This window comes from Mercenaria mercenaria, chromosome 7 (genome assembly GCF_021730395.1).
Source record: "Mercenaria mercenaria strain notata chromosome 7, MADL_Memer_1, whole genome shotgun sequence".
In the NCBI taxonomy this organism is placed as follows: Eukaryota; Metazoa; Mollusca; class Bivalvia; order Venerida; family Veneridae; genus Mercenaria; species Mercenaria mercenaria.
In genome coordinates this window covers 8776951-8897078 of record NC_069367.1, presented here as the reverse complement: position 1 = coordinate 8897078, position 120128 = coordinate 8776951, and the positions used below count along the sequence as shown (strand labels likewise).

The window sequence follows — 120128 nt, the reverse complement described above, 5'->3', positions numbered from 1 at the left end:
ATCATTCGTCCTCCTCCCCTGATTCATGTGGGGAAGTTGGCAGTTACTTGCGGAGAACAGGTTTGTACTGGTACAGAATCCAGCAACACTGGTTCGGTAAACTGCCCGCCGTTACATAACTGAAATACTGTTGAAAAACGGCATTAAACCCAAAACAAACAAACAAACAAAATCAATAGATAGAGCTATTGAAGCGTTGCTTGATGCCTTCGAGGTAACATTTATGATAAATTAGTTTGAAATCCCTTGATGTACGACAGAGCTTTAGACCGGAAACGAAGTATACGGACGGAAAGACAAAGAGCGCAGCCCATTTGTTTGGCCCACACTTTTCTTTGAAAACCGGGAACAATAAGCGCGCAGACAAATTTTACAAACACATTGAAATAAGATGCACTAGGGATTCAACTTGGTGGCAGATAACCTAGGCTTTCTGGAGTTTAATTGTACCAGATTACTAAAGTTTTTGCATTGAAACTTGCAGTCAAATAGGCCATAGATTATCAATAATTTCTGACGTTTCCCTGCCTCTGAAATTCTTATATGAATTTTCCTGAAATATTGCTCACTCGTAGACCTCCGGCAACTTATTCAAAATAACCGATAAAATTTGGGTGATCGGGTTAGTTATAATTTATTGCATGTTGATGATAATTTCACAAATACATCTTGTTTGCCCACGATCTGGTATGAGAAGCATTGAATTTGTACATAGATAAACAATAATTATTAAAAATATAGGGATATGTAATAAAAATGCATTGACAGTAACGTAACTAGCCATAAATATAATACACCCACCCGTATTTTTCAACTTAAAGGCAAAGAAAATCTCCTATATTAGTGACCCCCCCCCCCCACCCCCAAAAAAGAAAATACCAGACTTTTTAATCCCCAATATACAAGATCCTGTCTGGTTCACTCTTATACGGGTCCATAAAACCCCCGTAGATTTGACATGTAACCTAATTATTGTCAGAGAATCATAAATTTTATTGCCTACAGATAAATTGGTTATTTCCTGTGTTTTGCATTTTATTGATTGAAGTCTGTTTTTTTTTTTTTTTTTTTTTTTTCAGAATGTACACAAAATCATTTTAATTGATAATATATTAATTTTGATTGCTCAGTCATGTTGAATAATTTCCTGGCCAATTAAATCAATTAAATTATAACTCTTATAGCAAAGCAATTCTCACTCCTCAACAATAAAATAATTATTTAAAACTTAATATTTATTTAAAGAGAAATTACAAATTTGTTTATTCAATGATTATGATCTTTTTATCAAAAGTAACAAAATAAAACCAGAAAAAGATAATTGCTGGATTTTATTAGAAATTATTTAAAGAAGTGTTCAGTTGCATTTTTAATAGATAAAAAAGGAATATGAACAGAAGGATTTTATATATTAAAATGCATAACTCCCCTTTTGTTGTCTAAATAATGTTTCTTTTATGTATAATAAATCCAGCAATAAAGATATATCATTGTTCAAAATACACATAATTTATTATTTCTAAAAGCTATGTGCCTGAATGCATTTTTTGTATTTTTGATAAAAAACAGCAATGATGAGATGTAATGGTTAGAAAACTTGATTTATTAAAAATATGATAAAAACACTGTTGTATCTTATCACTTTGTTTATTTAGCACTAATTCAATCAAGCTTTCTAAACTCGTTATAAAGGTGAGAACTGATTTGCTATAAAGGTGAGAAATATCACCTGCAATTTATTTACTGCACAGTAGCTATACAGTAGCTTATTATGATAAACAGAAGCAAGTCTATCAATAGTCCAGTCTTGTATATTGGCTCTTACCGCCAATATGCAGACCATAGGCCACATACCAGACATACCAGAATCAGTGTCTTTAAACACAAAATTTGAAAAATATACAAACATATTTATAACGATATAAATGATAGAGAATCTTAGAGACAGATTTGGGTATTCTTTTTTATAAAAAAATATATTCATACGAGGGAAAAAGTATCTGCATACTAAAATCAAGTTTGTATGTTACAACGAAATCCGTCCGCGTGAACCTATATATATGTAAATGCTCCTTTTATATTTTGCATTGATTTTTAATAAGCCAAGTGGGTGTCTTAATAAAAAGTCGTGCCTGGCTACAAAGGTGATATCCTGTGCTCGTTTATGGTATATGGACAGCTTTGATTTATGACCTGCCTTTTGTATGTTAAAAACGAAACGGTTTCATTGCGCCAAAGCAAGGTTTTCCCACCAGCTGCACCTATGTGTGTCTTTTATAAGCTGTTGAAGCGAAGATAAAAGCTTGCGAATGGTCGTTTTAAAAACAGGTCAATGGGTCGGTAGTGTGTCTCTATTTATATTATGGGTGGATATGCCTCGCAAAATGAAAATTCCTTACATCTATGATATATCGAATATAGTTAATCATTATATTTTTAAGCTGATATTTTATGTACATGCAAGTACAGGTACATTCGTTTTCTTCAATATCCCATTTTGACTGAGTGACACTTTACACGCTTTTGATAGTTTTTTAAAGATATAATTTACATACTACAACTGTGTTTTAATAATTTAATATTGCATAGATTTTACTGAATCAAAAATTTCCTTCAGACAGACGAACGGACAGACAGACAAGCATATAGATAAATAGATACATGTTGATCATGTATAAAATTATCAAAACATCATCACATTTAACAAAAAGAAATCCTGAAATTATAATAATTACTAATACAGATAGATAGGTAGATAGATAGATCATATAATTATACAGATTACTACATATATAACAAACACAAAGATTAGAACATAAACAGTATATTCATTTCTGGTAAAGCAGTCTACCCTTGACAAAATTGCTGGAAAGTATATTTGATTAAATCAAATTTGAATAAAACACAGGCCCAAAGTATCAAGAAAAATCGTCAAGGCCAATAACTCTCGTGTTCATGAATATATTCTGGAAAACGTCTGCCAGTCAATATTTATAATGTAAACAATTTCTTATACCGGCTTTGATCACTTTCAAGTTTCACATGTTCATAGAAAACAGTTTTGCAATTTAAACAAATATGCCCTCCTCACGCCCCCAAAGATCATAAAAGTTGCAGTATCAATACTTTCTAGCATAAACATATAAGTTTATTTGTTTAAGATAAGCAGTTTTTGTACGCCTTCTTTATTAGATATTTCCTTGGCAAATGTTACCTCTTTTAATGCTACGAGATTTTTCTTGATATGGGTAAAACTACGTAATAAAATCATATACTTGATCTGATTTTATAGAGATTTACGAAATACCTGTCTACCAAACTATTATTGTCATTGGCCTAATTTGAATAAGTTTAAAACTCTGTTAAGTAATTGCCAGAGTGGTATTGTTAATAAGTTAGCGAAATATATTTATCAAGCATTTGCTTTAAGAGGTTAAATTGCAATTGTGTACTTGTATTACAATTTATACCTATCACCTGTATGTCTGTATGTCTATACATGTATATTCATGCTTTTCTCATATTCTTTATAATTGTTTAACACCGCCATACAGTACTGGCGATGAACATTGTATATGTTTTGCCAAATAAACTATTGAATTGAATTGAATTGAATTGAATTGAATTGAATTGATCTCTATATAGGAATTTGCTCATTATTAGCACACCTTGCATTGAAAACAAATTTTCTCACTCTTGTTTTATCTAACAGATCAAGTGAAGTTCAACTATACTTTCTGTTGAAAAAAAAACAACAAAACAACTTAAGTTTATCTTAATTTCCAAAATGACTGAAATCTCTAAAAGTTTTAAACACCATGGCCGACGTTGTGTGTTACCGTAACATTATCAAGTATGACTGAGTTAGATGACTAAAAGTAATCATATTGGAGACAACAGAGTTTGTTATGCCTGATTACCAATTTATTTTGTGCTTTTGAGATTAGATTTAGAGTATTTTATTTTGGATTTTCTAAAGACTTAATTATTTAGAGTATTTAGAGAAAATATATACATCCAAAATAGAAAATCAAGTGAAGGAAGAACATGTTCAGTTTTAAATATTGTTCATGTCAACATTATTTTTACAATTATTGAAGTAGTTTTACTGTAATAATAACTTGACGATTTGCCTGTCAAGTGATTTGCCCTAAATGATAAAAATAATTTGATGATTCTAAAAGGGGTTTCGTGATCAGTTGTTTGGATATTTGAATTTAAGTTAGATTTTAGAAATATTATTTCGGTAACATTCACTGACATCAGACCAGAAAGAAAATGCCTCTGGTGCCAGTGGTAACATGGTCGAAAACGTTTATGCATAGCGGGAAATGCAAATAATTTCAATAACTAAAATTAATATCTATTTTATTGCTTAAATGCGTATTTGTAAACATTAACTACTTTAATCAAGTATAAAACATATTTAACCGTCGGTTTTCACTATATTATTGTTTAATATTCAAGTCAAATATTACATACAAATTCATACATTGATTTTATATTGTCCAGAGTGAAACATATTTCGCTAGCATGTATCTTTGGCGTTGTAACTTATAAAATTGATATATTACACGAAACATTTCGGCCTATACCCATCAATACAGACAGTTAAGGAGGTAGGTTACCTTCATATTTGTATGTGCGCATGTCCAACCGGAAGCTAACGTGACGATTTACGACGACGTTTACGACAAATCAAATGTGTTTGTTAATTCATTCTTCTGAAAACAAATCATGAACCTGTCTTCGATCTGATGCTTTATGGTTTAATAATGCAGAAATAATGAATAAATTGCCGCAGAAACGCTTCAAAACAATGTTGCCTTAAAATGACGTCATTGACGTCATGACGTTACGTGTCAGTTACCGCGCAAAATTAATAGCTTTTGTCTTGAAAGTACGTTATTCTGTGCATTTTCTTTATTTTAACTATTTTCAAATAACCATTATTTGCTGAAATATTTTTTATGAATCTTTTGCCCTGAATAATAATCAATATTTTGCTTCGATTATGTAGTAATATTGAAATGTTATGCGGAATGTAAGAAAATGGATGGTGATAAGCAATGTTATTTGGAATATAGCTGGGTGAAAGGTTACTTGTTACGGCCATTTTCAAATAAAAAATCTAGCAGTGTGATTTGTAATACCTATTTTTCAGGTTCCGTTGATAATTTGTTACTTATGTACTAAAACTAAGATCTAAAATTGTTCAAATTTCGGTAGAAAATTGTGGTTTCTTGAATTGAATTGATGTTACCATGGAAACGAAGCCCGTGACCTATGTATCTAAATGTAAAATTTAAAAGCGTTGACACTGGTCTATTTAAGAAACACAACTTCGGCTTTTTATTTTCGTTTCAACAATATCCATGAGAATAATAGCAGCATGCTGAACGATTTTTCTATGAAAAATTCCAGACGAGGGGTACTGCTGTAAGTATTCTAAGCTGTGAAATTTGTTTAAATAAATGCAAATAACACGAAAATATAACTTACGTTAGAAATAATATGTTTTAAAGCTACATCAACTAGAAAGATAATCTTATTCAATACTTTTTATAAGAAATTACGACAAAAAGCAAGATATAACCTATTTTAAACATCTCTGTTGCCATGGTTACTTTAAACTTTAAGAAAAATAGGGTACCATGTAAAGTGCTTGGTATTTTGCTAATAATATTACCCAAATATTCCATATTGGTCATTAACAGAATGGCGCTGAAGCCGTCGAAAACACCTATTTTTATACATAGTTGTTTAAAAATGAGAGAAAATGCGTTACCATGGAAACACGAGCCCCGCGACATATACATTTTAAGCTTATATTAGAAAGCTTACGCGCATATTAGTAAAATTATCAATTATGCAGACTTCTACGGATATCAATGAAACTAAAATACACTGAAAAGTGTTAAATATCCGTATTTTCCTTCTTCTTTCAATATGAAATACCTTTGGAGGGTCATGTTCTTCAAACCTGGATAAAAATTGAACTTGAAGGGACAGAGACAAACGAAATTGAGATTGTAGTAGTTATAACTTCATATTACACGAAATACAAAAAAAAATGCTGCGGCTCAACTAATTTGAATTTACCCTTGTAACAAGGTAACCTACCTCCTTAAGGTATTATCGATATCGGAGATTTAAATATATTATCTATAAATATCCAGAATTCAAAACAAATCGCTTTAAAAATAAATAAACGTGTTTTTTTTATTATTACATTTTCGTCATAATTAAAACTGTATAGATATTACCAAAAATGAAATAAAGACAAGGAAATAATCTTTATGTCAATTTTTTCATGCATTAAGCATTTTCAAAACATGTTAAATGATATGGAAAGAAAGTTGATGAATACGCAGGTATCGATGCGTTATATTTGCTACAGAATTTGAATAATATTTACTCTAAATTCTCATTACTGATTGTCAACCCTATGTGATACAGTGTCACACGATTTTCTTGACAATTAATGGCTTCGGGCGAGACAGTTCTATGTCTAAGTTGTTTTGGAATTACCAGTAAAACAAAGAAAACTGACACATTTTAAATAACTTCTGAAAAATTAACTAAATTACACAAAGTTTAAAGATTCTTATTACTCAGGGCAAAGTAGCAGAAAAAAGAACAGAAGACCACCTGACAGATTAATAGTTGTATGCAAGATGGATACGTCAAAGCACGCGAAGCCCATGAATAACTCAAAAGATAGATATTTACAGGAGACGGACACTGATTTACACAGGAGACATTGTATTTCGGGAATGACGCAGGATTTGAAGAGAAAGAAGCTCTGATGAAAAAGAAGACTGAAGGATATGGAAACGAATCGAACGTAACTGAATGTAGAGAGATGTTTGGTTTTGATGAAGATTCAGAAAAGAATGACAATTCTGTGGCTATTGAAGAAGACAATCGCGGTCTATGGGGTAACAAATGTGAGTTCTTTCTTGCAATAATGGGCTATACTGTTGGCTTAGGGACCGTATGGAGATTTCCTTACTTGTGTAGGTAAGTTTGACTGGATACTATTCAGATTATTTTCATTATAGAGAAACTAACAGACCAAAATTTTAGTTTTCACTGTCTAAAGTGTGGGGTTTTTTTTGATACTACAAAGCCATTACTATTTGTTTGAACTTAATTATCATTAATATCGAAGTTACGTCAACTAAACTTAATTCCAAAATCAAAATGTCATTTTTATAGATGTTACCTCAACAATTTTATTCCCCGAAAAATTTAATTAACGAAATCAACAAAAAAAATTAACATGTTTCTAATTTATTGATAAAATCATTCACATCATACATTTCGCATAGAAAGAAAACAGAGAGATCATTCACACAAAAAAACATAAACATTATGGCTCCTTTGAAAACTTCCGTCAGAATTTAAAGCTAAAATTTCAAATAGAGCATTAAAGTCACATCTGACAGTTTCCTAGATATATATAGGGGAAAAAAATCCTACAGACAGAATTTCTTTAAACTTTGTGTACTGACTGAGAATCAAGTTTAAGAAATATGTATAAAAATGATAGATACCTTGCTTGAACTTGAATTATCTGCCCTTGAAAATCAGAAAATACTAAAATAATATCCAGTTTTCAAGGGCAGATAATTCAAGATTAAGACAAGGAAGCTGTGTATTTTAATTTATATTTCTGTTTAAGTCATCATTTGCATTCAGTACACAAAGTTTAAAGAAATTCGGTCCATGGAAAAGACCACACCTTGAGGTATCATTTTGTCATGTTCATAGTCAAGGACATTTGCCACAGTGCCTATAAAATTCTTCTTTGAACTGTGTTTACTGACAGAGAATCAAATCAAAAACAGAAATATGAAATAAAGCAAACCATAGGTACCCAGCATTGGCCATGAATTGGCCATGAATTGTTTGTCCTTGAAAGTCGGAAAGTACTGAAAAAATCTATTTTCAAGGGAAGATAATTCAAGATCAAGCATCGGTACCTATGATTTTTAATACATATTTCCGTTTTAAACTTGATTCTCAGTCAGTACACAAAGTTTAAAGAACTTCTGTCTGTAGGAAAATGTTTGCCTATATACATATAGAAACTGCCAGATGTGTCTTTAAGTTATAGCTTCAACTTATTCTTCTGACTGGAAATCCCAAAATTGAATCGACACGACCATATAGTTTTTCACTGGATTTAACGATACAAAATCAGGAACTGTATTTTTATCGGAAAGCGAATTACAATTGAACGTGGGCGTGTCTTTTTGACTGTTGAAAAGATCGATATTCTGACATTTCTTTTGATTTCTAATTCTTATAAAAAGCAAACCATTTATCTTTGGTTTGCAAGTCACTGTAAAAAAGTAAATATATGATTTGACTGCTATTTTTTGACTGTATTCTATTGTTTCTCTGATTGGCTGAAAATGGTTCGAAAAGTAATGAGTACATATCATATCAACTTATCTTGTGTTATAAATAGTACGATATAAAAATAGATCGAAGTAGGTGCTTGGAAAGCCAGTATCAACCTAATTTGGTCTAAAAATAGGCGGCAATATTTCAAATTTCAATCGTCAGATATAATGAGAATACAATTGTAATAACAAGACTGACACTACAACTATTCGGCTCGGTAAATATAACTTTTTTTGGGGTTGATAAATCCTGATATCAACCTATGGAACCCAGATGGGATTTGCAAACGGGATTGTCATGGGTCCCACATGGGCTTCAGAATGAATACATTGGTGTATCAAATCGATGAAACATTGTATATGGGTCCAGTGTGGGCAAATAATTATAATATCTGTCCCATATGGGACTCGTATGATACATTTGCCCAGATATAGCCCATATGGGTCCCTTATAGGCTTGCGTGCTGGGATAAACATCTGACCAAGTGTAAATTTTAGTCTTGCCCGTTTAAATACGTTTAATGATAGTTGCGAGCCAAGTCATGGCCAATAACTAAAAGTCTATATTCAGTCGATAATGCAGATCTAGATGTTTGTGCTTACAAAAAGTTAATTGATGATGAGGATAGCGAAGGTCATTGTTTATTCAGTATATGCGTTCGGGATGAATCACCATGGCAACCGTATTTTGACGGAGTAGGTTACTGTTGATAAACATGCAGAAGCAATTCATATGATAACGATCAGCGTTGCACCCATTGTTGTGCATTCTTAAAACATTCAGGCACTGCTTTGATATCAGAGGTTTCTCTACAAAGCCTAATTGAAAGGACAATCCTACTAAAATCCAAATTCGAACCTGTGTCCAGACGAGGAGCAGAGCGGTGTGCAATTTTGCATGTAACATTATCTGAATATAAATCTAGAACTATGTACATCCAGATTTCAAACTATGATTTTGTAGAAATATAAAATCGAAAAAGATTCAGTTTTGTCCAGACTTTTGTACCGGTACTACGTGACCATTGTAACCATGACCAAAAGGTCCTAAACCGTTCCCGGTTGATGCCTAATGAAAAAAGGTTATATGACTTCCTTTAAAAATGACATACTTATACCTAGAGATAATATAGATCGACCATTTCTGACAAGTATATGTGAACAGAAAAGTTTAAAGCTAGAAAAGAAATTATCTAAAACAAACAAGCCGAAAACATCAAAAACGAAAAGTAACCTGAGAATATATGTTTAGTGCATCTAAATACTGCAACTGTAATTCAAGAAAGAATCCATGTTTTTAAATGAACAATCTTTGTAGCCGGGCCATTTCATATAGCCTTATTAATTGAATGTATGTAGCCTACAAACCTTTATTCACCACAATATATGAATGTATTAAACAGTATTTTTAAAAAAGAATTGATCGTCCGTATTTTCCCTATCACAATCAGGATGTCCGAATTTTTCCGATTCTGTGTCCGTATTTTTACTACCGCGTCCGAGTTATACCGTTTTTGACTGTGGTTGAAAACATGCTGTTTACTAAATTCTGAGTGCATGAAACACTATAACCAAACGGTAATACCAAACATAAAGATATCCGAATATATATTTAACTCCCTGGGGTCGAAATGCGACTATAGGCGTTATATTTTCTACCCCTGTAGCGTCGATATGCGATTATACGCGCGTTATCAGGACTCCCCAGGACGGCGATTGACGAGTATAGTCGCGGCACCGAGATCATGATGATTGCGATAATTACTTGTTAATTTTTGATAATCTTGACGAAAGCAAAATTACTTTGCATACTGGCTATTATTTCTTTGATGTCATAATTACTAGTTGTGCTAATAATTAGTTCCCTTGTTAAAATAAATGTCTGTAACTATTCGGTAATGTAAATGAAATAAAAAGACGATCTCTGCTGTGTTTCCTTCATACTGTATTTCAAAAGAGTAAACTAATTTCGTCGGCCAGAGATCTTTCTTAAATGAAGAAAATATTTATTTATAATCATGCTGATTCTGAAATATCAGTTCTTTCGGATGATGATTCCGACGATGCGATTCCATTATCAGACAAATGAATGGTCGGAAAATGTTAACTTTTAGAAGGCTGAAATATTGGTACACTTACATCACATACGATACAAATGGATAAAAAATAACACAACAAAGCATGTTTCATAAAATACAAAAAAAGTATATGTAAATAAACGCATGTTTGTAAATTTAATAATTATTCAAAGATGGATGTAAATATTACAACTTAACTGTCTCAGCGCGTGACACAACACAATAAACCACTGATATTCACACAAAAACGGGTGTTAATTTATGTAATGCTGATGTAAATATTCAGTGATGCATTTCTATTTATTGGAATTTAATGTTCAAATATCTATTAAACGCAGTAGGTGTGTTAAAACTGTGAATATTTCGAAATGAAAATTTTGTTCTATTTGGATATAAGCTACGGACGAAATTGGATATAAAAGATATTTGTTCAAACTTCGAGTATTTTATAAGTATATTTTAATTTACACCCAAGTTAATAATGTTCCCCTGCATGATTTCAACTGACTGTATGCGAGTGTGTTTATGATAAGGTTAGATAATGTTCTTCGACGTCAGGTGGTAATACTTATCCCGCCGCAGCAGGTATGTTACGATATCGGCCTCAGGGAGTTAATGTTCTTGTACCCGAGTTAATGCGCGGTGGGAAGATATGAAACGTCCAACGCTGGGTTGCAAAAATCGTCCGTATTTTCCCGGCTGTACCCTATGGTATTACGCAACAAAATTAGTTTTAAATCAGACAGTGAATAACACACAATTTCAGTCTTCTTTGTTAAGTAGGAACATATCTGGTCGTATTAGAATACTAAATAAACTGTGACTGTTTGCATTCCTAAACTTGAAAATTTCAACATGTTCGTCTTTTGTTTCACGATCAATATGTAAAAGTACATGGTTATAAACTTAAGTCTGCATTAAATATATCCAGCTTTCCAACATGATGTTAGTTTTATTCGTATTTCATTCTTTTTAAAAAAGTACTGATTGAAAATAACAACTCTTGAAACTCTCTTAATATACATAAACGCACATGCGCATACGTATTATATTATTAAACCAATACCTACTTTCAGCCGCAATGGTGGCGGGGCATTTCTGATACCGTTCTTCTTGTTTATGATCACATCTGGTGGTCCACTGTATTACCTAGAAGTGTGTCTGGGACAGTTCAGTGGAAAGAGTGCTGGACTTGCTTTTGAGTTTTGTCCATTGCTGAAAGGTAAGAACATTTTCCCTCAGTGATTGTAAAATAATAATTCAGGATAACCTGCTGGCAAGTAGCTGTGTATACGCGTTGACGCATGTTCGAGCATTTAATTCTGAAATGATAACATAATCAAAAATTGATAGATGAGACGCAAGTTTTTACCGTATTCTCTTTGACATTACTGTTATTTCTTTGAGTTGTTTTCCAAAATGTATTACTTGTATCAATCTTGTCTATGTCACTTTTCCAGGTATAGGTCTGTTGCAACTGATTATATCCCTAACTGTCATGTGGTACTGGATGCTTATCATGGCTTGGATTCTGTATTTTCTGTACAACTCATTCTTTCCGGTGTTACCTTGGAGCACATGTGATAACAAATGGAATACAAATAGTTGCATAGGTATGTTCTTAAGTTTTTCCTTTAAATTTCAGTAATGTCCAATGGCTTCCGTAAGAGAATACGTATATCAACAGAAATTATATCTTTAAAACAATTTCTATGTTTTGACTGAGGTGATCTATCAAATTGTCAGCCATATTTTCAGCTTGTTCGATCAAATTTTGTCAAGAAATGACTTTACATTAACTTTACCTTCCTGTTCTGTTACTTGTTGTCACCTATCAGTTCTAACAGACAAATACCAGTCATTTGGGAACTTTTTTTTCACTATGTCAAAAGTGGATAGAAGTCAAATATAAGACGTAGATTTAACAATTTTTACGCAACTTAACAAGAAGGTTGTGTCCCTTGCATTCCAATTTTTGGCACCGCTATATATATTCAAAATTAGTGTATGTATACGAGGGTTTAGTGTCATACTGATTTTCTTTAGGTATTTCGGAGCTGTGGACTGATACATCTGTAAATACAAACTATTTGCTCTCCAATACGTCAGTGGATAACAATGTTTCAATTGCCACGAGTTACAATGCGTCATTTGAATTCTACAGCAATTCAGAACAACTTTTCAACACAACAGCAACAGTACTGAAGCAGCAGTCGTCAGCATACGAGTTCTGGGAGTGAGCTTTTAGTTTATATGTTAATGGAATAGTTAACGTTTTACCGTGAATTACTTTCTACCAACACGGTTTGATCAACGTATTGCTCCTGTAAGGAAGCTATCTACATGGCTTACAGAAGGTCGATGGCTTTACTAAGGTGTCCGCCCGTGGCTTAAATAGTACGAAGTGGTGTGTCTGATATCTTCCTCCGCTAATTAAGAGGAACAGACGCCAAGTTTTCTCAATTAAACCGTGCAATACATGTGTATGCCCATATTATTTCGCTTAATGCAGTGGACATGTAATAACACTCGGCAATTTCTGCGTGAGTACGTACTCTCTTTAAGCAATCGGCTTTCTTTGGACTTAAATATGGCTCAAAATACATGGTATTTATAGGTTTATGTTCATTTAACTTTGTGTATACGCATTGAATGGCATATATTATAGATAAAGTACTGATGACGAATAGAGTTTGAAATATTTGGACTAAAACGGCTTAAATGATGGTCTTTTATCACCAAATAAAATGACGATTATATATCAACATACTAGTAGAGTCAAATCTAGATGTAAAGACCACGCTTCAAGTATAAAGTAATGGTCTTTATAGACAGGTGATATCTAGACACAGGTAATTTTACACTATTTGCTAGTAAACGGGAAGAGGAAATAGTGGCATTTATAATATGTTTTATAATTTTATTGGTCTTTATTCAGGGGTTGTCTAGGGGGCGTGGGCAGTGTTGCATTTTCCATTTCTACTCATGAACAGACTCAATCAAACCGAGCAATTTTCACTGCATTGTTCTCGGTGCTTCCGAGGGACTTCTTTCCAGATTTTATTTACGCACAAGTTGGAATGTATTTTAATAATTTTGCAGGTACCGAGTGATAAGGCGATCAGATGGTTTGGACGATATGGGAAATGTTCAGCTGCACCTTCTCATTTGTCTGTTTCTATCGTGGGGCCTCACTGTTGCTGCGGTAATCAAGGGTGTAAAATCACTAGGAAAGGTATGATGAGCGGTAAAAATAATCAAAGTAATTAGATAATAATACGAAATTCAATTTTCTCCGGTTAAACGAAAACCATTCGAAGAAAATTATCCCCCCCCTCTCGTAATTTTACTAGCGTATCACAACATGGTGCACGTGATTTTCTTGATAGTGTCTTGAAATCATTCAGCGCTTGTTCGCTCGAGAAATGTTTAACTATATAGAATTGAAAACGATTTTCAGGTTCTGAGACTATTCATAAAGTAATATTTAATATGAACGGACACAGAATTGTTTAACTATGAACATGTACAATCTACCTAAATAAAACACAATGCTTTTCTCAACGATTTTAGTATGTAACGAGTTGTCATTGCTAGTACCTATGTTTCACTCATATACTATTTTGTATTCGAGTTTTCATTGCTAGTACCTTTGTTTCACTCGTATATCGTTAAATCCGTAATATTGCATGGTTATCCTTTACGCGACCATGTATTCTTGTATTTGTGATCTTTTTCTTTATACGATGCTTCCAAAAGTAGTTTTCAAAATGTTGTTTCACGTCCGACTTTCAGTACATAGTTCTAAATCTGTTACTGCCTTTAACAACATAGGTAGTTTACGTGACGGCAACAGCTCCGTATATCTTCATTACCATAATGTTTATCAAGGGACTGACGCTAGATGGGGCTTTGGATGGAATTATCACATTTTTAAAACCTGATTTTTCTAAATTGCTCACAGCACAGGTATCGTAAATATTTTTGTTTTGCTTTCATATATCAGAACTTGTATAGTTTCCTTCTTTGTAATGAAAATGAAATTCAAAATATACATTTCTATAAATAGTAATTAAAAATCATATAATATAGATATATTTTCACAATATTTCGCTAATCTAGACGTTCTAATTACATACGGTTAGTTTACAGTCAAAACAAATGCGTACAAAATAAGTATGTATAACATTACATGCAAGATTGTGCATCGAAAGCAAAGGTTGCCAATTTCTGTGCCTTTCTGATTTAAGGTCTGGCTAGACGCAGCAATACAAGTGTACTTTTCTCTTGGTCCGTGCTGGGGAGGAGTCATCACAATGTCAAGTTACAATCCGTTCCATCAGAAATCTTTCTGGTAACGTATATTTGTGATGAATTATTCAAAATGATTCGGTCCCTCTGAAACGTTTTAAATTCGTTCTCTTCCGGACGGTGTAGACTCTATTACCCAAAACATTCCAAAGTAAGAAGTTCGGTGCTACTGTTTTCAACTTAGCTTCTGTATTTATCATGGAATGTTTTGAATAGCTGGTCCATCTTTGAGTTTATACAAAGAAAAGTGTGGTAAAATTAATCTTACAGAGTTGAAGTACTGCGGCACTGTTGATATTGATTATATATCATTGTTTATGTTCTTTTTAATCTATTTTTACAAACTCCCTTAAATTCTATTGGAAAAAAACATCCCAAAGGATTTTTTCCAATAAGATCCAATTGGTATAATTGAAAACAAATATCCCATGGGATAAAACAGTCCAATGGGATATTCCAGTAACAAGAGGAAAAAATCAATTACACCTATTTCTGTGTTTTTAAATGTCAGGTTTATACCATCATTATGTTGCTCTACACATGAACTGTAATAGTTTGATACCTTTCAGGACATCCACAATGTGCGTGGTGAGTGCAGCATTCACATCATTTTATAACGGTTTAGTGGTTTTTACTCTCCTAGGATACATGGCGGCCTCTACGGGTAGGTCTGTTCAGGAAGTGGCTTCCCAATCAGGTATGTAGAATTATCATTGGGTCACAAAGTATGGTCAATTCGGTTTTTTCAGTTTTCACATTATATGAAATATTGTAAAGATGTTTTCTATATGCTTCAGGTCCAGGTTTGGTGTTTGTGGTATTCCCAACGGCTTTGAGTCAAATGCCATTTCCTCAACTTTGGTCTGTTTTGTTCTTCATCATGCTGGTAACCGTGGCGTTTGACAGTTTGGTAAGTAAACATATTTCTTTCAATATTGCTTATAAATTATCTATCGATTTGTGCAGTAGAAAAGATTAAGTGGAAACTCCACAGGTCGTGCAATACGACAAAAATGAAATGCCTCCTAGCAGAGCTCAACATCTGCTCATGTTGCACGTGACATCTGCAGATGTGTTCATACGACAGTGTACATGGACCCTTCGATTATACACTTAGAATACTATTCCATGAAAAGCGCCTTATGGCTACAAGTGTTCACTTAGGCTCATCACACTCTGGTCCTAATGGGTATAATTTCAAAGAAACAAAAATTGTCGCTTCGCAAAGATATTCTGTTAAAGGAAATGCATCGATGACTTTCCTTTAGAACAACACAGAAGTATGATATTTTAATAGAATAGATATGGAAAGATCATTTGGATGCATAGAACGCAACTAACCAAAATAATGACATACTCGCTTTAACTGAGTCTTTGATGTAAGGTAATGTTCATGTGCAAACACCCCTTAGGCCTTCATATAAATGATATCAAAATATCTAAATTAGTGTTTTTAGCTTACTACAAAGACATATAAAAACTTTGTGAGTGTACCATTAAATTTAGAAATGAACTTTTGTCTATTTGCAAAAATCTCCGAAACACATGACATTTGTCCTCGGTCTAATACATTCTTTATCTTTTTTCAGTTTGGAACGTTCGAGACAGTAACAAGCGCAGTTGTTGACTTTTTTCCACGCCAGCTTATATCTAAACGCACATTGGTCAATGTGTCTGTAGGTCTCGCTTACTTTGTCTTTGGCATTCCACTAACGATGAATGTAAGTGCATCTACTGGTCATTTAGGAGAACCTGGCAAAATAATGAAAACGCATTTATCTGTTATGGGTGAACCAAACAGCCGGCATGATACTAGTCCAACTCGTGACGTAATTATCACTTTCATTTCCTTTCAGTCTGATATTAATGGACGGACCGTTAAGGGAGGTAACTAATGTCATGGATTGGGACTAGCATGATACCTACATTTATTTTAAACAAGTTATTTATAAAATATAGATATTGTTATGGCGGCTAAATGGTACACCAATATCAAAAAAATGTGTTTATATTGATTTGTTAAAGTAACGTTATCGTAAGTGATAAATACATTGAAACATATACTTTTCAAATATTTTTATGATTCCTTAATGGAATAATAAATTCAACCATCAGTATTCCTAGATAATTCAAGTACAAAGTATCAAACCAGTTTTCAGGGCATTGCATTTGTGCAGGTACTGATTAAAACCTATATATAAAAGCAGAAAACAAAGTCCTAAGAACGCAGGTCCTTGAACTGAAACCCTAAATCATACTTAGCTCATGCCGTATCGCATTGTCATACATCTTGTCGCATTGTGATGCGTCTTGTCGCATTGTGGTGCGTCATGTCGTGTGTCGTTCCATATTGTCGCGCGCCATGTTGTGCGTTGTGTCGGACGTCATGCATCCACCGAAAATACAACGGACGACACACAACATGAGCAAAAAAAATATGTATGTTGACAATATCAAAATATACGCAAAATGCATTGACAAAAGGAAAGCAGACAGCCAAAGAGTAGAAATTAAACACACGAAGAACACAGTGGGGCACCGCCATGGAAACGGTTTGTGGCAAAAACACCACTGAGTAGTTTAACAGGTTAATTTCAAGTATCAGCAAAAAGTTAACAATGACCAATAAAGGGTTTTGAAAAATAAGGAGACAGATCTTTGAGTTGGTAAAACTTTAATTATGGAGCAAAAATTATAATTCTTTCATACATAAAAATAGAAATATATTTGAAAAATATTTATCATTTGTAGGGTAGTATGTATCTTTTCCAACTAGCGGACTGGTATTTCTCCACATTTGGGCTTCTTGTTGGTTCCATCTTCGAATGCATTGCTCTCTGTTGGATATACGGTATGTTTTAAGGACAGATTCTTATAAAAAGGCTCATTTTAGATACTCTTCAGTTCATTCCGTAGCCTGGTGACTAAAGAATTTTCATTTTTCAGGAGGGCGCAAGTTCGAACCCCACCTAGAACATTATCATTGTTTTCTCACACTTTTGTCACCTTTAAAAATGTTCTGTTTATTGCTTAAATTTGCAAGTCATGTATATGTTTTACAAATGGACACGGATATTGAACATGGATGAAAAATCCGGGAATAGTCGATTTGATACCTGATTATACATTCTATATTAAACTGGTTGCAAATTGCCTATATACAAACTGACATGGAAATTGAACATGGAATGACCAATTCAGGGATGGTCGATTTGAGATCTGATTATACATCCTATTAAACTGGTTGCATATTGCCTATAGATGTTTTCTAGTATATTTTGTGTTAGATCTTTCATTAAACTGTGTTTTATTGACATCTTTGTCAGACATTTTAAAGAAATTAAATTAAATAAGCCTAATATAAGCAATAAAAAGTTTGTGCGTTTTAGTTCATCAGAATTTTGTTTGTTTTATTAGATCATATTGTAAGGTATCTATAAATATTTGGTCTATTTTTGATCAATATTAAACAGTTATTTTGTATTTCCACAATTTGCTGAGTTTCCACCTCTGTGGGTTCGAAACCGCATTGGGTTGCAGGTTATGTTTACAAGGAAACAGTCCAACTGGTTAGCGGATGGTCGTCGATTCTACCAAGGTGTACCTCGGTGCCTGAATTAGGTGCATTTTAGTTTGGGTCTCTATTCATCTATATTTCATTTTAAGTCGCAATATGACCTAAATCGTGGCATGGTAACTTAAAATCCAATAACAGGTGACCACCGAGACCGAGTGGTTAAGGTTGCTGGATGTCAGCGTTGTCGGTTCTAGCCTTGCTCAGAGCATTGAATTATTCATGTGAGGAAACCATCCAGCTGGCTTATTGGATTTCGATGGAGCTCGCTCGTAATGAAATGATGCACGGAGCGGAACCTAGTGTCCTTTTCCACTTTCTAAAGCTGGAAAGTCACCATATTACCTAGAATTTTGTCAGTTTGACGTTACCCTCCCCCACTCCACAAAAAAAAACCAACAGAGCATTGCAATAATATTTGTTCCTTCATCACAGGTACTGATAGATTTGCTAAAGATATAGAGATAATGACTGGTAGGAAAGTATGTGTTATGCTACGCATCATGTGGGGAGTTTTCATACCAATAACTCTTATTGTAAGTACATGTACACACTAATTTGATGGCTTTGACAAGGCCATGTCGCAATTTTTATACACGTATTTTCTGTCTCCATTTACTTACGTACTGTATTTCTATATTCACATTCAATATATTTAAAGTCTTTGTAAGTCCTTTGTTCATCATTTATATGATATTTATGACAAAATTATTAGCTTTACATCGCGAAAATTGCAGTCGATCTTATGCGGCATAATATTGCGCTCCTGAAGTCACAAAATAGTTCCGCTACAGAATTGTTATGCCTACCCACAAAACAGTAGGTCGGTCTAAGGGTAGCTACAATAATTTGATTGTTGAAGTAGGCTAAATACATCAAGGTTGTCCTTGAAACTGAGTCTTAACGCCACCCTATCCCAAAGGGATTATCTGTAATTTATTTGGTTTCGAAAGGAAACATTCTACAATATAATAGCTTGAGTTAAAGCAGAACTTTAAAAATCATAATATCAGATACTATTTTCAACATGCATGAAGAAGAAACACGAGATAATCCAGAAAGTAATTACATGAATGTACTAAAAATATGCTGCCGAATTAAAAATCGTGAATCTCTTAGTCTGAAATTAAAGTCCAGTATAGCCTTGTTGTACTGGCTTTATAGAGGCGCAGTGTACACAGTTGTGTTGTTCAGGATGAATATGGATATTATTGATTGGATAATAAGTATATAAACAAGTTCTTGTCGAATTAGATAGAGAAACTGGTAAAATTTTAACCAATGACGAAAGGCGTAGCATCTTAAGGTTTGGTAAAGCTTCAAAAATAGCGACATACGTAACAGAACATCACTGAAAATTAATTACATTTTCAGATTGTTTTCATTGTTATCCTGGCACAGTATACAACGCCAAAATATGGCTACGATTACAGTGCTGGTGCGATAGCAACAGGGGCCTTCATTGGAATGTTGCCAATTCTAGCAGTTTTCTTGGCGGCTGTAGTAACTTTATTAAGGAGTAAAGGTCACTTTATGCAGGTAACAAAGCTTGTCTCTGATCAAATTTATATCATAACCATGCAATATTTCTTTATTTCATTTCTCTGAAATCCTTTTATAAAGTAATTATGTTCTTTAGTATTTGAAATTCGGGATGTGTTTTAATTATATTAACGCTGGTGGCAAGTGACTGCGCCTTTGCCACCAGTGCAGACCAAGATCAGCATGACTGATCATCGTCTGCAGAATTCGCTATTCAGTTAGTAAATTTTCACTGAACACCCCTTTGAATAATAAGTGGTACTTCCAAAATTGAATAATGGACAAGTCCATCCTTTAAATATAGCAGGGTAAAGATTAATATTGCTGAGAAATATTATACTTAAAGGGAATCCCCAGTATACAAAATAAAAAAATTACATGCTTGATAGAAATTACCCTTCAGTTCAGATGACTTCTATAAAATAACATTGCGTGGCACTTATTACATGCGCCTAATGCATGTACTTGTATTTGTTTGATATTTTCCCAGCGCTTGAAGACCAGTTTGAAACCCAGTAAGGAGTGGATTCCGCATGACAGAAAAGCTGCAGAGGAGTACATGGAGAAACCTTACACGTATCCTGAGACCTGGTGGGGATATATTGCGTTAAATTTGAGAGGGACAAAAGACAACCCTGTCTTCTGAACTTGTAGATGCCGCAGTTTTCAGAATTTACATGCATACGATGACCTTCATTGCGGTCGTAGCACAACAAATTAATAGCATAACTTATCGGTCAATATATAGTTAAAGCTTTTGCCCGAGGTCCGAACGACCGGTGGTAAATAATTTTGATTCAGTTATTATTATCTGTCTTTGTTATGTTATAAATGATATGTAATAAACTGACAAATACGTGCTGAGATATATTTCTTATTTATTTTAGTGTTATTTTAACTCTACTTCCTTTTTCTTCATACTGCTTCTCCAGGAGGTCAAAGTGAGTGTTGATTTTATTTTTTCACATGACTAAATGCAAAACCACTAGAAAGACTACTTCGCGTTGATTATTTTGAATAAGTTTTATAAATGTGTATACCTGTGGAGTGTCCACTTTTCCTATTTTATAAAAGATCAGACCTTGGAAACACCAAGAACAGTGAAACTACAATTAAAACATATCATTTACTAGTAACACATTTATTTTTATAAATTAATAGGTAAAACATATTATATTGTATATATATGTCATGTAGTTTTCACATTAAAAGGCAACAAAATATGCTATCTCGCAAACGTAAAACAAGTGGTGTTATTTCCCTAATTCTGTGCAGCTTTACGAAGGAAAAAGCGCATCTCCAAGAGTGTATGGCGTTAAACACATTCGTCATGGGCCAAACGAAATGACGTCATTAAACAATTGAGTCGTCAGAAAGCTTTCCCCTATTGAATAAAACTCGCAACAGCTCGATCCTTAATATTGTGCTCTTCTATCTCACTGCGTAACCAAGAACAAAGAATGTATTTGGTTATATATAGACCAAGCACCAGGCACAACAAACAGAATAAAAGAAAAAAAAATGTCAGTACCTTATCTCTAAACAGGATCTTGTTACCATAGCCTTGTTTGTTTATCGTCATAAGTTAAGTGAAGTTTGCAAGAAATAAAGAATTTCGAATTACAATTACAATATATTTTTTGACAATGGTTTAATGTGATGGGTAAAAACAAAATATACATGGTCCTTTAAGCAACACAAATACATATGGTGTGGTAATTTTTTTAAACGTGTTTGCGGATTTCATCCGTAATCTATGTCTTAGAAACCGATTAAATAGTGCTCTTCTTAAAATTATTTAATTTTCTAATGAAATCTTATGATTTTGCATTGCCTATGGTCTGATGAAAAAGTTTTGAAGGCAATGCGGAACTAATGGGCATTATACGAAACTAATGAAGTCATAGATTTAATACGAAACTAAAACAATTACTGAAAGAGAAGATTGTAATAAAACAACTTAGGTATAAAAATAACGCGTAGGTACATATATTTTGTTATATGAACTTTATTCGAAGCAGAATTTTATAAGAATTAAGGCTTTGGAGTGAAAAATGGGCATGTATATATATTCTGTGAATGTAACCTGCAATAATACTATGTTGCCAGTTATGTACCACTAATTATCTGAGGTATTTATATATCTATATCAAAAGGACGAATAGAATATGTGAAGGTACACAATTTTGAAACATTTTTTTCTGGACAAGGCTGACAAAATATTTCGAGCAGAACAATAAGCTAGTACTCGTGAAGTCTAAAGTGAACAAATGTAAAATGGTAACCCACTTTTTATCACAACGTACCTATGGACATAGTACGGATCCATGGGCCATATCAGGGGGTAGGACGTAAATGGTGTATTTCGCTTTTTAAGTGAGAAAATAGTGTCTATCGGGTAAATATGGCGGTTTTATTGACAAATCATCACTCTATAGAGTGGATATTTTGCCAAGTATGTGAGTTTTTCCTTTACTTTGGAAACAATGCATGCGTGCATTCTGCGACCATGCTATTTATCCTCTCCCGAAAGTTTACCCTGAGTGTACATGACGCCTTAAAAAGATTATTCAACACTTTACACGGAGATAAATAGTTCAAGTCCTGATAAAGTTCACTTTTTTAACGACTTTTGTAAAAAAAAAAACGGTACAAGTTCGATCAAATTATGATAGCCAAAGCTTTAGAACTATTAATTCTTACTTACGACTGCTTATCACAAGTGCATGCAAGAACTTTGACAAGGATATTGCCGATTTTTTCTTCTTTAAGCCGATTTCAGTACTCGTATCTTACGGGGAACTTTAAAACAATAACAAAATAATGTTTTCCAGGGAAAAATACCAAAAAGTCATTTTAGATTTTTTCCCCTCTGACAAAGGCTATTAGCAAGGTCGAAAACAGCATTTTAACATGTACATTGTTTCCAGGCCCGCGTTTTTTTAAAAACAAATACGATACGTATCAATGATTGGCCTTTTGTACAAGTGAATAATCTTTCAGACATAAAGTCTTACAACAGAGCAGAGCACAGCTGCAAACGCACAACAAGCTAGCAACGTTATTCAAAGCGGTAGTCTTCTCCCTGTCAGAAGAAATCCAAAATTTTTGGCATCACAGTCATTCCCTTTAAACACACCCAAGCACACCGTGCTGGTTATACGCCCGAAGGGACGTATTATGTTATGACGCTGGTGTCCGTCTGTCTGTCCGTCCGTCTGTCCGTCTGTTCGTTAGCAATTTCGTGTCCGCTCTGTAACTCTTGAACCCCTTGAAGGATTTCAAGGAAACTTTACACAAATGTTCACCACACCGAGACGATGTGCAGAGCGCATGTTTTGGATGTCTCGCTTCAAGGTCAAGGTCACACTTAGGAGTCAAATGTCATATCACTTTGTTTCGTGTCCGCTCTGTAACTCTTGAACCCCTTGAAGGATTTCAAAGGAACTTGACACAAATGTTCACCACACCAAGACGACGTGCGGAGCGCATGTTCCGGATGACTTGCTTGAAGGTCAAGATCACACTTAGGGGTCAAAAGTCATGTCAGTTTGTTTCGTGTGCGCTCTGTAACTCTTGAACTGCTGGAAGGATTTCAAAGAAACTTGGCAGAAATGTTCACCACATTGTAACTATGTGCAGAGCGCATGTTCCGGATGACTCGCTTCAAGGTCAAGGTCACACTTAAGGGTCAAAGGTCATATATGACTTTGCTTTGTGTATATTGCTCTGCATTGCAGTGCTCTTGTTTTTATTTGGCAGATCTCTCTTTTGTATTTACAATAATTTATTTTTTGAATTACTTCCCTTTTATGTTATTATAAATAGCTTATTTTGAAACTTTTTTATTATTGGTCGTAGGGAAAAACCGAGACCACTTTTCTGTGGTACAACATGGATGGTACCTCCAATTTTAAGGTGTATTTTTACATACCTGTACCTGATAAGGATTTTTTGTAGACTTTGAATATTTTTTTGTGGACTTAGATTTGTTTTTTGAAGTTTTCCTTTTGTTGTTCCAGTCCTTTGGGGCTACAACAGTCAAGTTCTTAAAATTTTGCTCCCATCCTATGATGTAAGCCTTCAGGCGTATATTGCCCCGCTTGGCGGCGCTCTTGTTAAATATTACGTAACAAGCGGCAAGAACAGGCTAAATGCAAACTAACAAGACTATAAACTATGTTCAATCCTACCTAACTACTTACAGCTTTACTGTTCAACTAATGTCACATTGTCACAGGAACTAGCAATACAATGGTCACGGCGAGTGCCTGTATTTGTTTGTTTTGTCCTTGTGTGTTTGTTCTGTGTGTGTGTGTGTGTGTGTGTGTGTGTGCGTGTGTGTGTGTGTGTGTGGTGTGCGAGTGTTATTCGTGTGTGCCTTTTGGGGAGGCTGCGGTTTTGGAGCGTGGCTTTCCCTGTTGGATATTTTTCCTTGTTTTTTACACGCGAGTTAGCGCAGAAATAGAATTAATTTTGTCCCAGTCTTAAAATATAGAAATGTTTCCTTTTAATGTTGAAAGCCTGGTCAATATGACTGTCTGGTAACGTAGCAATCTTTGCAAATGATCGTTTACCGTATTGTTTACTGATAATAGCAGAAGACACTGAAGATTTTAGTACACAGAGCTTTCACTCCAATCCTGAGACAATAATTTACATATTTGTATATATACAGTAATGTATCAAATATGTCTTCGATTATTGGACAAATAAATAGTTTAGAAAAAGTCTGTGCTATAATCGAATACATTTTGTGTTTATCATCGAACAAACGTAATATGAAAATAATTATTTATATGCGATAATAAAACACAAAAATATAAACAACTAAACGCATATGTGTTCGATTATTGAACATAATGTAAATATCGAACATAAACTATTTTATTTGATTAAACGCCTATTTTTGCGCAAAACATATTCAATGGGGTTTTACAAATACATAAAAATACGACACAAATTAAGATGTTTAATGACATATAACATAAATGAGCATAAATACCATTGTGAATAAATTATTTAGTAAGCATTAAAAAAAAGATCAGACATCAGATAAGATTAATAAAATATTAGAATATTAAGAAACAGTAAGATAACATAGAGCCAAATCTACTGCTATACATTTCTGACGTTTTCTTGCCTGTGAAATTCTTTTAGGATTTGCTCACACTAGACCTCCGGCAAATTATTCAAAATAACCGATAATATGTGAATGATTGGGTTAGTTATAATTTATTGCATATCGATGATATTCACAAATACACATTATTTGCTCACGATCTGGTATGTGAAGCATTGAAATGTACATCCTTTCTTATTAAAAAGGGGGTATGTAATAAAAATGCATTGACAGTAGCGTAACTGGCCATACCTATATATACACCCATCCGTTTTTTTCCTACTTAAAACATACAATTTGAAAAATAAACGAAGATATATGAATTATAAAGGTTGAAATAACAGAGAACCATTTTTCTAACTAATAAGAATTTGAGAGAGATTAAGGTATATTTTATTGAAAAGAATATTTATAAAACGGGGAACGTACCTGCATACTAAAATCAAGTTTATCTGTAGGTTACAACGCAGGCCGTCCGCTTCATCCTATATATATGTAAATTCTCCTTTTATATTTAACATTGATTTTTAATACGTCAAGTGGGTTTCTGAATAAAAGTCGCCATGCCTAGTGTCAAAGGTGACATCCTGTGTTCGTTTATGGTATATGGACAACTTTCATTTATGACCTGTCTTTTACATGTTAGTATATAATTTCTCAAATATCCATAAAAATGAAATCTTTGAAAGTGACTATTGGTACAACATTATAGACATAACATTTGTGCATGATATTATTATAAATAACTAAAAATATCGTGCAGAAGGTAGTTAACCTTGGCAACGCTTTTAAAATAATGCAGAAAAGTTACATTCTTTTTGCATTTTTTACCAGTATATAACTTTTATTTTCACCCGTTTTATCATTTTCAGTGTTATATATACATTCTTTGCCAAACTTAGTGGAAATAAACATGTTGAAAAAAAATCACCCAAATTGTTTGCGAGTAGCTTTAAATACGGAATGGTTTTGTTGCATAAAAGCAAGGTTTTCCCACCAATTGCAAACAGCATGCGCTTAAGTGTGTCTTTTATTATAATTAATTGCTGAAGCGAACATAATAGACTGCTAATAGTCGTTTTAAAAACAAGGTCAATGGGTCGGTAGTGTGTCTCTATTTATATTATGGGTGGATATGCCTCACAAGATGAAAATACCTTACATTATGATATATCGAATATAGTTAATCATTATATTTTTAAGCTGATATTTTAAGCTTATATGTTATGTAAAGTCAAGAACAGGTACATTCCTTCTATTCAATATCCCATTTTGACTGAGTGACACTTTACACGCTTTTGAGTCTTTTTAAAGATATAACTTACATACTACAACTATGTTTTAATAATTTAATATTGCATAGATTTTACTGAATCAAAACATCCTTCAGACAGAAAGACGAACGGACAGACAGACAGATAGACGAACGGATAGATAAATAACACGTATATAATCATCAGAATATCATCACATTTAGCAAAGAATCTCCTGATATTATAATACTTACTAATACAGATAGATAGATAGATAGATAGATAGATAGATAGATAGTTATACATATTACTACATAATTTTATATAACAAACACGAAGATTTGAACATATATATTCATTTCTGGTAAAGCAGTCCACTCTTGACAAATTTGCTGGAAAGTATATTTGATTAAATCAGATTTGAATAAAACACAGACCCAAAGTATCAAGAAAAATCGTCAAGGCCAATAACTCTCGTGTTCATGAATATATTCTGGAAACGTCTGCCAGTCAATATTTATAATGTAAACAATTTCTTATACCGGCTTTAATCACTTTCAAGTTTCACATGTTCATAGAAAACAGATTTGCAATTTAAACGAATATGCCCTCCTCCTCACGCCCCCAAAGATCATAAAAGTTGCAGTATCCGTACTTTCTAGCATAAAAATATAAGCTTATTTGTTTAAGATTAGCAGCTTTTGTACGCCTTCTTTATTAGATATTTCCTTGGCAAATGTTACCTCTTTCAATGCTACGAGATTTTCCTTGATTTGGGTATGTAATAAAATCATATACTGATCTTTATATAAGAATTTGCTCATTATTAGCACACCTTGCATTGAAAACAAATTTTCTCACTCTTGTTTTATCTAACAGATCAAGTGAAGTTCAACTATACTTTCTGTTGAAAATAAAAACACAACAAAACAACTTAAGTTTATCTTAATTTCCAAAATGACTGAAATCTTTAAATGTTTTAAACACCATGGCCGACGTTGTGTGTTACCGTAACATTATCAAGTATGACTGAGTTAGATTCAAAGTAATCATATTCGAGACAACAGAGTTTGTTATGCCTGAATACCAATTTATTTTGTGCTTTTGAGATTAGATTTAGAGTATTTTATTTTGGATTTTCTAAAGACTTAATTATTTAGAGTATTTAGAGAAAATATATACATCCAAAATAGAAAATCAAGTGAAGGAAGTACAGGTTAAGTTTTTAAATAGTGTTCATGTCAACATTCTTTTGCAATTATTGAAGTAGTTTTACCGTAATTATAATTTGACGATTTGCCTGTCAAGTGATTTGCCCTAAATTATAAAAAATAATTTGATAATTCGAAAACGGGTTTCGTGATCAGTTGTTTGGATATTTGAATTTAAGTTAGATTTTAGAAATATTATTTCGGTAACATTCACTGGCATCAGACCAGAAAGAAAATGCCTCTGGTGCCAGTGGTAACATGGTCGAAAACGTTTATGCATAGAGGGAAATGCAAATTATTTCAATAACTAAAATTAATATCTATATTATTGCTTAAACGCGTGTTTGTAAACATTTTATTCATCTAAAACATCTAAATTGTTCGCATTACCAATCCAACTGGCACAAAATATATAAGGCGTAAAAATAATTGTTTGTTTCCGTTATACATCCTACGGTGCCCCTAAAGTGACATGTTACGCACTTTTTTTCCACTTAGGTAATGTGAGACTTTTTTTTATTTCGTTCTTCTTCTTCTTCTTCTTGGCGTTCACCCGTTTAAACGAAATAACTAATTCGTTAAAACGAAATAACTAAATCGTTACACGAAATAGTTATTTCGTTTAATCGAAATCATTTCGTTTAAACGAATTAGTTATTTCGTTTAAACGAAATGATTTCATTTAAACGAAATAAAAAAAGTCTCACATTACCTAAGTGGAAAAAAAGTGCGTAACATGTCACTTAATGGGCAACGTAACATCCCGACCTACCCTAAATTTTTGGCGCGACCCTAAATGTTTTTATGGCCTTTGAGAATATATTTTCAACTTTTTAACAAAATGTTACAAAACTGCACTTTTTATGCTTTAAACATGGCCATTGATGTTAGAAATCAACTTACTGATGCTCTTAAGGCCCCCTTATTTGTATTCATTTTTTGACACAAAAAAAATAATTTCTGAAAAGTCTCCCTTAATTAAAAAAAAAAATCCAAAAAAAAAAAAAATTCTGACCTACCTACCCTAATTTTTTTAACATGTTACCGGAAACAAAGATATTTTTTAAGGCATTAAACACAATGATATTAAATTATGTTGTGACAGATCATTAATTTTAATCTTAATTATGGTATTGATGTTTTCCGCACATCTGGTGCTGGGAATATTTGAAGAACAGTTTTCTACACATGTAGTGATGGTTATTGGTTATATAGCAAATTGTTTCATGTATATTGTTCATTCGAGGGTTGAAACGCTTGAAATGCTTGTTAATCTTTTTTCAGAAGTTCATTTTACAACAAATTAAATGGTACAGTACTGAGCAGTATATTAATTCAGAGTTCCTTGTTTATTTTCGTTTTGGAAGAAAATGGAAATTGGGTAAAATTGGTAGATTCAAGATTTAGTTGAATATTTATAAAACATCTGATATTCATTTTCTACAACAGTAAATATGTAAATAACCAACAAAAACTTTAAAATAATTTTTAAAAAAACGTATGGTCACTTTTGCACACACAAAAAATGAAAATGTGTAATAATACTGCATATGTCAAAATCTAGGACATGACTTTAGCACCATAAAAAAATTTATCAGTAAACTCTATGTTCAACAAGAGCTGTCTCCATAGGATGACACATGCCCCCGATGGCACTTTGAATGAATAGTTATGGCCGATGTTAGAGTTTAGGACCTTTGACCTACGGACCTGGGTCTTGCGCGCGACACGTGGTCTTACTGTGATACACATTCATGCCCAATAATTTTAAAATCCATGCATGAATGACAAAGATATGGACCGGACACGCCCATCAATGCTCTATCATGAAATATGACATTTAACGTCTAAGTGTGACCTTGACCTTTGAGCTACGGTCCTGGGTTTTGCGCGCGACACGTCGTCTTACTGTGGTACACATTCATGTCAAGTTATTTGAAAATCCATCCATGGATGCCAAAGATATGGACCGGAGACGAATGCACTATCATGAAAAATGACCTTAAACGTCTAAGTGTGACCTTGACCTTTGAGCTACGGACCTGGATCTTGCGCGCGACACGTCGTCTTCCTGTGGTACACATTCATGCCAAGTTATTTGAAAATCCATCCATGGATGACAAAGACATGGACCGGACACGAATGAACTATCATGAAAAATGACCTTTAACGTCTTAGTGTGACCTTGACCTTTGAGCTACGGACCTGGGTCTTGTTCGCGACACGTCGGCTTACTGTGGTACACATTCATGCCAAGTAATTTGAAAATCCATCCATGGATGACAAAGATATGGACCAGACACGAAAATTGCAGACAGACCGACAGACAGACTGACAGACCGACAGACTGACAGACGGTTCAAAAACTATATGCCTCCCTTCGGGGGCATAAAAACAGGACTGATTTGTAAAATAAATATAAGAGTCCACGAATATATTTTTCAGCTTGAAATCATAGTCAAATTAATTTGACGCAATCCTACGAAGTATCGAGATAATTGTTTCATATGGGCAATACCTCCACTTGTGTCAAACATTATCAGACCCAACTAGTGGAGAAAGTTCCGATGAAATTTTCATCACAGCCGACATGCTACAAGCTATATGTTTAAATCCAAATATGTCACAAGTTGGCCAAAGATTCAAACAAAACTTACTTAAGTATCAAAAGGAGATTAAATTCCTTCTAATTCACGCTGTTTTATATACAATTTATCAAAAAATTTCCAAAATTACAAATTTTTTGGTGATTTAAACCGATGTAGGTATGTACTGTACATGATTTATGTTTAACACATCAGTCATCTACACAGCATAATGCGCAAGCGGTAAAACCAATAACATTACACGACTGTGTACTGTGATTTATCCTCCATTATTTTGGTCCTTCGGAGTACTATCAGTTACATAGCTAAAATAATTCAGCTTCAGTGATTTTATATGCTGTTATGGATCTGTAATGGACGTGACCATCAGAATATACATTGTAAAAATCAAAGGGGTCTGGCACATGAGTGATTTTTTTTTTATGTTAATAACTCTAGGACCCAAAAATAAGTCATTAAACCCAATTCACCCACATTTAAACACAATTCACCCATGTGCCAGACCCCTTTGATAAAAATGGCGTCAGTTAAGTTATGGTAGCCAGAACTAACGTTCTGACTGCCCCGTCTCAAATTTATAAACCAATCTTATCCGTTATCGTCAAATTATTTTGACTACATGTCATCAAAGCTTGAAATATTGCGGTCGTTGAGGTATTTCAGGTATTTCCTATGAACAAAACATAAGAGTCTGAATACTAACTAAAGCAGATACATGAAAACTGTCACATCATAAACACTGATAAAACATGTAAATTGTAATGCCGGTAATCAAAAATTTTACGAGTTACCTGTGCCTTTGGCAAATATAACTTCGATTGCTGAATTAATTGTCAACAAATTTACTCCAGAGATCTGTCGCTCATATTTTTTCGTAGTCCCTGAATGTGTATCCAGAATAGAACACGTTTTGGTACGGAGTCTGTTGTAACTTTCAGTTTCAATTCACGTAAATGATTACCACAGTAATAACCAGCTTCGAGTACGAATTAAGATCAATGCAACCTGAATCTGATAAATTATACACAAGGTTCGTCTTCTGCAATGATTCCTAACGATATACCATTTACATAACACAGCAATGACACTGAAAACTCTAAGGAGGCAGTAAACTGTTTTCTGAGCTTCTCGGCTTAGAGTCGCCTACCCAACTTTCAAAACCTCACACATAAGTCTGTAACAACACACCTGAAATAAAGATATTGCAACATTAACATCTCTAATATCTAGTTTTCTGTTTACAAGACCTGAATTTTTTGCTCTCCCGGTCGCGGAAACTGATGACGAAAAAAGCTAAATTTGCCAATTTTCAAATCGCTGTAGAAAATTCCCTGCAAATGATAGCCCCAACTGCTACACTGTTCAATACTCCAGTAACACTGTAAAATCTGAAAATAAGCTCAAATATATGTTCCATCCGTACCGTTTTTTCGCTATTCCAGTTTTCCTGAGGCCCCTGCTAAAATGACAACCCCACTTTAAGCTAGCTCAGAGGAAGCATGTATACGCTCCTGCAAGTCATTTCGTCATACTATCAAGATCAAGGCTACTCAATTGATTTTCTTGAACTAAGTGAAACTCAATTCTAGCCGCTGAAACTTCAATTCTAGCAATTATTATTATTTTAAACTTCAAATGTCCACTTCAATCCGTAAATTGCCTCTTATTTGTAAATTTGACCCTGGCCAATTCGACACTAACAACTCAAAACTGTTTACAACCTCCTAAAATCTCGTGGCAAAGACAGCTTTCCGCTATAATATTGTTATTGTTGCCTATATCTCCTCTGTGAAGATCATCAAAGGGAGATAAATCATGTAGGAGAAAAGGGAAATAAGCTTTATATCAAAATTGCGTTTTTGGGGAAACTAGATAGATTCCCAAATATGTGATTGATGTTTATGTAAGTTCAATTGTCTGCCAATTTAGACCAATATATCAATTTATGCAAAACAGATGCATATTCAAATAAGATTTACCAAAAGTAAGCACCTTTTTAACACTTTTTTGTTACATTTAATGGCCTTAATGATGTATTATAAATCGTTTCGGCTGGTATCGTGAATGTTGAGTGAATGCTGAACATAAGTTTAACTATTTTGATGCATATCAGTATAAAAAATATAGATGTTGAATGATATTAGAGATAAAAATCAAATTACTGTACCGTGCGTCCGAGTGTTGCATAACTTTGCAACATTCTCAAAAATACAGTTCGTTTCTATGGCAACCAGTTATCAAATTGAGGTTATAAATGTTTTTTATTTATAACATCTATCCTATCATTGTATGTCAGGAGTTTGAAGAAAATGCTTGACAATGCGTGGCACAATTTTCTCAATGGTTACAGAGAATGACTGTTAACTACTTTAATCAAGCATAAAACATATTTAACCGTCGGCTTTCACTATATTATTGTTTAACATTCAAGTCAAATATTACATACAAATTCATGACTGATTAAAGATGAGATAATTAAAGAAAAGGAAATAATCTTTATGTCACTTTTTCTTGCATTAAGCAGTTTCAAAACATGTTAAATGATATGGAAAGAAAGTTGATGAATACGCAGGTATCGATGCGTTATATTTGCTACAGAATTTGAATAATACTTACCCTAAATTCTCATTACTGATTGTCAACCCTATTTGATACAGTGTCACACGATTTTCTTGACAATTAGTGGCTTTGACTAAGTTGTTTTGGAATTATCAGTAAACGAAGAAAAACTGACACATTTTAAATAATTTCTGAAAAATAAACTAAAAAAGTTTTTCGTATTACTCAGGGCAAAGTAGCAGAAAAAAGAACAGAAAACCACCTGACAGATTAATAATTGTATGCAAGATGGATACATCAAAGCACGCGAAGCCCATTTATAACTCAAAAGATAGATATTTACAGGAGAAGGACACTGATTTACACAAAGATGTATACCACAAGACATTGTATTTCGGGAATGATGCAGGATTTGAAGAGAAAGAAGCTCTGATGAAAAAGAAGACTGAAGGATATGGAAACGAATCGAACGTATCTGATTGTACAGAGATGTTTGGTTTTGATGAAGATTCAGAAAAGAATGACAATTCTTTTGCTTTTGAAGAAGACAATCGCGGTCTATGGGGTAACAAATGTGAGTTCTTTCTTGCAATAATGGGCTATACTGTTGGCTTAGGGACCGTATGGAGATTTCCTTACTTGTGTAGGTAAGTTTGACTGGATACTATTCAGATTATTTTCATTATAGAGAAACTAACAGACCAAAATTTTAGTTTTCACTGTCTAAAGTGTGTTTGTTTTTATACTACAAAGCCATTACTATTTGTTTGAACTTAATTATCATTAATATCGAAGTTACGTAAACTAAACTAAATTCCAAAGATCAAAATGTAATTTTTATAGATGTGACCTCAACATTTTTTCCCCCGAAAAATGACTGAAACAACTAAATCGACAATGAAATCTAACATGATTCTATTTTATTGATAAAATCATACTCATCTTACATTTCGCATAGAAAGAAAACAGCCTTTATTTTCGTATAAACAACATTGGTGTAATAATATCAAGGAATCTGAGATCACTCACAAAAACATGAACATAATGGCCTCTTTGGAAAAAATCTTATTTTTTCTGATGGGAAAGACCAAAATTGTATCGACAAGACCATATAGTTTTTCACTGGATTTAACGATATTTCGAATAAAAATCAGGAACTGTATTTTTACCGGAAGGCGAATTACAATTGAACTTGGGCGGGTCGTTTTGACTGTTCTGTTTAGCTGTTGAAAAAAAATCGATATTCTGACATTTATTTTGATTTTCTAATTCTCATAGAAAGCAAACATTTATCTTTGGTTTCCAAAAGTTCATGTAAAAATGTAAATATATGAATTGACAGCCAGTTTTTGTGAGCCTGTGCAGGTATAAATCACATTGGAATTTCTATAATCGCTAGCGGATTCACGGATATGCAAGCAGAACTTTAACAATCATAATATCAGATACTATTTTCAACATGCATGAAGAAGAAACACGGGATAATCCAGAAAGTATTTATATGAATGTACTGATAAATATGCTGCCGAATTAAAAATCATGAATCACTAAGTCTCAAATTAAGGTCCAGTATAGCCTTGTTGTACTGGCTTTATAGAGGCGCAGTGTACACAGTTGTGTTGTTCAGGATGAATATGGATATTATTGATTGGATAATAAGTATATAAACAAGTTCTTGTCGAATTAGATAGAGAAACTGGTAAAATTTTAACCAATGACGAAAGGCGTAGCATCTTAAGGTTTGGTAAAGCTTCAAAAATAGCGACAAACGTAACAGAACATCACTGAAAATTAATTACATTTTCAGATTGTTTTCATTGTTATCCTGGCACAGTATACAACGCCAAAGTATGGCTACGATTACAGTGCTGGTGCGATAGCAACAGGGGCCTTCATTGGAATGTTGCCAATTCTAGCAGTTTTCTTGGCGGCTGTAGTAACTTTATTAAGGAGTAAAGGTCACTTTATGCAGGTAACAAAGCTTGTCTCTGATCAAATTTATATCACAACCATGCAATATTGCTTTATTTCATTTCTCTGAAATCCTTTTATAAAGTAATTACGTACTTTAGTATTTGAAATTCAGGATTTGTTTTAATTATATTAACGCTGGCGGCAAGTGATTGTGCCTTTGCCATCAGTGCATACCAAGATCAGCATGGCTGATCATGGTCTGCAGAATTCACTATTCAGTTAGTAAATTTTCATTGAACACCCCTTTGAATAATAAGTGGGATTTCCAAAATTGAATAATGGACAAGTCCATCTTATAAATATAGCCGGGTAAAGGTTAATATTGCTGAGAAATATTATACTTTGGGAGAATCCCCAGTATACAAAATGAAAAAAACTTGCTCGAAAGAAATTACCCTTCAGTTCAGACGACTTCTTCTATAAAATAGCATTGCGTGGCACTCATTACATGCGCCTAATGCACATACCTGTATTTGTTTGATATTTTCCCAGCGCTTGAAGACCAGTCTGAAACCCAGTAAGGAGTGGATTCCACATAACAGAAAAGCTGCAGAGGAGTACATGGAGAAACCTTACACGTATCCTGAGACCTGGTGGGGATATATTGCGTTAAATTTGAGAGGGACAAAAGACAACACTATCTTTTGAACTTGCAGATGCCGCAGTTTTCAGAATTTACATCCATACATTGACATTCATTGCGGTCGTAGCAAAACAACAAATTAATAGCATAACTTATCGGTCAATATATAGTTAAAGCTTTTGCCCGAGGTCCGAACGACCGGTGGTAAATAATTTTGCTTCAGTTATTTTTATCTATCTTTGTTATGTTATAAATGATATGTAATAAACTGACAAATACGTGCTGAGATATATTTCTTATTTATTTTAGTGTTATTATAACTCTACTTCCTTTTTCTTCATACTGCTTCTCCAGGAGGTCAAAGGGTGTGTTGATTTTATTATTTCACATGAATAAATACAAAACCACTGGAAAGACTACTTAGCGTTGATTATTTTGAATAAGTTTTATAAATGTGTATACCTGTGGAATTTCCACTTTTCCTATTTTATAAAAGATCAGACCTTGGAAACACCAAGAACAATGAAACTACAATTAAAACATATCATTTATTAGTAGGTAAAACATATTACATTGTATATATGTCATGTAGTTTTCACATTAAAAGGCAACAAAACATGCTATCTCGCAAACGTAAAATTAGTGGTGTTATTTTCCTAATTCTGTGCAGCCTACGAAGGAAAAAGCGCATCTCCAAGAGTGTATGGCGTTATAAATATATTCGTCATGGGCCAAACGAAATGACGTCATTAAACAATTGAGTCGTCAAAAAGCTTTCCCCTATTGAAAAACACTCGCAACATCTCGATCCTTAATATTGTGCTCTTCTATCTCACTGCGTAACCAAGAACGAAGAATGTATTTTGTTATATATAGACCAAGCACCAGGCACAACAAAGAGAGAATAAAAGAAAAAAATGTCAGTACCTCATTCCTGAACAGGATCTTGTTACCCAAGCCTTGTTTCTTTATCGCCATAAGTTAAGTTTGCAAGAAATAATGAATTGTAAATTACAATAACAAATATATGGTTTTGACAATGGTTTAATGTTTTGGCTAATGGTAGCCGGAAGAGTATTCCATAACTTCGGAGCAGCTGATGAAAAACTACCGTACATCACAGTTTTGCTTTTGGAACAACTAGTTGTTTTGAGTTGTTCTTGGATCTCAAATTTGTTGCTGGCTGATAGAGTTCTAGCAAGTCTTTTAACATAGATCGGTGATTGGTCATACAATGCTTTGTATGTGTGAACTAGAATCTTAAAGTCCACTCTGTGAGTAACTGGTATCCAATGCAGTTCTTTTAAGACAGATGTAATGTGATCATAACGCGATATTCTCGTTATGATTTGAGCTGCAGTTTTCTGAAGACTTTGAAGTCTATTCAGCAAGGACTTCGGAACACCATACAAGAGCGCATTGCAATAATCAAGGCGTGAAGTGACGAGTGAATTTACTAGCGATTTTGTTGCATCTGTATTTAGATATTTCCTGGTGTGGCCTGTTTGACGTAGCTGTCCGTATCCTGACCTACAAACTGAGTTAATATGTTTTTCCATGCTCATTTGGAGTCAAGAAAAGCACCAAGATTCCTTTCACATTTAGATGGTTTAATGTTCTCTTCTCCAATTTTCACAGAAACCGATTGGGTATGTTTTTCGTTTCTTTGAGGGGTAAATACACTGACTTCAGGTTTATCGGCAATGATTTTCAACATGTTGCTGTTCATCCTAGATACAATTTCTACGAGACAGTTTTCAATACAGCGTTAAGAATCATTCTGAGAGACCGGATTTGTTGGTTTGAAAGATAAATAAAGCTGCCCATCGTCGGCATAAAAATGGTGATTTAGTCCATATTTCTTGCATAATACGAAACTAAAACAGTTATTGAAATAGAAGATTGTAATAAAACGACTTAGGTATAAAAATAACGCGTAGTTACATATCTTTTTGTTATATGAACTTATTCAAAGCATAATTATATAAGAAGTAAGGCTTTGGAGTGAAAAATGGACATGTACATATTTGTCTACCATGTAAATATGGCGGTTTTATTGACAAATCATCACTCTATGGTGGATACTTAGTCAAGTATGTGAGTTTTTCTTTTACTTTGGAAACATTGCATGCGTGCATTCTGTGGCCATGCAATTTATCCCCTCCCGACAATTTACCCTGAGTGTACATGACGCCGTAAAAATATCATTGAACGCTTTAAACGGAGATAAATAGTTCAAGTCCTGCTCAAGTTCACTGTTTTAACGACTTTTGTAAAAAATCAGTACAAGTTCGACCAATAGCCAAAGCTTTAGAACTATTAATTCTTACTAACGACTGCTTAGCACAAGTGCATGCAAGAACTTTGACAAGAATATTGCCATTTTTTTCTTCTTTAAGGCTATTTCAGTACTCGTATCTTACGGGGAACTTTAAAACAATTACAAAATAATGTTTTCCAGGGGAAAATACCAAAAAGTCATTTTAGATTTTTTCCCCTCAGACAAAGGTTATTAGCAAGGTCGAAAACAGCATTTTAACATTTACGTTGTTTCCAGGCCCTCATTTTTTAAAAAAAAAACAAGTACGTATCAATGATTGGCCTTTTGTACAAGTGAATAATCTTTCAGACAAAAAGTCTTACAACAAAGCACAGCAAAGCTGCAAACGCACAACAAGCGAGCAACGATATTCAAAGCGGTAGAAAAACAGAAACGTTTCCTTTTAATGTTGAAAGCCGGGTCAATATGACTGTCTAGTAACGTGGCAATCTTTGCAAATGATCGTTTACCATATTGCTTAGACAGCAGACACTGAAGATTTGACTACACACTTAGAGCTTACACCCCAATCCTGAGAGAATAATACATATTTGTATATATACAGTAACGTATCAAATATGTATTCGATTATTGGGCAAATAAATAGTTTCAAAAAAGTCTGTGCTATAATCAAATACATTGAGGATATTTTTTTGTTTTGAGTGAAGTGAGAAAATTTCAAATATTTTCACGGGCGCGTACATTTTCTCACTTCGAGGTGAGAAATATTCAATTTTCACGAAAAACAAACAAATTTTCTTTTTATTTTATTCTCAATTACGTTGAGATGTGCATTTTGCAACAGTTTTTAATCTCAGCGCGGGAAACAGACGCGCGTAAGACATGACGTAAGACGTCTTGTGACGTTAGAAAGACGCACACAACATAAAGTTCCATTTTATTTTATATTTTGCTGCATAACGTTATGAAATTCTCATTAAGTAAAATAATTTGAATCGAGAAATATACTATAAAGAACAAATGCGACTAGAATTTTCATCCTGTTTTAAGCAAATGATTTAAAATTCATGCACAACGTATGAGGGGGCGGAGCTATAACTCTCACAGTGTGAAAATATAGATTTCATATTTTCAGTGTGAGTGATGAGATATAAAAATATTTAACTGATAGAATACAGTATTTCAGTAGTTAGCATAAAATGAATTTTGTTTATCATCGAACAAACGTAACATGAAAATAATTATTTGTATGCGATAATGCAACAGAAATACAAACAACTAAACGCATGTGTCCGATTATTAAACATAATGTAAATATTGAACATAGAGCCATATATATTTCTGGCGATTTCTTGCGTGTGAAATTCATTTATGATTTGCTCACAGTAGACCTCCGGCAACTTATTAAAAATAAACGATAAAATTTGAATGATTGGGCTAGTTATAATTTATTGCATATTGATGATAATTTCACAAATTCATCTTGTTTGCCCACGACGTTGAATTTGTACATCATTTCTTATTAAAAAGGGTGGGTATGTAATAAAATTGCATTGATAGTAGCGTAACTGGCCATATATCTATATGTATATATATATATATATATATATATATATATATATATATATATATATATATATATATATATATACACACATCCATTTTTTTCTATTTGAAAAATAAACAAAGATATATAAATTATAAAGACTAAACTGACAGAGGTGATATCCTGTGCTCGTTTATGGTATATGGACATATTTTATTTATGACCTGCCTTTTGTATGTTAAAGGGATTAACCCACATATTTTTTGTGAAATATATTTTTCTCAAAAGTCCATTAAACTGTAATCTCTGAAAGTAACTAGTGGTAAAACATGACATAACATTTGTGCAAGATATTCTTATGAATAACTAAAATATTGTGCAGAACGTAGTTGACTTTTGCAACGCTTTTAAAATAATGCAGAAAACTTGCATTCATTTTGCATTTTTTAAAATATATGACTTTTATTTTCACCCATTTTATCATGTTTCAGTGTTATATATACATTCTTTGCCAACCTTAGTGGAAATGAACATGTTGGAAAATTTCACCTAAATCGGGGCGAGTTGCTTTAAACACAGAATGTTTTCGTTGCACGTTTTCCCACCAGTTGCAAACAGCATGCGCGTAAGTGTGCCTTTTATCAATTGCTGAAGCAAACATAACAGACTACAAATGGTAGTTTAAAAATGAGGGCAATGGGTTGGTAGGTGTCTCTTCTTTATTACATGGGTGCACATGCCTCACAAAATGAAAATTCCTAAAATTTATAATATATTGAACATAGTTAATCATTTCTTTTATTTGATGACTACTACAGCGATATTCTATGTAATATCTCATTTTGACTGAGCGAAGCTTACAGGTAATTTATCGGATTTTGGTCAACGAACGGATTTGTTGAAAACATTACCAACTGATCATTAACACTTATATCTGTTCATTGAGTTTTAACCCTACTAGATTTCTAAAATGGACTGGTCCATCTTTCAATTTGGACAGTACCATTAACTGTTAAAAGGGGTGCTTACCAAACATTTACTGACTGAATAACGAATAGTGCAGACCATCATCAGACTGCACTGGTCGCAAAGGCAGAATCACTTGCCGCCAGCTGGCTAAGGGTTAAATACACATCAGATTTTCACTGATTTGATTTTCTTATCCTGGTTACCCTACCAAGAAAGTGTTATTCTAACATAAGTATAAATTAAATAACCACATTTTGCCTAAGGAATTTTATTGATATAAGCACCACTTTATTAAATGTGTCAAAGAGTTGCATTGATAAGTACATATTTTGCTAAAATCAATTAAAAATACATTAAATTATTATTACCTTTCTTTGTCTATCTCTATTGCGCAACGAAGATAAATTGAAAATAAATAAATTCTGAAGCTACACGCTGTTTAAAATATTGCCTTTTGTTTCAGGTTGTTGAAAAACCCCAATATTATTCAAATGCAGATGTAAAAGTAAAAATCATATTGAAATCAAAAGAAATATTCCACTTCTTAAATACTTTTATTTTAAAGGTAGGTATTTATTACAAAGTTTCATTTAAAAAAAAAAAGAAGAATAAAATACACATTTCCAATAGGGATCTTACTCTGTGTAATGGGTCTTTTATTTTTTTCAACAAATCGATAACAGAATGCATAAAATCTGAAAAATGTCATAAAGTGTTGCTCAAATGTGACTGACCACCTTTAAAGCGCTTTTGAGTTGTTTTAAAGCAAAGTTTACAACAACGGTCTTTTAATATTTGTTTAATATTTGTTTAATATTTGTTTACATTATTAGTATTATTATCAATATTATATTGCATAGGTTTCACTGAATCAAATAGTTTCCTTCAGAGGGACAGAAGGACGGACAGACAGACAGACAGGGAGACGGATAGATAGGTTTTGTTCATGTATAAGATCATCAAAATATCATCACATCGCCTAAAATTATAATAATTACTAGCACATGCAAATTATATATGAGCCGCGCCATGGGAAAACCAACATAGTGGGTATGCGACCAGCATGGATCCAGACCAGCCTGTGCATCCGCGCAGTCTGGTCAGGCTCCATGCTGTTCGCTTTTAAAGCCTATTGGAATTGGAGAAACTATTAGCGAACAGCATGGATCCTGACCAGACTGCGCGGATGCGCAGGCTGGTCTGGATCCATGCTGGTCGCATACCCACTATGTTGGTTTTCCAATGGCACGGCTCATATATACATATTATTACATATTATTACATATCATTACATATACAACAAACAAATACATGAAGAGAAGACCATATATTTATTTATATTAAATATTCCATGTATTTGAAATTTATGAATCATTATGAATAATACTGTACACATTAAAACATAACAAAACTGGGGAGAATCGAAATTATATTAAGTTTTATGCATTATACAGCATATCGGCGTTAACCAATTTAAACAAACCATTTAATTTTAGACTGGACTTTTACGAATGTCTCTGCTGGTCTCATACCAAGCATTTATTTCCAATGGAGTCCTTGAATTATCAGTAAAATGTGGTCATGCAAGGTTAAAACATCATAAGATTTGAATTCGTGTCAGTAGCTGATCATATATTTCTTAGACATGGTTTATTGACGATATTTACATTTGCAGTTGAAATGCATATTCTGTGGTGAGAAAAATATTAACGGATCGCGATAATTTTATTTTAACGGTACTTAGTAAAATCCAAAAACAGGTAAAGCAGGGGTATTATCGGTGTTAATTTGTATATTATAGTATTCCTAACTCTAAATACGATGCATTACACCATAACAGATTTGTAGTCTAGTGGATAGTGTGTCGGACCTTTATTCTTTTTGCGTATGGTGTAGGTTCGAGCCCTTTGTACGAGTCGTTATGTTTTAAACATAACATTTTATTTACCTTCATAATGTTTTTAACGATCGCAACTTTGGTTTCATTTTCCTTGCAAGAGTTTTCTTTATTCATTTTGCAATGTTAATAGATTCAATGTCTATTCTATAGTAGGAGATCCTCTGAAAAATGTCAATATGCACTCAGTATAAGTGCATGAGAAAATCATGATATAGTTTTACCTGGACTTCCTCTCCAGGTAAAAACATGCTGGAAAAAAATAAAAAAAGCAGATTGTCCCGTGTTTCGAACCAGCATCGTAAGCTTACAAATCATACGTGTTAACCACTAGACCACGCCACTACTTACATCTGTTTTGCGATGATATAAGATATTTGTCGTATGAGGTTTCCACCTGATTACCTATTTCATTGTTATGGGCTGATCCGATATTAGTAAATAAAGGCCACAGTTATCGCGTTTTGTTAATGAAACAATTATTATATTGCAAGTTGATATAACAAACCTAAATGACCAGTACAAAAGTTACACTTACTTCGTGGAATTCATTTTTAGTTTATACTAATTTAACTGAGCTCGATTTTGAGAAAGTATCAAGTTTATTTGAACCAACCGCGAGTTCGCTTCCTTGAAAATCAGTACTGTTTTCAAATGAGAAGGCGTGGTCGTGACCAAATTTGGGATTGAACCACAGGGTTTGACTTCTGAAAACAATCGGCACTTTCCGTTCGATTTTGTATTCTCCGTATGCGATTTCGGCATTCTCCGGTTGTCACCTAAAGATGCCGAAATAGTCCTCGAGATTACGTAATCGCAAGGAAATTCCCGATTGTCTTTACAAGTCTACTATCACAGCTTTCCCGATAAGCACAGGTTTTAAATCAGTCTACTCTTGAGCCAGTTGCTGGAAATTTTATATGATTAAATCTATTATATCAAGAAAATCGTCAAGGTCAATAACTCGTGTTGTATATATTCTGGATGCATTTGCTGGAAAACATCTGCCATTCAATATTTATAACGTAAACATCTTTTTGATGCCGGCTTTAATCAAGTTCAAGTTTCACATGTTCATAGAATATACCATCCTATCACGCCCCAAAGGTCATAAATGTTGCAGTATCAGTACTTTCAAGCATAAGACTAGCCCGCTTAGCTCAGTAGGTAGAGCGTCGGTCTACGGATCGCGGGGTTGCGAGTTCGATCCTCGGGCGGGGAGTAAGTTCTCTGTGACTATTTGATAAACGACATTGTGTCTGAAATCATTAGTCCCCCACCTCTGATTTATGTGGGGAAGTTGGCAGTTACTTGCAGAGAACAGGTTTGTACTGGTACAGAATCCAGGAACACTGGTTAGGTAAACTGCCCGCCGTTACATGACTGAAATACTGTTGAAAAACGGCGTTAACCCCAAAACAAACAAACAAACAAACAAACTTTCAAGCATAAACATTTAAGTTTATTTGTTTAAGATTAACAACTTTTGTACGCCTTCTTTATTAAATATTTCCTTGGCAAATGTTATCTCTGTTAATGGTACAAGTTTTTCCTTGATATTGGTATGTGATAAAATCATATACAAGTATTCATCGATTATATAATATTATAATAACAATTATGTTCATTATCAGCGCACCTTGCATTGCAAACAAATTTTCTCACACTGTTTTGTTTTGAATGTCATAAGGTATGGTAGATAAAGTAGTTAAAATCCACCAGCATTGATACACTTTTGTATAAAAGAAACAACACATCATTACAGCGCAATATGAAAAGCATATAAAGCCAAATACAACACCGCCATAAGTCTCTTTTAATGAATTTATGTCCCCCTTAATAATTAACATTTCCGTATATCTATTTCCCAACAGAGTAATACCAAATATTTGATTACAAAACAAAAATGTTAATTATTCTGTACAGATCAAGTGTAGTTAAACTATTCTTCCCAAAATAGATTTAATTTGATTAACATAACAATTTATTACACGTCTCCTTACAAAGCGCCGGTCCATAGTATATATTTCTTGCTGGTCAATAGTCAAAACTGTTTGTCTGAGGTCCGAAGACAAAAAATCTGTTTTATCACATGTTTTACTGCATTATGAGCCTTTAAATGTTTTAAACACCATGATCGAGGTTGCGTGTTACCGTAACATTATCAAGTATGACAGAGTTAGATGACTATTTCAAATAATCATATTCGAGACAACAGTGTTTGTTAAAAAGCCTGATAACCAATTTATTTAGGGAAAATATATATATCCAAAATAGAAAATCAGGAATAGAAATATAGGTTAAGTTTTTAGATATTGTCAGCACTTTGCAATTATTGAAAAAGTTTTATAATAGAAATAGTTTGTTGACTTGCTTGTCAAATGATTTGCCCTAAATGTAAAAATACTGATATGAAAATAATTTGCTGATTTTAAACCGTCGACTTTTCCGTTGTTATTGTTCAATATTCAGGTTAAATTTTACATACAAAATTTTTAATGTGAAACAAATTCGCTATCATGTATCTTTAAGAAAATTTAAAAACAAAACATTTCGGCCTAAAGCCTTCTATAAGTAAAATATTTGAATATTAAAGCAGATAGTTAAAACATTGTCAATATTGAAGATTTGAATATATGATTCAAAACATATCACTTAAAAATGTGCTATTTTTTATTATTACATTTTCTTCATAATTGAAAAGTATAGATATTATCAAAGATGAGTTAACGGAAAGGAAATAAGCTTTTTATTATTTTGTTGTTCATGCATAAAGCATGTTCACAGTATGTTAAGTGGAATGGAAAGAAAGTTGATGAATACGCAAGTATCGATGCGTTATATTTGCTATAGAATTTGAATTATGTTTAAATTCTCATTGCTGATCGAAAACCCTATTTTATACAGTGTCACACGATTTACTTGACAATAAGTGGCTTTGGGCGAAACAGTTCTATGTCTAAGTTGTTTTGGAATTATCAGTAAAACAAAGAAAAATAATTTCTGAACAAGTAACTAGAAACTTTTTCTTATTACTCAGGGCACTGTAGCAGAAAAAGGAACAGAAAACCAGCTGACAGAAAATTAATAATTGTATGCAAGATGGATACGTCAAAGCACGTGAAGCCTGTGCATAACACAAAAAATAGATATTTACAGGAGACAGACACTAATTTACACAATGATGTATACCACAAGACGTTGTATTTCGGGAATGACACAGGGTTTGAAGAGAAAGAAGCTCTGATGAAAAAGAAGACTGAAGGATGTGGAAACAAATCTAACGTAACTGAATGTAGGGAGGTGTTTGATGCAGATTTAGAAAAGAATGACAACTCTGTGGCTATTGAAGAAGACAATCGCGGTCTATGGGGTAATAAATGTGAGTTCTTTCTTGCGATAATGGGCTATACAGTTGGCTTAGGGAGCGTTTGGAGATTTCCTTACTTGTGTAGGTACGTAAGACTAGATACTATTCAGATTTTTTTTCATTATAATAGAGAAACTAACAGATAAAAAATTTATTTGACACTGTCTAAAGTTGTTTTGATACTACAAAGTCATTACTATTTATTTCATTTTCGTACCATAAATATCGAAGTGACGTCAACTAAACTTAATTCCAAAGATCAATTCTAATTTTTAAAGATGTGACCTCAACACCATACATTTCGCATGGAATATAAACAGCCTTTATTTTCGTATAAACAGCATTGGTGTAATAATATCAAGGGCGGCCCTTTCCACGAGATTGCACGCGCAGTCTGACGTCATTCACAAAAAAAACATGAACGTAATGGTGTTTTTCTGAAAAATTCTGTCACAGTTTGGGTCTAAAATTTCAAAGCTTTAACTTATTTTTCTGACGGGAAAGACTAAAATTGAGTCGACACGATTGTGTAATTTAACAATGTATATAACGATATTTCGAAGAAAAATCAAGAACTGCATTGTTGTCGGAAGGCGAATGACAATTGAACGTGGGCGGGTCGTTTCGGCTGTTGTATTTAGCTGTTGAAAAGATCGATATTCTGACATTTATTTTGATTTTCTCATTCTTATAGGAAACAAACCATTTATCTTTGGTTGCAAGCTACGGTAAAAATGTAAATATAAGAATTGACTGCTATTTTTGCGAGTTTTTACAGGTATAAATCACATTGTGACTTCTTGCAAATCGTCCAATAATCGCTAGCGCGATTCATGGATCTGCAAGACGTCCCAAGGTCGGTAAAACCAGTATAAACGCACAAAAGTAGCATTTAATTCTTAAAGAATACATTGTAATAATTACGCTACAACCTATGTCATCATTTAAAAGGCCTCTCTACATTACTTCACCTCGGGTATACTAGTACAAAATTGAAATACTTCGTGATGAGCAAATGTTCTAACAATGAAATAAAAGAGAAACATCACGTTTGAAACTCATAATGAAAACAGATTACCCGCAACTTTTCAGATGTACCTACCCCGATCTCATCTCACCTCTCATGGCATGCCGCCCGAACACATCCGCCATAAAAAGTACCACCAGTTGGACTATATCCTACAATAATATAATATATCCCAATGGGTGCAGTACAAGTGATGTAATAATATGCATCTGAATGAAACTGATTTGACATAATCACTGCTGAGATTATTAATTTGATTCTAACACGATATCAAGGATTATTATTAACATCATCCTTGACGACAATTATCGACATCCTTGGGGACGACTACCAAATGTTTGTTTTTTTGTGTTGTTTTCTTTTCTAACACGCCGCTATGACATTTGACCCTATGACGTAATACTTGTGTAGTAAATAGTGAATCAGTTGCAAAATAACGCACACTACTAGTCTTTTTTTGTAAGAAATAATATACTAGTATCCAAAACAGTGATTTGTCGTGAAAGACAGCCCATGTTCCCATTTCAAAGGTCAATGTCACAGCCGGAGGTCAAAGGTCAAATTGAAGTTTGTCCTTAGCACTTTTTCTTATTGCATGTTGGGATTTTGATGGATATTGAATATGTTTAAACTTAATAATTTAAGAAAATTGTGTTAAACATAAGCAAAAGTTGTGTACGTGCATACTACTTTTTGTCGAGCTCGCTAGAGGTGAGCTCGACTTAGTTGCCACTTTTGGCGGTTCGGTGTTTGTCCGTTCGTGCGTCCGTCTGATTTTGTCCGGACCATAACTTTAACATGCATGGACCAATCTTGTTTATATTTTGGCATGAATGTTAACCTCAATGAGAAGGAGTGTAATGCGCCAACCCCATGTTCCTATCTCAAATGTCATGGTCACAGTCGGAGGTCAAATGTCAAATTGAAGTTTGTCCGGAGCATTTTTTCTTAATGCATGGTGGGATTTTGGTGTAACTTGGCATGAATGTTTAACATTATAAGACGGAGTGTCATGTGCAAGAACCAGGTTCCTAGGTCTAAGGACACGGTCACTCATAGAGGTCAGAGGTCAGATACAAGAATGATTTTGTCCGAAACATTACTTTTTCATGCATAGACGGGTTTTGATTTAACTCATCAGCATGAGACGGAGTGTCATGCACAAGAACATAGAATTACTTCTCTTTGTTGTTACTATAAATAGCTTATATAGTAAAAAAGTTTCCTGGTCATAGGGAAAAATCAAGACCACCTTTTTTGTAGTACAACATGCATGTTACATCTAATTTTGAGGTGTATTATGACCTATCTCTACTGGTAAGGATTTTTATGCGGACTTAATGTGTCTTGTGCAACTCATAGTCCTTATGACAGCTTGAGGACTCGACATGTTGCCCACGGGCATCTTGTTCTAAATATAGATAGGATGTGTTGTACCGTAAAATCTTGAGTGATAACTGCAGCATAAAAACTTTTTGTCCATCTTAGCACTTATGATGGACCTTTAGGAACGTTCAATGTCTGTTGAGATGGCAGAACCCTTAACAACTCCTAGTTATTCTTCTATCATTATCAATGTTCAAAGATCCCTATAATTTGAAACACATATTATTCTTCCCCTCAGTGCAAGGGGCTTATCCAAAGTCCCCTTGTTGACTAACATAAAAGCATTTAAAAATTCTGTTCAATCAGATTCTGACATTCATTGCTAGATTGTTCTTGTTACAATACTTATAATTCATCCTTATTAGTGTCTTGCAAAATGTTGCAAAACTGATAGATACAGCCTTTACACCTTTTTCCATATTAATTTCAAAATGTATCTAAATCTTATTATATTGTTAGAGATCGCTTCCTCTTTCCACCATTTCGATCATGTTCTTTAAAATTGTATGGAAACTACAATATGCTCATTAAACGTAAGCCGTCTTGTTAACACACAGGAAAGGAAACAAGTATTCAAATGGCTGAAAGAAAAAACAACTCAATATGTCTGCTACGAGAGACACACCTAATTGATAATAACATTCACAGATGGACATCTAAATTGGGCGGAAAAGCCTGTTTTAGTGGTAATAAGTCGAATAAAGAGGGTGTTGCCATACTTTTAATGCCAGTAAAATATATATAGTGATATATCAAACTGAAATAGTAAAAGGCCGTTTAATAGCAATAGATATAAACATCGATGATAGAGAGTTTACACTTTTAAATATAAACGGTCCAAATACTGATGATGTTGCTGTTTCATACAACTCAAATTTTTATAAGAAATAATGATAAGAATTTTATTATAGCTGGTGATTTTAATGCAGTTATGAACATAGAAAAAGACAAACAGAATGGTAGATTAGATATTCATACTAAATGTAGGCATAAACTCAGCAATATAAAACAGCAATTGAATCTAATAGATATAAGGAGGCGTACACATGAAAAGAAATCAGAATATACATGGCATTCCAGTACAATCCCACCTTTCTAATATCGGATTTTTTTTGATTTTTTTTAATGTTAAAACTTGTGAAATAACACCTGGTTATAAAACAGACCATGCATTAGTCTATTTAAACATTAATTTTTCAAACTTGAAATTTGGCCCAGGATACTTTAAAGTAAATAATAACATTTTACTAAAGGATAACTACCAAAGTGTTATAAAAAAACAGTATTTCAGACAATAAAAGATATAATATTGTAGCTAATCCTAACACTCTATGGGAATTGATAAAGGGAAACATAAGAAATGTAACAACTAAATACATCATCTTTAAGAAAAAAGAGGAAGAAAAAACTGAAGCAAAACTTGTTAAACTCAATTAAGATTTTTTTCAGAACTCGAAGAAGAATCATTATTGCGAAGGATAAAGAACTGTAAAACAAATCAGTTGTTATATAATATATAGATAAAGAATACAAAGATAGGAAATAGTAAATATGAAAATAAATGGAACAAAATTTTTATAAATGACAGTTAAAATTTGAAACAGCTATACAGCATTCCATATTCAACAACAATTGATACACTATTGAGAAATTTCCAATACAGATTTTTAAAGGGTTTAATACCAACCAATAAATATATCTTTACATGTAAACTAGTACCATCAACTTTCTCTGACTTTTGTATCATGTATATAGACAGTGTTTAACACTTTTTTGGGAATGCCCACATGAACAAAATGTATGGTCCCAGCTTATCAGTTTTTTAAAGTCTAAAGGCTTAAACTATTGTTTAAGTTACAAAGATATTTGTTTTGGCATATTTGACAACAGAAGAAATAATGATGTTGTGAACATAATTATAATTCTTTGCAAATTTTTATATTCAGAATGAAATATAGGAAAACAATTTTAACATTTGAACACTTCATTTTTTTTCTCAATAATAGTAGAAAAAGAAAATGCACTAGTAAAAATAAGTTAGCAAAAATACAATCTGAAATGGTCTCGTCTGTTTTCAGTTCCTAGCATATCATAGTTTACCATAAGAAAGCGATCAAACAGTTTTCCTTTCTCTCCCTATTTTTTATCTTAAAAGAATGACATTTTTCAACCTGACCAAAATTTAGTGATGTTATTTCCTCAGTATATTACCGTTGTCTCTCTTTTATTTGTGGTTCAGACGAAAAGTACGAGGTGTGTTCAATAAATATCCGGAAAAGTGCTCTCATTTTTTTATTTCTGGTCTCATTTTGCTAAAACTTGAAAATATGACGGATATGAACATACTGAATGCAAATACCTAAATTACAGATTTCAGAACATGCAAAATATTTATTTGTCGTATCCTAGGCAACGCCATCACCTCAAAAGCGGCCCAACGTCATTATGATGCTGTCATAGCACACTCAATTAATCAATACAACTCGTGATTACCATTGATTCAATGTTTATCACCAATAAATGCATTTATACACCTTCCTAAGAATAAATAAATACTGTTCATATGATTTTCCTGTCGTATCGAAGAAACTGGACACTGAACTGATGCCCTATCAAGGAGCTCTTTAATTTATTAAATGTGACTGAACGTTATTTTTCATGTCTGTAACACAAGTCGTCAGCAATATTCTCCTGACCACTTTTAAACTTCACGTCCCACTAATAAAATTTTGTTTTCTTCAGGGCATTGTCCCTTAAACCTTTTTCAGGATAGCATTTGTCTCTTTCCTTGATTTTCGATTCAAAACACAAAATGTTATCTCACATCTCCGTTCAACACTGATTTTCAAGCGACGACCAACTCAATATGCCTGCTAAATATTTTAATGATGTCACTTTTATAATTTGACATTATTGGCGTAACGCTTACTTTTCATATCAGTATTCACCCAATTTAAGAAAAGGTAGCTTGAAAAATAGGTATGTGGCAAGTAAAGTTTTAGCGCATGTAAAATAGAAAAAGAGACAAAACTGGGCCGGATGACGTCACATGACGTTGCCATGGGGACTCGCATTTACTTATGATTTATCCAAAGACAATCTAATTTTGAATATCAACTCAGTATTCCCTAGTCTACATTTTGTAGCATTTTCATTTATTTTTGATGATATATAAAGAATTGAGAGCACTTTTCCGGGTATTTATTGAAGGCCCCTCGTAAGCAATTTTACTAAAATGTGCACAGTACATTTAGCTTTATCTACTTTGCATAATCATATTTATGTGAAATACTAGAATACAATATATTTTAAAATGAAAATGTTTACAATGTAAATGTCAATATTATGACACTATACTTTCAAAATGTAAATGTGTACCTGTGTGTATGTAAATGGATATAGAAAAGAAACGGGGTTACCCGAAAGGGACCTCAAAAAAAAAGAAATAATATACTAGTATTCAAAGCAGTGATTTGCTGACACTGGGAAAATGAAAAAGCTTAAAGTGTGAAAAAATGCAATAAAATGTAAAGCCTAAAGGGAGTTAGCCGGCTATTTCAAGTTCTTAGTTTAACAATATCATCTGCATTAGATTTATCAAATTCGTTTTTGAAATAGATTTATTTGTCCCTGCAATTATCTTGTAAATGGTAAGGGTAGATTCCTTGCAAGCATAAGTCACGGCAAATACAGCCAGAGCAACATATCGCTAAATAGGCTCGCCTTAAATAGAAACACAGACGCACACATGCATACACGCATAGAACAGACTGCGATGACAAATGGAACATTGTTGGCACCGCCAAGGAATGGGCAATGGTAACACCTTCGATGTTTTTCTTCATTTTAAATCAAATATTGTTTACAAAGAAACAATTTATTGATAAAAGCTGGTCCTATTGACAATATTTCATTTAGTTTTTTCCCAAGGTGCTCCTCCTTGCATTATTTTATCACGGGCTGACACCTGAGTAGAACCAACGACCTTTCGTAAGCCAGCTGGATAGTTTCTTCGTATGAAAAAATTCAACGCCCCGAGTGAGGCTCGAACCCACATCATTGAGGTGCAAGTGATTCAAAGTTAGCGACATTAACCACCCGGCCATAGAGGCCCCAATTAAAACATTGGTATTCAAGCATGCAAATGGAGAACAAAATACTTGGCCACCCGTGGTCTCAAGTAAAATGAAAAAGCTTGCATTTAATATAACATTAATGTCAATGTCGATGTGCAATTTAATCTATCAATCTACATCAAGATCCGAAATACCGAAATACCAAAACAGTTTTTCAATTGCAAAAAAAACTGATGTTGTTAACGTTTTCTAATGTTTTGCTTTCGTGTGAAATATATATATCAATGATTATTTGATAAAACCTGACACATTCGCAATGTATGGGTAGACACATTTATCAAAAACCTATCAAAATGCAGATGTATAAGTCATGCATGAAATTTAAACATTACGATGATTTCAAAAACGATAACAACAAAATTTGGATACCCTTACACGATCCACTCGAAACTCTCTCTCTCTCTCTCTCTCTCTCTCTCTCTCTCCACCACTCCCCTCTCTCTCTCTCTCTCTCTCTCTCTCTCTCTCTCTCTCACACACACACACACACACACACACCTATCCCATACTCGCAAAAAAAAACTTTTTCAAAAAAAATAAATCCTTAGTTTTTGAGAACTAGACTAAAGTCTCGGTTCAGCGAGAAAGCATGAGAGATGTTTCACATGTCATTACCTCTCATGAACAGACTCAATAAAACCGAGTACTGGTTGCATGCTATGCTTCCAAAGGAGTTTTTACAGATTTTATTGCTGTTGCAGAGGATGAGGGTCATCACCTGAAAGCCTAGGATTTTTCATTGACAGTAATCTTAAGGGTTTTAGTTCATGGGTATTTTTTAATGTTTAAATATGGAGAATCATATGTAAACTACTAAAACTAAACTAAAATATATTATTGACAAGAGCTGAAATGCCAGTTATGGGGTTCAGAATAACGAGAAAAGGGCATAATAATATGCATCTGTGATTTATTATTTATAGATTATTTATAGATTATTTAACCAATACATACTTTCAGCCGCAATGGTGGTGGGGCATTTCTGATACCGTTTTTCCTATTTATGATCACGTCTGGAGGTCCACTCTATTACCTAGAAGTTTGTCTGGGACAGTTCAGTGGAAAGAGTGCTGGACTTGCTTTTGAGTTTTGTCCACTGCTGAAAGGTAAGAACATTGTAAAGGTACAAATATATCCTATAACTGCTAACAAAGTTCCATCTCAGTGCGAAAAATGGTGAACTGCTTCTTTATGCCAAATGCAGTTAATCGCTTTCTGCACTGAGAGGACGAAATATTACGGATAAAATACCAAGTTTCAGCTTGGTAAAATCAGTTTTCAAGGTTTTATGACATTTTTGGTTAGGTGTGTCACTTCAGTTTTCATCCAAAAATGTTATGATTTTACCTTCTAATTTCCAAAATAGACTGGTCTATCATGCAATATGGGCAGCAGCATTTTCTGTTCGAAGGAGGGTTCACTGAAAATTTACTGACAGAACAACGCAGATCAAGATAGGCCTGAATGGATGTACAGGCTTGGTCTGCACTTGCTGCAAAGGCAGAAACACTTACCCGTCAGCAGGCTTAAAGTTATTAATAACAAGTTCTTCTAGCTAGAGCTTAGTTTTCCCCTGTTTTATCAATTTGTACTCTTATTTGCAAGCAAATAACACAATAACGCTGTTAGATATAATACCCGCTTCTCAGCTCTGACAGCTATTAATGGACAAAATCAGGCTGTGGAAATGCATTTTAAACGTACATCCAAAACAGTAAAAAATGTGATTTCTTTAGCTTTTCTCATATTTACGGGTTCATTTTGATTAAAGCTCCACTCCTCCCACCCCATCAATTCAATAAACATATCCCGTCTTAGCTGCAGCTTACCGGCAATTATGTACCAGTAGCTAAATAATGGGTATTTAGCAAAACCGGGGTCCCAGCTAGACCTTGAATATGTATGCAGTTGAGCTAATTTTTCCTCAGTGATTGTATGAGAATAATTCAGAATAACCTGGCAGGCGAGTGGCTGTGCACACGCACTGACACACGTGCGAACGTTTATTTCAGAAGTGATAAAATAAACAAAAGTTGATAGATTAGACGCATTTATTTGATATGGGTGACATGACAAAATCAATTGTACTTATACTATATTGTCAGCTTTTTGGTTCACCCATATCAAATAGTTACATTTATATTGATCAAAGTAACTGACAGATTATCTTAAAAATGGTAAGTACTTCTGCTTTTGTTAAATTGACAGTGCAGATGTAACGTTTACCTCAATTAATTCTTAATATGAAAAGATATATATACAAATGTTTTCTATTTAAAAAGAGAAGATTTTACCATATACTCTTTGCCATTGCTATAATTTCTTTGAGTTGTTTACCAAAATGTGTTATCAATTGATCCGTAATATTGTCTATGTCACTTTTCCAGGAATAGGTCTGTTGCAACTGATTTTATCCGTCACTGTCACGTGGTACTATATGCTCACCATGGCCTGGATTCTGTATTTTCTGTACAACTCATTCTTTCCGGTGTTACCTTGGAGCACATGTGATAACAAATGGAATACAAATAGTTGCATAGGTATGTTCTTAAGTTTTTCCTTTAAATTTCAGTAATGTCCGATGGAGTCCGTCAGAAAATACGTATTAGCAATATCAACAGAAAATTTATCTTTAACACAATTTCTATGTTTTTATTGAGGTGATATATTAAATCTCCAGACATATTTTCAGCATTTTGTTAAGAAATAACTTTGCGTTTTTACATTACCTCCCCTGTTCTGTCACTAATTGCTGTCAGCTTTCAGTTCTAACAGATATTCGAAGTCGACAAATACTATAATGATTTAGATTAAATGAACGTTTTAATCGCTATGTCAAAAGCGGATAAAAGTCAAATGTAAGAGGTGGATTTAACAATTTGTCATTAAACTGAACAGGAGTATTCTGTCCCTTGTCGCCCCCCACCCACCCACACACACACGCCCCTTTGGTATCTCTTCATCTATTCAAAATTCATAAATAATAGATGTAAGATATTTTCTTAGACACATTTGGTATTATATGTATACGAGGGTTAGAGCCATGCTGAATTTTTTTAGGTATTTCGGAGCTGTGGACTGGCACATCTGTAAATACAAACTATTCGATCTCCAGTACGGATATGGATAACAATGTTTCAATTGCCCCCAGTTACAATATGTCATCTGAATTCTACAACAATTCAGGACATTTTTTCAACACAACAGCAACAGTACTGAAACAACAGTCGTCAGCATACGAGTTCTGGGAGTGAGCTATTAATTTATATATTAACAGAATGGTTACTTTCTTTCACCCCAAATCACTTGCTACCAACACAATTGGATCGAAACGCCGCCTGAGATGTATTGCTCGTGTTAGGAAGCTATCTACATGGCTTACAGAATGTCGATGGTTTTACTAAGGTGTCCGCCGCCCGTGGCTGAAATAGTCAACTGGTTAAGAGAAAAAGACGCCAATTTTTCTCAGTTTTGCCATTGATTCTTAAAACGAACAATACATGTGTATGCCCATACAATTTTGTTTAATGCAGTAGACATGTAACAACACTCGGTAATTTCAGTAGGTAGAGCGTCGGTCTTGGGATCGCGGGGTCGTGAGTTCGATCCTCGGGCGGGACGTATGTTCTCCGTGACTGTTTGATAGACGACATTGTGTCTGAAATCATTAGTCCTCCACCTCTGATTCATTTGGGGAAGTTGGCAGTTACTTGCGGAGAACAGGTTTGTACTGGTACAGAATCCAGGAACACTGGTTAGGTTAACTGCCCGCCGTTACATGACTGAAATACTGTTGAAAAACGGCGTTAAACCCAAAACAAAACAAACAAACAAAATTCCGCGTGATTACGTACTCTATTTAAGCAATCGGCTTTCTTTGGACGTGAATATGGCTCAAAGTAAACGTGGCTTACCGTAAAAACAAAGGAATTCCGAAATAGGATACATAGAATATGCAATTTGCATGCCGATTGTAATTTCTGGAACACTGTCTTGAATTAAGTACTTTTCTATATTTAAATATTAAGGTAGTGGACCCGTAATAACACTCGGCAATTTCCGTGTGTTGACGTAATTTCGATATGCAGTTCTGCATTTTTCGAACGCAGATATAATACAACATCACATTTTACGTGTAGCGTCGGTTGTAAACTACCATATATAATAAAAATATAAAAGTTGTGCTATGTATATTTTATATCATTCATCGTATCATATTTTTCCATTTATATATTCATGTTCATTTCGTTTTAAGTATGTGCAAGAAAAATAGATAGAATTAACTGCTTGATGAGAAAAACTGTTGGATAGAAACAAATTGGGCTAAAAAGACTAAAATAATGGCCTTTTATCACCTAATTAAATGCCGATTATGCATCAACATACTAGTAGAATCAAACAAGACTGTAAAAACCATCCTTCAAGTAAGCCAATTGGTCTTTATAGACGGGTGATCTCTAGACACAGGTAGATTTGCACTATGTGTTTTAATAGGGAAGATAAAATATTGGCTTTATATCATGTTTTATAATACTGGTCTTTTTTCAGGGCTTGTCTTTAGCGCAGGTTTAACTCTATTTTAATAATTTTGAAGGTACCGAGTGATAAGGCGATCAGATGGTTTGGACAATATGGGAAATGTTCAACTCCATCTTCTCATTTGTCTGTTTCTATCGTGGGGCCTCACTGTTGCTGCGGTAATCAAGGGTGTAAAATCACTAGGAAAGGTATCCAACGTTTTGTCACTCGACTGTAAACATGATACAAGAACATTTTAAGTTCGTTGTATTTTTAATTATATGTAATTGAAACCTTTTTGGAGGCTCTGAGACAGTATATAAAGTTACATTTTATATGACGGAATACATACTTGTTAACATATTAACATGAACAGTCTACCCAAATGAAACGTGCGTGCTTTTCCCAGAGCCTTTTGTATTCGAGTTTTCATTGCTAGTACATATGTTTCACTCGTATATTGTTAAATCCGTAATATTGCATGGTTATCCTTTACGTGACAATTTATTCTTGTATTTATGATCTTTTTTTATACAATGCTTCCAAAAGTAGTTTTCAAAATGTTGTTTCACATCCTTCTTTCAGTACATAGTTCTAAATCTTTTACTGCCTTTAACACCACAGGTAGTTTACGTGACGGCAACAGCTCCGTATATCTTCATAACCATAATGCTTATCAAGGGACTGACGCTAGATGGCGCTTTGGATGGAATTATCACATTTCTAAAACCTGATTTTTCTAAATTGCTCACAGCACAGGTATCGTAAATATTTTTTCGTTTTACTTTCATATAACAGACCTTTAATATTTGATTGGTTTCCTTCTTTTAATGGAAATGAAATTCAAATTCAAAATATGCATATCTATAAATAGTAATTAGGCGTAAAAATGTTTCTTTTCGGTAACATGCTCAAAATAATTAGGGTAGGTAGTTCGGAAATTATTTTTGCGTCAAAAATGAATACAAATAAGGGGGGTTTGCCTTGATTATAGCATCAGTAACTTGATTTCTAACATCACGGGCCATGTTTAAAAATGCAGTTTTGCAACTTTTTGTTAAAAAGTTGAAAAAAAACATTTCTCCAAGGCCATAAAAACATATAGGGTCGGGCCAAAAATTTAGGATAGGTCGGGTTACTGGAAACAAACATTTTTTACGCCTTAGAAATCATATAATATACTAAATATATTTTCACAATATTTCGCTAATCTAGACTCTAATTTGATAAGGTTAGTTTACAGTCAAAACAAATTCGTACAAAGTAAGGTCAATAAATGGATCATAATATTACATGCTAGATTGTGCATCGAAAGCAAAGGTTGCCAATTTCTGTGTCTTTCTGATTTAAGGTCTGGCTAGACGCAGCAATACAAGTGTACTTTTCTCTTGGTCCATCCTGGGGAGGACTCATCACAATGTCAAGTTACAACCCATTCCATCAGAAATCTTTCTGGTAACGTATATTTGTGATCAGTTACTCAAAATCGGTCCCTCTAAAACGTTTTAAATGCCTTTTATTCCGGACGGTTTAGACTGAAATACATAAAATATTCCCAGGTAAGATGTTTAGTGCTTAGCTTCTGTATTCATCATGGAATTTCTTAATAATCGGTCGATATTTGAGTACGTAAAAGAAAAGTATAGTACAATTAATCTGACAGAGTTGAAGCACTGCGACACTGTTGATATTGATAATATATCATTTTTAATCTTCTTTTAAATCTATTGTCATCAACTCCCTTTGGATTTTGCTGAATACTTCCGACAGGATTTTTTTCAATAAGATCCTGTGTGAGTAATTGAAAAAGATAATATCACATGGGATAAAAAAAAGTACAATGGGATATTTCATTATAAAGTGGAAAAATCCCTTACACCTATTTCTCTGCTTTCAAATGTCAGGTTTATATCAGGATTATGTTGCTCTACCCACGAACTGTAGTAGTTTGATACCTTTCAGGCCATCCATAATGTGCGTCATGAGTGCAGCATTCACGTCATTTTATAACGGTTTAGTCGTTTACACTCTCCTAGGATACATGGCAGCCTCAACGGGTAGCTCTGTCCAGGAAGTGGCCTCCCAGTCAGGTACGTGAATGTAGAATTATCATTGGATAGTATGGTCAATTCGGTAAATCAGTTTTCACATTATAATGGCCGCCAATTTTAATTTGCCACGCCAATATGTGGCAAAAACAGCAAGTACTTCTGAACATGCTATCTTAAAAATTCTTTCGCAAAAGTAAAGTACTTCAAATTCTCATGCACGCCATACTTTTTAATTTGATTTTATACCACCAACAAAGCAGCAGTCAACATTAAAAACTTAACTTTCCCATGGGAAATGCTATTTTCCCATAGGAATGCGGTGTTTTCCCATGGGAAATACACTTTCCCATGGGAAAATAACTTTCCCATGGGAAGAACATATGATAAATTTCCCATGGGAAAGTGGATTTCCCATGGGAATTTCCCATGGGAAATATATTTGTTTCTTAAAATGATAAATCATTATCTTTTAAACTTATTTTACACTAGGTACACCATAACATGACTTTGGAAAAAGTTATTTGTCATTTTATCATTTTACAGATTTTCCCATGGGAAACCGTTCCCATATTTTGGCCATGGGAGGACATTCCTATGGGAATCATTTCCTATGGGAAATATTTCCGATGGGAAGACTTTTAAAATATTCCCATGGGAAATATTTTCGACGGGAATGAATTCCGGTGGGAATATTTGATATAAAATGAATCATGTGTATAATTTTCCAAAATACTTGATAAGAAACTGAAAATTCTAAACTGAATAATACCTTTATAGAAATGAAAGTCGTCGATACTATCGTTTAAATTGGCATCAAATTGGAATTCTAACACGATCCGATTAATTTTCCTATTAAACAAAGAAGGCAGAAAACAGTAAATTATTATACAACTGTTCTGACGTCACAATTATTACGTCATGGCGCCAAACGGCATAGCGGCGCGCTGGAAAAGAAACCGATTGACGTGCAAATATTTAATGAATGTCGTCAAGGATGTATTTAAAAATCCTTGGTAATGTGTTAAAATCGAAATAATATATCTCATTCAGTGATTTTTCACGGGGCCTCAGTGACCGAGAATCATTTCCCCTCTCATCGATGTGGGTTCGAGCCTCACTCGGGGCGTTGAATTCTTCATGTGAGGAAGCCATCCAGCTGGCTTACGGAAGGTTGGTGGTTCTACCCAGGTGCCCGCTCGTGATGAAATAATGCACGGAGGGGCACCTGGGGTCTTCCTCCACCATTAAAGCTGGAAAGTCGCCATATGACCTATTATGTGTCGGTGCGACGTTAAATCCAACCAAAAAAATTCTTTTCACACTTAATTTAAATACTGCAAAATTACATCTAAACCACACTGCTGTGATCTGGAGTTACTACTCATACTAACCCTATTAATGCTGGACACGATTGAGTCTATCTTTGCGGCCAGTGTAAATCATGATCAACTTGCACATCCGTGCAGTCTGATCATGATCTGCACTGTTCGCCATTCAGTCGGTATCCTTTTGTAAGCACCCCGTTTAACAGTTCATTGTACTGTCCAAACTGAAAGATGGACAGGTTCATTATAGAAATTCAGCAGGGTAAGGGCTAAAATAGAGTTTAATATTCTCTCTCTTCTACGTTCTAATGTCAAAAAATCTGAAAAAAGTGAATAAAACAAACGCTAGCTTTAATCTAAATCCTAAAGTGAAAAAAGTGGTCATTAATCGTTCTGTCTCATGACGCTACTTGATCAAATAGCTCCTGTAATAGCTCCTGCGCTGGTACTAGATTGGTTTTCTAATCATATTCATTATGCATATTTCCTATAACCTCTTTTTGTGTTTAGCATATATTTAAAACACTGTGAAACTACAAAAAAAAAACTGACAAAGGCTGTATTGAGTATCATCCTTCACCAAACTCCTGTTCAAATTATTTTGATCGTAGTAGTGGCCGAGTCTGCACTGTGACAAGGTCGTGCAACAGCACAGTCGCGATTAAAACAAATCCCCATTAATGCTGGTTTGCTGTCATTATCACGTATGAAAATATAATATTTATATTTTTACGCAGATGGTGTACTGCATTAAATCTAAAAAGATATTGCTAATATAAAATCTTCTATTTATAAATATGTGTTGTTATTTTAATCTGAAACATACTTATTTCGTTCACAAAAGAACTACGTTTGTAGTGTGCGGTCAGTTTGTTTTGTTTTGTTTTTTTTATCTCTAAATAACACGGAATACCTTTTTTTGAAGATTACATATTATTTACGCCCAATAAAGAACCAATGTATTCCAAATATCGAGTCTTCACAATCTGTCTTGAGTTCTTAAATACTTATAAGAAATGAAGCTCAACAAATTGGCCGAGTTTTGTTAGCGACAAAATGCGATGCAGGGGTACATATGATTAGTTAAGGATCATGGGTTGAAACGTATCTTTTTTAATTTTTAAGTCAGGGGCTGTGCTCATTTTTACATAATGCACAAAGAAGAGAGATAAAAGGAGGACATGTCTTCTATAAAAATGGTGGGGGAGGGGGTTTGGAACTCCACTGCCGAGATATAGTTTTCGTATAAAAACAACCAAAATGTAGATTCCTGGGCGTTTGGAAAGGGCCTCATACGACGCTTCCTATGCGATATATTGAATGAAAGTCCAGTGTGTTAAAGACTAGACCACTTTAGACAATGTTTATCAGTCCGATGTAACCGTAATTTCTTTAGTCATCTTGTATGTAGCAAACGTTGGGTTGGCAGTGGTGCTGGGTAATCGCGTGCCTAGTCCCACGTTCCTGTGGGCCTTTAATTTATTTGCATATACTTGTGACAGCGAAGTTTCATGTAGAGTTCCACAGGAAACATGCCTGAAAAGAGCTCTGTACATACAGACGGGCGGACATAGTGATGCTTCCTGATTCCTTTCAATGAGACCATTCATACCGTATTACCTAGGCATAATTTCACATAGCGCATCATCATCCATAAGTAAGCTCTATACGTGACGATCATGCCTTTTCGACGCATAGAGCTTATCTCGCAAGTAAGCTCTATACGTCACGACTTGACGCATAGAGCTCACATGTAAGCTCTATGCGCTGTAAGCTCACTGCGGGTCCCTTACTGACTTACACATAAGAAACGAAGATAAAGACTTCCACAGTCCATGAACTACGTCTATACTCAACTTATCTATTTTTATGAACTTTAAAATCATTATAACTAAATATATCAAAAATTACAGAAAAAAAACAAACAAACAAAAAACATTTATGAGAACAATTTTTTACGACCGATTACTAATATCATGTTTTTAAATTTTTGCCATTCTGTCATTTTTTAATGTTTTTCTATTCTGTCTGTTTTGCATTTTCCAGCAAAAAGTCTTATTTCTATGATCGTAACGGTATAAATTGATTTACTCATAAAAGAAGACAGCTATTTACGATCACGCTGTATGAAATTTTACAAGTAAATTAATAGAAAACCGACCGTTTTTGTTTTTGCTTTCTTAAAACGTTAATATCTTACTAAAAATGCCTTAGGACTTGAGCTATCTGCATTTTACTGACACATATACTGGTGATACGATGGTGAAAACGTGATGGTAAGATGATGAAAATGCGATGGTACGATGATGAAAACGCGATATTACATACACATTCACCATTGTACTACCGCACCACCGCGATTTCATCATCATGCCATCGCCATCGCCTTTTCACCGTTTCATCATCGTGTCATCGCACCATCGAGTTTTCGTCATCGTACTATCGTGCATCGCGGTTTAGTATTAGATAAAAAGTCACGATTGTCCAAACGGAACACCAGTCTTTATAAAATCAATTTATTTACGTCCGATACTTTTCCATACACAGGTTCATTTTTAGATTACAAGCCACGCCTAATGTTATATCGATAAATATGTTACTTTGCACTTTACTGTTCGTATTATAGTTAACAATTTCGCTTTACTGCATGTTTTAAATTGATGGCATTTTTTCATTATCAAAGATTTTTCTAATCTGTTTTTTTGCCTTTACCAGCCAAAAGTCCAAATTAAATGATCGCAGTGGTTTTAAGTTATTTACTTTTAAAACATAATAGCTATTGACGATCGCTCTGTATGAAATTTTTCCGGTAATTTTACTGCAAATCGTCCGTTTTTATGTAATTTGATTTAACTTGATACAAATATCTTAATGAAAATGCCCTGACATTCTGCCTATATTTGTCCCTTATCGATGCTAGAAGTTTGAAGCAAATCTATTGAATAATAAAAGCTGTACACGCGTTTCCTGTGTACGGGACACCTAAATTTCGCGATATAATCTTTAGCTAAATTTTACCTGTTTACCTGTTGCATGCTTTCAGTTATAGATATACGTTGTGCATTCGGGCGTAAATGTACTTTTAATATTGAACTAATCCAAGTACAGGGGTGCTATAGTTTACTAAATAAATATTTTGCACATAAAAGACACCAACCAATCGGATATGCTAAACTTGTCTCGTTGGCGCAGTAGGTAAGAGTGAACGTCGCATGCAGCTTATTAGGTGTAGGTGTGGGTTCGAATCCCGGAAAAGAAGGACTTTTTCTTGATAACTGTGTCCAACTTTTTTTTCACGAAAGACGTTTTTAACGTTGATGATTCAATGAACGATTCAGAAACAGACACTTCCAGCGAATCTGCGGATTAAACTTGTTTATTTGTGATTTATTTTTCTGATGTGAAATAAATTTTTAGAGAAAAAAAGTAACAGAAAACGAATGGGAAAACGGCTTTGTTTGTTTTGGGTTTAACGCCGTTTTTAACAGTATTTCAGTCATGTAACTGCTGACAGTTAACCTAGCCAGTGTTCCTGGATTCTGTACCAGTAAAACCCTGTTCTCCGCAAGTAACTGCCAACTTCCCCACATGAATTATCAGAGGTGGAGGACGAATGATTTCAGACACAATGTCTTTTATTAAATCGTCACGGAGAACATACGCCCCGCCCGAGGGTGGAGCTCGCGACCCCGCGATCACTAGACCAACGCTCTCCCTACTGAGCTAAGCGGGTGGGCACGAATGGGAAAAATGAAGAAAACTAATTCAAAACAGTAAATATTGAAGTCCAGGCAATAAAATATGATACGTACTTTTTGAATTACAATGTATGATTCATAATACAATAAAAAGAAATTTTGCCGGGGTTCGAACCCACAGGTAGCGTGCATGCCATGTATCAGGGGCAATCGCACTTACAAATACGATGTGCAGTCTCTGATCGCAACTCGGTTAATTTCTTACATTACATACCTTTTAAGGCTACTTCTTACGTAAATCATCAGCCGAGATTATCCGAAAACCAGATCCACCTTAGTTAATGAAGTCGTCCAAAGGTCATTTTTGAAGGTCAAAGTATATCTTTTTTTTTTCTTTTTAATACCTGTCGTCGTCTGCTTGTTTACTACACGTCATGCCTACAGGATTTACTACTAGTTTATCCTTGTTTTGTTTTGTTTTATTCATTTTTATTTGTTTACGCTGCGCTGCCTAGTTATGACTGTTTCCAGTCAAACTAATCAATCGTAGGCCCCGCGAAATTTGAATTTTGAGACCCGTTGCCAGATACAGGTCGGTGCCTGGATTGATTCCAAAGAATTGGATTCATATTATACAATTAAAAGGGGGCCTTAATTCAAAGCCTGGGTGTTAATTTTGGAACATGTCTGGATTTTGGCTGGAGTATTTTTGTTATTGTAATGTTTGAAATGTGATATTGTCCGCAAGTATTGACCTGGCACTCGTTAATCTTCGCCAATATTTTCGGGCGTTTTCGTTAATTTACGCAATATTAGTATCATGAAAGTATCTACATTACTAAAGTAACATGTAAAGTTAATCGATGACACGGTGGCTTAGAGATAAGGTGTCTGACTTCCACGCACGTTACTATGGGTTCGAAATCACTTACTGAATTGAGCTTTTTTCTTCAATTTAATCTATTGTATTGTTATCGTTTATTTTATTTTATGTATCATATTTCATGAATTTTAATTCTTTTCTCTTGTTGTATTTTTTTCCGGAACGCTGGTAACAGGTAATTTGTCTTTTTATCTAAGATATTTTTAAAACACTTTTATTCCACTTTTTACAACGGGTAAATATGATTACTCTTAATAAATGAACCATAAATATCACAAAACGTTCGATCAAATGAATAGTAAGTCTGTATATTAAATTTGGGGGGAAAAGATAAGGTCAGACGTAGGACTCGAACCCACAATCCTGATATTGACAGGTAAACGCTTTGTCCGCACAGCTGCCTGCATATGTGTCAATCAGTTAGGAATTATATATGTAATATTTAGTTATATCGCTATTTATGTTCGGACACCGAAAATTAATTTACGGAAATATACGGAATATTCAAGAGTGCCAGGTCAATACTTACGGACAATACTCCCCTAAAGTATGCCTAAATTGTCAAAATAATAAATAAATTATGAGATATATAAATTTATTAAATTTTGTCATCCAGGGTAATCGCCGCGATAACCTTACTTACACTCCTGATACGCCTAAGGAAAACTGCCACAGTCAATGAACTATATCTACACTCTACTTCTTTATTTTATTAACAGAAAACTTTAAAAACTTTAAAACTTTAAAAACCCATATAAAACATAACATTTATATATACGTCCGATTGTTGACAGTACACAGGTTATTTATAGATTACACGCCACGCCTACTGCATAAATGTGTCATATCGATAAATATGCTTAATCCATATTCATGTAATTTACCGATACCGTTTTACTCTTATGTTTTTAAAATGCTGTCATTTTGTCATTTTGTAATGTTTTTCAGATCTGTTTTTTTTTTTTGCACTTTACTGCCCAAAGTCTATATTTAATGTTTATATCGGTATTAATTACTTTACATATTGTATAAAAAAGATATTTACGATTGCGCTGTATGAAATTTTGCGGTTGATTTTATCAAAATTCGACCGTTTCTCTGTGATTTTGCTTATTTTAATGTTCTTATTTTACTGAAAATGATCTATCGATCTAGCTATATGTGTTCTTTAACGATACTGAAAATTTCAAGATAATCTATGAGTTAATAAATGTTTTACACGCGAATCCTGTGTACCCGTCGCCTAAATTACGCGTAAAAATTCTTACTTAAAATTTACCTGTTTACCTGTTGTTTGTTTACCATTGTGTGTAGACGTCTGTATGTTTCCGGATCATCATCACTACTGGATTTTCCTATGGTGGCGTCTTTCTAGTGCATGCTTTCTCGGTCGGGAGTTGTTTATGCCACCATAGGTCCCTACTACATATAATATTAACTTCTGGCCTAACTTTAAATAAAATAGAATGTAATTTGATATTTACTTTATCATGATTTTATTTTCTCTGTTCTTTTACTGTTAAAAATATCTTTAAATTGTTTAAAATTTTGTTAAGATTGGTAAAATTTGATAAATGTTTGATAAACTAGTTTATCCTATGTTGGCCTTTTACTTGTACCTGTTATTGTCCAATTTATTTGACCTGTCAAAAAAAATGGACCCGGCTTTTATTATATTCTGTTCGAGCGTATATAAGATTAACATGAAAGCCGGGAACATGTTTTGACAGGTCAATTAAATAGCACAATACTTCGGTCTGCATGTTGTTTATGTCACCATATGTCCCTAACGTTATTATATATATACAAATGCTGCCTAACTTTATTTAAAATAATATTTACTATCTGTGTTTTTTTTTTTTTATTACTATTATTACATGTTAAAATTGTGTAAAATTTGGTTAAAATCGTTAAAACTAGCTAAAATTTGATCAAATCAGAGTCGTCCTTTGCCGAAAAAACGAAAACACAAAGACTCCGAGTTTATTTCTGATTTTTATTGTGCCTAAAGTTTTAAATTTTGATATAAAATTATATTTAAAACTAATGTAGTAAAAACAGGTGATCATCATTGCCGAAATGTAAAGTGGGTGCATGGAAATGTCTCTTAGTTTTAAAATTGTAGTCTAAAATTAGTCTTAAATGGCTTAAAGTTACGTTTCCTTTCTTTCTTTCTTTCTTTCTTTTTAAATTATTTTAGTTTAAAGATTTTAAGTGATAGTTACAGTAAAGGTCTTTAAGCTATTTATTATAAAATAATATAAGAAATACGTGTATATGAGCCGCGCCATGAGAAAATCAACATAGTGGCTTTGCGACCAGCATGGATCAAGACCAGCCTGCGCATCAGCGCAGTCTGGTCAGGATCCATGCTGTTCGCTAAGAGTTTCTCCAATTCCAATAGGCTTTAAAAGCGATCAGCATGGATCATGGCCAGACTGCGCGGATGCGCTGGCTGATCTGGATCCATGCTGGTCGCAAACCCACTATGTTGGTTTTCTCATGGCACGGCTCAATTATATACATTTATTACAAACTAAATAATATAAAATATATAATAATAAAAACCTCTTTCGGACTTTTCAGGTTACGCTCTATTGATAATCAGCTCCTGTTACTATGTTTAATATGTGAATAGATAAGTAAAGAAAAATGTAAGAGATAAGATTAATTGCAGATTTACACATCATCATTATAGCGATGTGAAGTTAATGCTATATTTCTTAAAGCAACATCGAAACTTAAAAACTGGTACACTATTGTTATGGAATACACGAGGATTGGTTGTTATTTCTAATATTTTCATTAAAAATTGAAAAGGTTTTGTTGCATAAACAGTTTATTTATGATATTAAACGGTCGTTCCGAGTTTATTGGAAGATTTTGTTGCCGCTGAGGGCCGGGTTCGATTCCCAGTCTCATCCTTCCTGGACACCATTTTTATGAAATAAATTTGATTTAAGTATATTGTTTTTATGCTTTATAAAAATGAAAAAGATATTTTGTCTGCCTTTGTCAGATTATGGAGAGGAGATGATAGTCCTGAAGTATTTAATCATATCGTTTATCTATTAACATTTTTTATCTTTATTTTATTTTAAGTTATTATTTAAAGAATTACACTAAAAATTTAACTGGAATCTCATTTAAAATTTAAAAGCCATATAGCATGTATAAGTATTTACACCGAAGCCGGTATGGAAGATAAGATCAAGCCTGCGCTAATTAGAGACCCTTAATTTTCAATATACAACATGATCACAAGCACCGCATGCGGTATAGCACTTTGAACTTGTTTTGGACCGGATATTGGCCGCGTGTCATCCACAGGGCGCCTATTCGAAATTAAACAGTTTTGCAAAATGCGAAACAAGGGTTCGTTGTTTTTTTTTCTTACTTTTTACTTCATATACCTCTTCATTCGTTCATTCGTTCTTTATATTTTTTCTACGTGTGCTTATCTCTTCCCTTTATTCTCAACGGAATGAAATACAAATTGAGTTGTTTTAAATTTCTAGACGATACGCACTCAGACGGTAGTAAAGACTCTGAATATTTGATGTGACTATAAGGCGGACAAAATCCTGCTGCTCCACCCCGTATTTTTAGTTATTAGAAAAACACTAGATTTAGAAACTATTAACAGAGTTGTAAAATAATAATTTTTCATGGAGAGGTGATTATCATTTTTGCAACAGACTGAAATCAAAGTTATTAGAAACAATGATAGATCAGTTATAAATGGCGGGAGGTTATGGGAGGTGGTATGTGTCATAAAACAGGGGGTAAGGGTGGGAAGATGTGTTTGTGTGTGCGTGTTACGGTGGCATTTTCCGTTTTCTCCTATATACGTCTTTGCTACTGGAAAATGTTTGAGAAGAGAATATCCTTCACGGTGTTGTTATACTGGATGCACATTTTTTTTAGGAATAATGTGTGAACATTTTACCAATATATCTATTTTGAATTTCTTGCTTTTTTCTGATTTCACAGTGTTTTATTTATTTATTTTTTGTTTTTTCGTGTTTTTTTTTTCGCTGTTCAAACACATGTTACAGATTCTGTTTGTCTGGGGAAGTTATAAAGATTTTTTTTGGGAAATGCAAATACTAAAAAAATGGTTACATAGCTGTTTTCTACACACATAAACAAGTCATTAAAACGGCTCAATTTCCTTCTATTTTGAACCAGTTTGAACGATGCACATACAGTGGCAAGTTACATCGACATAATATATAAAATTGGTTGTATTATTTCATTCATTCATTGTATCAATTCATTCAAACACTATTTCGAATATATAAATTTTGGATGGTATTTCGGCCGTATTAAATATATTTCCTCCCTTGTATACCTCAAATTCTCCCAATTGTCGCCCGAAATTCCTAAATACAACGTGATGTCTGGCATAATAGATCAGCTACAATTGCACTATATGAATTGTAAATTTAGATAATTTAATTTGATGTGTTTGATAATTATGATTTTTCTTCATTCAAATGCTTCAATACAGAAAACATGTAAATATATAAATCTAGTATTTATTGAAAGTAAGAAATAAGGAATTTATACTGCCGACGGCGAACTTCGGCGGAGTAAACGAAAACTAGTAATGTTTTAAATACAGCCGATATCATGTCTGTCTTTTCTTAGTGTAATATTTATGTTTGATTTTATGCTACATATTTTGATATTTTAATATGAAATGGTATAAATGGATATTTTAATAGTGGTAAGCCGAGAAACGGATCACACATTTTGAAAATTAATCTTAATCTACTGACCACATGCGAGATTTTGTTATTTTATACCCGTATCAGTCCTGTGAACAAAACTTATTCAAGGACGGGCAGAAAGGTCACTGGTCATCTAATATGTTCAAGGTTTCCATATTTGTACATACATGTACTATATTTAATCTTAGGAAACTTAATTATGTTCACACAAACACCTGGTTGTTAAAAATATGTATTTTAAAATAGTAGAATTAGCTGGTCTTGTCTAGCTCCTAGACCATGGTATTTCTTCTTATTATTATTTTAAATTGTGGATGTAACCAGTCTATATCCTATGTTCAGTATCATATATAATGCAATCAGTTCTTTTTGAAAATCTCTAAAATAGACATACATTTGTCACTATATTAAAACTTTACAAAAGTTGAAATTTATTGGTTTACCGTGGGTCTGTAATTAAAAATCGTCAAGTGTCATGTTCAATTCGGGCTAACGCTGAGCCTCGGAATAAAGTTTGACAATGTCTAACAATTGTTTTCTTCTTGAAATTGTTGAAACTCAAAAACTCAAACGCCAATATATTCTTATTAGCGAGAAGTTAGTGGGAATGAAGATTTTCGGAACAATAATTATACATGTATGTCATTTTTGATTGATTCTGATAATACAACTTTTTCTCAAACTTAATCTCACAAAGCAATGCGGCATTCTTCGAACGTAAATACAGTTTACGCGCACATGACTTTCAGTGAAAACTAGAGAATGCACAAATTGCTTAGAAAGAATATTGCCAATACTTTGTACGTAAAGAAAGAAATGACATGAATGCGACAGAAATCACAAACAAACTTAGCGCCGCCCTCTGATTTGATGTTTTTGTGTATAATATATGTTATATAAATGGCATGCTTTATAACAATATTAATTGAATATCATTTATTTTCTTCAATTAAAATTCTGAGACATGAGGTTAAATAGCATTGCAGTTATATGCGCCTTCCACAGTGAGACATAATATATCACAGAATCACCGACATTTTTTTAGTGCCTCGGGGCAATAATACCTTTTTAAAAAAATGTAACGATCTCGGAGATGCGACATAGATAGATCACAGAAGGTAGACAAGAGCCCATCGCAAAGGTTCACACGTTTACTTTTCTTTTTGTTGTTTCCATGCTCTAATTGTCTGCCGGTATTTTTAGTCAAATAATTATATGAAAGCAATAATTGAAAACTGTAAGAATGCAATGTTCAAGTCTTCGGCAAAATGTTGAGTAAGTTGCGCCCTTATGAAATTATGTCGTTATATCATTTATATATGTTCCATTTAATATGGACAGCTAAAAACGAGAAGTACTACACTACAAATCAATAAACGAGCATATTTTTGAGGATTTCAGGAGTTCTGATATCATATTACTTTCTCTTATTGTATTAAAAATGAATTGTCGAATTTTGTAACATTTGTGGATTATAAACCCGAAAATTATCTTAAATAAATTCGAAATAGTATGTCGTTCTTAAATCTTTATATACACTACCTGAGGATGTTCATTATTGCTATAAATTTATCAATTTTTGAAGAAGCTGGAGTATCATTTCTCTCCGGTAGATCTAAGCGGTGTCTATTCACGTATTATAATAAGATGATAGTGTCACATATGATGTAACAAAAGTATTATACAAAGTCGTCTGTATGTAATACCAGGAAATCACGCTCTCGTTTTGATCTCGCTGGCGGTGCTGTGTGAACTTATATCATAATCCTTTGTCTTGTATTCTACGCTTTAGAATAAATTTAAAATGCTTGAGAAGGTCATTTGTAATTCGACATACCGTATCAGTATTATATATGTATTAAACTAGTATAAATATATATCAAATTGTCACTTGTATTTCTGTATAGAAAAGCGTACGCATTTTAAAATATTTGAATAATGTACTATTTTGTCATGCAGCACGTATGAAAAAAACAACATAAATAAACTATTTGACTTTAATTATCTAATTATTAATAAGGACGAAGTGCAGCAGGCTAAAACATTTTTTCAGCTAAGCAACTTTATCACCATGAATGAGTTGTCATATTGGATGCATTCTTTTTTTCTCCGTAACAAATTTTAGGTCCAGTTATCTTCTTTTTGAAAGAGTTTATTAGAAACGGTGTAAATAGCGCATTGTAATGATTAAAATGTTCGAGCCTTGTACCGGGCCTAAAAAATGCGTTTTCATTTTCTTTTCGTTTTTTTTTTTTTTTTCGAATAAATAAGTTTTGAAAGCTATGATTCGAGAATGTATGACTGCAATCAAGGACGTTAATAAATACGCCAATTTATGTCATTGCGATTTTGTTATATCCCACAAAGTAATAAAAAGGTGTCGTTCTAAAAACCAAACTAGTTCCTTTATTAACCTTTTAACATAGTTATGAACATTATAGTGTGATCGAATCTAGCCATATAGTTAGTATAATGTTGGAAAACGGCGTTCAGTTCCAAACAATGATGTGATAAATATTTTGCAGTGAATATGGCATGTATTTTACACATAGATAACTATTTAATAAATCGTATTTTCCCTTTTGTTTAGTAAATTAACATAAATAAAATATACAATATACATTGCACAATTTGCATACACTGTGAATCAGCCCCTGCCATGATCAGTGGGCCAAAACCGTCTCTAACTTGTCATTGGTCTAAATGTTTAAAGGGGCGGGTACTAACCCCTAGTATCTTATAAGAATATTGATTTTCTATCGTGGGCGGGCTTAAAGGCCTAGATTCACTACTATATAAGTGTCCCCCCCCCCCCAAATCCAATATACAACTCCCATCTTATCTGCTGCTTATCAGCGATTATGTAACAGTAACTGATTAGAGGGCAATTAGCACAGCAGGGACCCCAACTAGACCATGAAGATGTGTGCAGTGGAGTTGAAAGAAATTATTTTTTCTTCAGTGAATGTGGAATGATAATAATAATAATTATTATTATTATTTTGATATTATATAGATAATAATAACTACTACTTTAATGTTATAATAATAATAATAAAAATAATCATAATCATTATTATTAATTATCATTATTATTTTTATTATATTACATATAGGATGATAAAAGATACAGTATTAATATTGAAAATAATAATGATAATAAAACACAAGTATAGTGAAAACTTCATGAGTTCTTTGTGTTGACAAACAATTTTTTTCGAATTGGAAATTGATTTTATTGTATTCATGTAATTAACATTATTTGAATACAAAATTATTGTGTTCCATCTATACTCAATTTTCCTTTTCAGTATGTTGCCAAAAGTGACTTTTTTCATGCTTTGCTTTGTAACTTTGAAATGCACATTCTGTTTTCAGTTCTAGACAAATGTTATTTACAGTATTCTGCAAGCTTTAGATGAGTGAAAGTCACATTTTTCTAAAATATCACAATTCTCCAGACAGAATTTGAAAAAATAAAAACTTGCATATTTCTTTTAGTAAGTTTCTCATTATTTCATTATTGTGAAAATAAGTTTCTGATTATTTTATTATTGTGTTTGATCAACAAATATTTTTCTTTACATAGAAATGCCAAAAATAACTAGTATAACTTTAAAAGTTATCAATTATTCATTAATTTAAAATAAATTACTAGGGGTGGGTATTGCCACGAAAATTGGTATTGCGATATATTGCAATATTGTATGTGGATATTGCAATATACTGCGATATATTGTACCAGTTATTTAATGAACAAAAACATGACGAATCATACTGTTTTTTTTTTCACATTTATTCAATTAAAAATGAGTAAAATGACTAGTATCAACAACACGAATGTTTGCTCGACCTTCTCAATAAATAAAAATACCAGTAAACAAAAAAATAAAAGTTTTGACTAGATTACCGGATATTCAAAAGCGAAAGTAGACTGCATCAAAATATTATTTAGTTTATTGTGCGGCACTACATTTGGTTTACGGATACAATCATATAACACAGGTTGCTCAATTCACCGATTATAAACGAGGAAAGTGGTATAGCTGTTGTATGAATAATAAATTCTAGTTGATAGAAAAATTACTAATGAGTCGCTGACAAATACGAAATTATATTTATCTAAATTTTCTTATTGGTTTTATTATGTGGAATTGCCAATTTGAGTCCGTAAAATAGCTGTAAACCAGTCTGCTACCTGCACCGGAAATGAAAGGAGAAAAATGAAAGCAAAGTTGAATCGTGCTGGCAAGAAAAGGATTTTTTTGTGAATCTTCTTGGTTTACGTTAGTGTTACTTAATGTTATAAAATAACCGGTTTTCGAAAATCATATCGCAATATCGTATCGTCGGAAAAACATCGCAATAACCGGTCTACCGCTGTATATCGCCCACCCCTATAAATTACATAATTTCCCCTTCTCACTAATAGATACACTTGTAAGGTAGACTGGCTCTCCAATAAACAATGACCCTTGTTTATTGGAGCCATACTGTGATGGTCATTAGCCCCCAACTGTGCTGGTGAAGACAAAAACCCCTTGGCCCACTGCCAAAATCTAGGCCTTTAAAGGCCTAGATTTTGGCAGTGGGCCAAGGGATTTCTCTCTTCACCAGCACAGTTGGGGGCTAATGACCATCACAGTATGGTTCCAATAAACAAGGGTCATTGTTTATTGGAGAGTCAGTCTACCTTTCAAGTGTATCAATTAGTGAGAAGGTGAAACAATGTAATTTATTTTAAATTAATGAATAATTAATAACATTTAAAGTTATACTAGATTTTATTTGGCATTTCTATGTAAAGAAAAATATTGTTGATCAAACACAATAATAAAATAATCAGAAACTTATTTTCACAATAATAAAATAATCAGAAACTTTCATAAAGAAGTATGTAAGTTTTTATTTTTTCAAATTCTGTCTGGAGAATTGTGATATTTCAGAAAAAATGTGACTTTCACTGATCTAAAGCTGGCAGAATACTTTAGATAACATTGTCTAAAATTAAAACAGTATGTGCATTTCAAAGTTACAAAGCAAAGCTTTGAAAAAGTCACTTTTGGCAGTTATACTGAAAATGAAAATTGAGTATAGATGGAACACAATAAGTTTATATTAATTTTTTTTGTCAGCACAAAAAACTCGTGAAGTTTTCACTTACTTGTGTTTTATTATCATTATTATTTTTCAATATTATTACTTATCTTTTTCATCCTATATGTAATATAGTAGTAATAATAATAATAATAATATGATAATAATAATTATTATTATTATTATGATTATTATAACATTAAAGTAATAGTTATTATCATCTATATAATGTCAAAATAATAATTATTATTATCATCATTCCACATTCACTGAGAAAAATTAATTTCTTTCAACTCCACTGCACACATCTTCTGGTCTAGTTGGGGTCCTGCTGTGCTAATTGCCCTCAAAATCAGTTACTGTTACATAATCGCTGATAAGCAGCAGATAAGATGGGAGTTGTATATTGGATGGGGGGGGGGGGGGGGGGGACACTTATGTAGTAGTGAATCTAGGCCTTTAAGTATCCATTGATGCAATTTGCATTTATGCAATCAATAAGTCATGCATAATTATATGATAATGGCCTAAGTATAATTCAGCTGATATTAACATAGTGATTCTTTAGACGGTCAATGTAAAATATACTTTTCACATCTATTTTCTAATGTTGGAGTGAATTACATTTGATATCTAATTCAGAATGCGTATTTTTGTTTTACATGGTTTTCAGAAGTGATCTTAAAGTTGCACATCGAAATGTCCGCATGGTACTGCCTACTGTTACCAAAATCTCAAGATTCCGGACGACAACGATTTTTTTTTCATTTTAAAATGTGATTCAAATGCAAGTTCAAAGGAGCGAACCCACTGGGATTTCTACGGACTAATACACTATCAGTAAAGTCAGTGTTTTAAAAACATATCAATACATTTTTTTATACGTATCATTTTGGTATGTAGAGAGTCATATAGGAAAATAAAAATGTCTGTGTTTATTCGCTGAACTATTAAGAAAGAAAAAACATGTAAAATGACAGGTTTATATACAACTGATATGACGATAGTTTGGCATTTCAGATAATGAAATAAACTTCTATGGTATTGATGTAAAGGGTAGCTGTAAATGTTAATTTACTTTTTATAGCTTGAAAATTAAGAATATATTTATTGATTATCGATCTGCAGTTACAGAAGTATCACTCAAAATGAACAAGACGTACTACCACAAATGCTGGGAATCAAATACTGACACTAAAACGTTAAGGAAAGACTCATTTTATAGGATGCTTTCCAGGTCCGGTTCCACAAAAATTAAGGGCACCAGCATATCAATGGCGGGATATGAAAGAGTACCCCAACGGCCAACTCCCACCTGAATTTATTTGAAATTAATGTATTGGACCCCTAATAGTTTGTTTTTGTTTTATTTGTTTACGCTGCGCCTGCGTAGTTATGACTGTTTCCAATCAATCGTAGGCCCCAGCGAGATTTGAATTTTGAGACCCATTGCCAGATACAGGTCGGTTCCGGATTGTTTCCCAAAAGACTTAGATTCATATGACGTAAATAAGGGGACCTTACTTCAAGACCGGGTGTTAGTTTTGGAGCATGTCTGGGTCTTGGCTCGAGCATTTATTGTTTTTTTTTTAATGTTTTAACTGTTATATCCCCCTGAATTGTGTCTAAATTGCCAAAATAATAAATAGATTATGAATATAATTAATTTATATATTTTTTTCATCCAGGTAAGAGCCGCGATTACCTTTCTTACACTCTGAAACGCCTGAGAAAACTGCACTGACCATGAACTACATCTATACTCTACTGCTTTATTTTATTAACCACCAAACTTTTAAAAACTTTAAAAACAAATCTAAAAACCATTTATATACGTCGATGTTGTCAGTACACGGGTTATTTATAGATTACACGCCGCGCCCACTGGCATCAGATCATAAAGAAAATGCCTCCGTACGTGTTATACCCTACCCCTAGGTATTCTATAAGAATCATGGTTATGAACGAGAAAGTGCACTAACCCGTTTCAATCGAACATTTCTCAACTTAAACGCGCATTTCGGTGAATGGGTACCTAGTATATTGAACAAGCGATAATTTATCTTCCATCGTGCACCAGTCACATTGTCTCAATATTCCATATTTCTGAGATTATCAACATATTTTATGCTTTCGTCAACGTTACAGAAAAAACTTGCTTGAACTTCCCTAATGAACATCCGGTCTAGAGGTCACGGCAGTGCGCCAAACACAAAAAAAAAAACAACAGATTTAAAAAAAATCACAATTTTACACTTAAACTCGAAATGATGAATGAAATTCATCTCGTATATGATCTTTAATTTGAAATCGTACATTGGTCTGCATCTGTTTTGTATATTTTATTCATTTTGAATTTTGCTGCATTTTCACATTTTAGCGGAACAGTGTAGTAAATGACGATTGACATACTTTTTCACAACAGCCGTCCAGAATGGTTTTGTAATCTAGAACGGGACTTTACCAGGGAAGTTCAAGCAAGTTTTTTTGTGTAATGTTGAAATTACTATAAACTACGCGTTGTTTTTCTAAGATAAGATGTATTGAAAAAATGTGACCGGTACACAATGGAAGATAAATTACCGCTTGTTTGATATCCATAGTACACATTTACCACACTGCGTGTTTTAGGTATGAAATGCGTGATTGAAACAATTAGTATATTTTCCCGTTCACGACCATGGTTCTTATAGAATACCTAGGGGTAGGGTATAACACGTATGGAGGCATTTTCTTTATGATCTGGTGCCTGTGGCCGCGCCTACTGCATAATTGTGTCATATCGATATGTATGCTTACTCTATACTGTACTTTACCGATACCATTTTAGTCTATGTTTTTAAATTAATGTCATTTTGTCATTCTTTAATGCTTTTCAGATCTGTTTTTTTTTTTTTGCACTTTCTTGTCTAAAGTCTAAATTTAATGATTATATCGATATTCATTATTTTACTTATTGTATAGAAAAGATATTTACGATCGCGCTGTATGAAATGTTACTGTAGTTTTTATCAAAATTCAACCGTTTCTATGTGATTTTGCTTATTCTAATTACATTATCTTACTAAAAATGCTCTAGTATTTTAGCTATATATGCTCGTTAGCGATACTGAAAATTTGAAGAAAAACTATCGGTTAATAAATGTTTTACACTCGGATCCTGTGTACATGACGCCTAAATTACGCGTGAAATATTTTTACCTAAAATCTACCTGTGGTCACATGACCTGACAATCACTTCGGCTTGGTCACGTGTCAAAAATGTTTTTGATAGTCAAAATATCTATTTTTCGGGTAATGGGATTTTACCATTGCAGACAAAAGTGAGGTATAATAGGGGATGGAAATCGCCGAGACGGTAACGTCCGTATATAATTATTCATCTGTGTTGTAGCATCCACAGCTGATTTTTAACATTTATTTTATAACTATAAAAACCAAATCATATTGTATATCTCTTCATTTCTTGCACAGAACACCTTAGTAGTGTTGTCTGCATATACTGAGGCAATTTTTTTCGATGTTTTCCGGTTCCGGTTTATGTACACTGCGCAGACTGGTTGTCTGCATGAACATCCAAGCACCCAGAATCAGTCACAGAAATTCGTAAACCGCGCCAACATGCAAAGTATAATATTTGCTGTAAGAGGTATGATGACACTAAATGTAAACTCGTGTTTTTAGCTAAGTTTCACGTTCTTGAGCGTTGAATATTTTTTTGTAAGTGGATATATAAAAGATAAATCCCCATGCTAGGCGGTGTCTTTTAATTCATATTAATATCACTTGCCTCTCGCAGCCTTCACGTTCATTACCTTATGAGAGTGTTATCCGAGTGTTGTTAGAAGAGATTAATACTCACTCATTGAATATATTCATGCATAAAATGCACGCTACAAAGTTAGCTTAAACAGAACCCTAACCTTATTCACAGTAGACTATATATCAGGATGTTACATTCGTGCCTTTGTTAGACGGGTAATGCTCGGTTTTCCATTCCACACTGTCTCGAAGGTTGGGAAGGAGCTATCTTACGAAAACAGCAGATATCTTACGAAAACAGGGTGACATGTTAGATAATTTTTCTTGCCTTTCATGTTAACTGATATTATTTATATAGCTTATGACGTCATAATAGTGCCAGTGCTATGTGACGTCACCAAAGTGCACGCTATTTTAGACAAGGTTTTTCCCTAGGTAAAGACAGGAATAGAATCTATCTATCCCTGGCACGTTCTCGAACAAATATATACTTTCTCTGCTAGGAAGGCAAGAATATAAGAATCTTACATGCCCATCTGTGTAAGACGGGGTTTTCACTACCCGAGGGACAGTGTGAAATGGAAAACCAAGCGTTAGCGAGGTTTTTTATCCAAGCTGTCCAGAGGGTTGGGGAAACAGCTGTCTTATACAGGCAACATGTTAGATCATTTTTCTTGCCTATCACGTTCAAAATAGATCGTGGAGACAAGTGGATTTGGATATTTTCTGATAGCTTTCATTATATAGTTTTGTGACGTCACAATAGTGCCAGTACTATGTGACGTCACCCTAGTGCACACTATTTCAGACAAGATTTTTCCCTATGGAAAGACAGGAATGTCTGTCCCCGGCGCGTACCCGGACAAATGTATACTTTCCCTTCTAGGTAGACAAGAACACAATTCTATGCGTGCGTGCGTACTTACCGTGGTATGTTTAAGATATGTATTTATTTTGTTGATAATAAGCATCGTCAACAGGAAAAAAACGCAGATATTCATGCGTATTTATTAAAATTGAATGACGTTGAGGTAGAGTGTATTCATTTACTATATTTTTGCGCTTTATGCCAGAATATCGTTAGCGCATGTTCATTTTGTTTTATAACATCTTCAGAATCCCTCGGAAGCAGAAAAAACATGTGATAAGAATAATCTTCCCGCATAGATTTATAAAAACTCATAAAATGCTTGGCAGACCTTCTCATCTTATCATTTTATTCAACTCGTGAAATAAAGTCATGTGACAGGACACTCATGTAATGTCCTTTTACATTGTATATAATTGCACGTGTATTTTGAAATGTGCGCACACGCAAAGCAGATTTCGACCTAGATTGTACACTAAAGTTATGTATGGGCAGTCTGTTAACTCAGTCATCCTCTCCTGTCGCAAGACAGGACTGACGAAATATGATATATAGGGACCTGTATTTCTGGCTCATATGCCTATGTCTTCAACTTCCTTTCAATATTTGCTAGTTTTTGTAACTACTTTTATAAATACAATGAGTGCACGGATGCTACATACAGAAAAATACGCGTGTGCATATACATTTTTCCATAATAGGCGTTTAATTTTATGCATGCACGTTTTTATTCTGAGTGCTTGTATACTTACAAATATGCATGCACATATGAACGTGCACTAGTAAATTAATATATAAGTAGCTACATATTTGCAACTACACATACATTTTATTGATGTTTTGACGTCGTGTGAATGAAATGAAATAAGCCAAAAAATAAACCGTGTAATGCAGTTCTGAGGTTACCGTCGTTTTACTTCGGATTTACTTGGTCGCTCGTAGATATTCTAGCATAAAACTGCTGTTCTAGTCACTTTTCGGGAATGTTTTAAGAAGAGATTCACGTGCTGTTATAAAACAGTCTAATATATGCACGTTCCGTGGTAAAGCGCTAAGGTATTACGGCCTATAACGAATTTATAATTCAATGGAAATAACGTCAGCGTGAAGAAACAACAGATATCCCTGCGCATTTCATTGAAATTAAATGACGTTGAGGTAGAGTTTATATATTAATTCTGCATTCGTTTATGTACTTTATGCTTAAATAGTTTTAAGTCATGTCCATTTCGTGTAATAACATACATGTATTTAGAACTCCTCGGGATTCTGCATATGTTGTAACACGAAAAACATGCGTTATCCCTACAAAGATAGAAGAAATTTTATGTTTCAGCATAACAAATCTTGCATGTGATAAAAATTCTTTCTATAGAGCCTTTCATTTTATTATTTTATTCAAATTGTGTAATTAAGGGTGCTATAGTTACCTGAATACATGTTTTACACTTAAAATGACATTAACCAATACTTGTCGCAGTGATTTAGACTGAACGCCGAACATCATGTCTTTATTGTAGGCATGGGTTCGAATATATACGTACTAACTGAGATATAATTGCTTATACTCTAAAAATCATCATTGGTTCGAACCTACACGTTATGCACTGTGCAGTGTTAACATATTTTCTAAAGTGAATCATTAGCCGAGATGCTCCGACTACCAGATCAATCTTAGTATATGAACTCGTCCAAAAGGTCATTTTTGAAGGTGAAAGTGTATTTTACCCCAGTAGAAAATCTTTAAACGTCAACGATTTGTTTTATTTAGCGAGCCTAAAAAAGGATTATATTTATAATACTTCCGCTTTTAGACACAATATCTTTAATCAAATCGTCGTGGAGAAGATAGTGCGGATGGCGCCTCGCCCGAGGACCGATTTCACGACCACGCGATCTGTAGATCTGCGCTGTCCCTTTCGAACTAAGCAGGCTGGCTACATTTTTTTGCATTAACTTCTTCCTAGAGAAAAATTCATATAGAAAACTTTTCTATTTGGAATGCATTCCCATGGGAACGCTTCCCTTGGGACAGTTTCCTACAGGAAAGTATTCCCATGGGAAACTTTTCCCAAGGGAACAATTTCTATGGGATTCCCAAAGGAATTCTTTCCCATGGGAAATCTAAATTATCTTTTATTTAAACAAATGAACTAGCCAGTGCCATATAAGTATTTTTATAAAACAGCTATGATGTTTTTCTAATAGTTTATATGAAAATAAAAAATAAGGTTTTCCCATGGGAAATTCCGATGGGAAAGATTTGCCAAATGTTTCCCATGGGAAAACACCGTCCCATGGGAAAGCAATTTTCCCATGGGAAATGACCGTTTCCCATAGGAAATCGGCCATTTCCCATGGGAAACAGAATATTGTAATAGCAATATTTATTGAAATAATAAGATTAGAATGATGAAAGTTTTTTGGCTGCTAAAAGGTAGATATGGGCTATCATTCAGTGCGATTTTTAAGTTCAAAGCCTTTCTAGAAGTACTTGACGTTTTTGCCAATTATTGTCGGTGGCAAATTAAAATTGGCGGCCATTTTATATGAAATATTGTACTGATGTTTTCTATATGTTTCAGGTCCAGGTTTGGTGTTTGTGGTATTCCCAACGGCTTTGAGTCAAATGCCACTTCCTCAACTTTGGTGTGTATTGTTCTTCATCATATTGGTAACCGTGGCGTTTGACAGTTTGGTAAGTAAACACAATTCATTCAATAATGCTTATAAATCATCTATCGTCTTGTGCAGTAGAACGTCAAAAATTAAACGCATGCTACCGTCCACGCCTTCTATGCATCGATGACTTTCCTTTAGAAGAGCACAGAAGTATAATATTTTAATAAAATAGATTTGGAAAGATCACTACTTTTTGGAAGCATAGAACGCAACCAACCAAAATAATGGCATATTCGCTTTGATGTAAGGTAATGAAATGTGCAATTTCCCGTAGGCCCTTTCAAGTAAATGATTTCAAACTATCTAAGTTAGTGTTTTCAGCTTACTACAAAAACATTATGACATATAAAAACTTTGAGTGTGTACCATCACGAAGAAAAATGGACTTTTGTGTATATTCAAAAATCTCCGAAACACATGACATTTGTTCTCGGTCTAATACATGCTCTATTTATTTTCAGTTTGGATTGTTCGAGACAGTAACAAGCGCAATTGTTGACTTTTTTCCACGCCAGCTTATATCTAAACGCACATTGGTCAGTGTGTCTGTAGGTCTCGCTTATTTTGTCTTTGGCATTCCACTAACGATGAATGTAAATATATCTATTGGTCATTTGGGAGAACCTGGCAAAATAATGTACACGCTTTTATTTTATATGTGTGGCAAGATACCTATCTTTTATGTATAAGTATTTTTTTTAAATATAATTCTTGTTATGGCCCTTTACTTGCACACCAATTAAGAAATATTTTATAGCAAAACCGTGTTTTTCATTATTTATACCAGATGGGCGGTTATACGTCGAGCGTAATAATTTCATGAGAGTGTAGCGTATGTATGGCATCAACTCGTAGATCGTTGCGCTCCTTTGTTCATACACGCCTTGACCGGAAATAATAATATGTCTTGCGGAATAGTTCAATTAGAGTTCAAATAATGTCGAATTATTCTGCAAAACGAATAACCAACTGGATGTGTAAAATAACTAAGACTGTTGTACAATGTGACATTTCGTTTTAAACATGTTTGTACGTAAAAAATTTGATCAAATTTGGAAGCGCTCTTTCTCGATGTGTACATGGCGCTAAATACAACGTCGACGTGACGTCAACAAAATATTGTTGTTCCCTTGTCATATTAGAAGATCAAATAATGTGTTTATATTAATCGAGTAAAGTGAAGGGTTATCCTTGGTTAATAAAACATTGAAACATCTACTTTTCGAATAAGTTTCCTTAATAGAATAAAAAATTCAACTGTCAGCATAAGCTGACTTGAAAATTACCTTGCAGGTACTGATTAAAGTTAACATTAGACCCTTTTACACTGAAAGAAACACTACGTCAGTGTATGTAATGGTGTGTACATTAATAAAATTTACATAAAATATGTTGACAATGTAAAATAGATTGGCAAAGAGAACAAAACTAACAGATGAAAGAACACAGTGGAGAATCGCCATGGAAACAGTCTTTGGCAAAAAAAATACCACTGGTGTAATATAATTCTTTCGTAAGTAGAAAGACATATTTTAAAACAATATTCATTATTTACAGGGCAGTATCTATCTTTTCCAACTAGCAGACTGGTATTTCTCCACATTTGGGCTTCTTGTTGGTTCCCTCTTCGAATGCATTGGTCTCTGTTGGATATACGGTATGTTTAAGGACAGGCTCTGCAATGAAATCCTCCCTTTTATTCCCTTCGACTGAAGCCGTAGCCTAGTGACCGAAGATCTACATTGTAATTCATTTTTCAGGGCGCAAGTTTAAACTCCACCTGGAACATTATCACTGTAATTTATCTCACTTTTCAGGACAACCGTCCTTTGATTTCTCACCTGTGTCACATGTAAAACAATTTTCATTTTATTGCATAAATTTGTATATATCGTGTACATGTATATGCTTTTTACAAGTTGACACGGATATTGAACATATAACAGAGCAAAATCCGGGAATGGTCGATTTGAAATCTGATTACATGCTATTAAATTGTTGCATATTGCCTATACATGTATATGTTTTCTAGTATTACTTGTGTTAGATCTTTTCATAAAAAATGTGTTTTATTGAATATTCTTGTCAGATGTTGTTGGGTTTTTTAAATATCCGTAAAATAAACAGGTCCAATATAACCAATGAAAAGTTGTGTATTTTAGCTCATCTAAATTGTGAATGTTTTATTAGATCACATTGTAAGGTGTCTATAGATATTTTGTCTGTTTAATATGATCAGTATTGTATATGTATTGTGTATTGCCACAATTTGCTATGTTTCCGAATCAGTAACTCCCACCTGTGTGGATCCGAAACTCAATTGGGTTGAAGGCTGGATATGTGAAGAAACTGCCCATATAGCTAGCGGATGGTCGGCGGTTCTACCAAGGTGTACAAAGTGCCTGGATTAGGTGCACATTGTGTCACTATCAGTTTGTCCATCATTAAAAATCGCAATACAACCTAAATTGTTGCGGTATGACTGAATATCGAACAATGCAAATCTATAAATATATTTGTTCCTTCATCACAGGTACTGACAGATTTGCTAAAGATATAGAGATAATGACTGGCAGGAAAGTTTGTGTTATGTTACGTGTAATGTGGGGAGTTTTCATACCAATATCTCTTATTGTAAGTACATGTGAGGAGTTTTTCTATACCAATATTCATACTAATATCTCTGATTGTAAGTAGACTTGGGGAGTTTTAATTCGTACTAATAACTCTTACTTTAAGTACAGTTGGGGAGCTTACAGACCAATCTTATCTCGTGCGCACGACATCTTATCACGAGCGTTTGACATCTTATCACGAGCGCTCGACATCTTATCTCGTGCGCTCGACATATTATCTCGAGCGCTCGACATCTTATCTCGCGCGCACGACATCTTATCTATATATATTAGGGCCATTTGCGTGTGTTTATTTATAATTAAGTCATCGATAAAACATACGCAGGATCCAGCCTATTCAGATGTTATTTAAACTTCCCACAAGTACAGGTTTATCAGCAGTGCACATAATTGGCCATCATATCTTTAACAAAATTAAACAAAATTAATGATGCTTACTGCATGTGTTAGCACAGTTCGACTGATAATATCAGTTCACACATTGTTAGAAAAGTTAGAAAATTGCATGCATGCATTAAGGGGAAACGGGGAAATTGTTTATATATGGTCGAAGCCTAAATACTAATCTTTTATTTTGTCAAGGACCTAAATTTATTCCTTTGAGTCATCAATGAATTTTTGCTGCCTTTTTTATCAGTTTATGTTTTCAGCATTTTGCATTGATAATAATCTTTTGAATGTTTCAAACCACGATTTGTATCAAAATGTTATAGTGGCCCTAGGTTCTTAGAATAACCTCATATTGGCGGTCAGTAATTATCAGACGGTCAGACGGACGGATATAAATATATAAGGACACCTGAATGATTCAGACGGTCTGATGAATGTTGGATGAAAACAACCAAGAAATTTATGTTGACTAATGAACTTATATGGATGTACTTATAAACATGAATTAAAAAACAGTAATAAATCACTAAGTATCAAATAAAAGGTCGAGGCTTGTTGCACTGGCCTTTTAGAGGTGCAGTATGTATGCATTCATGATTGGATAATAAATGTTTAAGAAAGTTTTGAATCAGAAACAGAAACCAATGAAAATAGAGAGCAGTAAATTTCTAACCAGTGACGAAAGACGTAGCATCTTTACGTTTGGTAAAACTGCTAAAAGGTCAACATCCATAACAGAAAGTAATCGAAAATTCATTAAATTTTCAGATTGTCTTCATTGTTGTCCTGGCACAGTATACAACGCCAAAGTATGGTTACAATTACAGCGCTGGTACAATAGCGACAGGGTCCTTCATTGGAATATTACCGATTACAGCAGTTTTCTTGGCAGCTATAGTAACTTTATTAAGGAGTAAAGGTCACTTTATGCAGGTAACAAAGCTTGTCTCCAATCAAGTTTGTATCACAATCATGCAATATTTCTTTATTTCATTTTCCTGAAATTCTTTGATAATGTAAGATAAACATTTACTTTAGTATTTGAAATTCAGAATATGTTTTCAGTATTTTAACGTTTAGCCTGCTAGCGGCAAATAGTTTTGACTTTGCGACCAGTGCAGACCAATGCTCATGGTCTGCACACTTCGCTATTCAGTTAGTAAATTTTCAATGAAAACCCCTTTGAATAATAAATGGTACTTCCAAAATTGAATGATGGACCAGTCCATTTTAGAAAGGGGGGGGTCCCAGTTAGGTGTCTGCGCAAAATGTTTTTTGATTTTATTTATACTTTGTGGTAATATACCTACATGTATTAAGTTTCATTAACAAGTGTTACTGTTACCAGTTTTGACCTACTTTTATATATATTCACATTTAAAGTGGGTGGGGTAATCTGACATGTGACCAGCCAGGAACACAATTTCTGTTATTTTTTTTAAAATGGTTCAAACCTTTTACCTGAAACTTTTATGATAAAATAACTATGCAATTGGCATTCACACAATATGTCGCATTTTAAATTGTACTGAATACATTTTTCATCACAGAGCCACAAAGTGGTCTAATCAAATTTACTGATTTTCAATGGACGAACTTTACCAAAAAGCTAAAACATTTTTCATTAGTTGAGATATTAAGGTGTTATTTTCAGCAGATATTATAAACTAGATAAACATTAAAATGACAGTATATCAGTATACTCTGATTAATATTGGAAGAGTGGTACACTCTCAAACTGGGAAAAAGTGGGTGGGGTAAATAAATATTCGAAGCAACACTACAAAAATTGTGGAGTTGTTAAGCAATGGCCTCATATTGTCTATCACTATCTTAATTTTATTAAATACAGCATTGATTGATAAATTTTAACAAAAAAAATTCCCACTTTATACATGTGTGTCATGGAAAAAGCATGGACCTTAAACATGACATTTAGACAAACCAAATTAACCCTGAAAGCTCAAAGTATTTAACAAAAGGTTTTGCCTGAGGCAGTATATTTTGAGGAAAGCTTTTTCTGCATAGATTTTTCCTTGGCACACATGTATAAAGTCTTATTAAAGAGAAAAACGTTTTGTTAAAATTTATCAACCAAGTCTGTATTTAATAAAACTAGAATGTGTCTGTAGGACACAGGGTGTGATTTTTTTTTACTATTTCAGGGGCCATAACTCTGGAAATAGGGGGCAGACCCAGATAAAAAATAGTAGGTGCGCAAGTTCATATCATGATAAACACTCATCAATTTATATCAAATACTTTTTGAGCTAGGCGTGTCACAAGGTGAAAATGTGCATTTTTGACTATTTCAGGGGCCATTACTCTAGAAATAGGGCGCGGACCCAGATTAAAAATAGGAGATGCGCAAATTCATATTATGATTAAGACTAAGGCAAGGTTTCGTGAATCTATATCAAGTACTTTTTGAGCTAGGCGTGTCACAAGGTGAAAATGTGCATTTTTTACTATTTCAGGGGCCATAACTCTAGAATTAGGGGGCGGAGCCAAACGAAAAATAGGAGGTTTGCAAGTTCATATCATTATAAAGACTCATGCAAGATTTCATCAATTTATATCAAATACTTTTTGGGATAGGCGTGTCACAAGGTGAAAATGTGCATTTTTTACTATTTCAGGGGCAGTAACTCTAAAATTCGGGGGCGGAGTCAGACGTAAAATAGAAAGTGCGCAAGTTCATATCATGATAAAGACTCTTGCAAGGTTTCATCAATTTATATCAAATACTTTTTGAGCTAGGCGCGTCACGAACTTCGGACGGACGCACGGACGGATGGACGCACGGACAAGAGCAAATCTATATGCCCCCACCACTCATGGGGGGCACAATTAAGATAGTAATAGACAATCTGAGGTCATTTCGTAACAACTGCACACTTTTTGTAGTGTTGCTTCGAATATTTATTTACCCCACCCACTTTTTCCCAGTTTGAGAGTGTACCACTCTTCCAATATTAATCAGAGTATACTGATATACTGTCATTTTAATGTTTATTTAGTTTACAATATCTGCTGAAAATAACACCTTAATATCTCAACTAATAAAAAATGTTTTAGCTTTTTGGTAAAGTTCGTCCATTGAAAATCAGTAAATTTGATTAGACCACTTTGTGGCTCTGTGATGAAAAATGTATTCAGTACAATTTAAAATGCAATATATTGTGTGAATGTCCATTGCATAGTTATTTTATCATGAAAGTTTCAGGTAAAAGGTTTGAACCATTTTTAAAAAAATAACAGAAATTGTGTTCCTGGCTGGTCACATGTCAGATTACCCCACCAACTTTAAATGTGAATATCTATAAAAGTAAGTCAAAACTGGTAACAGTAACACTTGTTAATGAAACTTAATACATGTAGGTATATTACCACAAAGTATAAATAAAATCAAAAAACATTTTGCGCAGACACCTAACTGGGACCCCCCCCCCCCCCCCCCCCCCCCCCTTTAGCAGGGTAAAGGTTAATACTTGCTCGAAAGAAATTACATTTCAGTTTCTAAAGACGACTTCTCCTACACAATAACATTGTGTGGCACTCATTACATGCGCCTAATGCACGTACTTGTATTTGTTTGATATTTTCCCAGCGCTTGAAGACCAGTTTGAAACCCAGTAAGGAGTGGATTCCGCATGACAGAAAAGCTGCAGAGGAGTACATGGAGAAACCTTACACGTATCCTGAGTCCTGGTGGGGATATATTGCGTTAAATTTGAGAGGGACAAAAGACAACCCTATCTTCTGAACTTGTAGATACCGCGGTTTCCAGAATTTATATGCATACGATGACCTTCATTGCCTTTGTTTGGCTGCCTTTTCAATAATTTGTATTTTTCTCAGGACTAAATTCAAAACCAGATTTTTTTATATTTTCGATGTGTAATGACATTTTCTTTCTGGTCTGGTGCCAGTTGCTTATGTACTCGTATCCAGAACTACCGTGGTAATTTCATATTCTAGCAATTTGGACTGCACATGTTGACGGATGTCAGCATTACCCAATGAGTCGATTAAACCACACTCCGACTCAGAGGACACACAAATTTGCAACTAGCGAAATCTTTATTGCGGAGGATATTTTTAGATCCTCAAATCGAGAGTGGAACGGAAATCTGTCGTTACTCGTATCAAATAATAGAGTTATAACAGTTTTCTGTTCAGCCATTAAAATGTCGTTTAAGAGGCTTAATATGCTCAATACAGCAGTAATTTCGCTCTTCGCTGGAATGACTATTTCACGTTGATTATTTTGAATAAGTTTTATAAGTGATCAGATCTTGGAAACACCAAGAACAGTGAAACCACAATTAAAACATATCATTTATCACATTTATTTTCATAAATTAGTAAGTAAAACATATTACATTGTATATATATGACATGTAGTTTTCACATTAAAAGGCAACAAAATATTCTATCTCGCAGACGTAAAACAAATGGTGTTATTTCCCTAATTATGTGCAGCTTTACTAAAGAATAAACACATCTCCAAGATTCTATGGTGTTAAACCTGTTGGTCATGAGCCAAGCGAATTGACGTCGTTAAACGATTTTAAAAGTAGTCAAAAAGCGTTCCACTATTGGATAAAACATCTCGATTCATAGTATTGTGTTATTCTGTCTCACTGCGTAACCAAGAACGAAGAACGTATTTGGTTATACATGTATATAGACCAAGCACGCACAACAGACAGAGCATAAAAGCAAAAACCGCCAGCACCTCAACTATGAACAGGATCTTGTTACCATAGCCTTGTTTGTTTATCGTAATAAGTTAAGTGAGGTTTGCATGAAATGAAAAATAATATGAATTACAATAATTATTCTATGGTTTTGACAATGGTTTCACCACAAAGTGTAAACATAAAATATGATGGGTAAAAACAAAATATGTGTGGTCCTTTAAGCAACACAATTACATATGGTGTGGCAAATATGTTTGCGGATTTCATCCTTATACGGGTATGACAGCACAAGACAATCCTGGTATATATGTTTTAGAAAGCGATTAAATAGTGTTCTTCTCATAATTATTTTCTAATCAAACCTGTGTGTAAAGAATGACTGACCTTACAACTGGTCTTTCAATTGTTAAATCTTAACTTGATAGTTTTAAACTGAGAAATTATTGACAGAATCAACAACCAATCCTTTTTCGCATTGGGTGGCAATGATTTTGGAACTAATACGAAACTAATGATTTTTAAAAGTCATAATACGAAACTAATCAAGCCATCAATTTAATACGAACTAACAGGGTCATGTACGCTAAAAGACTGAAAAATATCAACCAACTGCAAAATAGTTACAAATACGATAAGATCGTCATTAAACCTACGTATAAAAATCTGCGAAGGTACATATTTTTTTGTATGAACATTGTTCGAAACAGAATTATGTAAGAGTTTTAAGACCATCTGTAAGGCTTTGGAGTGAAACTAAATGTACATGTACATATACATTCTGTGAACATAACCTACAATTATACCATGTTGCTACATAATTATGTACCACTAATTATCTCCCACTTTTACATTGATTAACAGTCATAATGAGGTATTTATATATCTATATCAAAAGAACTAATAAAATATCTGAAGGTACACAATTTGGAAATATTTTTTATGGACAAGGCTGACAAAAACATGTCAAGTAAAACAATAAACTAATATACGTCCAGTCAAAAGTGAACTCGTAAAAACGCTAGATATACCAACTAAAACGGTAACCCATATTTTGCCACAAGTGGAAGTAACGTTTCTATGACACAGAATGGGTCCATGAGCCATATGCACTTAAATATATCAAATGATAATGTTTTCTGTGAAAAAATGCCAAAAAGTCATTTTAGATTTTTTGTCCCTCTGACAAAGGCCATTAGCATGGTCGAAAACAGCATTCTGATATGTACGTTGTTTCAAGGCCCGCATTTATTAAAAAAACAAATACTTATCAATGACTGACCGTCTTTTGTAGAAGTAAATAATCGTTAAGAAAAATCTTACTTCGAAGTCCAGTTGCAAACGCACAACAAGCGAGCAACGACATAAAAAGCGGTAGTTTTCTCTCAGAATTAAGGCATAAAAGTCTTTAACCTTAAAACATCAAGTACACCGTGCTGGTTAAAAATTGCGTTACAAGCGGTCAGAACAGGCTAAATGCAAACTAACAAGACTGTGAACTAGGTTCAATCCTACATAGTTTCTTACAGATTTACTGTTTAACTATTGAACAAAGATTCTCAAGACCTTTTGGCATTTTTTTCAGGAAATATTACTGAAGTGATATATCTAATACAGTGTATATGGCTCGTGAACCCGTACTGTATCCTAGGTACGTTACTTCAACCTGTGTTTTTTGTCAACAATCATTCAAAGATCTTATAAACGACTTTCACATAATCATTCATAACTATAAAATTGATGAATGACAACGTTAAGCAAATTAAATCATTCTAAAATGGTAGCCAGTAAAAACACAATAAATGTATCACAAATGCATATTACAATATAAGCTCTGGGCCCAGCTCTCCGGAACATTAACAGGCGATTAAGCTGGTTATTTTTCGACATTTCAGAAGACTGAGAAGAAAAAAAATGTATGAGGTTAGAATTATGAACACTGAAAAATCTTTACAATTAAAACAAAACACCATACTATCGTTTCCCATCAAGTCTTGTATTTTGAATTAAAATTTAACCGGCCGTTAGTTTAACAGGCGGGTAAAGTTTCGAACATCCGTGCCCTATTTGCCATGAGGAAGAGTAATTGTAGAGCACATGTTAAATCCAAACGTGCAACGAGACTTCAAAAAGTTTTGGCTAACTAGTCTGAACATCAATTAGCAACAAGAGATTTTCAAAATTTTGACTCACCGATCTGTTTTTTTTTATACTAGGCTACACGGGACATATTAGTGAATCAATTAAGTCGTTAAGTACATATGCTGGTTGCCAACAGTTACATACTGTTTTACTTGTAAATTATAAATAGGTAACCTGTTATAAATCAATTACTGTCCATCTAATGGAATAGTTTTGGTTTCACTCCGCTACGCAACGTAACTGCAACACTTACAATTTCATTAGGTTTCTATCAAAATTAATGATCAATAACCTATACTTATCAAACAATAAAAACATTTCCGAAACTGTTTTACTGCAGGAACATACTCAAGTGAAATGATTGACAGCACACCGTGTTATTGCCAGAACTGATACATTTATACACTACCATAAATAGTGAAATTCTCATGGAGAAACTAGGTTCATTTGCGACACAGTCCCGCGTACACTCGTTTAGATTCCCTTCAGACTTAATATTGCATTTTCTCTGCATGGCCTCGTGATTTGTCAAATGGATTTCTATGGCATATCAGTAGATGAATCGAAAGAAATGTCTAATCTCGGAATATGATTAGAAATGTCCCACGTCTCCTAACAACTGCATCCTCCGTCATTCTCTATAGGTTCCATGTGTTGTTCTTTTGGTCGTAATTCTATATCTAAGGAATCTAGTTAAGGATTTAATGTGGATATAGATGTGCTAATTTTTTTTATTCAGTATTTGAACTGACATGAAGGGTTGTTCAAACTCATACACTCATTCAGTTTTGACAAATAAATCTCTTAGACGCATGCGTGCATTCTATAGTGTTTGCAAGTATTTCTGCATATAACTAGCAGACCCTCTTTCTCTAAAACGGCAACACAAAGGTCACAGTAAGTGCCAACTTACACACGAGTCAGCGCAGGAAGAAAACAACATATTTTGTCCAAGTAAACTGTCTTAAATAGACAGAAATATCGTTTCCTTTTCTGGTCAAAATGACTGTCTAGTAACGTGGCAACCTTTGCAAATGATCGTTTACCATACTGCTTTCTGATTATAACAGCAGACACTGAAGATTTCAGTACAAGCTTTTAGCTTACACCCCAATCCCAAGACAATAATACATATTTGTATATAACGCATATTTTGAAATAAATATTGTGCATTTGCTTTACTACTGGAAAAACAGCAAGAAATAATACATGGTATTTCACACATTTATTTAGTTTTTACTGCATATATGTACAATTATATTTACATGAAAGCATTATAACTAACAAAAACATGCAGCTCTTGAAAGCAAATATCCCTTAATTATACATAATCCCACGTAATTAATAAAACAGTAACAACTGCCTTTTATAAGCATTTCCATATTTGCTTAAGATATGGCTTCTACTATCGCTCATCAATGAGAGAAAATGCAGTAAAAGAGCAAATATGCTATGTACATAAGTACATGAAAACTGTACAGTTTCTGCATTTGATAATTCTAAATTATTTTCATCTAAAATCTTACTGAAATTGTAGTATTTTGTTTTCAAGTCTATTATTGGAGGTTAAATTCTTATTCTTTCAATTTTCTGTTTTCAGGAAGTTAAATAAAATGAATGCTAGCAAACATTTTTGAAAATTCACACACATTTCCCTTTTTAATCCAAGTTCTTTTATTACCTTGATTTTATAGTTTAGCAAAAATGAATCCTAGCAAAATTCTCACATATTTCCTTTTAAATCCAAGTTCTTTATAGTTTAGCAAACAATCTCAAAATTTAAAATCGTGTTTTAAAAGAGTAGCATAAAAACTACCTAATATTCTATCTAGGCATGTTACCACTTTACTTTTAATTTCAAAATCTGTCTGCAATTTATACTACATAAGTTTTATGTCTGAAAGAAAGCAAGAGCATGGATGAAACAAGCAATCAATAGTCATGGAGACCTGCTCCTACTTTTGACTTTTAATCAAACAGTCAAAGCAATAACAGTCCTTTAATTCAGACATGTCCTAGTCACTTGAATACCTAAAATACAGTATATGGCTTAAGAATTCTCTGGATTCTAAAAGACAAATAAGTCTGCCACTTTTTTGCTTACAGTTGTTTTAGAAAAATATGTACCTGTGAATTAGGACCTTTCCCGTTAAAATTTGAGTTGCTAATTCAAAAACTTGTCACAACTAAAAAGCTGTCATATTTGATGACAAGGGCATGCGCAAATGGGGTCATGTTGTAGATGAAGGTGGATAGTGTGTTTTAACTAATGTACTCATTCCCATTTTATACTATACATTGGTTAAATTTCATGCCACTTTTGTTTTGTGTTTTTGAAAGACAACAAGCTCATCTGTGTTGGTAAGAATTCACATTCTCAATTGTACTTTTGCAGTTAAAATTCTTAGCATTCACATGTGTTCTGAATTTGTGTGTCACTCTGTTTGTCAATATTAGCAAAAATAAAATGATCATGAATATTACAGAATCTACAGTAACATTAAATATACAGAGGTATATTTGTGACTTCACTGATCATATTCATAAAGACAATCTGTTAAAAACTTAAAGAGGCATGTGCTCAGTTTTATTTGAACTTTTTTGAAGCGCAGCTCCAACCATACTTTCAGGCACGGACAGACACCTTGGTAGATACAATGACCTGAAGTAAGCCAGCTGGATGACTTCCTCACATGAAAGAACTCTATCCCTCAATCATTTTGAACCCATAGTGGAGAGAAGCAAGTGATTCGAAGCCAGTGGCCTTAACCACTTGGCTACAGAGGTCCTAGGCAGTATTAAGTTCCACATAATTATACACTTGTTTGGTCTGTGGTACTCAGCAGTGTTAGTCACACAACAAACATCTGATGAGAAAAATAGAAAAAAAAAACTTAACATTATTTAACAATCTGACTAAAGTACATATCCTATTACGCTACGCATAGGATCTGAAAACGACCTATTCATTGCCTCGTTCTGACGGGTCTTTCGCTAGCCAATCAGAGCCTAGCTTACAACATCTTGCAAATCTACATGTAGCATTGACTTTTGATATTTACAATTCTTATGTCGTAATGTATTAGATAGCCGGTTAGCTCAGTCGGTAGGCCACTTGCTTTATAAGCGAGGGGTCCCGGGTTCGAGTCCTGGAATAACCGCATATTTTTCTTATCCTTTGACAATCGAACAAGTCGTCTGATTGGATAACATAAAAATAGCAATAATGGAAATCCAAAATATACAGAAGACGAATGTGAATAGGCCGTTCTCAGATCTTCGTTTAGAAGATCAAGTACTTTAGTCAGATTGTATTATTTAAGGCGATGGCACTCAGCAATTTCTGAGCAATTACATAAACTCCCAAACTGATTTCAGCAAACAGCCTCTTTCCATAACAAACCAAGAAATGACAAAAATAGTATACAGTGAACACTGAGAATATGTTATCAAACAGAAATTTCTGTTAATGATTAGGGGTTCACTTTTTTAGTATTATACTAAAAATTACCAACTTGGACAATGCTGGTAATAACATGTCTATATCTTTCCATGCTGATATCTGAATTTCATATTGGCTCTCAGACGTCATTTGTGACGTTCTTTAAATGTGTACTTTAGCATTAAAATTTCATCAACAAGGATATTTTCAATTCTATGAAGGCGACAGAACAACTTTCTATCATTTATATAATCTAAATAAGAGTAGAAACATATGCAATAACAAGAGCTGTCTCCATAGGATGACACATGCCCCCGATGGCACTTTGAATGAACAGTTATGGCCGATGTTAGAGTTTAGGACCTTTGACCTACGGAGCTGGGTCTTGCGCGCGACACGTCATCTAACTGTGTCACACATTCATGCGTAGTTATTTTAAAATCCATGCATGAATGACAATGATATGGACCGGACACGCCCATCAATGCACTATCATGAAAAATGATCTTTTATGTCTAAGTGTGACCTTGACCTTTGAGCTACGGACCTGGGTCTTGCGTGTGACACGTCGTCTTACTGTGGTACACATTCATGCCAAGTTATTTGAAAATCCATCCATTGATGACAAAGATATGGACTGGACACGCCCATCAATGCACTATCCTTTAACGTCTAAGTGTCACCTTGACCTTTGAGCTACGGACCTGGGTCTTGCGCGCGACATGTTGTCTTACTGTGGTACACATTCATGCCAAGTTACTTGAAAATCCATCCATCGATGACAAAGATATGGACCGGACACGCCCATCAATGCACTATCCTTTAATGTCTAAGTGTGACCTTGACCTTTGAGCTACGGGCCTGGGTCTTGCGCAAGACATGTCATCTTACTGTGGTACACATTCATGCCAAGTTATTTGAAAATCCATCCATCGATGACAAAGATATGGACCGGACACGAAAATTGCGGACAGACTGACAGACCGACTGACAGACCGACAGACCGACAGACGGTTCAAAAACTATATGCCTCCCTTCGGGGGCATAAAAAGATTATTTAAAAGCTTTACATTCAGAAATTCGCACTAATTCTTTTGTGGAACTCCTGCATATTTCTTCATACGAAGCTAATATCGCAGATTCTCTATAAATATAAATTAAAACAAATGTTTTCATTTTGCAGCAACTAAAAGTGAATATAAGACTCAAAAGGTGAAAAAATAAATAATATGTATCATTTAATATATGACATGCGTATATGTACAGAGGCCTACAACATACTTTTACATTACCGTATTTACTCGCCTACAAGACGATGATTCCCGCATTAAAAGTCAGACCTAATGTGTTGCCTCATATAGTAAGCAAGTCTATGTTATTGACAAGAGCCATTTTTGAAATAACTAGAGCTGCTTTTGAGAAAAGCGCATGTCTCCCACAATTGCCAAATCATCTGAATAGTAGTATATGAGTCAACCATGCACCAAGACCTATACTGCCTTAAGAGAATTTAAGTGCTTTGATTATCAAAAACAAGTTTCAAGGGCCATAATTCCGAAGTGCCTGTGCTGATTTGGCTAGTTATTGAACTTGGATGAGAACATTGGCAAACACATTTTGTTCAAGTCTGGTGAAGATCGGATGAGAAATGTTCGACTTAAGAGTGCGGACAAGTTTTGTGACAGACAGACACACAGACAGGAGTAAATCAATTTTGTCTCCCACACAACTGTGTGGTGGGAGACATAATTAAGAGAGTTAATTTTTAAAACATCTAATAAATGGGTAAATACGGTACATCAATAAAATGCATGCCAGAAACAAAATATCTCAAAAATAAAATTAAAACTGTCTTAACCAAAAAAAGATATGAAAAACTGTTCCCATATTTTTCTCTTCGAGAGCAAAATTTGAAATCTGGTAAAGCATAAATTTTGTTAAAATTGTGTCAAAAGGTTTCAGGGTAGATGTGGCATTAGCCTCTGACCTTAACAGACAAAAGTAGAAAAAAAAACAGAAATATATATATATGTCATTCTCTCTAATATAATAAATTACCCACATTTTATGCAAGTTAAAAACCCCTATCACTAACCAAGTTAAACATAAACTAAGTATGTAGTGTTTAATGTATTGGTCTAATAACATTCTTTAGAGTAATGATTAAATTATATTAACACACAAACAGGCTACATACATCTATTTTAAACCCTTATCAATTAATTGATAAATAATAAATGCTAGGTAATCAGGTCTCAATTTTGTAAAATTTGTTACTGATTGTGTAAATGAGTTCATGTTTTTTTAAAAGTTTTAAAGACAATATCCAGGTAAACAGGACACTTAATTTAAGAATTCTCATTATCAGGGGTATGCAGGGGGTGGTGTAAAAAATAAACCCTACCATACAAGTTTGCCATGTGATATGAATGGCAGATTTTCAGGAACGTAAAAACTTTGCCTTCTTGATGTTCTGTTCTTTCTGTTAATACATATTACAGTTTCATTTAAAACTAAAATATTTTTTGTTTAGTCTTTGCGTCACAATGGCAAAACTAGAGCTGCTTTTGAGAAAAGCGCACGTCTTCCACACTTGCCTAATCATCTGAATAGTAAGTCTGTCTTCATATACTACTTACAGAAAATATACCTTTGATAGTTTTGGAGTAAGTTTTGGTGTAAACGGCCTATCAGTAATTCAAGGACCATAATTCCAAAGTGGGTGCCTGGGCCTATTTGTCTGGTAATGGAACTTGGCTGTGGACTTATTAGCAAACACATTTTGTTCCAGATTGGTGAAGATCGGATGAGAAATGTTTGACTTGTGTGGACAAGATTTGTGACAGACGGATGGACACACACACAGAGGAGTAAATCAATATGTCTTCCAGCACAGTTGTGTGGGAGACATAATTAATGACTAATTTTCCACCAGCTTTTGATGGTGGTGGAGGAAGACAGGTATGAATACACAACTGGAAAGAAACCAGTAACATTTTAAATTCACACTGAATGGCTTCCTTACATGAAGAATTCAACACCCCAAATGAGATTCTGAACCGACGTCAGTAAGACGCGAGTGATTCAGAGTCGACAACTTTAATCATTCTGGCAAGGGGCCCCCCACCCCCTGCAAAGTGTGTCAGGGGAACAAAAGACAATGTAATCAGAGACTGCCAAAATCTTTTAAGAATTTAATCGTTTAAATTTTAAGAACAGGAATATAGTTTTGATGACCTTCCAGCATTTACCATTATGTACATTATGTCACCAATTTTGTACATTTTATATTCACTTTTGTCTTTTTTTTTTAACTATTAAATTTTGTTCATTTATCAAATAAGAAGGCCATGTAGGCTCTGTATCGCTCACCGACCTAGTTCTTTTCCCAAGTAACCTAGTATCCGTCTGACCTTGGTTTCATTACAACACTCATTCCGACCATGCTTTATGTAAATTAGGTATAACGACACATGGTGGTCACAATAGCTCACCTTCAGCACTCTATGCTAAGGTTAGCAAAAAAATACAAATCAGACAATTAAAAGTAACATGCTCATTTACACTGCCACTAAAAACAATGATTGTATGCCCAGTTGACATCTATGGTGAAAAAATACTTTCAATATTTCACAATAAAAGCTATCTACAAAGTGAACACAATATGAAAATTTATCCGACATCGTTCTCTAGCAACTCAAGCAATGGTAAATGACAGTGAAACATTAAAATTTTAAACAAAATATGCAACAAACAGCCTTATTAGCTTTTGATTTAAACAGCCTAAACATAATGTAATAAAGTATGCTGTTCACAATAAGCAATCAACAGTTTTTTTTTAGATATACAATAATGCCCTTCTTATCCAATTCCTAGCATACTAATAGCTGTTATTCAATGCTTTTCGGTGAAATACTGGGAATTATTGGTGAGATGTAATTCATATCGCATCAACACATTTGTGCACTTTGTATTAATTTCTAGTTTTCCGCATAAAATAGGATGACATCTGTAGTCATGTTTTGTTCTTTATAGCACATTTCTCCATTCAAACAAACATTACCTTCTTAACTTTATACTGCAAACAATAAAGTGAAATGGAACTAAATGTGTGTATCTTTGTACACACATCTGACATTATTTTCATTTTTGTGCATCTGTTTCCTGCACTGAGATTACAATTTATTGCAACATGTGTAATTTAATGCAACTAAGCATAATATAAAACAAATTTTTTTTTTTTTGTTTCTTGGGAAAATTGAACATATATCTCAACCTCAAAGTGATTTCCGAAAGTTACTATCAACTTCCCCACATGAATCAGAGGCAGAGAATGAATGACTTCAGACATGATGTCTTTTACCTTCAGGCATTTCTTCAGACAAATGAGGGCACCTTTGACCTTTCCCAAGTGAGCTGGATTGACTGCTTACATGAGAAAAACTAATTACCACAAGTACTAGTCAAACTCGCACTAATTAACAGCAAGCCACCTGATTTTAACCACCTTTCTTAATTGTAAGTATAAAAACATAAAAAATACTCTTTTCCAATCTATTCTTTTCCCTATAAAACATGTTATGTTAAACTAAATGTTTGAAAGTAGTATTTAAACATAATACCCCACCCGGAGTAGGGTAATAAGGAGCTTAAAATTGTTAACAAATATCAACAAAGAATTACCATATTTACCCGCCTATAAGACCAGGATTTTCTCCTTAAAAATCAAGACCTAATGTGCATGATGAGATGCCTCTTCTGACAAAAGAATAAATGTCATTGACTAAAACAACCCTGTCTTATAGGAGAATCGTCTTATAGACGAGTATATACTTTATATAAAAATGCTTGTAACAAAACAGATCATTTCTAGTGTTAAAAGTAACAACCACATCAGACTTTTACAACCGAGCATGTCACACCAGAGATACAAATAAGAGATGTGCAGTGCTGCAGTAAATCTGGGGTGAGACACTCTGCCATAACATGCACATTCTTCATAAATAGTCAAACCTTCCTAATAAAAAAAATAAATAAATAAAAACACTGTAAGAAAATTGTTTTGTGTGTGTTTTGGGCTAAGTGCCATTTTCCAAAAGTAGTTCAGTTCTGCAACAGCAGTCAGTAAACCTAACCAGTTTCTGGATCATGTACTAGAACTTACCTGTTCTCCGCAAGTAACTGTCAACTTCCCCACAGGAATTAGAGGTGGAGGATGACATGACTTTGGACACAAAGTCTTTTATCCAATAGTCATGGAGTACATACACCTTGCCGGAGAGTAAACTCATGACCCAGTTACCCATAGATCTGCAATAACCCTATTGAGCGGAGTGAATGTGCTAAATTAATTCTTCTAAATCAATTTATATCCCATATTCTAAAAATTTCAATACCAGTGCAAGCTAATTATATGCAGTAATTACGCAAATACATCCATTTTTTTCTCTCTAAAATTGTATGATAAACATGATAAAATATATTGTACAAAACATATAAAATATGTTATCTTCTTTCACCTGCGGACACTGTAAAACACAAAGACAGGGCAAAGGTTTGACTACATACAAAGCATTGTGTATACTACCCACCAAAATTCAAAGTACACAGTAAAGGCACAGAGTACAGAAATGCACATGAGCCGTGCCATGGGAAAACCAACATAGTGGGTATGCGACCAGCATGGATCCAGACCAGCCTGTGCATCCGCGCAGTCTGGTCAGGCTCCATGCTGTTCGCTTTTAAAGCCTATTGGAATTGGAGAAACTGTTAGCGAACAGCATGGAGCCTGACCAGACTGCGCGGATGCGCAGGCTGGTCTGGATCCATGCTGGTCGCATACCCACTATGTTGGTTTTCCCATGGCACGGCTCACATAATGAACACATTTGTAAACTTAAAATTGTCAAATGATATCTATATGCTGACTCCTTTTATTTGGCGGGAAGCATTTTCACAATAAGATCACATTGTTGTTGTTTTTGTGCACTTCAATATACACACAAAATGTCCATTCAGTCAGATAAAAGGCATGCAGACAGGCAGACAGACGGACGGGTGGACAGGTATCAGCAGGGACAGCCGCCTTCTTGTTGTGGTGGCTCCTGGGGTGTGTCTTTTAATACAACCTCCGTCACTAAACACACAATTAAGGAAAACAAAAGCAAAAAGAAAACTTCTAACTACTATACAATAATCTAATGAATAATCTACTTTTATAATTTATAGCTGTTAGGCTGATGTATATAAAATGTTATAATCTTTGTAAGCAAAAAATTATTTCCATTTTTACAGTATAATAATTGGTAATAAAAAGTCCTATTTATGTACTATGTGTAATATATATTTTTAATATTTTAATGTGGGAATACTAAATTTAAAGCAAGAAATACAGCACATTTACTGCGAAAGGCAGACAAATGAAGCGGATGGAAAAAATGGGGGAAATTTGAAGAATTACTACATAATTGCCTACTTGATCTATTACACCTTTATTCAATTTAATCAAAAAAAAATTAACAGACATTTTTCTTTCTATTTTTTTAAAAGCAATATGAAATTTGTAGATATGAAAGAACAGGGAACAATTTGATTCATAGCTAAAAATGTAATTTTAAATTAATTTCAGTTTACAGTGGCCGTGACTTTTCCACATTAAGACACAATCTTTTCCAGAAACTAAATTAAAACTGAGACCAGAAGCTTACATGGACCATTCAATGGCATGATAAACAAGAGCTCTGCAAAGTGGGGCAATATGCGCCTGAAGTTCTAGAACATAGAAGAAAGGAAGGTAAATTAACAATTTTTTGGAGGGTGTGTGTTGGAGGAAGTTGGGAGATGTAATGTGACTGTAGTGATGGGTGGGTGGGTTGTGTGGGTGTGGGGGGGGGGGGGGGGGGGGGGGCTCCATTTGTGACCATGACGTACCAATCTGGTTCATGCAGTCTGCCAACTGTCTCATTGTCACCTTACTTTATGCAAGGTTTAAAGTCGATAACTGGAATAGTTTTTAAGCTATGCTACAGACAAGAAATATGATGGACAGACGCACACACCTGTCGCCTGCCCATTTTTTCCAAAATGGGCATAAGAAATGAAGGAGTGTGTAAGTCTTTTTACTGCACTTGAAAATTTAAGCAACCTTTTTAGAAAAAAAAATCATGAACCCATCATATTTAGTAGAAAAATAACTGCAAATTTAACCATTTCTTAATGTATACTACTAAGGGTTATATGAATGCTCATCAAAAGTCTTCTAAATATGAATTCTACAAAGGCATGATATACTGGTATATGTTGATATACTGATATAAGGTTACCTGGATGCAAACTATTACAAAATGTTAAAAAGTAATTATTTCATAATGATCCTGATACATTTGTTATGGTTTAACGCCATTTTGCAACAGTATTTCAGTCATGTAACGGCGGGCAGTTAACCTAACCAGTGTTCCTGGATTCTGTACCAGTACAAACCTGTTCTCCGCAAGTAACTGCCAACTTCCCCACATGAATCAGAGGTGGAGGACTAATGATTTCAGACACAATGGCGTTTATCAAATAGTCACGAAAACATACGCCCCACCCGAGGACCGAACTCACGACCCTGCGATCATTGACCAACGCTCTACCTACTGGGCTAAGCAGGCGGGTATGATCCGGATACAGGTCCAACATCTGTTGTACTGACCCAAGGTTGCAGGCCAATATAACCAAACTAGGACCTGTTATCAAGTCATTATGGAAACACATAAACAGTCAAACTTTGTTAGCTTGAACTTGTTAATTCAAACATCGTCCTTCCCTTGAACTCATCCTTGCAAAATCTTTACATAATGTATATTGCTTGATGGCTCCAACTACAGATAACTCGAACAAATTTTGCCGGTCCCACAGAGTTCGAGCAAACAAAGTACAACTGTACTTTGACTATGTTATTAAATGATCACTTTTAAATAAAACTACTTTTCCATTACAACTTCGCATCTCATTAATTTTCATTTGAACTTCTCGGCGATATATGACCATTTTGTGTCGATTTGCCGTAAAACCCAACTCACTCACTCACTCGAACTATCAAAGTTAAAATGGCAGATCTAAAGTTTTACAGCATCGTTAAAATTAAAAGCTGTGAAATTTAAATGTCTGTTTTATCCCTAGGCAATACAGGAATACATCTGTATTGCCCAGTCAACACAGATCTGTCAAATAATGGTATAACAATGCACTTCCATGGACAAATTATTTGTATCCAGTTATAAAGTAATTCTAGACTATAAAATACTGAATGGGTAATAATAAGGGTAAAGGTTTATAAAAAGGGATAATATCTGCAACATTGTGTTTTAGTGTTTGTAAAGTTAGAGGGAAAAAATTTTTTCAATGAAGAGATTAATAAACAAATGCCAATCATGGTCTTTTGTGAAGTTCAAACAACCCTCTCAATGTTAATTTTTTCTACTTCTAGCCATTTAACTTAGTTCGAAAAATTAACAAGAGGGTCATCATGACCCTATATTGCTCACCTGTTAAACCTGGCCTTGGAAAAATCAAGATAAACATTCTGACTAAGTTTCATGAAGAAATGGTCATAAATGTGGCCTCTACAGTCTTGACAAGCTTTTCCTTTGATCTGAGTGGGGACCTTGTTTTTGACCCCACATGACCCAGTTTCAAACTTGGCCTACGAATCCTCAAGATAAACATTCTGACCAAGTTTCATGAAGATCGGTTCACAAATAATGCTTTTAGAGTGTTCACAAGCTTTTCCTTTAATTAGTAAGAGTGGGTGACCCTAGTTTTTGACCCCACATGACCAAGTTTCAAAATTGGCATAGAAATTATCAAGATAAACATTCTGACTGAGTTTCATGAAGATAGGGTCATAAATGTGGCCTCATGAGTGTTAATAAGCTTTTCCTTTGATTTGACTGGGTGACCTAGTTTTGGACCCCACATGACCTAGTTTGGAAATTGGACACAGAAATTATCAAAATAAACATTCTTACCAAGTTTCATGAAGATGTGGCCACTAGGGTGTTAACAAGCTTTTCCTTTGATGTGTCCTTGTGACCTAGTTTTTGATACAAAATGACCCAGTTTCAATCTTTGACTATAGATCATCAAGACAAACATTCTGTGCAAGTTTGTATCAGATTAAAGCATAAATGAAACCTCTATATGGCTGAAAGGGCCAAAATAAAATTTTTGTCCCTTTCAGGGGCAGTAACAGTTGACAGGCCCTTTTTCCATCATTTTAGGAATGCCACCAACACAGGTGGAATTGGGAAAATGCTCTAGGAAGTTGTCTTAATTGAGAAAACTTGAAAATTACCATCAGCTATATAAAGGTGCTTTTGTGTGTAATATTTCCAAATGTGGTGTTGCATTTTAATACTTGTTCAACAGTTTATTATAAGTGTTGTTTACAGAACCAAAATAAACAGATAAAGTAGCAGAACTATTGTAAAGCAGCAAGAACACCAAAGGTTTACATTCATTTGGGAATTTTAAGTTCAGAATTGGGAAAAAAGCATACTTTTTTTGCTTTTGGACTGCCTCCTTTTACCAGAGGTAGATTTATTGGGAAAAAGTCCTTGTAGAACCCATGAGGGAATCTAGCCGGTTTTCGAAAGGAACCGAGATATTATTGTGACTTAAACTGTGTGTAAGTGTAGTTAAAATCAAATGTAAAATGTCATTTCTATCGTGTTCACTCGGTCATCTGGCCTGTTTTCCAAAGGAACCAAGATATTATGCCAATACAAGTTGTGTGCAAGTTTGATTAAAATCAATTGCAAAATGTGGTCTCTATTGTGTTCACAAGAATTTACGGAAGGACAGACAACAGACGAAGGGCAATCACAAAAGCTCACCTTGTCACTATGTGACAGGTGAGCTAAAAATTAAGTTAATTCCCAAATAACAGTCATGAAAGTGTTAGAAAAGAACTCTGGCTACAAGTTGAAAAGGCACACTGTGAAGATTTTTACCTTTTAAGTTTTTCAGAATTTCTTGTACATGTGCTGTCCACTTTCTTCCCCTTTAAGAATCTTTGAATAAAAATCTTAATCTGCAAAAGGTTACAAGATTCTGATACTTTTGAACAGATGGTAGGAAAATGCAAAATATCTAGGTGTAATGTAAAAATATAATATTTTTACTGATGTTGTTTAATAGAGAACTAATTTTAGCTGAATCTGCATGGAAGAATTCTTCAAGTTGTACGAATAATAAATGAATAGAATTTATGTTCCTATTGATTTTCTCTTATTTTCAATCTAGAGTTTCAACAGTCTGGAAGTTGCATAAATAATAGATGCAACACAATACAGAGTAGGCAATATGCAAAAACAAATGTGCTTACAAAAGAATAAACTGAAAATCAAAGCACACAGACAGGCTATGGCATTTCACAACAAATGTATTACATAAGGCCACAACACTCTAACTTACCTCAAATCCATTTCAGGTCTCTAAATAGTTCATACTTTCAAGGGTATCTTGGTGTTTTGTTTTTGTCTTTGTTGAGTTTAACATCACACCCACACAATTTCAGGTCATAAAGTGATTTCAAGCTTCTGACTGAGGAAGCCCCCAGGTGTCTCTACTGGTTTTATTTTAGGCACGAGCGGGCACCTGGGTAAAACCACTGACCATCCATAAGCAAAATGGACAACTTCCTCACATGAAAGAGTTCTTAACCCCAAGTGAGGTTCAAACCGAAAGCAGTGGAGGCGGGGGGGGGGGGGGGGGGGTGCAAGTGATTCAAAGTTAGCAACCACAGAGGACACCGGTATCTCGGCAAAGTGTTCTTCTATATAAGTACTGTAAAATCATTTAATTTCATCGGCATGAAATTTCGTGGTTTTGGTCAAAACGGCAATTTTGTGGGGATATGAATTCATGGATTTCAACATTTGAACGTAAAATGAATGGGAATTTTACTTGGATTAAATTTCGTGGATTAATTCAACCACGAAATCCACGAAAATTAGTCCCCCACAAATATTAATGATTTCACAGTAACCTATAAATATGACTATTTATCCTAAATGCTTTTTATGTGCTGTTACTAGGTTGTTCAGTCTGGATTATAACCAAATTTCCTTGTTTTTTTTTGCTTTGTGTTTGTCTGGTTTAGAGTCACACTGACAAAATTTAGGTTATATGGCAACTTCTCCAGCTCTGATGGTGGAGGAAGACCCCAGGTGCCCCTCAAATTATCTTGCGTACCAGCTGTCATAAAAAGATACATACAAGTTGCTTAATTCAAGAAATGAAAGATACTTAATACCAGTTCGTGCAGAAATTCTGCAAATTCATGACACCCAGAGCATGAACGCATGTCAAACCTCTAAACTTAATAACAAATCTGCGCCTAAATGACATCTTATTTTATAAACACTTTATATTCTATACAGATGCTTAACAAAAGGATACTCTGATCTTTTCTTGGTTCTGTTTGTTCCATGCCAGGTAATGCAGCCGCTACACGACGGAATAACTGAAAGCATAAACACTACAGGTACAATATTCTTTGTAACAGCATTTAAAGTGGTTGTTATCTTCTAACAGTGATGATAAAATGGCATAATTTTCAAACCTACAGTTATATGCAGTCTGTATACAAAAATGTCTGTTTTATAGAAGGTTTAATGGTAAAAGTGTATTTTTACATCAACAGTAGGATGGTAAAGACTAATTTTATCATTAAAGAATTGAATTTCTGCAAGTCTTAGAGCTGTTTGTAAAACACATATACCTCTTAAGAAGGTCTGCAAGAGGGAGATCACTGTGACCCCCAGGGTTTTTTTTATTCTATAGCAGAGGCCGAATATCGGCCTCGTCCCCCAGCCGAGGATTTCCCCCACAGCCAAGGATTTCCCCTACCGCAGTCAAAATTCCCCTACGTCCAAAATTCCCCCCTCCAAAATCGTAAACAATGCAATGGAGATTACTCCCAGCGATTTTCCCGACCGAATATCGGACCCGTTCACAATTGCAGACGGTCTTTCACAATTTTCAATGGGTGTGAAAACCTTTAGAAATAGTAGAAAAATGTTAGAAGAGCGTTCAGTGGACCCGAGGTTCCGGTTTTGACCAGCGAAAATCGATAAAAACTCGTATCTCACCCGCACATAATATGCCATGGGCGTCTGCTTGTCTCGCGGTAATACTCTTTGATGCGTAACGAGTTCGAAAGCTCTGCCCCTTGTCAATCAAAATCCCAGTGAACTTCATACTGTTTGTCGACACCAGCGTAAGTATGACAGTAGGCGGAGCGTCGTATGTTAATTAGCTACTGACAGATGTCAATCACGCCACGCGCCGACTGACACATGGTTATCATCAGTATGTAATATAGATGATTGATAAACAATGCAGCGTCAGATTATCGTGTTTGTACCTCTTGTAAATTAGCCGTAACCAGCTTATGCTGTATTGTGTAATAGTGTTGTAAATTTAAAGTAATTATTTTATATGTGCTTGATTCGATTAATAAGCCGGTCGGCCGTTACGCAAATTTATTATCTTTGCCGAGGTATTTTGCTAGAGCAAAATAAAATATAAATGTTTTAAGTAATCAGATATTATAAGTATGGAATAGTTCTGGTGAAAAGATGAAATTTAAACGGGTATTTATCAAGAATTTTTAATGTTTGCTTTCGTTTTTTCATATTCGTCACACGTTTTCGCGATCGTGATTTTCGGACTTTTTTATCCTTTCTTACAAGATTTTCTAGTACAATTGAAATAAAAAGCCAACAAAAGTATGCATTTAATAATAATATGATGACTCTTGCAAAAGCAACTCTTATTTTAAAGCATTTTTTTGTGAATAAAAGCATGTGACCTTTAAATATTCAATGATTTGAGCATTTCAACTCTCCCCACCCACCTTGTTACAATGGTAAGTGAACATTAGTGCAAGTCCATCTATTGCTAAGTGACAGTGTGTATAGTTGCTAAAAGTTGCAAGAATATGTAATAAAAACATAGTTTAAAGTGTTTATTATGCATAATTGTAAATTCCCCCCTGAGTGAAAAAATCCCCCAAAACTGCTCGTCACGCGCTATTTTCTTCCCCCAATGACAGGCTGGGGCCTCTTCCCCCAGTCGTAAAAAAAACCCTTGCTGACATTTGACCATCTGACCACAGTCAACCTATGACCACTACAGCCCAAAGATTTCACAGTTATTGATCAGAAACAGTTTTCAACCTCACAGTTAAGGTGACCTTAACCTTTAACCTACTGAACCCAAAGCAATAAGAGTCATCTACTGACCACAGGCAATCATTTTATAAAGTTTGACCAATGAAGGCTGAAGCCATCTCTTGTTATTGAGGGAATTGTTTTCACTCAGAAGGAAGGTGCGACCTTGAACCTCAACACATGGCATGAATTGCTGCAACCAGGAAAATAAGTCCCCTATGAATATTAATGATTTCATAGTATATTATATTAGCATTAACGTACTTGTTTTACATTATATCCTGCTTTTGCGCTGGTTTCTATAAACATCACATTTAATTCTTTTGCTTTTCTTTCACCATCCTCTGAAGTAACTTGTCTGTAAAAATGAAAGTGAATTTATCAATTATATACATGTGTACATGCTTTGTTTCCATAGCAACAATCAAGGAAACAAAATTATGTTTTTACCGTATGCGAGTTAAGCACTGTCAGGTTTTGATGGAAATCGCATGCTGGCTGATCTACATTTACAGTCAAGATGAGAATGATTGTAGTCACATAGAACCTGTTGATTGTCTTTACTAGTTCATTATCTTAACTATAACTAAAATAAAATGCCCTCAAAATGAAATACATGGAAATTGTTTCTCTTAATATGCCATGTTTTTGTAATTGCCTCTGGTGTGATTTCAGCACTTCAATTCCCATTCTGAGTCATTTTCGGTTTTTTTTCTCTTTCTTGTACTTATAACTGAAATAAGCAACTAAGCTTGTTGCATTTTTTTACTATCAGAAAGTCATAATCTTTATATTATTTAGATAAACCTAAACTGTGTAAAAAATGTTTTGCAGTTGCATAACAACAAGCTACTCTTCAAGGATTCAAAATTGCAGATTTACAAACACTTCAGCTTGAATTTTCACTTTATTTCAAACTTTATAAACCATGATTTTTTGCGTGAAAAACAGATATGATATAGATGAATTTATTAACTTGAAAAGAGCCAACTTTTGTTTGACTCTGTCTCTCCCACTTACTGGGAGAAGTAACTACTGGGAGGCCATTATCACATCAGGTTCTGTGCCAGTCTCCTTCATACACACTTATCACAGCAACTCTGAACTAGTTTATACCTCAGTGGCTGAATGGCAAGGTTTGAGTGCAGAAGAAACTGAGTTCAATCCCTTGCTAGGCTGCATCCAAAACATGAAAGGTCATACATTGTACCTGTAGCTCCTGTGCTTGGCATTCAGTATTTAAACTGTCAAAAGTATGACCTTTGACCCCTAAGTGTGACCTTGACCTTGAAGTGAGCCATCAAAAAATATTCGCTCTGCACGTTTACATCTGTGCAAAATTTCTTCAAAATCCTTCAAGCGGTTCAAAAGTTACAGAGCTGACACAAAACAAAGTCATACAACCTTTGACCCCTAAGAATGACCTTGACTTTAAAGCAAGACAGCCAAAACATGTGCTAACGGATGGACAGACAGAGGGTCTAGGCGTCCCTTCCAGCACATAATCTCAGGTATGAATCAATAAGTGGATATCTTGTTAATCACAAAATATTTTATTGCTCATGTCAATTGTGGAGTATATGGGGGTTTAAACAACTTATCTTTCAATGGCAAAAGATTAAAAGAACAGATTTTTTTTTCGAATCCTAAAGCACATTATTCAAAGCAACCTTATCAACATTTACTAAGATTTCCAATACTAACCTTTTATCTGAAAGATCTGTTTTATTTCCAACTAACATTATTATAACATCACTACCTCGTTCTGTTCTCACATCATCTATCCATTTTGATGTTTGTTGAAAACTATTTGCATCTGAAATATTCAAAATGTTAATTTTTAAACTGCTGGCAGCAAGTGACTCTGCCTTTGCAACCAGTGCAAACATTCGTGCAGGCTGATCATGGTCTGCACTGTTCGCTATTCAGTCAGTAAATTTTCAGTGCTTATTTATTGTGATATAATTTTGCTGCATGAAACTACGAAATGCACGAAAACTAGTCCCCAGCAAATATTAATGATTTCAAAATATGTGCACATAGAGAGACTTGTGAATTTTAAACACTTGTAAGTATCCTTATTAAGCAGCAATAATCCACCATCTAAATAAATCCTTATTTTAACTGATCTGAACATGACCACTGTCTATAAAAGGGCAAAACATAAATTACATTAAAATACCAAATCTTAAATATATGAGAAATATGGCATTAAGTTTAACATACTAACCTTTCCTCCATAAATTTTAACCTTTCCTCTCCTAAGAATTACCTTTCCCCTATAATTAATCATTTTTCTCATACACCTCCCCCCCCCCCCCCCCAAAAAAAAAGCCTTTCCCATGGAAATAACTCCTCTCCTAAAAGTAACTTTTCCCCATAAAGATTAAGCAATATATGATCCATGAAATGCACAACACATATTTACTAAACAATGCCAATGGCTAATACCCACAAATCAGCAATACCTGAAAACGAGATGCATAATTACAGCCTCCAGCCTGTATCACTTAATAAATACAGGGAATTATTGCTGTTGAAATTCATGCTTCAATGTGGCCTTCGTGAAAACATGTCAAAATTCATGCCTTGATGTGGCCTTTATGAAAACACGTCAAAATTCATGCCTTGATGTGGCCTTCATGAAAACATGATTAATTTCTGGACTACTTAAGACTACTTAAGATCGATTCTCACGGTAGCCTGGTGGGCACACTCTGAAAAAATTTAGTAGCCTGACAGAATTGTCCGGTAGCTTCCCAGGCTCCACACATTTGATTTCTGAAACCCTGAGATGTATTACTATTGTAACTTACTTGTTATATCATATACTACTACTGCTACAGATGAATCACGAATGTAACTTGGTATTAAACTTCTAAATCTTTCCTGTCCTGCTGTATCCCACAATTGTAATCGAATCTGAAACACAGACAGACAGTTACTTTGTTGTCATATACCAATTAGTCATTCATTAAAACCAAAACAAAAACTCATGATAACCACAGAAAACAGAAACTAGATTGATCAACAGGTAAGAATATTTCCTGTTAAAAGGATTAAGATCAAACAGGAAAATATTTGGTTAGTTGTTATCAAGCCATTACCAAACCACAGACATCAATGAAAATATATTAGCATGCAAACTGATTATCATTCAACATTCTTGATATTCCTGTCCAACACCACAATGAGGATCAAATATTTAAGGACTTTTATGTGGATCAAACTTAAAAGATATTTTATGTGGATTCAACATATAAGGACATTTTATGCTGATCAATATATAAGAAAGATTTATGTGGATCAAATATTTAAGGACTTACAATGGAGCTCAACAGTCTTCTCCTTATAGAAGGGTACACTGTGTACAGTAAATATCAGGGACTCTCTAAAAAAGTTGACTTTTCAAAAACACAACTGCTATCTACAGACAGCATGCTCAACTATTTGAAGTCCATACACCTTAACACCTAATACCAGCTTACATACAAAAGCTTTAGCAACAGTTTCATAGTTGAAAAAGCAGCATAATGTTTTCAAAATGTAAGCCAGAGTGGTTACAAAAGCTCTACGATTTGAAAAGTCCAACTAAAAAATCTTTTAGTAGTACACAAATAATAATTTTCTAACATACACATTGAATTTTAGGCCAAATCTGGCAACAGTTAAGTAGCGTTTCAAACAGTTTTTACCAACCATAATTTCACTTTCTATGAAAAGTCGTAAGTATAAAACAAAGCCACAGACACATTATGACAAGTAAGTTTCTAAACCTAATGCATCTTCTTTTGCTTCACAAGCTACAAAAATCTAGAGGATCAAAATCTGTCATCACTTACTGTTCTATCCTCAAGGTACATAGTCTTTGACAGAAAATCTATGCCAATGGTTGCCTGAAAACATAAAATGAAAACCAACTTGACATTATTTTTGACGTTAGCACAGCGCAAGAACAGTTGAATCTACCTATTATTTTTTCTTGGGTTTAATGCCGCACCTACACAATTACATGTATAATCATATAGAGACTTTCCAGCTTTGATGGTTGAGGAAGACCCCAGGTGCCCCTCTGTGCATTATTTCATCACGGTCGGGCACCTGGGTAGAACCACCGACATTCTGTAAGCCAGCTGGATGGCTTCCTCACATGAAGAATTCAATGCCCTGAATGAGGCTCGAACCCACATTGGTCAGGAGTAAGTGATTCTAAGTCAGCTTCCTTAACCAGTCTGCAAATAGGAGGCCCTGTGAACCTTCCAAAGCAACCACCTGTATTAAACAGTTATGCACCTTAGGAAGCCAATCAGCTAACTTCCCAAATTGACTTTTTGTTCTAATACAAGCCTGTCTTAAAAAGCCATCTACCTTAGCCTGTATACATAACATATGCAGTACCATAACATAATATTTTGCAGCAAGATCCAAAAAAACATCTTTTGCATAACTGCTAGTGGTAATAAACATTATGCAATTATCAACAGAAGGAACAATAGTTATGTAAATTGCTGTTATGAGCATAAAAGCAGTAATGGCAATTTTATGTGGTTATGAGAATCATTTCTTTCTTGTTAACATACATACAAATAATGTTGGTGAATATAGATTGAGACAACTCTCTATAATAACATTATTTTTTTTTACAATGAAAACCCAATTTTTTTTCTTCTTTAAAAGGCAAAACATAAATTTTCTTAAGAGTAACTACAACAAAAATATTTAAAAATATATCCCTTCTAAGATGCATCCTCGTAGTTGCTCAACGTGGAAGCTGTGCGACAATGTCTGCTTGGGCCATGTGTACTCCTGACTAAAAGTATTCAATGACCATTAAGTTTTCACAGGCAGCAGTAGAGAAAAGTGCAATTTACCTGGTATGTATTATCAAAGCTGTCATACATGAATCTTGTAATCAGAGAAGTTTTACCAACTGAAAAACAGAAAAAGTGAAAAGTAAATTTATGTAATATCAAGTGCAGGCTTGTGCCTAATTATAATTTAATTAATTATAATTAATTAACAAATTTGAAATAATTGAAAGTAATTAATAATTGAGACAAAAGTCAATTAAAGTAATTGTAATTAATTAATTACTGACTCAAATTCGACCAATAATTGTCCATTAAATCTAATTAATCATTCTTAATTATTATGCCTGTTAGTGCTAAGGTGAAATTTCACACTGTTAAACAAAAGCTGCCATTTGCATTATTTTTCTTTGGAAAATATTGTATTGATAAAATAATGTAACATTTCTGATAGTAATTCACTCTTGCCTTTTTTCAATCTATTGAATAAATAACAGGGAATTTCAAACAAGTTTTTGTCTAGTACTGTTTACCAATATAAAATGATTTTATATAACTGAAAAGTGATTTCTGAGTGAATACAGTTATTACTGTAGTTCACCCCATACAGTACAAAGGTCAACTTGTAGGAAACGCATTTTTAGTCTTGTTTGCTTAGGCACATCATTAACTTGGCTGCATTGAAACGTTGTTTTTTGCCGGAAGATTTTCATCAAATCATGCCTTTGATGAAAATCAATTATAATTAATTACTTGTCCTGAATAGTTGCAATTTATGTAAGTTAATTATTTGTCCCCAAAACCAAGTAATTAATTGTAATTTAATTGATAAGATTGTCAAAATAATTGTAATTAATTAATTATTTTATAAAATAATTAGGCACAACCCTGATCAAGAGAGGGCATTGTGTGTATGTAATTAGTTAACCTGTTTTAAAGTCACCAATTCAGTCATCGACTCCTCAAGACCGAGCTGCATTTTAATGTTGGTACATTTTGACTTTACCATGTGGGTACGTTTTGACCTGTACACAGGCACTTCCTAAGGAAAACACTTAGAAATAGTAAGTAACTATCAAAAATTCCTTTTTCGTGAAAATTTCTGAATTTCAACTTCAACCACACCCCCCCCCCCCCACCCCCCAAAAAAATTTTGATTCTAGCACCCTTGGATAATAGTCAAAATAATTTGACGTTCAGATTGTTTTATATTTGTGATGGGCAATCTAAATAACAAAACTTTGAAGGACCAAAATAATGGAGGAAAAATCACAGTACACACTTGAGTAAAGTTACTGGTTTTATCACTTGTGCATAGTTCACACGGTAAATGTTAATCGTGTACAGTACATACATAGATTTAAATCACCAGTTTCATAATGTTGGATATTCTTAGATAAATTTTACATAAATCTATGAGGAATCTAATCCCCTTTCGATACATGTAAGTTTTATTTGAATTTATGGCCAATTCGTGAAATAATCGTCATTTAAACCTATAGTCAAAATAATTCGACGTTCAGATTGTTTTATATTTGTGAAGGGCAATCTAAACGTTAAAACTTTGAAGGACCAAAATAATGGAAGATAAATCACAGTACACAGTCATGTAAAGTTATTGGTTTTATCGCTTACGCATACTGCGTGTAGACAAGTTGTAAACGTTAATCGTGTACAGTCAGGGGTGTAACTGTTTTAAGTTATGTAACCTATTTCAGTTACTTTTTCAAGCATTTTAAAACCTGTATTAGTTATAAAATATAGTTAACTCAGGTAAGTTATTCAAAAAAAGTCTTTTTGCTGCTCTCACAAAGTGACCTTTGAAATTAGTAGTAATCCGTGGTTAATCAAATTCTCTTTTAGTCTGATCATGACCTGATAAGGATAATGGGATGTTAAGAGTTTTATAGCTTTAAACCTTTTGCGTAAAACATTATCAGCGTTGCATAAAAAATTTACTGCATAGCTGGAAAAATAAAAGGTCAAGGATTCAGGAAATAATTGCATTAGTCACACTCACAAGAGCTGTCGGATGACAGCGCGCTCGACTATTCGAAGAATTGACTGAAGAATGGGGTCAAAATATTACCACAGATATTCAGACAAAAGAAAAAAAAAAAGATCAGAGAAACAATGTTCCCGTATTTGTGGATTTCGGTACGTCTTGCACTAAATGGCAATGTGTGAACCAATTCTAAGTCCAAAAAGGGCCATAATTTAGTCAAAATAGTTGTCAGAGTTATGTACTCTTGCCTACAGATTGAAATCATGATGATAAACAAGTGTTCAAAGTTTAAAAGCAATATGTCAAATAGTTTTGACAAAACATGGACTTGTATGAAAACAGAACAAATTTCCAAGTACAAAGAGGGCCATAATTCAGCCAAAATAGATGACAGAGTTATGTACTCTTTCCTACAGATAGAGACTATTATACTGAACAAGTGATAAAAGTTTCAAAGCCATATGTCAAACACCTTACACAAAATATTAACTGGTACGAAAAACTTAACCGAGATTTCTAAGTCAAAAGGGGCCATAATTCAGCCAAAATCCTTGATGGAGTTATGTACTCTTGCCTATAACTGGAGATGGTGATGGTAAACAGGTATTGAAAGTTTCAAAGCTTTAACTCAGAAGACTTTGTCAAAATATGAACTGGTACGAAAAACTTAACCAAGATTTCTAAGTCAAAAAGGGCCATAATTCAGCCAAAATCCTTGATGGAGTTTTGTGCTCTTGCCTATACAGGGGTCATACAGACAAGGCCAAGTCGAATTCAAGGACTTTTCAAGCACTAGTCTTATAGTTTTCAAGGACTTATTTATAATTAATACTTACACAGATTTGTAAATTCTAGCTGTCATTCATTAGACGAATTGACGCCATTTTAGTCAGGGGAGGCAACGCTAACAGAAAGTACGAAACATTCGTGACCAAACTTCGCTTTCGTCCCGAACACATTCGACCCTTTTTATTACGGCGTTTTCGTAGCTCTGCCCATTGCTCGAAACTTGCCGATTTTATCTAAAAGATTTACTTTTGATTTTCAGGGAGATTTTAATTGTCTAGCATACGAGAAAATAAGAAATTCAAGTACTTTTCAAGGTCTTTGGGCAATTTTCAAGCACTTTTCAAGACAAATTTTGTTTTCAAGGACTTTTCAAGACTGCCCTTCATTTTTAAGTACTTTTCAAGCCTGTGCGAACCCTGCTATAACTGGGCATGGTGATGGTAAACAAGTGTTGAAAGTTTAAAAGCTTTATCTTAAAAGACTTTGTCAAAATATGAACTGGTAAGAAAAGCTTAAACGAGATTTTTAAGTCAAAAGGGGCCATAATTCAGCCAAAATCCTTGATGGAGTTATGTTCTCTTGCCTATAACTGGACATGGTGATGGTTAACAAGTATTGAAAGTTTCAAAGCTTTATCTCAAAAGACTTTGTCAAAATATGAACTGGTACAAAAAACTTAACCATGATTTCTAAGTCAAAAGGGGCCATAATTCAGCCAAAATCCTTGATGGAGTTATGTGCTCTTGCCTTTAACTGGTCATGGTGATGGTAAACAACTGTTGAAAGTTTCAAAGCTTTATCTCAAAAGACTTTGTCAAAATGTGGACTGGTACGAAAAACTTAACCCAAAGTGTGACGCCGACACCGTGGTGGGTAGGATAGCTCTACTTATTCTTCGAATAGTCGAGCTAAAAATGAGGAATTGGCACAGGAGAGCTTTGTAATATTTTATGATAACTGAAACAAGTTATGAAAGTATTTAGCAATAACTCAAATGGGTTATCAACTGCAATAACCTGAAACAGTTACACCCCTGACTGACATACATATAGGTTTAAATCACCAGAAAAATCGAAATTTTGGATATTATTTGATCATTTTTACATAAATCCTTGAGGAATTGAATCCCCTTTCGATACATGTATGTAAGTTTTATTTGAGTTTATGGCCAATTCGTGAAATAATCAGCATTTGAACCTATAGCATGTAAAGCATTGGCAGCGATGAAAATTTAATCAGTAGTTGTTTCAAATATTTTGGTCTTTTGAGTGTTTGACACGAGTAGGGATATTGCCCATATGAAAAAATTATCTAAATATTTTCTAGGATCGCGTCAAATTAGTTGGACTATTAAACCTAATTACCTATACAGGTAAAGCGTCGGCAGAGATGAAAATTTCATCGGAAACTGCTTCAATTACTTTGGTATTTCGAGTGTTTGACGCGAGTGGGGTTATTTGCCCATATGAAAAAATTATCTTAATATTTCCTAGGATCACATCTTCTTCTTCTTTTCATTCGCGTCTAGGAACGCATCAAATTAGTTGGACCACGCTAGATTTTTGGATAACAAAAGCCAGTACAGGTTTTAGAATGTGACACAGATATAGGAAACACATTCTACAACTGCATCAACTCAGCTACCAACCATAAAAATAAATGTCTAACTCTGAAATAATAAAACTAAACGTAAAAACAATCTGTATCTATAAAAAAACAAGTTCGGTTGCTGGTTGTCTAGTCCAAATAATTGTACTCGAGTGTTGAATATCGTTATATTATTTTGACTTGTCGATATCCGCCTCCGAGTACAAACCAGAAAAGGTAAAGAATGTGATAGCACTGTCCTCTTCTTTGCGTAAGTAAAACCCAATGGAATCCGTTGGGCGGGAATTATGTTATAATAATGCAACGGATAAACAAGAGTGCAAGAATGTCACAATATACGCCCGTCACAGCAAATTTCTTTACTCTAGCACCTGTATTTGCAAATGGAATTTTAATTTTGTGGTTGTTTAGTAATAACTAAGTGTTTTGTTTTTCTAAGTCCACAAAAAAACTCCTTACCAGGTAGAGATACCTTAAAATACACCTAAAATTGGAAAGTAACATCTATGTTGTACCACAGAAAAGTGGTCTTGGTTTTTCCCTACGGTCAATTATAAAAAAGTTACAATATAAGTTATTTATAGTAACAACTAAGGGAAGTTAATCTTAAAAAAAAAAAAAAAAAAAAAAAAAAAAAAAAAAATCAAAAAAAATTGTAAGTCCACACAAAAATCTTTACCAGGTAGAGACTGGTCAAAATACACCTCAAAATTGGATGTAGCATGCATGTTGTACTACAGAAAAGTGGTCTCGATTTTTCCCTACGACTAGTAATGAAAAAGTTACAATATAAGCTATTTATAGTAACAACAAAGGGAAGTAATTCTAAAGAAGGGAACTGCGCATGACACTTCGTCTCATGATGGTGTATAATTGTGTCAAGTTACATCAAAATCCCTCCATGCATGAAGAAGAAATGCTTCGGACAAAGTCATTCTTGTATCTGACCTTTGGCCTCTAAGTGTGACCTTGACCTTAGACCTAGGGACCTGGTTCTTGCGCATGACACTACGTCTTGTGGTGGTGAACATTTGTGCCAAGTTATATCAAAATCCCTCTATGCATGAAGAAGAAATGCTCCGGACAAGGTTTTCATTCTTGTATCCTTTGACCTCTAAGTGTGACCTTGACCTTAGACCTAGAGACCTGGTTCTTGCGCATGACACTCCGCCTCATGGTGGTGAACATTTGTGCCAAGTTATATCAAAATCCCTCTATGCATGAAGAAGAAATGCTCCGGACAAAGTTTTCATTCTTGTATCCTTTGACCTCTAAGTGTGACCTTGACCTTAGACCTAGGGACCTGGTTCTTGCGCATGACACTCCTTCTCATGATGATGAACAATTGTGCCAACTTTCATCAAAATCCCTCTATGCATGAAGAAGATATGCTCCGGACAAAGTCATTCTTGAATTTGACCTTTGACCTCCAAGTGTGACCTTGACCTTAGACCTAGGGACCTGGTTCTTGCGCATGACACTCCGTCTCATGATGGTGAACAACTGTGCCAAGTTTCATCAAAATCCCTTCATGCATGTAGAAGATTTGCTCCGGACAAGGTCTGTGGACGCCGCCCGCCCGCCAACCCGCCCGCCCGCCAGGGGCGTTCCCATAATACGTCCCGTTTTTCAAACGGGCGTATAAAAAAGAAATACATACATAGAAAGCCAGTAATTTTTCCTTTTCAATGATGTATATATTACCGAGATTTCTTGAGAAAAATTCAAACTATGGCAGTTAAAAAAATGGCAAGGTTTAACACGAGTGTACTACATATTGGAAAATGGCCGATCACCGGTAAACACATTACTACACGAAGCGTTTTCATTGGTCACGCCTCCGACCGCCATTACATGAAGACGATTGAAACGTTAGAGGTTTAATTTTTTTACAACAGAAATTCTTGATTAATATGTCCTGTTCTTATGTTTTTTATTTACTATTTATCATTTAAAACAACAGGTAAGCAGTTAGGGCTAAAGAAAAATCGTGACTACTGATCAAGCATAATTTCAATTGACCACAGTTTCCACCACAGTTTTGATTGTTTCTGGTTGAGACCTCTAGGTAGACAAAGTAAAATATCAAAATGTAGAATCGGTCTGCCCGAGGTCTCATTATTTAGACTACTGGCCCCGTGTTCACAAAACATTTTCAGTCTCAGCTGAGTTTGATAATGAAACTTTATTTGTCATTTATATCTAAATAGCATGTTTAACACTAAATTCTAAGTTTATAGCTATTTTCAAATGACTTTTCAGTATTGATGGTCAGTTTCATTTGGAACTAAGTGTTGAAGTTTTAGTAAAATTGATATTAAAATTTCAAACTCAAACTCCGCTGAGACCGAAAAATGTTTTGTGAACACGGGGCCTGGTTGTCAAACTTGTCAAAACACTCACCGCTCTGCTCGCCTAAAAATACGAGCTTGAACTTTCTTAACGGGTTGCCGAATTCACCACTTGAACCCATAATGATAGAATGGAATACGCAGAATATTTTATTTTAACTAGTTGCGTGAACCCGAAAATTAAAATAAATTATCATAGAATTTTTCTGTCAAAATTTGCCGGAAGTTGAGCCACGTTTATTAGAACACGCATGCGTCGTTAGTCAGAAAATTACCGAAAGTACGAACAATAAACGAAAAGGTATAAATTATCGCAGTTCTAAGTCTGTTACACTGGCCTGTCTTAGCGAATACAGTTAATATGTAGTATAAACGCGTGAAAGAGTCTATAATCGCAGGGGCGGTGGATTTGGGTGACAGAACACCACCGACCTGTTAGGCTCACTTGTCTAAGCGGTTGAGATTTTAAAACACTCCAAACAATCATTAAAAACAAAATTAAAAACGCACACATTCAGTACTTATAAACGGGTGTCGTTAGCTATTGTACACACCAATCAAGTGCAATAAAGAAT

General features: G+C 34.1%; 3 protein-coding genes across 6 annotated transcripts; 2 read left to right on the top strand and 1 right to left on the bottom strand.

Moving 5' to 3' along the window:
• The first annotated feature begins 6752 nt into the window (after positions 1–6752).
• Positions 6753–20783, top strand: LOC128545899 (sodium- and chloride-dependent betaine transporter-like). Its single transcript, XM_045345526.2, has 14 exons — positions 6753–7023; positions 11569–11714; positions 11953–12105; positions 12539–12728; positions 13595–13727; positions 14327–14461; positions 14743–14846; positions 15373–15500; positions 15601–15713; positions 16393–16524; positions 17555–17654; positions 18813–18913; positions 19752–19916; positions 20410–20783. The coding sequence occupies exons 1-14, from the start codon at positions 6809–6811 to the stop codon at positions 20563–20565; spliced, it is 1971 nt and encodes a 656-aa protein (XP_045201461.2). The 5' UTR covers positions 6753–6808; the 3' UTR covers positions 20566–20783.
• Positions 20784–30907: 10124 nt separating this feature from the next.
• Positions 30908–88676, top strand: LOC123555016 (sodium- and chloride-dependent betaine transporter-like). 3 transcript variants are annotated; one of them, XM_053547501.1, is made up of 15 exons: positions 30908–32470; positions 32940–33317; positions 52800–52945; positions 54227–54379; positions 54900–55089; positions 56434–56566; positions 56982–57116; positions 57709–57812; positions 58320–58447; positions 81363–81475; positions 81921–82052; positions 83017–83116; positions 83993–84093; positions 85254–85418; positions 88096–88676. In XM_053547501.1, exons 2-15 carry the CDS (start codon positions 32959–32961, stop codon positions 88249–88251), a joined length of 2115 nt encoding a protein of 704 aa, XP_053403476.1. In that variant the 5' UTR covers positions 30908–32470; positions 32940–32958; the 3' UTR covers positions 88252–88676. The 3 variants fall into 3 exon arrangements, with proteins under 3 accessions (XP_053403476.1, XP_045201462.2, XP_045201460.2); XM_045345527.2 differs by lacking the exon at positions 30908–32470 and having other exon boundaries at positions 32697–33317; XM_045345525.2 differs by lacking the exons at positions 30908–32470; positions 32940–33317 and adding an exon at positions 44732–45375.
• Positions 88677–88821: 145 nt separating this feature from the next.
• LOC123555017 (ras-related protein Rab6) lies at positions 88822–119800 on the bottom strand. Of its 2 annotated transcripts, none has more exons than XM_045345532.2 (8): positions 119606–119800; positions 112864–112922; positions 111835–111888; positions 110809–110914; positions 109697–109808; positions 108257–108350; positions 106218–106281; positions 88822–92010 (listed from the first exon to the last, which is right to left on the bottom strand). In XM_045345532.2, the coding sequence occupies exons 1-8, from the start codon at positions 119673–119675 to the stop codon at positions 91943–91945; spliced, it is 627 nt and encodes a 208-aa protein (XP_045201467.1). In that variant the 5' UTR covers positions 119676–119800; the 3' UTR covers positions 88822–91942. The 2 variants fall into 2 exon arrangements, with proteins under 2 accessions (XP_045201467.1, XP_045201466.1); XM_045345531.2 differs by lacking the exon at positions 88822–92010 and adding an exon at positions 92541–100908.
• Between the last annotated feature and the right edge of the window lie 328 nt (positions 119801–120128).

Bases quoted from the DNA above. Each gene is read 5' to 3' on its own strand.
- LOC128545899 (XM_045345526.2), top strand. From the start codon at position 6,809: ATGAAAAAGAAGACTGAAGGATATGGAAACGAATCGAACGTAACTGAA. The intron at 14,462-14,742 runs GTATCGTAAATA...TTCTGATTTAAG, and splicing joins CTAAATTGCTCACAGCACAG to GTCTGGCTAGACGCAGCAAT. The intron at 14,847-15,372 runs GTAACGTATATT...GATACCTTTCAG, and splicing joins TTCCATCAGAAATCTTTCTG to GACATCCACAATGTGCGTGG.
- LOC123555016 (XM_053547501.1), top strand. From the start codon at position 32,959: ATGGATACATCAAAGCACGCGAAGCCCATTTATAACTCAAAAGATAGA. The intron at 52,946-54,226 runs GTAAGAACATTG...TCACTTTTCCAG, and splicing joins GTTTTGTCCACTGCTGAAAG to GAATAGGTCTGTTGCAACTG. The intron at 57,117-57,708 runs GTATCGTAAATA...TTCTGATTTAAG, and splicing joins CTAAATTGCTCACAGCACAG to GTCTGGCTAGACGCAGCAAT.
- LOC123555017 (XM_045345532.2), bottom strand. From the start codon at position 119,675: ATGGGTTCAAGTGGTGAATTCGGCAACCCGTTAAGAAAGTTCAAGCTC. The intron at 112,923-119,605 runs GTGAGTGTTTTG...TCTGTTTTTCAG, and splicing joins ATTTTTAGGCGAGCAGAGCG to TTGGTAAAACTTCTCTGATT. The intron at 106,282-108,256 runs GTACGTTAATGC...TTATGCTTTCAG, and splicing joins CAGGATATAATGTAAAACAA to TTATTCCGTCGTGTAGCGGC.